At 43.6% G+C, this 143,882-nt stretch overlaps 7 protein-coding genes and 1 non-coding gene across 16 annotated transcripts; 3 read left to right on the top strand and 5 right to left on the bottom strand.

The window, feature by feature from the left end:
- The first annotated feature begins 427 nt into the window (after window positions 1-427).
- On the top strand, window positions 428-2,358 carry LOC149979403 (permeability factor 2-like). Its single transcript, XM_021625343.3, has 4 exons — window positions 428-771; window positions 1,121-1,253; window positions 1,500-1,586; window positions 1,873-2,358. The coding sequence occupies exons 1-4, from the start codon at window positions 708-710 to the stop codon at window positions 1,880-1,882; spliced, it is 294 nt and encodes a 97-aa protein (XP_021481018.1). The 5' UTR covers window positions 428-707; the 3' UTR covers window positions 1,883-2,358.
- Window positions 2,359-16,577: 14,219 nt separating this feature from the next.
- Window positions 16,578-18,397, top strand: LOC110538491 (permeability factor 2). Its single transcript, XM_021625342.3, has 4 exons — window positions 16,578-16,992; window positions 17,314-17,446; window positions 17,693-17,779; window positions 17,943-18,397. Exons 1-4 carry the CDS (start codon window positions 16,929-16,931, stop codon window positions 17,950-17,952), a joined length of 294 nt encoding a protein of 97 aa, XP_021481017.3. The 5' UTR covers window positions 16,578-16,928; the 3' UTR covers window positions 17,953-18,397.
- A 66,828-nt stretch (window positions 18,398-85,225) lies between these two features.
- On the top strand, window positions 85,226-90,028 carry LOC110538489 (sphingosine 1-phosphate receptor 1). The gene is made up of 2 exons (XM_021625338.3): window positions 85,226-85,505; window positions 87,121-90,028. The coding sequence occupies exon 2, from the start codon at window positions 87,399-87,401 to the stop codon at window positions 88,602-88,604; it is 1,206 nt and encodes a 401-aa protein (XP_021481013.1). The 5' UTR covers window positions 85,226-85,505; window positions 87,121-87,398; the 3' UTR covers window positions 88,605-90,028.
- A 1,214-nt stretch (window positions 90,029-91,242) lies between these two features.
- LOC110538490 (kinetochore protein Spc24) lies at window positions 91,243-94,678 on the bottom strand. 2 transcript variants are annotated; one of them, XM_021625339.3, is made up of 6 exons: window positions 94,002-94,678; window positions 92,845-93,013; window positions 92,602-92,746; window positions 91,856-91,960; window positions 91,640-91,716; window positions 91,243-91,511 (listed from the first exon to the last, which is right to left on the bottom strand). In XM_021625339.3, exons 2-6 carry the CDS (start codon window positions 92,996-92,998, stop codon window positions 91,405-91,407), a joined length of 588 nt encoding a protein of 195 aa, XP_021481014.2. In that variant the 5' UTR covers window positions 92,999-93,013; window positions 94,002-94,678; the 3' UTR covers window positions 91,243-91,404. The 2 variants fall into 2 exon arrangements, with proteins under 2 accessions (XP_021481014.2, XP_036794478.2); XM_036938583.2 differs by having other exon boundaries at window positions 93,683-94,022.
- LOC110538488 (protein KRI1 homolog) lies at window positions 94,156-99,829 on the bottom strand. The gene is made up of 19 exons (XM_021625337.3): window positions 99,325-99,829; window positions 98,933-99,009; window positions 98,659-98,764; window positions 98,431-98,536; window positions 98,284-98,341; window positions 98,148-98,197; window positions 97,911-98,001; window positions 97,732-97,809; window positions 97,534-97,640; window positions 97,269-97,401; window positions 97,082-97,177; window positions 96,810-96,980; window positions 96,644-96,719; window positions 96,431-96,549; window positions 96,134-96,287; window positions 95,878-96,008; window positions 95,331-95,395; window positions 95,126-95,221; window positions 94,156-95,024 (listed from the first exon to the last, which is right to left on the bottom strand). The coding sequence occupies exons 1-19, from the start codon at window positions 99,407-99,409 to the stop codon at window positions 94,535-94,537; spliced, it is 2,289 nt and encodes a 762-aa protein (XP_021481012.3). The 5' UTR covers window positions 99,410-99,829; the 3' UTR covers window positions 94,156-94,534.
- LOC118937920 (Z30 small nucleolar RNA) lies at window positions 95,577-95,674 on the bottom strand. Its single transcript, XR_005035329.1, has one exon. It is a non-coding gene; the product is annotated as a Z30 small nucleolar RNA (small nucleolar RNA).
- Window positions 99,830-103,220: 3,391 nt separating the features above from the next.
- Window positions 103,221-118,664, bottom strand: LOC110538486 (low-density lipoprotein receptor). The gene is made up of 18 exons (XM_021625336.3): window positions 118,284-118,664; window positions 113,543-113,668; window positions 113,301-113,423; window positions 112,746-113,123; window positions 112,495-112,617; window positions 112,266-112,388; window positions 111,962-112,081; window positions 111,473-111,598; window positions 110,517-110,688; window positions 110,136-110,363; window positions 109,904-110,022; window positions 109,649-109,788; window positions 109,382-109,523; window positions 108,959-109,102; window positions 108,596-108,844; window positions 108,372-108,455; window positions 108,094-108,257; window positions 103,221-107,944 (listed from the first exon to the last, which is right to left on the bottom strand). The coding sequence occupies exons 1-18, from the start codon at window positions 118,339-118,341 to the stop codon at window positions 107,912-107,914; spliced, it is 2,652 nt and encodes an 883-aa protein (XP_021481011.3). The 5' UTR covers window positions 118,342-118,664; the 3' UTR covers window positions 103,221-107,911.
- A 6,456-nt stretch (window positions 118,665-125,120) lies between these two features.
- On the bottom strand, window positions 125,121-143,679 carry LOC110538485 (SWI/SNF-related matrix-associated actin-dependent regulator of chromatin subfamily A member 4). Of its 8 annotated transcripts, none has more exons than XM_090193645.1 (31): window positions 143,398-143,679; window positions 140,036-140,293; window positions 139,713-139,848; window positions 138,559-138,984; window positions 138,224-138,322; window positions 137,395-137,951; window positions 136,976-137,149; window positions 136,692-136,862; window positions 136,487-136,537; window positions 135,994-136,124; window positions 135,698-135,752; window positions 134,963-135,226; window positions 134,603-134,766; window positions 134,293-134,359; window positions 134,039-134,149; window positions 133,667-133,909; window positions 133,212-133,325; window positions 132,983-133,090; window positions 132,769-132,855; window positions 132,602-132,648; window positions 132,318-132,484; window positions 131,898-132,061; window positions 131,442-131,708; window positions 130,912-130,989; window positions 130,466-130,684; window positions 130,088-130,350; window positions 129,825-129,933; window positions 127,027-127,128; window positions 126,684-126,822; window positions 126,084-126,220; window positions 125,121-125,777 (listed from the first exon to the last, which is right to left on the bottom strand). In XM_090193645.1, exons 2-31 carry the CDS (start codon window positions 140,249-140,251, stop codon window positions 125,745-125,747), a joined length of 4,899 nt encoding a protein of 1,632 aa, XP_090049771.1. In that variant the 5' UTR covers window positions 140,252-140,293; window positions 143,398-143,679; the 3' UTR covers window positions 125,121-125,744. The 8 variants fall into 8 exon arrangements, with proteins under 8 accessions (XP_090049771.1, XP_090049773.1, XP_090049775.1 ...); XM_090193647.1 differs by having other exon boundaries at window positions 129,825-129,930; XM_090193649.1 differs by having other exon boundaries at window positions 131,481-131,708.
- Window positions 143,680-143,882: the final 203 nt, after the last annotated feature.

Genomic DNA, 143,882 nt, shown 5'->3' with positions numbered 1-143,882 from the left:
TGTTAATACAAAGTTGTCAGTGAGCAATATAGCGCTGTGCACTTAACTCATATGAATAGTTTAGAAAATAAATCTGTTTAGTAAAGAATCATCAATGCATTCAAAACTCAAGCGTTTCATAAAATTTCATAACACTTTAACTTGGCATTTTTCCATCTGTATGATGTGACAGAGGTTGTTCCATGAGAAAGCTGTTGAGAAATCAAAATCAACAAGCCCTTAACCAACAATGCAGTTTTAAGAAAATAGAGTTAAGAAAATATTTACTAAATAAACTAAAGTAAAAAATAAAATCTATAAATAAGTAACACAATAAAATAACAATAATGAGGGGGTACCGGTATCAAGTCAATGTGTCTTGCTGTCACTCATGAGTTAAAGTGAGAAATTCCCTACCTCAATAAGCCCTCAAAGTCAGCCAAATCCCAGATTTCACAATCTTTCACATGCCACAATGACTCACTCCCAGGACTCGGCTTTAAAACAGCTCTCTCCCCACAGTGGCAGACAAAGCGGTTTTCTTCTCACAGCGGCAGATTTGAACTCACCACAGACAGAGAAGGAAGGAAAGAAAGAAAGAACTCGCAACTGGACTGAAAAAGAGAGAAAGATATAACAATAAAACACTTTACAGTACCTTTTACCAGCTAGATAACAACCTTAGACTTTATTAGAGGATTTCTAGTAGGATCATCTGTAACCCCAAGATGAGCATCAGAATGTCAGCCAGTCTTGTCGTTGTGCTCCTGGCCCTCCTGACCATTACTGAGGGTGAGTTTATATTATTACCTACATCACTCTGACTCAATGCATTGACACCAATGGACATGAATATAATGGTTATGAGCAGTAGGATTACTATTTACCTTTATTGTACTGTATCTTGTATCTTATTGTACATACAAATAAATCTGCATCTCTCTCTATATATATGAAATATATACTGTATATATACTTTATATATGCCATTCAACACACGCTTTTATCCAGAGCAACTTACAGTCATGCGTGAATGACTCTCTCTCTTTCCCTCTCTCTAACTAATCAAGTGTGTTTGTCATCACAGTGGATAACTGTGTATTCCTTCTACCGCTGACCCTTGACTTCTTACCTCTTTCAGGGATGAGTCTGAGAGGCATGGGGGCTGACCTGCGATGTCGCTGCATTGAGACGGAGAGCAGACGCATTGGTAAACTCATTAAGAAGGTGGAGATGTTCCCTCCCAGCTCGCACTGCAGAGACACTGAGATCATGTGAGTCCTGCTGCTTCCTGACTATAGTCATATTACACTGGCAAATGCTTACTGTAAAATATGGTTATTATATGATGTTGACATTAAATGTGGTTACTATATAACGTTAACTTAAAAATATATAACTTCAATTAGTCAGTCCTACTCCCTGACTACCATCCAATTTCACTAGATAATGCTGACAATAAAATGTAGTTTTTACCAGGTTTAATGATTGTCTGACTGTGCTGTGTGTCTGTCCTGCAGTGCCACTCTGAGCAAGAGCGGTCAGGAGATTTGTCTGGATGTCAGCGCTCCTTGGGTCAAGAAGGTCATTGAGAAGATGCTGGCCAAGTAAGTACAATATAAACTCGTACGACCCGGTAAAACAACACAGATAGGATGACTGTCATTTAAGAGTTTGATTGGACAAAATTATGTCATAAATACAGCAGATACAGCAAATACAGCATGACTTGCTTCACCTTTCAGAAATATGTCTAGGTTCAAGTGACATTTTCTTAAATTTTCATTATCCTAAGCTTGGGGAATTTTCTTATCTAGCTTCACAAAAAGTTCTGAATCAACTTGACATTGTTGATTATATTGTAATAACGTAGTCTTTTATTTTCCTCAACAGCAACAAATGAAGAGGGGGAATCATCCCATGAATACTCTGGGATTCTGAACTGTTTACAAGATACAAACCAAATAAGTATTTATAAGATTGATAGGCTGAATTATATCATGTTCTATCCAGGTTGGAATACAATATTAGATGTAGAGTGGCATGAGACTGTTTTAAGTGAAAAGACAGTCGGTTTCTTATATACAACCAAGTACTATGTACTAAACTTATATTTTATTTGTATTTATAAAGTGTTTTTCTTTCATTGTTATAATCAAATTATGAGATTTACATGCATTCCGGTTGTATTGGAATGATTTCGTAATGAATAACGTCATATCCTACTTGACCCTCAAACGAATGTATTCATGCAAACCTCAGTATATTTATTGATAAATTTATTTAGTTGCCTATTTATTCATGTTAAACTGTTGGATCATGTTGAAACTTCCAATCTAATTCAATTACAATAAATGTGTAAAAAAAACAACTCTGAAATCCATCTCTCGCTGTCTCTATTTCCTGTATATAACCATTACTCCAATTCTAAAATGCAATCACAGCTTGCTGTTGCTAGCTAATTTGAGATATAACTTGAGATATAAACAAGTTGTTTATAAACAAGTTGTTATTTTACCTGAAATACACAAGGTCCTCTACTCCGACAATTAATCCACACATAAAACGGTCAACTGAATCGTTTCTAGTCATCACTCCTCCTTCTAGGCTTTTTCTTCTCTTGACTTTTTCTTCTCTTGACTTTATATTTCTCCGTGGTGGAGATCTTTGTGGGCTATACTCAGCCTTGTCTCAGGATGGTATGTTGGTGGTTGACGATATCCCTCTAGTGGTGTGGGGGCTGTGCTTTGGCAAAGTGGGTGAGGTCATATCGTTCCTGTTTGGCCCTGTCCGGGGGTGTCCTCAGATGGGGCCACAGTGTCTCCTGACCCCTCCTGTCTCAGCCTCCAGTATTTATGCTGCAGTAGTTAATGTGTCGGGGGGCTAGGGTCAGTTTGTTATATCTGGAGTACTTCTCCTGTCCTATTCAGTGTCCTGTGTGAATTTAAGTGTGCTCTCTCTAATTCTCTCTTTCTCTCTTTCTTTCTCTCTCTCGGAGGACCTGAGCCCTAGGACCATGCCTCAGGACTACCTGACATGATGACTCCTTGCTGTCCCCAGTCCACCTGGCCGTGCTGCTGCTCCAGTTTCAACTGTTCTGCCTTATTATTATTGGACCATGCTGGTCATTTATGAACATTTGAACATCTGGCCATGTTCTGTTATAATCTCCACCTGGCACAGCCAGAAGAGGACTGGTCACCCCACATAGCCTGGTTCCTCTCTAGGTTTCTTCCTAGGTTTTGGCCTTTCTAGGGAGTTTTTCCTAGCCACCGTGCTTCTACACCTGCATTGCTTGCTGTTTGGGGTTTTAGGCTGGGTTTCTGTACAGCACTTTGAGATATCAGCTGATGTACGAAGGGCTATATAAATAAATGTGATTTTTTTTGTTTGATTTTTGATATTGCGATTGGCAACTTTCATAAATTAGGTGCATTACCGCCACTGATCTTGTTCGTCTTTCAATCACCCACGTGGGTATAACCAATGAGGAGATGACAGGTGGGTACCTGCTTCTATAAACCAATGAGGAGATGGGAGAGGCAGGACTTGCAGCGCGATCTGTGTCACAAATAGAACTGACTTCTATTTTAGCCCTTTGCAACGCAGATGCTCGTTGGCACGCACGAGCAGTGTGGGTGCAATAATTGAATAATATAGATTTCTAAATGTATTTTTCAACGCTCGCGCACATGACGTGAGTCTGTAAAGAAACATGATTTGCCCAAATGGTAAAGTTAATCTTGAAGGCATCCACTTTGATTGTGCCTCCTCCCTTGCATTGACACATTGAGCAAATTCAGATTATCAAAAATATCCACCAGGTAGGCAAACCTGCACAAGCAGTTCCTCACAATCAAAATGTTTGAAGCTCATAAAAGCGACCTGTAACAGCTGTCTTCCGACGACGACGACGAGCAGGAGTAGTAAGGATCGGAGGACCAATGCGCAGCGTGGTACGTGTTCTTGCTCTTTATTAAAACAAGTGAACACTGAAACAAAACAATAAACGACACGTGAAATAACCAACCGAAACAGTTCCGTGTGGAACACACAGACACAGAAAATAAACACCCACGAAAGACAGGTGGAAAAAGGCTACCTAAGTATGATTCTCAATCAGAGACAACTAACGACACCTGCCTCTGATTGAGAACCATACCAGGCCAAACTCAAAACACAACATAGAAAAACGAACATAGACAACCCACCCAACTCACGCCCTGACCATACAAAAACAAAGATATAACAAAAGAACCAAGGTCAGAATGTGACACGACCCAAAAGTTTACCCTGGAAAGCCAGCGGACCTCTGCATGATAAAGCACCTGCTGGTGCTCCCTCCCCATATCCCTGCAGAAGGCCTGGAAACACCTGCTGGTGCTCCCTCCCCATATCCCTGCAGAAGGCCTGGAAACACCTGCTGGTGCTCCCTCCCCATATCCCTGCAGAAGGCCTGGAAACACCTGCTGGTGCTCCCTCCCCATATCCCTGCAGAAGGCCTGGAAACACCTGCTGGTGCTCCCTCCCCATATCCCTGCAGAAGGCCTGGAAACACCTGCTGGTGCTCCCTCCCCATATCCCTGCAGAAGGCCTGGAAACACCTGCTGGTGCTCCCTCCCCATATCCCTGCAGAAGGCCTGGAAACACCTGCTGGTGCTCCCTCCCCATATCCCTGCAGAAGGCCTGGAAACACCTGCTGGTGCTCCCTCCCCATATCCCTGCAGAAGGCCTGGAAACACCTGCTGGTGCTCCCTCCCCATATCCCTGCAGAAGGCCTGGAAACACCTGCTGGTGCTCCCTCCCCATATCCCTGCAGAAGGCCTGGAAACACCTGCTGGTGCTCCCTCCCCATATCCCTGCAGAAGGCCTGGAGACACCTGCTGGTGCTCCCTCCCCATATCCCTGCAGAAGGCCTGGAGACACCTGCTTTCATGGAACTCTTTTTGATATAGTTGATACACTTGATCACATTCTCGATGACCTTCGCTACCAAAGCCTCCCTGTGTAGGAAGCAGTGGTTCCACGTAGCACTCGGTGCTCTCTCCAGGATCAGCTTTACTAATCCGTAGTGCTTTCCAGTCATGCCAGCTGCCCCATCAGTGGTCGGTACACACCGATCCCTGGCCAGTCCCACGGAGCCCAGGGATCCATTGTGCTAAAGACAGCCTCTGCTGTGGTGATGGGCAAATCAGCACTAAAAAGGAACTGCTCCTCAAAGTTATTATCCCAGACGTGTCTGACATAGACCATTAGAATTGCATGGTTAGCCACATCTGTTGATTCATCAAGCTGCAGTGCGTAATGGCCATTTGCAGTATTTCACTATGATGTCTGACACGATATGTCCTCAGACATGTCCTGGATTCTCCTCCTCATGGTGTCATTGGATAGAGGTATGGTTTTAAATTTGCTGGCGGCTGACTATCCCACAATTTCAGTGTACATATCAATCACAGCAGGGAGTATGAGATCCTCTGCGCTGGTGTGGGCTTTTTTGCGCTTAGCAATATGCTGGGCCACAAGGTATGATGCGCAAAGTGAATTTTCTTGTACTGTGCATACCTTGTTCAATGACTCTTGTGAGGCCTCCAGATATTGACATTTCCTTTTTAAAAAGTCAGCTGTCTATCTTTATGGCTTGGATGCTTGGTGCCCAGATACCTTTTCATTTAGGAAGGTTTCATGCTCTCATTAGCTAACAGCTCATTGCATAGGACCCACTTCCGGGTACACCAGCGGAGGCTCCTCAGAGGAGGAAGGGGAGGGCCATCCTCCTCAGTGAAATTCCATAAAAATACAATTAGTGAAACATTAAAAAAGTGATCCTTTTTTAATAAAACTATACTAAATATATTCATATGTCACCAAATATTTGACTAAAATACACTGTTTTGCAATGAAGGTCTACAGTAACTTCAACAGCACTGTCTGGGGTAGAACCATTGTGTAGCGGGAGGACAGCTACTGTCACCTCTATCCTCCTCTGGCTACATAGACTACAATACAAAACCTAGGAGGCTCATAGACATCACCCCCTTCCATAGACATACATGGTAATTATGACGACTTCCGCAGGATGTCCTCCAACCAATCAAAGCTTTTGCAGTATGAACTGACATGTTGTCCATCCAATCATAAAATTAGGATCAGGGAATGAACCAAGTGTGTTGTATTGGGATTGTTCCACAGAGCACTATGGGGGTTCTCTGTGTAAAGAATCCCTTTCATTCTCTGGGGTACACAGAAAAGGTGCACATTAAAAACGAGGGTCGACCTCTGCCTGAGATCTGTTTCGAAGAAGGATAAGGATAAAAAGGTGAGGGCGTTCAACACCAACCAGTATCAAAAGTACTGCCAATGCCTGCTTTATGGAAAGGTTGAGCCTTGGTCGAAAGGTGGCTACAGTGACCCAAAGAACATAGATCATTCAGCTAAACAAAAGCAGGAAGCATAAAAATGCCCATATCAGATTCAAGCTTCTGGGAAAAATCTGCATGGATATTCAAACACAACGAGAAGTAAGAAGAAAAAGGGATGTTCTTAAGCGGTTTATCAACACCACTGCGCCTTTGGGCATGGAAGAATTTGCTTTAAGAGGATGTGACCAGTGGGAAAGTTCCGCCAACAAGGGTAACTACAGACACAAGCAAAAACTCATGACATAAATGTTGCAGTAGCCTAGGCCACACCCAAACAAATCTGATATGCTGCATGAGATGAAAACAAGATTATTTTTCAATCTGATCAACTGTAGGCTACTTACAGCCTATCCATCTGTCCATCTGGTCAGGGTAAACTAATTGGTAATGTTATATATTTATAGTCCATTGTGTGTCATGAGAAAATGTGAATGTGATCAAATTTAGTTTATTTTAAAAATTGGGCTGGCCAGGCTGCCTATACATTTTTAATCCCAAATTATTAACTGGAATTAATCCTCAACATAATACTGATGACAGATGTGAATAAATGTTTTATGAGGCCTACAGTTGCATAGGCCTGTATGATGCAAACATGCAGATAGCAAGGTCAGCCCTGTGAGTTCTATCGTCTATAAGTTGTTGTCTCTGTGTCTGGGTAGAGGAAATCCCCCTCATAATCTAGTCTAAATACAATTAACATGAACAAATATAAGGTAGCTGCAGTTTCACAGGGTTTTCATCCACCCAGGGCCAGGAGTTTTTTTTTTCAGGATAAAAAAACAACGTGACCTGATTAGGAACAACTGGGCCCATCATAGCTCATATAAAACCTTTTTACAACTGATTAATCACTGTCATACCTTATAGAGTTTTCCTATTTAGGTTAACATATAAGGAAAAACTTCACGCCCCAGGGGGTTAAACTTGCCCCACCACTCTGGGACCTATGGTGCCAACAGTCTGCTTGCAGTTGTCAGGTACATGGATGATCACGGCTTTATTCTGTAATGTTTCTTGGGCTACTTTAATGTGTCAAGTGTGCGAGATGCGCAGTCTGTGTTTGACTTACTGAATTTTGAGATGTCTGAGTTTATCTTCATAGAGAAACTTGTTGTCCAAACCTACGATAGCGCAGCTGTAATGGAATGTATCTGCTATTTGTATGTACTGCTAAGTCCCCTCCTGTTCCCTGATTAAGAGGTGATGACTACTCCACTCTGCTACCATTGTCAACTTTCTCCTGACATGAACTGAAGCCGTGTCTCATGTGCCCGCTCAACCACTGGCACATTGAATGTTTCCTCTCCAAGCACTGAGTACCTCTATCAATTTTCTCTAATTATTGTATGCAGAGTCAATCACATACAAAATCACATTATTACACATCAATGATTTTACTTCTTACTTGGACTAACTCATTCTTAGCTCTTTTGTCTAACTGTGTAGTGTATTGTATTATTGATTTTTGTCTTCCCAGTCAAATCCTGTCCTGCACTGGTCAAGCCTCTGAACAACTCATGCCTCATACAATCACTGCTGTGATCCCTTTCCAACACTGTATGTAGTCCTCTCATTTCCATTCCCCATAATATTGTACTATAAATATCTTTATTAAATTCTTTAGGTTAAAATAATTAGTATTTGAAACACACTTTGTTGTCTCTGTGCGTTCCGCGCCTATACCGTGTGTCTCCCATCCTCCTCAATTTTTCAAGTCACCTGCCTCCACTGGTCCAAACTCACCCTGACTTTCTATATATGTAAAACCATATTTGATTAAGTCTGGGTGGTATTTTCTCTTCTTGATAGGGACTGGGTTGTCTGCCTTGTTGTTGACAACAAGCAGCAGTAGATGAAGAGGGAGCTACACGTTTTAAAAACTTGTCCATGATTTTACTCTGACAGCTAGCCTACATGAGTTAAATGACAGCTAACTATCCACATGTGCAATGCTTGCAGAACACATCTGCATAATTTGCTGTCAATCAAGCTAGCTGTCAGAAGAAGATCTGTATTATCTGATTGGACGTGTCACATTTTAAACAAAATCATGTGGCAGAATGAAATGTTTATTGGATCAGTGTGTCAAATCAAATGTTTATTGGTCACATACACATATTTTGCGGATGTTATTGTGGGTGTAGCGAAATGCCTGTGTGTGTGTCGAGAAATCTGTAATTTCAATGGATCAGTGTGTGTGTGGGGGGTGAGAACGTTATTGTATTGGTCAGTTAGTGAGTGCAACACAAAAGCCCTCAGAGTGATGCACTGCATGTGTTATGGCTTGTGTACACTAGTACACGGTAAATTGCTGAGTGCCACTTAGGCCGCTTTGTCAGCTTATGTTAGATTGTGTGTCAAGAATTCAGCATAGCAAGTTTGTATGAAGATCTGGTTATTAAATTGGTAAATAGTTTAATCCATTCTCCATTTCATGAATTTATTCACAGGTAAATAGTAATATGCTCTAAAACGCTCTGGTGACAAACTGATTGAAAACTGATGTATTATTAGCTATATAGCTAACGTATACTCACGTAAACTCGTACATCGCCTTGGTCCGTACAATTGCCCTTATTTTAGCGCACCAAAAACGTAATACTTCCAGATCAACTGTAATGTCAATACCATTGTAAAGCACAATTTCTCCCCTTTCCAACAGAATCAATTACATGACCTAAACACTGCCTGTTTCTGCATAATTCAACAAGGCAATGAGCCCGTCGGGTCTTTTTAAAAATGGTGGGTGGGGAAGCGAAACCAATGTGTGATAGTGAGAAGGAGAGATGTTATGTGGGAAAATTGCATTTTTTTCACTCGATCTGTCCAACTTATCACCTTATCGCCTATAAAATGTAAATAAAACACTATAAAGAGTTTATATAATGTGTCATTACATACCTATTTGAAGGTTTGTGTCGAATTTGAATCGGGTTTAGGGCGTTGCTAAAGTGATCTTAGAAGTAAACAGCGGCTTTGAGAATGATGATTGCATGCAATGATGATGAAAAAAATGCCTAGGTATCCCCCCCTTACCCCCGTCACTGTCCATTTCTTGTTTTGAAAGGATGTGATACATCTGGTGGAGAGAGATTGTAAGACAGAAATAGTTGCTTTATGCGTGCTGTACGTTACGACATGACACGTCAAGATGTAACAGAGGGTCATTTTTTAAAACTTTTCTCCAATACTACAGAGCCATTACCATGTCGATCAACGCTTGAATAGAAACGTAGTTCACACCCCCGACTTTGACGTCAACAAAGTCACTACAGTCCCATTGGTTTTCTTTGTAGTCTTGTTTGAATCTTGCGGTTGCGCACATTTGTACGGAAAGGGGTGAGTTTACGTTACAGTGCAAGCTAACTCAAATGAGCTGCTAACGTAACTAGCTAGCTATCTAGACAACTTTACATACTGTATAGATAACGTTAGATAGCTAAGTGAATTAAATATCACCAGCTACCAAACTTCATATTGGCTAGCTATCTTGACGTATTTGTCACTGTTAAAAACAAACTCCAAATGTATTTGTAGGTAGCTAGCTAACAGCCATGAAGGAGGGTGAAAGGATAGCAGCCCCAACTGTCAAAGTGAGAGAGAAGGTTATTCTGGATAGGACTGGTACTTTTGTGTAGTTCCAGTCCCTAAAAGTGAGGATGGAGATAATAGTAACATAGTATTCAGTGCGGTCTAATGAAGTCTGTTTCTTGTGAGGTTTTCTGTCCTCAGATACAGAGAGCTGTGAAAGCCAGTCTGCAGATGAATAGGTCCCAATGTCCTGGTCCTGTGGACTCAAAGGAGTGCACATTTTTGTTTTTGCCTTAGCACTACACAGCTGATTCAAATGATCAACTCATCATCAAGCTTCAAGTGGTAATTATGTATTCATGCTATCCTTGATATGATCCTGCTATTGTCACATGCTACCCATGCACATGTGTGTGCACATGCATCTATCTATCCAATGTTATCATGATTTGTTATAAGTGATATTACACTTTAGTAATCCACAATGACCTGGTGATGTAAAAGTTGAATAATGACATTATCTTCCATATTCCTACAGATACCTTTCGGTGACCAGGGCTATCTGCGACTGCCTCCTGGAGGAATTCAGGAGGCAGCAAGAGAGGCAATATGTGTGCGGGAGATCTTCACCTCCTACTTCTTTGAAGAGGGTGATGTTCCCAGGCAACACCATAGACTACACGATGCACAACCAAAGGCTTTTTTAAGAGCCATCCACATTGCAATAAGAGTATTATTCCAATAACTGCAGTTATTAATTTCCCAGTTTCTCTCCCTTTGATTTCTACTTCTCAGGTCAGGGTGCTGTTTAGGTAAGGGTGTGATGTATGTACAAAAACAAAACAGGCCATTTTTATTGAAAACATATTGAACAATTAGACACCTTATAACCCACACCTACACACTCATGTATCAATCTGATTGATTGTGTTGTGTAGTAAACAGGCTCAGGTGGATAACTGTGGCTCCTTCCACCTTCAAAGAATAGGCAAGAGGGCCAACCATGGAGAATAGCAAGACACTTAATTATTTCTACAACTACTCTATATTATTTGTCCTCATGTGTCTATGCATGTTTTTTTAAGATAAAATAGTCTGCTGCCACTTAGTGTGGACACCAGGTGAGGCCACACACACAGATTACTGTTGAACAGTCTCTTTAACTACCTTATTTTCTCAATAACAGTCTCTCTCCTTCACTTCACCCCTCTCTCTTCTTCTACCGAAATCCAAGAGGTTATATCAGCTGTGTCGGTGAAACCCTTCTGCACCTGAACTGGCTACATAGAGGGCACAGCATGATCAGAGGTAAGAGGTCACTTGGTCGGGTCTACAGGAAGTATTATTAAAGAGATACTTTACATTGAAATACAGATAGAGATTTAGTAGTCGCAGAGTTAATGATCTAAGGTCAGTTTTGCATTTCACCTCCTGATGATTATGATGACTGACAGTGTCAGAATAAAAACACAAAGCATAAACATGCTATCTCTCGCTCCCCGTCTGTCTCTCGTCTGCAGGTATGTTTTGATGTGAGAGAGGATGCCAATCCCCAGTCGTATCATCGCCACCTCACCTGCTCTTAAGATAACCTTCAGGTCGACTGGGAGCCAAATGCTGGTTAGGAGACACCACTAGAAACACTATTATGTAACTGTGATGAACTGAGAGAACATTAGGGTAGCACTGTGATCAATTAATCATATGGCGTCTTCCCTACTCCTCTGTTCTTACCTCTTTCCCTTAGTCTTTTACACCTCTCACCACCTCTTTCTTCCTCTTTTTATAATGCACACCAGATGTGCATTGAAGTACAGATTGAACTTGTATTTATGTAGCCTGGAAAAAGTAAACCCAGCACAGGACACAAACTAATTTGGGGTTGTTGATTCTGTCAAAGCTTACATTTAAAATAGGATAATGTAGGAGGGAAATGTCCGCAAGGTGAAGTCACCATAAAGTAAAGTTAATTCTACATCACAATCAAGTGAAATAAATATGTTAGTAAAGTGCATAAAAACAATCTGAGTGCAATAAAGTGAAATGCATAAACGGTAGTGGCTCTGCTTTCTATAGAAAAACAAGAAAATACAGAGACCACAATGTTCAGTTAGAATGGACTTTCTAAAATGTCAAATATCTGGGTACAAGATGTCCATAAACCGAATGACACTGTGCATGAAAAACAAAATAAATGTCATAAACAAATATGAGTACTTACAACCACACTGTCCACGTGATACCCTAACCCCACATGGAACAGTAGATCCTCATCTTACACATACTGCACTGGGAGAAATGTCATATCAACAGATAAGTTACAATTAAAAAATGAAACAAAATACAACAGACTGAAGCTTTACACGAAACAAAATGTAATTTTGACAATTACTCACGCTTTACAGTTGGCACTATGCATTCGGGCAGGTAGCGTTCTCCTGGTATCCATCAAACCCAGATTTGTCCGTCAGATTGCCAGATGGTGAAGTGTGATTCATTACTCCAGAAAACGTGTTTTCACTGCTGCAGAGTCCACTTTACACCTCTCCAGTCGATGTTTGGCGGTGTGCATGGTGATCTTAGGCTTGTGTGCGGCTGCTCGGCCATGGAAACCCATTTTATGAAGCTCCAGAGGAACAGTTATTGTGCTGACGTTGCTTCTAGAGGCAATTTGGAACTCAGTAGTGAGTGTTGCAACAGAGGACAGACGATTTTTACGAAATTTGATTCCAATTGACTTCTTGGAAAGGTGGCATCCTATGACGGTGCCACGTTGAAAGTCACTGAGCTATTCAGTAAGGCCATTTTAATGCCAATGTTTGTCTATAGAGATTGCATGGCTGTGTGCTCAATTTGATAAACTTGTCAGCAACGGGCATCGCTGAAATAGCCGAATCCACAAATTTGAAGGGCTGTTCACATACTTTTGTATATATAGTGTATGATCAGGGCCGGCCAAAGTCTTCTATGTTTTAAAGTTAATTTCCTGCAATTCTATACATTTTGCCATTGAGTATAGAGGAAATATTGCCATTTTAAAGCAAGTTTTCTGCTATTCTACACATTTTGCTATGTGTCAGAGAGAACATTCAGCAATTGTATAACTAATTTCATGCAATTTGGGCTAGGGCCAGCTCTGCTCCGACAGCTCACTAACAGCATCACAACAAAACACACATATGCTTTTGTTGAAGTAAATACTTATTTCCCTCTCACACTATCGGTTCCTCAGTGTGGTCTAATCCCGCCCCCTCCATTGTCCACTGCCCACCCTTTTCCCATCGTAAGCCCCGTCTCAAAGGCCCTGGTGTGGTATCACTTCATGATTTTGCCCAATAGAACATCCGATGGAGGCAGTAGGCTAGTTGAAACACACACTTTAATCCCAAATCACCCCCTTCCCCTCCATTTGCGTGTTCACGCACAAGCCCCTAAACTGAAGGAGCAAAACTTATCGAGGGTGTTGTAGTATCTAATTAGACCCTCCCGTAGACACTTCTATTGAGCCTGCAACGCTGCCGCCTTCGTAGCGAATTAGAATACCATAAGGAATAGTGTTATTTTTGAGTTTGCGCAATTTCACACAAAAGAATGGAGAAGCGTGACTAATTATATGACACGTGCATTTGTTTATGTCTGATTTCTAGACTTGACAAACACAAATGATGAGATACCAATGAAATTAAATGTTTAAGTGTTAGCCTACTGATATTTTATTATTTAAAAGTGGAACATCAATTGTCCTGAAGTTGATGGGTTTACTGATCCCCTCACTACTCAATTCAAGGGGCTTTATTGGGTAGGCCGTACATTGTAAATAATAATTTGTCCTTAACTGACTTGTCTAGTTAAATAAAGGTAAAAAAATTGCCAAAGCACCACTCTCTGGAAGTCACCCTTGGAGTTTCGTCAGCAACACGTGACAACAGAGGGCACTACGAGCGAGTTGGTAGGAGTGAGACGGTGGTTTGGGAATAACCAAGAAGAGCTGCATTACAAACACTTAAAAGACACACCCTCTGACGAGTTGACACTTGCAGGGCAAGGGAAGAATGAAGTAACTTTAAATGGACCGCTCTTGCCCGGGAATTTCTCACTCTTTCCTTCCACTTTTGTGTTTTCAGTCATAATTTTGTTAGTGGATGTACAATGATTGCGAATTGAATTATAAGGCATTTTGTGCCCGGAGTGAACATAATTGTACACTCGCAAACTCGATGAAACACGAGGGCTGAGGTGCCTAAATTGCCAATTTCTTTTGCCTGGCTAGTCATTTGGGCTGACTACAGAGATGGCTGCTTGGATTCTCCCAAGGGCATAAGGCAATGTGGAGGAGGGTGCCTTTCATGTGTTTGAAAGTCATTTCTGTGATTAAACTTGTCCCGATCACATGACCTGGCCAGCAAAAAAAACAATGGGCGCGTTCTTATCTCTTGTCAAACTATTTTAAAGTGTATTGTATTATTGGGATACAAATTGTCTGACTTGCATGTCGACTGCATGAACTTGACAAAAATCATGTGATCAAATGTTTCGACTGCGGCCATCGCTTGCATTGTCAATTGTCAATCAATCAAATCAAATTGTATTTGTCACATGCGCCGAATACAACACACGTGAAATGCTTACTTAACAAGCCCTTAACCAACAATGCATTTCAAGAAAGAGTTAAGAAAATATTTACAAAATAAACTAATGCAAAAAATAATAAAAGTAAGAATAAAATAACAAGGCTATATACAGGGGGTACCGGTACCGAGACAGTGTGCGGGGTACAGGTTAGTTGAGGTAATTTGTACATGTAGGTATGGGTAAAGTGACTATGCTTAGATGATAGACAGCATGTAGCAGCAGTGTAAAAACAAATGGGGGGTGTCAATGTAAATAGTCCAAGTGGCCATTTGATTAATTGTTCAGGAATGTTATGGCTTGGGGGTAGAAGCTGTTAAGGAGCCTTTTGGTCCTAGACTTGGAGCTCTGGTACCGCTTGCCTTGCGGTAGCATAGAGAACAGTCTATGACTTGGAGTCTTTGACAATTTTTGGGCCTTCCTCTGACACCGCCTAGTCTATAGGTCCTGGATGGCAGGAAGCTTTGCCCCAGTGATGTAATGGGCTGTACGCACTACCCTCTGTAGCGCCTTAGGGTCAGATGCCTTGCAGTTGCCATACCAAGCGGTGATGCAGCCGGTCAGGATACTCTCGATGGTGCAGATGTAGAACTTTTTGAGGATCTGAGGTCCCATGCCAAATATTTTTCAGGTGTTGCCGTGCCCTCTTCACTTGTCCTGGCACCACACTGAAATAAGTTGTGAACATTACAGTGTTTTTGTCTGACCCATGTGAGGGTGACTGAAACAGGAACCAACTGCTGCAATTCATGTATAGAGTGGATATGTACAAAATAATGTGATGTTTGAGGTTCTTTCACACCAATTGATTGTACAATGTACACATATATATTTTCAGTTTGTGAGTGTGTAAATATGAGGGTTGGAGACATGTTTATTTGGACATAATAAAGAAAAACTTTTGTAAACAATGGGAACACTGCCATTTGGCACTGAGCCTTGCATTTGGAAAACCACATCAGTAGCTAGGTTTCCATCCTATTGGTGACAGATTTTCATGCAAATATTATGAGAAAAAAAGAAGGAACCCGCACACTGCTCTTGATAGTATCACTGCTCTTTAATAAGCTTTACGTATTGGCCTCATGGCCTTCATCAGAGCGTTCGTGAGTTTTTTTTTTTTTAATCAAGCCTAGCCTCACCCACATCTGTTCCACGCATCGAATGGGGTTGGAGTCGATATTATAAAATCGGCATAAAGAGTGTGTTTCCACCAAACTGACTTGTTATTAAGTCAGTGCACGGTGACATAGTTCACACAAAATGTACTTTTTCGCTTATGTTTTCATGTACTAAATAAAAATCTAAAGTTCAATGTGTTTCAATCGCATTTTCTACTCCACCGCTATTTTTGTACAAAAATTAAAATGCAACTGTGTCTATTCTGGTCTTGACACATGTACTCTAGCCAACAGCTCACAGATACAGTGAGGGTAGGGTAGGCTACATGATGAGTTTACTATGGATAAGACCGAAAATATTTATATTTGTAAAAAAAAAATATATATATATTACAGATAGCTATGCGCACACTCCAATACTGGCATAATTTACAAAACAAAGCATTTGTGTTTAGTCAGTCTGCCAGATCATGGGCAGTAGAGATGACCAGGGATGTTCTCTTGATAAGTGTGTGCATTTCACCATTTTCCTATCCTGCTAAGCATTCAAAATGTAATGAGAACTTTTGGGTGTCAGGGAAATGTATGGGGTAAAAAGTACCTTATTTTCTTTAGGAATGTAGTGAAGTAAAAGTTGTCAAATACCCCAAAAAATTACTTAAGGGGGGGACTCCCTGGTGGCGCAGTGGTCTAAGACCGGGAGGTCCATGGGGCAACGCACAATTGGCCTAGCGTCGTCCGGGTTAGGGAGGGTTTGGCCGGTAGGGATATCCTTGTCTCATTGCACACTAGCGACTCCTGTGGCGGGCCGGGTGCAGTGCGCGCTAACCAAGGTTGCCAGGGTTGTGTTTCAGAGGATGCATGGCTTTCGACCTTCGTCTCTCCCGAGCCCATACGGGAGTTGTAGGGATGAGACAAGATAGTAACTACTAACACTTTTTTTTTAAAGGCTTAATTAGTACTTTAAAGCTGCTGTCACTCAGGAGTAAAATGGAGAAATACCCTGCCTCACCTAGCCAAGTCCCCGATTTCACAATGACTCACTTCCAGAATTCGGCTTTAAAACAGCTCTCCTCACAGCGGAAGCTTCAAACTCGCCACAGACAGAGAAGGAAGAAGAGAAAGAAAAAAAAGAGAACTTGCTACCGGACTGACATTAAGAGAAAGATATAACACTTGTTACCAGCGAGATAACAACACACTTTATTGGAGGATTTCTAGTAGGATCATCTGTAACCCCAAGATGAGCATCAGAATGTCAGCCAGCCTTGTCGTTGTGCTCCTGGCCCTCCTGACCATTACTGAGGGTGAGTTTATATTATTACCTACATCACTCTGACTCAATGCATTGACACCAATGGACATGAATATAATGGTTATGAGCAGTAGGATTACTATTTACCTTTATATACTGTACTGTATCTTGTATCTCATTGTACATACAACTCAATCTGTCCCTCTGCATCTTTATTTATATATATTTATATATATATATAAATGCCATTTTAAAACGCTTTTATCCAAATGACTCTCTCTTTCCCCCTAAAACTAATCAAGTGTGTTTGTCATCACGGTGGATGCCTGTGTATTCTGTCTACCCCTGACCCTTGACCTCTTACCTCTTTCAGAGATGAGTCTGAGAGGCATGGGGGCTGACCTGCGATGTCGCTGCATTGAGACGGAGAGCAGACGTATTGGTAAACTCATTAAGAAGGTGGAGATGTTCCCTCCCAGCTCGCACTGCAGAGACACTGAGATCATGTGAGTCCTGCTGCTTCCTGATTATAGTCATATTACACTGGCAAATGCTTACTGTAAAATATGGTTATTATAAGATGTTGACATTAAATGTGGTTACTATATAACGTTAACTTAAAAATATATAACTTCAATTAGTCAGTCCTACTCCCTGACTACCATCCAATTTCATTAGCTAATGCTGACAATAAAATGTAGTTTTTACCAGGTTTAATGATTGTATGACTGTGCTGTGTGCCTGTCCTGCAGTGCCACTCTGAGCAAGAGCGGTCAGGAGATTTGTCTGGATGTCAGCGCTCCTTGGGTCAAGAAGGTCATTGAGAAGATGCTGGCCAAGTAAGTACTAGATAGGCTGTATGAGTTTAAGGACCACACAGACTTTCATCTCTCTTTATCCTAAGCTTGGGGAATTTTCTTATCTAGCTTCACAAAAAGTTCTGAATCAACTTCACATGGGCAATTATATTGTAATAACGTAATCTTATATTTTCCTCAACAGCAACAAATGAAGAGGGGGAATCATTCCATGAATACTCCGGAATTCTGAACTGTTACAAGATACAAACCAAATAAGTATTTATAAGATTGATAGGCTGAATTCTATCATGTTCTATCCAGGTTGAAATACAATACTAGATTTCGAGTGGCATGAGACTTTTAAATGAAGAGACAGTCGGTTTCTTATATACAACCAAGTACTATGTACTAAACTTATATTTTTATTTATCAATAGTTTTTATTTTTTTGAGATTTACATACATTCCAGTTGTATTGGAATGATTTCGTAATGAACAACATCACATCCTACTTGACCCTGAAACATATTTATACAAACATCAGTATATTTATTGATATATTTATTTAGTTGCCTATTTATTCATATGAAACTGTTGAATCATGTTGAAACTTCCTCTTCAATTCAACTATTCAACTACAATAAATGTGTGGAAATCCGTCTCTCGCTGTCTCTATTTCCTGATGATAACTATTACTCCACTTCTAAAATAAAATCACAGCTTTTTACAACAGCTGGACTTAGACACGCCTTATGGCACTTTTCCCTGAAGCAATACTAACAAGCAATCATTCAGTAAAAAGAACGACATCTCCTCAAACTAAACCAAAAGTTTGATTTCCATTTGACAGGAAAAGGGCAATTAATTGTTTCCTGTTCTACACAGTGGCCAATGAGCTTGGCTTGGATACAAGTCACTTTAGACTACCCCCATTCCAGAATGGATGATTGTACTTTGATTTTATGTTATTTGAGAAGATTCAGAACTCATCAACAAAACTATTTTTCTCGGGTGAAGACGGTGTCATGTATTGTCATGTTGTGTCTTGTTTCTGTCCTTTCCCTTCACCCTGTCTCCCTCTGCTGGTCGTTATTAGGTTACCTTTTCTCCCCCTCTTTCCCCCAGCTGTTCCTTGTCTCCTCCTAACTACCTCGTCACCCCTTTTCCCACCTGTTCCCTTTTTCCCTCTGATTAGTCCTCTATATCTCTCTCTGTTTTTGTTCCTGTCTTTGTCGGATTCTTGTTTGTGTTTTTCATGCCTGAACCAGACTATCGTCATGTTTGCTGCAGCCTTGTCCTGTCCTGTCGGAATCTGCCGGTCCATCTGAGCCTACCTATGTTTTGTTATTAAAGAAGTTCTGTTTACGTTAATTCGCTTTTGGGTCCTCATTCACGCACCGTAACAGAAGAATCCGACCAAGAATGGACCCAGCGACTTCGGATCCTCTCCACTCAGCCTTCGAGATCCAGGGAGCGATGCTAGGCAGACACGAGCAGGAATTGTCTGCTGCTCGACATGCCGTTGAGACCCTGGCCACCCAAGTCTCCAACCTCACAGAACAGGTTCACCATCTCCGCCTCGATCCACCGGCCACTTCCAGGGCTTTCGAATCTCCGGAGCCCAGAATCAATAACCCGCCGTGTTACTCTGGGGAGCCCACTGAATGCCGCTCGTTCCTCACCCAGTGTGATATTGTGTTTTCTCTCCAGCCCAACACTTACTCCAGGAGCACTGCTCGTGTCGCCTACGTCATATCTCTCCTTACTGGACGGGCTCGTGAGTGGGGCACGGCAATCTGGGAGGCAAGGGCTGAGTGTACTAACCAGTATCAGGACTTTAAGGAGGAGATGATACGGGTTTTTGATCGATCTGTTTTTGGGGAGGAGGCTTCCAGGGCCCTGTCTTCCCTATGTCAAGGCAATCGATCCATAACAGACTACTCTATTGAGTTTCGCACTCTTGCTGCCTCCAGTGGCTGGAACGAGCCGGCCTTGCTCGCTCGTCTTCTGGAGGGTCTCCGCGCAGAGGTAAAGGATGAGATTCTCTCCCGGGAGGTTCCTTCCAGCGTGGATTCCTTGATTGAACTCGCTATTCGCATTGAGCGACGGGTTGATCTTCGTCACCGAGCTCGTGGAAAGGAGCTCGCGTTCTCCGTTGCCCCCCTCTCCGCATCACTACCATCTTCCTCTGCCGGCTCGGGAGCTGAGCCTATGCAGCTGGGAGGTATCCGCATCTCGACTAAGGAGAGGGAACGGAGAATCACCAACCGCCTCTGTCTCTATTGCGGTTCTGCTGGTCATTTTGTCACTTCATGTCCAGTAAAAGCCAGAGCTCATCAGTAAGCGGAGGGCTACTGGTGAGCGCTACTACTCCTGTCTCTCCTTCAAGATCCTGCACTACCTTGTCGGTCCATCTACGCTGGACCGGTTCGTCAGCTTCCTGCAGTGCCTTAATAGACTCTGGGGCGGAGGGCTGTTTTATGGACGAGACCTGGGCTCGGGAACATGACATTCCTCTCAGACAGTTAAGGGAGTCCACGGCCTTGTTCGCCCTGGATGGTAGTCCTCTCCCCAGGATTCAGCGTGAGACGCTACCTTTAACCCTCACTGTTTCTGGTAATCATAGCGAAACCATTTCTTTTTTAATTTTTCGTTCACCTTTTACACCTGTTGTTTTGGGCCATCCCTGGCTAGTTTGTCATAATCCTTCCATTAATTGGTCTAGTAATTCTATCCTCTCCTGGAACGTCTCTTGTCATGTGAAATGTTTAATGTCTGCTATCCCTCCTGTTTCCTCTGTCTCTTCTTCACAGGAGGAGCCTGGTGATTTGACAGGGGTGCCGGAGGAATATCACGATCTGCGCACGGTGTTCAGTCGGTCCAGGGCCACCTCTCTTCCCCCACACCGGTCGTATGATTGTAGTATTGATCTCCTTCCGGGAACCACTCCCCCCCGGGGTAGACTATACTCTCTGTCGGCTCCCGAACGTAAGGCTCTCGAAGATTATTTGTCTGTAGCTCTTGCCGCCGGTACCATAGTCCCCTCCTCCTCTCCCGCCGGAGCGGGGTTTTTTTTTGTTAAGAAGAAGGACGGGTCCCTGCGCCCCTGCATAGATTATCGAGGGCTGAATGACATAACAGTGAAGAATCGTTATCCGCTTCCTCTTATGTCTTCAGCCTTCGAGATCCTGCAGGGAGCCAGGTTTTTCACTAAGTTGGACCTTCGTAACGCTTACCATCTCGTGCGCATCAGGGAGGGGGACGAGTGGAAGACGGCGTTTAACACTCCGTTAGGGCACTTTGAATACCGGGTTCTTCCTTTCGGCCTCGCTAACGCTCCAGCTGTCTTTCAGGCATTAGTCAATGATGTCCTGAGAGACATGCTGAACATCTTTGTTTTCGTTTACCTTGACGATATCCTGATTTTTTCACCGTCACTCCAGATTCATGTTCAGCACGTTCGACGTGTCCTCCAGCGCCTTTTAGAGAATTGTCTTTTTGTGAAGGCTGAGAAGTGCTCTTTTCATGCCTCCTCCGTCACATTTCTCGGTTCTGTTATTTCCGCTGAAGGCATTAAGATGGATCCCGCTAAGGTCCAAGCTGTCATTGATTGGCCCGTCCCTAAGTCACGCGTCGAGCTGCAGCGCTTTCTCGGCTTCGCGAACTTCTATCGTCGTTTCATCCGTAATTTCGGTCAGGTGGCAGCTCCTCTCACAGCCCTTACTTCTGTCAAGACGTGCTTTAAGTGGTCCGTTTCCGCCCAGGGAGCTTTTGATCTCCTCAAGAATCGTTTTACATCCGCACCTATCCTTGTTACACCTGACGTCACTAGACAGTTCGTTGTCGAGGTTGACGCGTCAGAGGTGGGCGTGGGAGCCATTCTTTCTCAGCGCTCCCTCTCTGACGACAAGGTCCACCCTTGCGCGTATTTTTCTCATCGCCTGTCGCCGTCGGAACGTAACTATGATGTGGGAAACCGCAAACTGCTCGCCATCCGCTTAGCCCTAGGCGAATGGCGACAGTGGTTGGAGGGGGCGACCGTTCCTTTTGTCGTTTGGACTGACCATAGGAACCTTGAGTACATCCGTTCTGCCAAACGACTTAATGCGCGTCAGGCGCGCTGGGCGCTGTTTTTCGCTCGTTTCGAGTTCGTGATTTCTTATCGTCCGGGCTCTAAGAACACCAAGCCTGATGCTTTATCTCGTCTCTTCAGTTCTTCAGTAGCCTCCACTGACCCCGAGGGGATTCTCCCTGAGGGGCGTGTTGTCGGGTTGACTGTCTGGGGAATTGAGAGGCAGGTAAAGCAAGCACTCACTCAAACTCCGTCGCCGCGCGCTTGTCCTAGGAACCTTCTTTTCGTTCCCGTTCCTACTCGTCTGGCCGTTCTTCAGTGGGCTCACTCTGCCAAGTTAGCCGGCCATCCTGGCGTTCGGGGTACGCTTGCTTCCATTCGCCAGCGTTTTTGGTGGCCCACCCGGGAGCATGACACGCGTCGCTTCGTGGCTGCTTGTTCGGTCTGCGCGCAGACTAAGTCCGGTAACTCCCCTCCTGCCGGCCGTCTCAGGCCGCTTCCCATTCCCTCTCGACCGTGGTCTCACATCGCCTTAGATTTTGTCACCGGACTGCCTTCGTCAGCGGGGAAGACTGTTATTCTTACGGTTGTCGACAGGTTCTCTAAGGCGGCTCATTTTATTCCCCTTGCTAAGCTTCCTTCTGCTAAAGAGACGGCACAAATCATCATCGAGAATGTTTTCAGAATTCATGGCCTTCCGTCAGACGTCGTTTCGGACAGAGGTCCGCAATTCACGTCTCAATTTTGGAGGGAGTTTTGCCGTTTGATTGGGGCTTCCGTCAGTCTCTCTTCCGGCTTTCACCCCCAGTCTAACGGTCAAGCAGAACGGGCCAATCAGACTATTGGTCGCATCTTACGCAGTCTTTCTTTTCGCAACCCTGCGTCTTGGTCAGAACAGCTCCCCTGGGCAGAATACGCCCACAACTCGCTTCCTTCGTCTGCGACCGGGCTATCTCCTTTTCAGAGTAGCCTCGGGTACCAGCCTCCGCTGTTCTCATCTCAGTTCGCCGAGTCCAGCGTCCCCTCCGCTCAGGCTTTTGTCCAACGTTGCGAGCGCACCTGGAAGAGGGTCAGGTCTGCACTTTGCCGTTATAGGGCGCAGACTGTGAGAGCTGCTAATAAGCGTAGAACTAAGAGTCCTAGATATTGTCGCGGTCAGAGAGTTTGGCTCTCCACTCAGAACCTTCCCCTTAAGACCGCTTCTCGCAAGCTGACCCCGCGGTTCATTGGTCCGTTCCGTATTTCTCGGATCATTAATCCTGTCGCAGTGCGACTTCTTCTTCCGCGATATCTTCGTCGCGTCCACCCGGTCTTCCATGTCTCCTGTGTCAAGCCCGTTCTTCGCGCCCCCGCTCGTCTTCCCCCCCCCCCATCCTTGTCGAGGGCGCACCCATCTACAGGGTCCGTAGGATTTTGGACATGCGTCCTCGGGGCCGTGGTCATCAGTACCTAGTAGATTGGGAGGGGTACGGTCCTGAGGAGAGGAGTTGGGTTCCCTCTCGGGACGTGCTGGACCGTGCGCTGATCGATGATTTCCTCCGTTGCCGCCAGGTTTCCTCCTCGAGTGCGCCAGGAGGCGCTCGGTGAGTGGGGGGGTACTGTCATGTATTGTCATGTTGTGTCTTGTTTCTGTCCTTTCCCTTCACCCTGTCTCCCTCTGCTGGTCGTTATTAGGTTACCTTTTCTCCCCCTCTTTCCCCCAGCTGTTCCTTGTCTCCTCCTAACTACCTCGTCACCCCTTTTCCCACCTGTTCCCTTTTTCCCTCTGATTAGTCCTCTATATCTCTCTCTGTTTTTGTTCCTGTCTTTGTCGGATTCTTGTTTGTGTTTTTCATGCCTGAACCAGACTATCGTCATGTTTGCTGCAACCTTGTCCTGTCCTGTCGGAATCTGCCGGTCCATCTGAGCCTACCTATGTTTTGTTATTAAAGAAGTTCTGTTTACGTTAATTCGCTTTTGGGTCCTCATTCACGCACCGTAACAGACGGTGTAGACTTCAGGTGAAGACGGTGTAGACTCCAGGTGAAGACGGTGTAGACTTCAGGTGAAGACAGTGTAGACTCCAGGTGAAGACGGTGTAGACTCCAGGTGAAGACGGTGTATACTCCAGGTGAAGACGGTGTAGACTCCAGGTGAAGACGGTGTTGACTCCAGGTGAAGACGGTGTAGGCTCCAGGTGAAGACGGTGTTGTCTCCAGGTGAAGACGGTGTAGACTTCAGGTGAAGACGGTGTAGACTTCAGGTGAAGACGGTGTAGGCTCCAGGTGAAGACGGTGTTGTCTCCAGGTAAAGACAGTGTAGACTTCAGGTGAAGACAGTGTAGGCTCCAGATGAAGACGGTGTAGACTTCAGGTGAAGACAGTGTTGTCTCCAGGTGAAGACGGTGTTGTCTCCAGGTGAAGACGGTGTAGACTTCAGGTGAAGACGGTGTTGACTTCAGGTGAAGACAGTGTTGACTTCGGGTGAAGACAGTGTTATCTCCAGGTGAAGACAGTGTAGACTCCAGGTGAAGACGGTGTTGTCTCCAGGTGAAGACGATGTAGACTCCAGGTGAAGACGGTGTAGACTTCAGGTGAAGACAGTGTAGACTTCAGGTGAAGACGGTGTAGACTTCAGGTGAAGACGGTGTAGACTTCAGGTGAAGACAGTGTAGACTCCAGGTGAAGACAGTGTAGACTTCAGGTGAAGACGGTGTAGATACACATCTTAGTACTATAAGTGTTTTTGGATACATTAGTATCCTAATGTAACCGAGATGAGTTTGCTAAACTCACTACTGAAGTTAAAATATTTTTTTTGGTGGCGTAGCTGGTTAAAGGTGTTTCAAGAGGGCGGTGATGTGCGTTTGCAAGACAGAGGACAGGACATCTAGTCTCAGTGCGAGCTGAAATCATTTTGAAGATAATTTTGAAAGTTAAGACGAAGAAAATGTACAGTAACCCTGGCTAGGCATTTCCCCTAATACCATGCTATCCACTCACCTAAGAAGTTTAATTGCTTCAATGAGCAATCAAGATAATATGCCCCTTCCTCTTTCAACCGAACTCAGCTCTCTCTTTTATCCTCACTCACTTCTCGCTTTGATCCTCACCGCTCTCTTTGGGTCTCAGCCTCTCTCTACCCTAAACTTAGTGGTGTGCAGGCACGTGTCCGTCCACATAGAAGTTGCGTGTGACCTTGGGCAGGGTGACTCCGATGCCATCCTGCTCTGGGGTCAGGATGATCTGGCAGCCCAGAAAAGTATTCAGACCGTTTCACTTTTTCCATATTTTGTTATGTTACAGCCTTATTCTAAAATGTATTAAATATTTTTTTGCTCATCAATCTACACACAATACCACATAACGACAAAGCGAAAACATTACAAATGAAAAACAGAAATGTAAACCTTATTTACATAAGTATTAAGATCTTTTGCTGTGAGACTCGAAATTGAGCTCAGGTGCATCCTGTTTCCGTTGATCATCCTTAAGAGGTTTCTACAACTTGATTGGAGTCCACCTGTGGTAAATTCAATTGATTGGAAAAGTACACACCTGTCTATATAAGGTCCCACAGTTGACAGTACATATCAGAGCCAAAGCCAAGCCATGGGGTCGAAGGAATTGTCCGTAGAGCTCCGAGACAGGATTGCACAGATCTGGGGAAGGGTACCAAAACATTTTTCCAGTATTGAAGGGCCCAAAAACACAGTGGCCTCCATCATTCTAAAATGTAAAGAATTTTGGAACTACCAAGACTCTTCCTAGAGCTAGCCACCCAGTCAAACTGAGCAATCGGGGATCAGGCAGGTGACTAAGAACCCAATGGTCACTCTGACAGAGCTCCAGAGTTCCTCTATAGAGATGGGAGAATCTTCCAGAAGGACAACCATCTCTGCAGCACTCTACGAATCAGGCCTTTATGATAGTGTGGCCAGGCGGAAGCCACTCCTCAGTAGAAGCTACATGACAACCCAATTGAAGTTTGCCAAAAAGCACCTAAAGGACTCTCAGACCATGAGAAACAAGATTCTCTGGTCTGATGAAACCAAGATTGAACTCTTTGGCCTGAATGCCAAGCGGCACGTCTGGAAGAAACCAGGCACTGCTGGGGTTGTTTGTCAGCGGCAGGGACTGGGAGACTAGTCAGGATCGAGGGAAAGATGAACGGAGCAAAGTACAGAGAGATCCTTGATGAAAACCTGCTCCAGAGCTCTCAGGACCACAGACTGGAACAAAGGTTTACCTTCCAACAGGACAACAACCCTAAGCACACAGCCAAGACAACACAGGAGTGGCTTCGGGACAAGTCTCTGAATGTCCTTGAGTGGCCCAGCCAGAGCACAGACTTTAACCCGATCGAATGTCTCTGGAGAGACCTGAAAATAGCTGTGTAGCGACACTCCCCATCCAACCTGACAGAGCTTGAGAGGATCTGCAGAGAAGAATGGGAGAAGCTCCCCAAATACAACGTACTGAGTAAAGGGTCTGAATATACATTTTTATACATTTGCAAACATTTTTAAAAACCTGTTTTTGCTTTATCATTTTTTTTATATTGTGTGTAGATTGATGAGGGGGAAAAACGATTTAATCAATTTTAGAATAAGGCTGTAATGTAACAAAATGTGGAAAAAGTGAAGGGGCCTGAATACTTTCCGAAAGCACTGTACATGTTATTTAATGCTTTCATGGTATGGTGTCATTAGAAACAGGTATTTTTAAGAGGGCATTGCCTTGCACTTGTACTGTATCAGACATGCATGTGTCCTGTTCTGGACTGTTCAGCAGGAGTGTGGGGTGCTAAGATGTATCTTACAAATTAACATGTTCATAACAAAGCACTATGTTACTTTTTAGGTGTCCACAAGTTTGCACCTTGCAATAACTGGGAACATGGGCTGTGAGGTGAGATGGAAGACATGTATGGTGAGACTTTGGAATAGTCTGTTGGATATGCAAACTGCCAGAATTGCTTGTAAAGTTGTTCAATGTGATCTATCCATAGCAGGAGCCTGGGCAACTGAAATTTCTGATTTTTTTCAACAGTCTGACTGTGAACATCTGTTCGAAATCCAAATTAAGGGAGACATAGATATGATTAAAATGCAACTGTTGATGCAATATGAAGAAAAAAAATGGGTGGACGAGATTAATCATAAACCCAAATTGAGAACCTTTTGTTTGGTTAAGAGTGAATTCGTATGTGAGAGATATATTATGTATAACTTACCTAAAAGCAAGAGATGTGCACAGGTAAGATCAGGGATTTTTTTTTTTTAAGAAACAGGTCGGTATTGTGGTGAAATGGAAGAGGAAAGGTTATGTAACTATTGTGACCTCGAGGAAATAGAGAATGAAACTCATTTTTATCATATATTGCCTTTCTGCCACGATATATGCTTGCTCTTATTCAAGAAAGCACACCAGATAGTCCCTGGCATTATGTGGCTGAGCAATGAGGAGACAGACCACCAGATAGACCCTGGCATTATGTGGCTGAGCAATGAGGAGACAGACCACCAGATAGACCCTGGCATTATGTGGCTGAGCAATGAGGAGACAGACCACCACATAGACCCTGGCATTATGTGGCAGAGCAATGAGGAGAAACTGAAATGTTTTTTTTGTCCATTGTTTATTTCCGTCTGTAGAATATTTAGATAAAGCCTGGAATAAAAGAAAAAGGGCTACCTGTGATTAAATTGTTAAAATATTTAGCTTCTATGTGGTAAATGGTACGTGTGTATATACTGTAGATTGTGTATAGGCTTGTTTCCCATGTGAATGGGGATCATAGAGAGAGGATCAGTTTCTACCTTATTGATTCACCTGCATTTCCAGTGGTGTTGGGGATTCCCTGGTTAGCTATTCACAATCCCCTCATTTCCTGGAGATAGGGGGCTCTCCAGGGGTGGTCAGAGGAGTGTTCAGGTAGGTGTATAGGAGTGTCCATCGGTGCCACGTCGGTGGAGAGTCCAGACTAGGTTTCCACTGTGCGCATTCCCCCAGAATATGCCGATTTGGCTATCGCTTTTTGTAAAAAGAAGGCGACCAAATTACCACCCCATCGACGGTGGGATTGCGTGATAAACCTCCAGGAGAACGCTGCACTTCCCGGGAGTCACGACGTGTACCCATTGTCACAGGAGGAGACGTTGGCTATGGAGACATATGTCACGGAATCTCTGAGACAGGGGTACATTCGGCCCTCCATGTCACCCGTCTCTTCAAGTTTATTATTTGTGAGGAAAAAGGAGGGAGGACTGCGTCCGTGCATTGATTATCGAGGTCTCAATTCCATCACAGTGGGGTTTAGTTACCCGCTACCTCTCATCGCTACGGCGGAGAGAGAGAGTGAACCAGGAAGTGGGTAGGTTTCTGAGGTCGTATTGTCGTATTGCCAGGACCGGCCAGGAGAATGGGCGAGGTACGTCCCATGGGCGGAGTTGTCCCAGAACTCACTCTGTCACTCCTCCACGAACATGTCTCCATTCCAATGCGTGCTGGGCTACCAGCCGGTCCTGGCTCCGTGGCATCAGAGTCAGACCGAAGCTTCTGCGGTGGAGGAGTGGGTACAGCGCTCTAGGGAGACCTGGCGGGCAGTCCAGGACTCTCTCAAGCAGGCCAGTGGACGGCAGAAGAAGAGCGCTGACCGCCACGGCAGTGAGGCTCTCGACCCGAAACCTACCCCTCCGCCTGCCCGGGTGAGGGGCCTGCAGTACCTCGTGGACTGGGAGGGGTACGGTCCGGAGGAGAGCTGCTGGGTACCGGGGTGGGACATTTTAGATCCTTCCCTCTTGAGGGACTTCCACCGCCTCAACCCGGATCGCCCTGCGCCTCGCCCTCCGGGTCGCCCTCGAGACCGTCACAAATCCCGCTGAAGATGGTGCCTCTTCCTGTTCGGGCGGCGCTCGGCGGTCGTCGTTGCCGGCCTACTAGCTGCCACCGATCCCCTTTTCTGTTTCATTTAGTTGTGTCTGATTAGTTGTACCTGTTTTGTGTTTTAGGTTTTGGGTAAAGAGGGTAAAGAACAACTGTATTTATTCAGGAGAAAAGAAGGTCACGCCAAAACACCCGGCGCATACAATGACCGGCCCAAAAACAGGACACAAACAGTCTGGAGAAATACAAAAATATCACATCCACAAAACGAACAGAGAAACAAGCCCGCACAAAAGCCGGCGGGCCTATTGGGTTTAAATAGCCCACAATGGGCTTTTGTGCGGGCTTGTTTCTCTGTTACAGTTGTACAGTTGTTCTTTACCCTCTGCTCTCTGCGCCTGACTCCGCACCCACTACTCCTAGAAGTCGTAACAGAAGCCTCATATGCACCTGAGTATAAACACAGTACCAGATGGTAACAGAACAGATCACAAGTAGACTATGAAATGCAGGCACTGTCATCTTTCCAAGCAGTACACTAAGACAGAAAGACAATACATTTCAACTTCTTGAGGAACCCATGTCTTTGATCATGGACATGAACGTGGGAGGGATTGAGGATGTTGTCCTCCACATGAGCCTTCACTGGGATTCTCTGTCCTGAGCGGACTATGTAAACAACTTTAACTCTGCATACACAAGTGGCAGAGAGCAAAACAATTGGACTACAAGAAAAGTATGCTACTTTTGTAGGCAAAAAAAATATTTCACAAAAAGATAGCCAAACAGAAAGCGTATTTCAGTTTCTTTTAACACACACAGAAAATAGGACATTCCTTCATTTCAATACCTGGTATAAATACTCTGTAATATACTATTTGTACAAATGTTTCAAATTATACAAACTAAAGTATTACAGTTTATCCTATGGTAGTTTCAAGGAGCAGCAATAGCCCAAAAGCCGTCAGATGGCAATATTGAGTCATTTTATCTTACCGTCCAAAGGCTTTGTTTGCAGCCGGCTGTACATATGCTCGTATCCCCGTGGACTGGTTCATACATAAAACATTCTCCATTCAACATGCAAATAAGGTTTTCATTAGTTACCATAGACACAAAGTCAAATGGATATATCGTAAAAATGAATGAAAACTAAAATTAGCTTTTTGGTCTTAATTTAAGGTCAGGGTTAGGTTAGCAGTGAGTTTTGATTAGGGTTAGGTTTAAAATCAGATTTTAAGAAGATACATTGTAGAATTACGCAGGGTTTATGACTTTGTGGCTGTGGTAACTAGTGACAAACATGCTAGAAGTGGCTAATGCCTAGGAATGCTAGTCCCAGATGTTGAGTAATGTGTTCAGCCAATCAGGTTGCAGCAGTCTGTTGTTTACGCCCGGCTAGCCTAACAAAGCATGTGTAAAAGAAAATGCCTGAGCGGAGTTCAGAGGGAAATAAAGCTACACTACTTGGCCAAAGGTATGTTGACACCTGCTCGTCGAACATCTCATTCCAAAATCATGTGAATTAATATGGAGTTGGTCCCCCCCTTGCTGCTATAACAGCCTCCACTCTTCTGGGAAGGTTTTCCACTAGATGTTGGAACATTGCTGAGGGGACTTGCTTCCATTCAGCCACAAGCGCATTAGTGAGGTCGGCAACTGATGTTGGGTGATTAGGCGTGGCTCGCAGTCAACATTCCAATTCATCCAATTCATGTTCGATGGGGTTGAGGTCAGGGGTATGTGAAGACTGTTCAAGCTCTTCCACACCGATCTCGACAAACATTTCTGTATGGACTTTGTTCACTGGGGTATTGTCATGCTGAAACATGAAAGGGGATTCACCAAACTGTTGCCACAAGGTTGGAAGCACAGAATTGTCTAGAATGTCATTGTATGCTGTAGCGTTAAGATTTACCTTCACTGGAACTAAGGGGCCTAGCCTGAACCATGAAAAACAGCACCGTATAGTTATTCCTCTTCCATTAAACCTTACAGCTGACACTATGTGTTCGGGCAGGTAGCGTTCTTCTGGCACTTCGCCAAATTCGTCCGTCGGATTGCCAGATGGTGAAGCATGATTCAACACTCCAGAGAACGTATTTCCACTGCTCCAGAGTCCAATGGCGGTGAGCTTTACACCACTCCAGCCAATGCTTGGCATTGCGCGCGTTGATCTTAGGCTTGTGTGTGGCTGCTCAGCCATGGAAACCCATTTCATGAAGCTCCCAACGATGTGCTGACGTTGCATACTTTTGTATACATAGTGTAGGTTGAATTAGATGGTTCCCTGAAAACCGTAAGGGTGACCCCTGGCTCTACATGGGGCACAACATCAGGAAGTAGCATTAACCACTAGCATGGTGTGGAAAATGGCGTTTCGTAAAGAAAAAACTCATATTTTCCCAGTTTTTTTCTCGCCGTCTCGTCATTAAATCGAGTTACAAAGGAAATCCACACCTTTACATCCTGAACGGAGAATGTTTTATGTACGAACCGGTCCAGGGGGATACGAGTTTATAGCTAGCTGCATACAACGCCTTTGGACAGTAAGATGAAACAACTCGGCATGCACTCAGGACCTACTTTCAAGTCATTTTGATCCTTCTAACATTAGAATTCCTGGGAATTACCCAGGACGGCGAGCATCGCTGGAGGAAGTGCAATGATGCGAAGGTGTAAAAATTGTGCTGTTAAGATCAGAGATTTGTCTCCTGAGTATACACCTTTGTTCGAGGTGTACATACCTACGTCTCCTGATTACAAACCAATATGACTTATAGGTAGGTATTTATGCTCTCTTGAGAACGTTGATGATCTTGAAATGGAGTGGCAGTGGTGAAGGCTCAGAGGTTGAGCCAGTCCAGGATGAAGTAGGCCTACCTGCGGTGACAGGTGTAGTGGAGACTTCCAACATTTGCCCTGAGAATCCTACCAGAGATGAGTTTGGACAGGTAGGAGTGAGACTTTTGGAAAGAGTGGATTCTTGCTATTTGGCCAACCTACACATTGTGTTGGGCTGGGTAAAGGACAAACTGGGACTGGATGCATGTGAACATTTCCAGAAGTGGAATTGTTTTGATTTGAAGTGTATCCGTCGCCCAGAGTAAGTGCACGCTTTGATCAGTGGGGTAGTGTTGAGCGTAAAAGGGGTGATCAGTGGGGTAGTGTTGAGTGTAAAAGGGGTGATCAGTGGGGTAGTGTTGAGTGTAAAAGGGGTGATCATTTGTGATGCCCGCCGTTTGGTGAAACATAGACCCGGTGGCAACGGCGAGACCTAGAATGACCTGTCTGTCTTGTTGACCTTTGACACAGAGTTTGTTCCTGATAAGGTCAGGTTAGGTTATATTTTCTATTCTGTGTGGACCTATGTTACAAACTCGCTTCTGTGCCTTTGGTGCCAAGGACTCGGACACGTTACAGCAGTTTGTAGAAGGGAGATCCCACGATGTGAGGGGGCATAGTCAGAGGGAGAGTACAGTTGGGATAGAGAAAGCACTGTGTCAACTGTAGGGGTGTACAAAAGCTGAAGAACAAACGCACAACCAGGTACTTTCTGCAAGTGCTGGACTTGTAGGCAAACTCATGGAAAACCGAAAGGAAAACGCTGCACACTGCTGCTCATGCTCCCAGGTGATATTTATTTATAATAACGTTTCGACCCGTAGGTCTTCATCCGGCATCCATGCAGCTTGGGATCTGATGAGGCAGTGAAGAGAGTAGAAGATAGCCCAATGGTGAGTGAGTCAACTGGAAGGTCTCCAGTGAGTAGGCCTGAAGAGAGAGAGCCAGAGAGTATACGTTTTAGTAAGGTTGGATTTCTTGCATTTATAGCCATGGTGATCAACTGCAAAGCACTGATGGAGCAGAAATCACAGAGATAGATGTGGTAGTTGCTGCAACAGATAAATATTTGGGCATGAGAGATTTTAGTGCAGAAGATCTACAGGGAGGAGGCGAGGGCCCTGGCAGAGTGGTGTCAGGAAAATAACCTCTCCTTCTCCGTCAACCAAACAAAGGAGCTGATTGTGACTTTAGGAAACAGCAGAGGGAGCACACCTCATCCACATCGACGGGACAGCAGAGGAGAAGGTAAAAAGCTTCAATGTCCTCTGTGTACACATCACTGAATATTTGAAATGGTCCATCACACAGACAGTGTGGTGAAGAAGAGGCAACAGCACGTCTTCAACCTCAGGAGGCTGAAGAAATTTGGCTAGGACCCTAAGACTCTCATAAACTTCTACAGATGGACCATTGAGAGCATTCTGTTGGGCTGTATCACAGCCTGGTACAGCAAGCAACTACACCGTCCGCAACCGCAGGGCTGTCGAGAGGGTGGTGCAGTCAGCCCAACTTACCACCGGGGGCAAACTGCCTGCCCTCCAGGACATCTACAGCACCCGGTGTCACAGTAAGGCCAAGAAGATCATTAAGGACCTCAGCCATCCAAGCCATATCCTGTTCACCCTGCTACTGTCTAGAAGGCAGGGTCAGCATACTGTAGGCGCATCGAAGCTGGGACTGAGATACTGAAAAACAGCTTCTATCTTAAGGCCATCAGACTGTTAAATAGTCACCACTAGCCGGCATACACCCAGTACCATGCCCTGAACTGTCACTGTCACTAACCGGCATACACCCAGTACCCTGCACTGAACAGTCACTGTCACTAACCGGCATACACCCAGTACCCTGCACTGAACTGTCACTGTCACTAACCGGCATACACCCAGTACCATGCCCTGAACTGTCACTGTCACTTGCCTGCTACCACCCTGTACTGATAGAGACTGCTGCCCTACGTACATAGTCATGGAACACTGGTCACTTTAATAATGTTTACATACTGTTCATATGTACAGTTGAAGTCGGAAGTTTACATACACTTAGGTTGGAGTCATTAAAACAAGTTTTTCAACCACTCCACACATTTCTTGTTAACAAACTATAGTTTTGGCAAGTCGATTAGGACATCTACTTTGTGCATGACACAAGTAATTTTACCAACAATTGTTTACAGACAAATTATTTCACTTATCACTCACTGTATCACAATTCCAGTGGGTCAGAAGTTTACATACACTAAGTTAACTGTGCCTCTAAACAGCTTGGAAAATTCCAGAAAATTATGTCATGGCTTTAAGAAGCTTCTGATAGGCTAATTGACATAATTTGCGTCAATTTGAGGTGTACATGTGGATGTATCTCAAGGTCTACCTTCAAACTCAGTGCCTCTTTGCTTGACATCATGGGGAAATCAAAATAAATTAGCCAAGACCTCAGAACGCAAGTACGCAAGTATAAACACCATGGGACCACGCCGCCGTCATACCACTCAGGAAGGAGACGCGTTCTGTATTCTAGAGATGAATGTACGTTGGTGCGAAAAGTGCAAATCAATCACAGAATAACAGCAAAGGACCTTGTGAAGATGCTGGAGGAAACAGGCACAAAAGTATCTATATCCACAGTAAACGAGTCCTATATCGACATAATCTGAAAGGCCGCTAAGCAAGGAAGAAGCCACTGCTACAAAACCGCCATAAAAAAGACAGAATATGGTTTGCAACTGCACATGGGGACAAAGATCGTACTTTTTGGAGAAATGTCCTCTGGTCTGATGAAACAAAAATATAACTGTTTGGAGGCTTCCTAGCTGAAGCGCACCATCCCAACCGTGAAGCATGGGGGTGGCAGCATCATGTTGTGGGGGTGCTTTGCTGCAGGAGGGACTGGTGCACTTCACAAAATAGATGGCATCATGAGGATGGAAAATTATGTGGATATATTGAAGCAACATATCGAGACATCAGTCAGGAAGTTAAAGCTTGGTCGCAAGCAAATGGGTTTTCCAAATGGACAATGACCCCAAGCATACTTCCAAAGTTGTGGCAAAATGGCTGAAGGACAACAAAGCCAAGGTATTGGAGTGGCCATCACAAAGCCCTGACCTCAATCCTATAGAAAATATGTGGACAGAACTGAAAAAGCGTGTGCGAGCAAGGAGGCGTTCAAACCTGACTCAGTTACACCAGCTCTGTCAGGAGGAATGGGACAAAATTCACCCAACTTATGGAAGGCTACCCGAAACAATTGACCCAAGTTAAACAATTTAAAGGCAATGCTACCAAATAATAATTGAGTGTATGTAAACCTCTGACCCACTGGGAATGTGATGAAAGAAAGAAATGCTGAAATAAATCATTCTCTCTACTATTATTCTGACATTTCACATTCTTAAAATAAAGTGGTGATCCTAACTGACCTAAGAGAGGGAATTTTTACTAGGACTAAATGTCAGGAATTGTGAAAAACTGAGTTTAAATGTATTTGACTAAGGTGTATGTAAACTTCAGACTTCAACTGTATATACTGTATTCTAGTCAATGCCTATCTTTTTTAACTATTGGTTTACATGTACTATCCATAATGTCTATACATCCCATCATATCTACATGTATGTTTATATTCCGGACTCTGACATTGCTCGTCCTAATATTTACGTATTTCTTCATTTGATTTTGGGTGAATTTGTGTCTTGTATTTTGTATTGTCAGATATTACTTTACGTTGAAGCTAGGACCGTAAGCACTTTGGTACATCCGCAGTGACATCAGCTAAATATGTGTACGCGACCAATAAAAGAACAAGAAAAATAAGAAAGAAACGATTCAATATCACCATCTGCCGGCCTTTGGGTAGAGCAGCCAGAAGTTGGAAGAGCTCGATGACTTCCACTTCCAATTAGATATGTGTAGGCTTTTTGTCGGGGTTCCGAAAATGTCCATGTTGTCTTTCTTTGTCTGCTCAATATTTCCATGCGTGAAAGTATTCACATTGTCATGAGTGTGTTTGGGTCACATGTAATTTAATTGAACCTGGGGAAGAAACAATGATGCCAGTTCGAAAAACAATGACCTGAACAAATGATTACATACAATGCTTGTGGAATTACAAAAAGTGTCAGGCTAATTTTCTTTCTCTGTGGTGCTTCAATTGCTTTTGACAACAGAGGGAGCTCTTGCATTGCATTTTAAAGAAGAGGGCCAACAATAACCTTTCATCATTGTTGTTTGTTATTGAAAGGGAACATGCATGGGAAATATGGGAAATAACTTTCCCTGCATCCCCAACAGCCTATACATTTTATGATAAGCATTACATTGAAAACAGTGAGGGTAAGGTAAGGTTAAAACTCTTGAAGGCCTACACACCCTTTCATGCTGTAATATGGCTTAGATATTCCCCAGAGCACACACACCACTCTGTCAGGTGTCTCTCTCACACACACTGACAGACAAACTCCCACCTCATTGACACCCACCTAACCCTAACCCTCATTGACTTAATTACCTTCTTTGATTGACACCATACACCATACTGCACTAGTTAAATACTGCCTAGTCAAATAAAGGTTAAATGAAATTAAAATTAAACTAGCAGCTGTACCTGTGTTTGCAGGCTGTTACCTCATGAGAAAGCAGTGGGCTACCACTACATATGTGTTGTAGAGGCACTAATTAAGATACTATATAATGATGGGATATTGCCAACCTGGACTCAGGGGGTTGATGTAACATAGTAAATGTAAATCCTTTTAGTATGATATGTTACGTTTGGTATGGTATGTGGATGTGTGGATATGTGGATATTCGTGGATGTCCATCATCCATTTTGTATAATATGTTACAAATTACAATTCATACAATATTTTACGAATTTGAAAAACGTATAATGTGTTACGAATTCCAATTCCTTGTGGCTAACATTGGCTAGGTGGCTAACGCTAAAGTTAGCTAGGTGACTAAATTAGGTGGTTAAATTAAAGGGTTAAGGTTTGGGTTAGGATTAGGGGAAGGGTACGCTAACAAATGTTTGCAAAGTATCAAAAAAGTAGTAAATAGTTGCAAAGTTGCTAATTATCTGAAATGATCAGCTTGTCCGTGATGAAATTCAAACACGCATCCTTCGGGTTGCTAGACCTTCGCGTTATATGCCAACCCTTCCACCCCGACCAGCCATCCTGCTTTTGTTTTTGCCTTAAGTAACCTTCTGTTTTATGTAACCGAATTTAACATATGCTACTAATTTGAGCGTCCCAGATTTACATTTACTATGTTATGTCTAGTCTATGAGACCAGGCTGATATCACTGATAAAGGTATTACCTCAGCAGTTGGATATGTCAATTGTGTAGCTCTGCAGTAAAGATGGAAGCACAGATGGAAATCTTACCACACTTCCCATTATTGTAGCCACGGTTCTTGGCACCTAGAACATCCCTTTACCCAGTTGGCCTTGGTTAGTTGTTTGTTATTGTAGGATGTTTGAGGGGCATTAAAAATCTGTGTAATATCAATGGTTTTTGGTTGTGTTCCTCACTCAACTCTATGCAGATTGACAGCAGTGGTTACAACTCTGAAACAGTAGTTTCCCCTGAGTTGTTGTCAGAAAATCCCACAAAGGCTGAGAGTGAGAGGAGTGCAGATGTTTTTTTAATTTAAAGCTCAGTGTGTATCAGATTGACAGACGCTCTGAGGTCAGAGGGCTAGCGGGGGGATTGTGTACAGCAGCTAGTTGTTGGAGCATATGTGAGATGAACGGTGTTATGACTGGGCTCTACTGGGTGAGGAATGGGGAGTGTAAACATTAGCTCTCAGGCTCTCTTCCTCTACAACACAGACAGGAGTCTGAGAGAGAGATAAGAGTGTGAAGATGTACTGTAAAGATGTGTACCTGACAGCTTTGTGCTCCTCTCACTTCCTGTGTCCCCTCCCAGGATCTAAGGGCTACGATGTAATGCCAGTCTTGTATCTCTCACTGTTATCATAACAAGCAATGAGTTGGGACTTGTCCACAAGGACCATTGAATCACAGCGTGGTTTGAAAATCGTGGTTTGAAAAGTATATTGTTTGGTCTAAGATCTGGGGGGGAACTGTGGAACAATGGGCTAGCCTCAGAGTAACTTACAGGGATGGATCCTCTGATGTGCGTACATTGGGTCTTGGCAATGATACACGATTCACTGCACAAACATCAGCCTGATGATTTTCTTTCATGTTGATTTCAACAGTTAGGATTTGGTGGTCCTCAGAGGTCAATGGGATGGACCACCTGGTTTCAGTAATCCCCCCAAACATTACTGTAACGAAAGCTAAAACATGAGATTCCAGAGAAATTAACCCTGAGGAAACTCCACCTCTAGATAATCACCCTAACAGCTGTAAGTGTCACGCCCTGGCCATTATTCTCTATTTTGGTTAGGCCAGGGTGTGACTAGGGTGGGCATTCTAGTTTCTTTATTTCTATGCTGGTGTGGTTCCCAATCAGAGTCTACCGTTGTCTCTGATTGGTGATCAGTTGTCCTTTTTCGTTTGGGTTTTGTGGGTAGTTGTTTTCTGTTTAGTGTCTGCACCTGACAGGACTGTTTTGGTTTTCCCTCTTTGTTATTTTGTTTGAGTGTGTAGAGTATTCAATTTATCATGAACACTTTCACGCTGCGTTTTGCTCCACTCCTTCATTCAACGATCGTTACAGTAAGGGAAAGGTGAGCAATATGTACTGTAACTTTCTGAGATAACAAGTTGTAAAATGACTGTCTGAATTATATTTGTAGGCCGTGATTCTATCCGTAGCGCAGTACGCTTGACAGCTGGCTGTGTTTTTTTTAAAGGTACATTTCCGATTAAGCTGACATATTCACATACACAGCGTTTAAGCTGACATTCACATCGTGGTAACTTAAGTTTACCAGTAACAACCAGAATTTGGGTTACTTTCAAGTATTTATTTTATTTTATCACATGACATCTAGTGGCCTTTTTGGGTGCTTAAGATTATCACAGATGTCTGTAAATATCTCTGGCCCTCTGTGTGGCCTTATATATGAAATAATAAAAATATATATTTTTTTAAATAAGATGATTTCCAAATACATAATAGAATGACAAAACTGTAAAACCATTATCCTAAAAATACTGTCAACTTAGTGAATACCTTTGGTGTTTAATATGAGGGTTTCAGCATGAAATATCCTTTCTTTTTTATACACTTAGATTTTTTACGATGTAAATATGTCTGTCTTTTGGCACCAAACTGGTGGCAGTTGTGAAAAAGTCAATAGTTGGAAGAGCTGCAGAGTTAATAGAAAACAATTCCATTGTTGATTTGATGCTTTTTTTCATTAATTACACCATTTTCTCTTGAACCATGTTGTCTATCCACTAGAAACTCATGGACAATATGGACACATATAGAAAAATGTAATACTATATATGAACACATTTTTAAAAAAGTTATTAAAGTATAAATTACCAAAGTTACCACAGGTTGCCATAGATTCTGGTAACTTTGCTAAATTACCAGTAGTTTTGCAACCCTAACCACACACAACCATCACATCATTAAAATCATCATAGACCACAGGACAGGACAATACCGGCATACACATTGACAGGTTTAAAAGTCATAATATAATGAATGTCCACAATAAAAGGTCAAAGATCAAGTCCATTACCTGATGATGTATGTCTTTACATGGATACAGCCAGACAGAGGGAGCACCAGGCAGCAACTGCTTTCAAGGAGCCCTGGGGGTCATGACCCTGGGGTGGTGTGTGGTAGAGAGAGGGGCGACTGCTGCACTGAGGCTGCGTTGTTCTCGTACCCTGCCCAACCACCCTACATCCCTCATAATCCCCCCAACCATCCAGGCAACTGCTCCTGACCCCCTCGGCTGTGACGGCATCACATTCCTAAGACCATTCTGCTGACAGATACATTCCGTCAGTGGCATTCTTTACACCCACCTGGGTCTCTCTATAGTTTAGATTACACCCATAAGGTTCCTCCATAACTCCTGTCAAACTAAATATTTTCTGTACTTTCTGATGTGCTAGCACAGCAGTCATATATACAGTGCCTTGCGAAAGTATTCGGCCCCCTTGAACTTTGCGACCTTTTGCCACATTTCAGGCTTCAAACATAAAGATATAAAACTGTATTTTTTTGTGAAGAATCAACAACAAGTGGGACACAATCATGAAGTGGAACGACATTTATTGGATATTTCAAACTTTTTTAACAAATCAAAAACTGAAAAATTGGGCGTGCAAAATTATTCAGCCCCCTTAAGTTAATACTTTGTAGCGCCACCTTTTGCTGCGATTACAGCTGTAAGTCGCTTGGGGTATGTCTATCAGTTTTGCACATCGAGAGACTGAATTTTTTTCCCATTCCTCCTTGCAAAACAGCTCGAGCTCAGTGAGGTTGGATGGAGAGCATTTGTGAACAGCAGTTTTCAGTTCTTTCCACAGATTCTCGATTGGATTCAGGTCTGGACTTTGACTTGGCCATTCTAACACCTGGATATGTTTATTTTTGAACCATTCCATTGTAGATTTTGCTTTATGTTTTGGATCATTGTCTTGTTGGAAGACAAATCTCCGTCCCAGTCTCAGGTCTTTTGCAGACTCCATCAGGTTTTCTTCCAGAATGGTCCTGTATTTGGCTCCATCCATCTTCCCATCAATTTTAACCATCTTCCCTGTCCCTGCTGAAGAAAAGCAGGCCCAAACCATGATGCTGCCACCACCATGTTTGACAGTGGGGATGGTGTGTTCAGCTGTGTTGCTTTTACGCCAAACATAACGTTTTGCATTGTTGCCAAAAAGTTCCATTTTGGTTTCATCTGACCAGAGCACCTTCTTCCACATGTTTGGTGTGTCTCCCAGGTGGCTTGTGGCAAACTTTAAACAACACTTTTTATGGATATCTTTAAGAAATGGCTTTCTTCTTGCCACTCTTCCATAAAGGCCAGATTTGTGCAATATACGACTGATTGTTGTCCTATGGACAGAGTCTCCCACCTCAGCTGTAGATCTCTGCAGTTCATCCAGAGTGATCATGGGCCTCTTGGCTGCATCTCTGATCAGTCTTCTCCTTGTATGAGCTGAAAGTTTAGAGGGACGGCCAGGTCTTGGTAGATTTGCAGTGGTCTGATACTCCTTCCATTTCAATATTATCGCTTGCACAGTGCTCCTTGGGATGTTTAAAGCTTGGGAAATCTTTTTGTATCCAAATCCGGCTTTAAACTTCTTCACAACAGTATCTCGGACCTGCCTGGTGTGTTCCTTGTTCTTCATGATGCTCTCTGCGCTTTTAACGGACCTCTGAGACTATCACAGTGCAGGTGCATTTATACGGAGACTTGATTACACACAGGTGGATTGTATTTATCATCATTAGTCATTTAGGTCAACATTGGATCATTCAGAGATCCTCACTGAACTTCTGGAGAGAGTTTGCTGCACTGAAAGTAAAGGGGCTGAATAATTTTGCACGCCCAATTTTTCAGTTTTTGATTTGTTAAAAAAGTTTGAAATATCCAATAAATGTCGTTCCACTTCATGATTGTGTCCCACTTGTTGTTGATTCTTCACAAAAAAATACAGTTTTATATCTTTATGTTTGAAGCCTGAAATGTGGCAAAAGGTCGCAAAGTTCAAGGGGGCCGAATACTTTCGCAAGGCACTGTATGACAGCCGGGCCTTTGATATCTAGTAAAGTTGCATGTTTGATATTGATGGAGTAGGGGATGCATGCATGCCTCTGTGCCATCCTAAAAAGTTGTACTTTTCCCACAGTTTCACCAGTCTGTGATTTTTGTACACTTGTGGATACCTCCTATGAATACATTTGCTATGTATTCATGTAGGAGTGAGGTTGTTTGCGCTATTAACCTAAACGTGTAGGTGGTGATTATGCGTGTGTATGTCTTTTGAACCACTAGCCTACATTCTCTCTAGGCAACAGGCAAGAGAATCTCAGCGGACATCCCACTGTTCTCTCTGACTGCCTGTGAAATGCATTACTATCAGACAGGCCACACACTTCAACCCAAAACAGCAAAGAATACACATCAGAGGGGCAATTTCATCTCCAACTCAACCATTTGGGCCCACTCTCCCGACACACCTACTGCAGAGACTGGTTGGGGGCCATGCTAAGACAGGTTGGAACCAGTGTCAGGACAGTGCTCTGGTCAAGGATAAACAGTCTTTTGTAAACTTCCCTCTCCTGGAGTCATGTGTCTATGGACTGGGCAGCTGATTTAATTAGTACAGTAGACATTTCTAACCCTTTATAAAGCACTAAGGGCCCGTGAAGCCAGGTATGAGCTGGATAGTCGATGTGTTTATTAAGTTTGCCAGGAGGTTTTTTAGGCATTGCCACAGGTGATACTACACTTAGATGTAGCATTACATTTGGACAGCAGTGAAATGTGTTTTACAATAACTTTACTGGAGGGAGTAACAGTATATATGTTAACGGGCAGTATAGTTGCCATCATATGTCTGTAAGTACTGGGCATCAGTGTGTGAAACGTGTGGATGGTAGATGATGGGTAACAGAACTGCCTGCTTCACGGCAGCCTCTCTTTCTCTCTCTCTTTCTCTTTCTCTTTCTCTTTCTCTTTCTCTTTCTTTCTTCCCCCCCCCCCGTTCCTGGTGATGAGTGTCCCATGGTGGGAAATCTGGGTCGCCTGCTCCACACACACACACAAGCGCTCATGGACAAGCGCTCACACCTCCATAAAGCATCAGCCCACTCATCCTAAACTCAGCAGCTTGCTCCCAGGAGGCTGCCCATGTGTCCTCACATTCCTCTCTGCTGTAAGCAGATCGGTGTTTACCCTCCGTCTCCTGAACATGAGGACATTCTATAGACAGACAGCAGCCCCACTCCGCTCATAAGCCCTGACTTTGGTCCCTCCTACTACCTGTCTGGCTGTCCGTTACCTGTCTGACTGGCCCTCCACTTTAATGGAAGAATCGTCTGACGCGAGGGGTGTAGTCAGGGTATAAGAGTAACAGTATGCATTCAGCACATTCTTCACTCTTGCCTACTTTAGGTTATCATTCACTCAATGCATACTGTTTGCAATGCTAAGGATTACATGGCCTTAGTGACCTTAACCTCTCTCTCTCTCTCTCTCTCTCTCTCTCTCTCTCTCTCTCTCTCTCTCTCTCTCTCTCTCTCTCGCACACGCACCGGCACGCACACCAGATGCATACGCACGCGTGTTATTTCTTACATTGGTACTCCAGGTAATCTTAGGTTTCATTACATACAGTCGGGAGGAACTACTGAATATAAGAGCAACGTCAACTCACCATCATTACGACCAGGAATATGACTTTCCCAAAGCGGATCCTGTGTTCTGCCTTCACCCAGGACAATGGATCGGATCCCAGCCGGCGACCCAAAACAACGACGTCGTAAAAGGGGCAAACGAAGCGGTCTTCTGGTCAGGCTCCGGAGACGGGCACATCGCGCACCACTCCCTAGCATACTACCGCCAATGTCCAGTCTCTTGACAACAAGGTTGATGAAATCCGAGCAAGGGTAGCATTCCAGAGAGACATCAGAGACTGTAACGTTCTTTTCTTCATGGAAACATGGCTCACTGGAGAGACTCTATCGGAGTCGGTGAAGCCAGCTGGTTTCTTCATGCATCGCGCCGACAGAAACAAGCATCTTTCTGGTAAGAAGAGGGGTGGGGGGGTATGCCTTATGATTAACGAGACGTGGTGTGATCATAACAACATACAGGAACTCAAGTCCTTCTGTTCACCTGACTTAGAATTCCTCACAATCAAATGTCGACCGCATTATGTACCAAGGGAATTCTCTTCGATTATAATCACAGCCGTATATATTCCCCCCCAAGCAGACACATCTTTGGCCCTAAACTAACTTTATTTGACTCTATGTATACTGGAAACCACATATCCTGAGGCTGCATTCATTGTAGCTGGGGATTTTAACAAGGCTAATCTGAAAACAAGACTCCCTAAATTCATATAAGGCCCTCCCCTGCCCTCCTTTCGGAAAAGCTGACCACGACTCCAGCCTACAGACAGAGACTAAAACAAGAAGCTCCCGTGCTCAGGTCTGTTCAATGCTGGTCCGACCAATCTGATTCCACGCTTCAAGACTGCTTCGATCACGTGGATTGGGATATGTTCTGCATAATGTCCAACAACAACATTGACGAATACGCTGATTCGGTAAGTGAGTTCATTAGAAAGTGCATTGACAATGTTATACCCACAGCAACGATTAAAACATTCCCAAACCAGAAACTGTGGATTGATGGCAGCATTCGCGCGAAACTGAAAGCGCAAACCACTGCTTTTAACCTGGGCAAGGTGACCTGAAACATGACCGAATACAAACAGTGTAGCTATTCCCTCCACAAGGCAATCAAACAAGCTAAGCGTCAGTATAGAGACAAAGTAGAGTCGCAATTCAACGGCTCAGACACAAAAAGTATGTGGCAGGGTCTACAGTCAATCACGGATTACAAAAAGAAAACCAGCCCCGTCACGGACCAGGATGTCTTGCTCCCAGACAGACTAAATAACTTTTTTGCCCGCTTTGAGGACAATATACAGTGCCACTGACACATCCCGCTACCAAAACCTGCGGACTCTCCTTCACTGCAGCCGACGTGAGTAAAACATTTATACATGTTAACCCTCGCAAGGCTGCAGGCCCAGACGGCATCCCCAGCCGCGTCCTCAGAGCATGCGCAGACCAGCTGGCTGGTGTGTTTACGGACACATTCAATCAATCCTTATCCCAGTCTGCTGTTCCCACATGCTTCAAGAGGGCCACCATTGTTCCTGTTCCCAAGAAAGATAAGGTAACTGAGCTAAACGACTACCACCCCGTAGCACTCACTTCCGTCATCATGAAGTGCTTTGAGAGACTAGTCAAGGACCATATCACCTCCACCCTACCTGACACCCTAGACCCACTCCAATTTGCTTACCGCCCCAATAAGGCCACAGACGAAGCAATCGCAACCACACTGCACACTGCCCTAACCCATCTGGACAAGAGGAATACCTATGTGAGAATGCTGTTCATCGACTACAGCTCAGCATTTAACACCATAGTACCCTCCAAACTTGTCATCAAGCTCGAGACCCTGGGTCTCGACCCCGCCCTGTGCAACTGGGTACTGGACTTCCTGACGGGCCGCCCCCAGGTGGTGAGGGTAGGTAACAACATCTCCAACCCACTGATCCTCAACACTGGGGCCCCACAAGGGTGCGTTCTGAGCCCTCTCCTGTACTCCCTGTTCACCCACGACTGCATGGCCATGCACGCTTCCAACTCAATCATCAAGTTTGCGGACGACACTAGAGTGGTAGGCTTGATTACCAACAACGACGAGACGGCCTACAGGGAGGAGGTGAGGGCCCTCGGAGTGTGGTGTCAGGAAAATAACCTCACACTCAACGTCAACAAAACAAAGGAGATGATTGTGGACTTCAGGAAACAGCAGAGGGAGCACCCACCTATCCACATTGACGGGACAGTAGTGGAGAGGGTAGTAAGTTTTAAGTTCCTCGGCGTACACATCACGGACAAACTGAATTGGTCCACCCACACAGACAGCGTTGTGAAGAATGCACAGCAGCGCCTCTTCAACCTCAGAAGGCTGAAGAAATTCGGCTTGTCACCAAAAGCACTCACAAACTTCTACAGATGCACAATCGAGAGCATCCTGTCGGGCTGTATCACCGCCTGGCACGGCAACTACTCCGCCCACAACCTTAAGGCTCTCCAGAGGGTAGTGATGTCTGTACAACGCATCACAGGGGGCAAACTACCTGCCCTCCAGGACACCTACACCACCCGATGTCACAGGAAGGCCATAAAGATCATCAAGGACAACAACCACCCGAGCCACTGCCTGTTCACCCCGCTATCATCCAGAAGGCGAGGTCAGTACAGGTGCATCAAAGCAGGGACCGAGAGACTGAAAAACAGCTTCTATCTCAAGGCCATCAGACTGTTAAACAGCCACCACTAACATTGAGTGGCTGCTGCCAACATACTGACTCAACTGTATCACTAGCCACTTTAAACAATGCCACTTAATATAATGTTTACATACCCTACATTACTAATCTCATATATGTATATACTGTACTCTATATCATCTACTGTATCTTTATGTAATACATGTATCACTAGCCACTTTAAACTATGCCACTTTGTTTACATACCCTACATTACTCATCTCATATATACACTGCTCAAAAAAATAAAAGGAACACTAAAATAACACATCCTAGATCTGAATGAATGAAATATTCTCATTAAATACTTTTTCTTTACATAGTTGAATGTGCTGACAACAGAATCACACAAAAATTATCAATGGAAATCAAATTTATCAACCCATGGAGGTCTGGATTTGGAGTCACACTCAAAATTAAAGTGGAAAACCCCACTATAGGCTGATCCAACTTTGATGTAATGTCCTTAAAACAAGTCAAAATGAGGCTCAGTAGTGTGTGTGGCCTCCACGTGCCTGTATGACCTCCCTACAACACCTGGGCATGCTCCTGGTGAGGTGGTGGATGGTCTCCTGAGGGATCTCCTCCCAGACCTAGACTAAAGCATCCGCCAACTCCTGGACAGTCTGTGGTGCAATGGTGGATGGAGTGAGACATGATGTCCCAGATGTGCTCAATTGGATTCAGGTCTGGGGAACGGGCGGGCCAGTCCATAGCATTAATGCCTTCCTCTTGCAGGAATTGCTGACACACTCCAGTCACATGAGGTCTAGCATTGTCTTGCATTATGAGGAAGCCGACCGCACCAGCATATGGTCTCACAATGGGTCTGAGGATCTCATCTCGGTACCTAATGGCAGTCAGGCTACCTCTGGCGAGCACATGGTGGGCTGTGCGGCCCCCCCCAAAGAAATGCCACCCCACACCATGACTGACCCACCGCCAAACCGGTCATGCTGGAGGATGTTGCAGACAGCAGAACGTTATCCACGGCATCTCCAGACTCTGTCACGTCTATCACGTGCTTAGTGTGAACCTGCTTTCATCTGTGAAGAGCACAGGGCGCCAGTGGCGAATTTGCCAATCTTGGTGTTCTCTGGCAAATGCCAAACGTCCTGCACGGTGTTGGGCTGTAAGCACAACCCCCACCTGGGGACGTCGGGCCCTCATACCACCCTCATGGAGTCTGTTTCTGACTATTTGAGCAGACACATGCACATTTGTGGCCTGCTGGAGGTCATTTTGCAGGGCTCTGGCAGTGCTCCTCCTGCTCCTCCTTGCACAAAGGCGGAGGTAGCGGTCTGCTGGGTTGGGTTGTTGCACTCCTTCGGCCTCCTCCACGTCTCCTGATGTACTGGCCTGTCTCCTGGTAGCGCCTCCATGCTCTGGACACTACTCTGACAGAAACACAGCAAACCTTCTTGCCACAGCTCGCATTGATGTGCCATCCTGGATGAGCTGCACTACCTGAACCATTTGTGTGGGTTGTAGACTCCGTCTCATGCTACCACTAGAGTGAAAGCACCGCCAGCATTCAAAAGTGACCAAAACATCAGCCAGGAAGCATAGGAACTGAGAAGTGGTCTGCAGAACCACTCCTTTATTGGGGGTGTCTTGCTAAATGCCTATAATTTCCACCTGTTGTGTATTCCATTTGCACAACAGCCTGTGAAATGTATTGTCAATCAGTGTTGCTTCCTAAGTGGACAGTTTGATTTCACAGAAGTGTGATTGACTTGGAGTTACATTGTGTTGTTTAAGTGTTCCCTTTATTCTTTTGAGCAGTGTATATACTGTACTCGATACCATCTACTGCATCTTGCCTATGCCGTTCTGTACCATCACTCATTCATATATCTTTATGTACATATTCTTTATCCCTTTACACCTGTGTGTATAAGGTAGTAGCTGTGGAATTGTTAGGTTAGATTACTCGTTGGTTATTACTGCATTGTCAGAACTAGAAGCACAAGCATTTCGCTACCCTCGCATGGTTAGCAGATTACATCTGCTAACCATGTGTATGTGACAAATAACATTTGATTTGATTTGACACGCACACACACACACAAATGCAAACAGTACCGCTTGCAAATGGCATTCACACTTAAGAAATGTTATTTGTCCACACAGGATCTCACACCCATCACTTTGACACTATAAGCTCAGTAAGCATTCATGACAAAAGACAAACAGGTCACAACAAGTGTGCATATTGTTTACAGGGTTGCTCAATTTTCTCTAGAAGCAGAGCTACAGTACATTACCAACTGCCCTTGACAGAAGGTGACCCGCCTCTGCCACTCCAAGCCAACTCATTTAAAACAGGTTTTCCTATGTGACACCACTTTCAGTTGTGTATATGTGTGGGAAAATGTCACTCTATCTCATACAAATGAGCAGAGACGCTCAAGCTATGAGGAAATGTGTTTCCTCCTATTTCAGTCCCAGCTTATCATGGCCACCCTAACTTTGTCTCTGGGCCAAGAATAGCAGCAATGAAAGAGTATTATCTCTTATTTTTTCCTTTATTGTGTCAATGCCTTCCAGCTGTGAAACTGTCTGGCAAAGAAGTGAATGTTTTTTAAGCTATCATTTTGTGATAAGGTGCGTGTAGGTGGTAGGTGTAGGAGTCAGGCGCAGGAGAGCAGGGATGTCTGAGAAGAGTGTTTTAATAAGACGGTCCACCAACACAGGAATGGCACAGTCGAAAAGGACTATGCCCTCGTAACAGAGAACCTGTGCAAACGCACGGAGGAACAAACACAGTTCCGACACTATATACACTTGCGTAACCGTGAAAACAAATCATCTGTAAATACAACCGAGCACATCACATAAAAATACTAATCCCGCACAAATTTAGGCAGGCAACAGGTTACCCTTATACACACAGAAATTAACGCAAATGAAACTAGGTGTGAAAAAAGAACCAAAGACAAAACCAACAGAAAAGGAAAAATGGATCGGTGGTGGCTAGTAGACCGGTGACACCAAGCACAGTAGAAGTCGTGACACATTTTCATTTTGGTGAAGTAAATGATATGGTTAATTACACATACTGGCCAAGGTGTCACAGATGAAGCAGTGAGTCAAAGAGATGTTGCCATTATCTGTCATTTGATCTTGTTTCTCAGCTTACCTCAAACAGATTTACAGGCTTATGTATTGATCTATTTCTTTTCCTTCTCATTCTTTCTGTAACAACAAAACAAAAAAACAGAAGGTAAACACAATGTTCAGCTGAAGGAGAGAGAGTCCGGAACAAAGATGTACCAGTTAAACCTGTACAGAAATGACGTCTCCACTCTTCACTTCATGATGTTTCCACTTGGCTACCAGCCTTCCACAGTTCAGCTTATGTCAGCTCCCTGGTGATGTTACAGTAACTGCCTGGCCTGGCTATATGCCTTTTGGACAGTGCACTTCTACATAGCTGTAGCGGCACATCCTCTGAGTGTGTGCCAGACGTGGAGCAGCAGATCAGAGCGAGGCCCTCACTGTCCACAGGGACTCTTTACTGGGCCAGGGGGAAGATTTATGGGTGCAAGGGTTCTGAGGGATGCACACTACAGTGAATGTCTTCACTGTGCTGAAAACATGTGTTGAGTGATATTGGGTGAAAGAGAGATGTGAGGCATTTCACAACCCTCCCATGGGATCTAAAGGGAAAACCATACACACATGCAGACACACACACACAAATCAGTGATACAGTAGGCCTTAATGCTGTGGTGTTAGAAATAGGTCAAGATGTTATTTCTGTACCCAATTTTATGTGATTTATTAATCCATCACATCTTGGAAACGTCCAACAATTTGACTATAAAATGATTGGTAAAATGATGAACATCTCAAGTCCTACTGTACTTCCTATTGATATTATTTATAAATGTCATACCGGTTCAAACCTGAAATCAATAATAATAATAATAATTTATTACAGTTCTGTAGCGCTTTTCATAGAATCTCAAGGTGCCTCAAGATCAAAAAAACAAACAAGCAATTTATCAAGACAGCTCAACGAATTGAGACCAAGTGTTTGAATTGAGGCCAAGGATGGTAGATGATGGTGATGGAGTCTGCTGATGATCTTGTAGAGGGCAAGGAATTGGCAGCCAGATGAAACCAAAAAAATTGCACTGTCATCACTAAGCAGATGCATATGTAACATGGGAAATACTGACTGACCCACCCACCCAAGAGTTCTGGTCCTGGAGGAGAATTTACCCAGGACCACTATGCTGTCTGAAAGCAATGCTACGAGTCAGACCTGTTCCATTTCATCTGGGTTGAATCCACACAGCCAGAGAAAAGCTCTCAGCCTTGAGCCTTCTGCCCTGGCTCGATGTGCTTGGCAGGAAGGCAGAAATCACACGATACCAAAATCCCCCACACACCGCATGAATTATGTGAGCATTCTTTCTCTTGCTTTAAAAGGCCAGCTTTGTAAAATTGATTTATTTTGTCTTCTAATCTTGACTTCCTTTCTTTACCAGAAGAATCATGTGCCAGAAATAAAGTTCTGTAATACCAGTGTATGGGAAAAGGAAAGTAACACAGGCTTCCAGTTCAGATAAACCAAGGTTGTTGGAAGTTTGAGTGGCAATATATCATCTTTGTCAATTTGAAATATATTCTTTCAGTGCTTCAACCACAGTAGAGTGACATTTGACGGATGTTTCAATTCCAGGGATCTATACAGACGTTCACCCCATATTACACTGAGCTCTTAAGGAAGGATTACTCAAACATTATGATTTCCAAGGATGAGGTTAACAGCTTTGTGTGAGTGTGTTTGTTTGCTCCTGAACAGGTGGTAGGTAGCCTACCGGTTAAGAGCATTGGGCAAGTAACCGAAAAGTTGTTTGATCAAATCCCTGAGCCGACTAGGTAAAAAATCTGTCAATGCAATGTGTCCATGAGCAAAGCACTTAACCCTAATTGCTCCTGTAAATCACTCTGTAGAAGAGCATCTGCTAAATGACTAGCGTGTGCGCATGCATGTTTTTGAGTGCACTTCAACATTTGTTTGTTTGCGTTTGTGTACACTCACACATGTGTCTGTTCAGTGCGAGAGTACTACTATGTGAGGCAACTCCCTCTGATTAGAGGGTGGCATTCCGCCTGCAGAGTTCCCCTTGGATCAATTCACCCTGTCATTTTCCTCCACAACCCACACTCTCAATGAGGAGAGAGGGTGCGTGACCTCCTACCTACACACGGCCACAGGAGGTGGAGTTCCCCATTCACACACCCCTGCAGTTTAGGCCTCACTGACCCCTGCAGTACTCTACATTATAGTAAACAGGAGCTTCTAAAGCTCCAGCCTCTTGCTCTTTTGTACTGGAGCTTTAACTGTATGTCCATTGTCCTCCATATGATACAGTATGTACTATGTATACGGAAGTCGTCAGTTGAGATGAACTGATGACATTTATACAGGGTTATAGCTGCTCCCCCTGTCTCTCATACTCTCTCACTTTCTCTCCCACTCATTTGGTCTCTCTCTCTCTCTCTCTCTCTCTCTCTCTCTCTCTCTCAGCCTGGCTCTTTGAAATGCTTCTAACTGAGGCACTGTTTTAGTTTCCCTGGCTCTCTCTCCTCTCTTGCACACTTACACTCCACTCACCCACATCCAAGTCCTTCTAAAGACGTCAAAGAGTCCAGAACCATCCAGAAAGACAGAGGCACTGAAGCAGGCACCACCGCAAAACAAACAAAGGGCTCCTTGGCCAGGCCATGGCCTCTTTCTGAGGGATGGGAAACCTAGTGCCTCAGAAGGGAAAACAAAGGAAAATTCCCCACGCAGACAAATACACTGGATTCTGTTGTTCTGAAAGTTTGAGGTTCAGGACCATTAAGTTTAAGGAGAGCTACAACAATACTGGAGGTGGATTAGAGGCTGTACTTCAGAGCAGAACAATGTATGGCAAACAGTGCTGTGGTCCTGCTGTCTGCAGTTTGCAATCAGATGGATCTGATGAAACGCATGGGTCTGAATCCAGGGTTCTAATCTTCTCATAGGGAGGGAATGGGGAACCACACAGTCAGAGCGGTGTTCAGTTTGCAGTGTTGGGGGCCAAGACAGACTCCATGCAAAACAGGCACAATGCGTTTGGCAGGTACTGTAAGTCTGAACTGAGGGAGAGAAGTTAATGTGACGAAGACAGCTCTCCGTGTGCTTTAGATGATAATAATCTAGAGCAACACCATTCCAATGACCTTGATGTACAGATTCAGCCTGGCTTCAATTAGCATTAACCTCTCATCTGACACCAAGCCTTGCCACTATAATTCATGGCAAGCTTATCTTTATAGGAAAGTAAGATCACCTGACAGATGGGACTCACACAGGGCACAATACAGTGGGATAAAAAAGTATTTAGTCAGCCACCAATTGTGCAAGGTCTCCCACTTAAAAGATGAGAGAGGCCTGTAATTTTCATCATAGGTACACTTCAACTATGACAGACAAAATTAGAAAAAAAATCCAGAAAATCACATTGTAGGATTTTTTTATGAATTTATTTGCAAATTATGGTGGAAAATAAGTATTTGATCAATAACAAAAGTTTATCTCAATACTTTGTTATATACCCTTTATTGGCAATGACAGAGGTCAAACATTTTCTGTAAGTCTTCACAAGGTTTTCACACACTGTTGCTGGTATTTTGGCCCATTCCTCCATGCAGATCTCCTCTAGAGCAGTGATGTTTTGGGGCTGTTGCTGGGCAACAGACTTTCAACTCCCTCCAAAGATTTTCTATGGGGTTGAGATCTGGAGACTGGCTAGGCCACTCCGGGACCTTGAAATGCTTCTTACAAAGCCACTCCTTCGTTGCCCGGGCGGTGTGTTTGGGATCATTGTCATGCTGAAAGACCCAGCCACGTTTCATCTTCAATGCCCTTGCTGATGGAAGGAGGTTTTCACTCAAAATCTCACGATACATGGCCCCATTCATTCTTTCCTTTACACGGATCAGTGGTGCTGGTCCCTTTAAAGAAAAACAGCCTCAAAGCATGATGTTTCCACCCCCATGTTTCACAGTAGGTATGGTGTTCTTTGGATGCAACTCAGCATTCTTTGTCCTCCAAACACGACGAGTTGAGTTTTTATCAAAAAGTTATATTTTGGTTTCATCTGACCATATGACATTCTCCCAATCTTCTTCCAAATGGATCATCCAAATGCTCTCTAGCAAACTTCAGACGGGCCTGGACATGTACTGGCTTAAGCAGTAGGACACGTCTGGCACTGCAGGATTTGAGTCCCTGGCGGCGTAGTGTGTTACTGATGGTAGGCTTTGTTACTTTGGTCCCAGCTCTCTGCAGGTCATTCACTAGGTCCCCCCGTGTGGTTCTGGGATTTTTGCTCACCGTTCTTGTGATCATTTTGACCCCACGGGGTGAGATCTTGCGTGGAGCCCCAGATCGAGGGAGATTATTAGTGGTCTTGTATCTCTTCCATTTCCTAATATTTGCTCCCACAGTTGATTTCTTCAAACCAAGCTGCTTACCTATTGCAGATTCAGTCTTTCCAGCCTGGTGCAGGTCTACAATTTTGTTTCTGGTGTCCTTTGACAGCTCTTTGGTCTTGGCCATAGTGGAGTTTGGAGTGTGACTGTTTGAGGTTGTGGACAGGTGTCTTTTATACTGATAACAAGTTCAAACAGGTGCCATTAATACAGGTAACGAGTGGAGGACAGGGGAGCCTCTTAAAGAAGAAGTTACAGGTCTGTGAGAGCCAGAAATCTTGCTTGTTTGTAGGTGACCAAATACTTATTTTCCACCATAATTTGCAAATAAATTCATTAAAAATCCTACAATGTGATTTTCAGAATTTTTTCTCATTTTGTATGTCATAGTTGAAGTGTACCTATGATGAAAATTACAGGCCACTCTCATCTTTTTAAGTGGGAGAACTTGCACAATTGGTGGCTGACTAAATACTTTTTTGCCCCACTGTATATGACTACTGTAACACCATGGAGAATACCATTTATACGACAGGGGCATTTATCCCCATAGGGATCTACCTGTAGGCCAACTTCAAAGGGTCAACATAGATAGGGTCCCACAAGGGCCAGACTCAGGACAACTGAGCTTTGAAGGAATACGCAGATTTAAAGAGGAGTCCGTAATTTGCTTTCTAATAATCATGATCTTTTCCTCAACGAAGTTCATGAATTTATTACTGCTGAAGTGAAAGCCATCCTCACTTGGGGAATGTTGCTTTTTAGTTAGCTTTGCGACAGTATCAAAAATACATTTCTTATTTTCCTCAATTACGTTAGAAAAATAGGATGATGGAGCAGCAGTAAGGGCTCTTCGATACTGCACGGTACTGTCTTTCCAAAGTCGTCGGAAGACTTCCAGTTTGGTGTGGCTCCATTTCCGTTCCAATTTTCTGGAAGCTTGCTTCAGAGCTCGGGTATTTTTTGTATATCAGCTAATTTCTCATGAGAAATGTTTTGCGTTTTTAGGGGTGCAACTGCATCTAGGGTATTGTGCAAGGTTATATTGAGTTCCTCAGTTAGGTGGTTAACTGATTTTTGTCCTCTGACGTCCTTGGATAGGCAGAGGGAGTCTGGAAGGGCATCAATGAATCTTTGTTGTCTGTGAATTTATAGCACAACTTTTGATGCTCCTTGGTTGGGGTCTGAGCAGATTATTTGTTGCAATTGCAAACGTAATAAAATGGTAGTCCGATAGTCCAGGATTATGAGGAAAAACATTAAGATCCACAATATTTATTCCATGGGACAAAACTCCTTTTGGAGTGGGTCTGTGGACTTTTCCATGTGAATATTAAAGTCACCAAAAAATATGTAACCCCTTAGAGGAGGTCAATTTCCACTGTTGTGGTGGGAGTTTTCACCCTGGGGCAAAACATCATCACCATAGGGACTAAACCTCAGGCTCAACTCCACAGGGCCCCACACTAAGCCTTTCATTGACACCATAACTCAAATCAAATCAAATGTATTTATATAAACCTTCGTACATCAGCTGATATCTCAAAGTGCTGTACAGAAACCCAGCCTAAAACTCCAAACAGCAAGCAATGTAGGTGTTGAAGCACGTTGGCTAGGAAAAACTCCCTAGAAAGGCCAAAACCTAGGAAGAAACCTAGAGAGGAACCAGGCCATGAGGGGTGGCCAGTCCCCTTCTGGCTGTGCCGGGTGGAGATTATAACAGAACATGGCCAAGATGTTCAAATGTTCATAAATGACCAGCATGGTCAAATAATAGGTCTGGGACAGGTAGCACGTCCGGTGAACAGGTCAGGATTCCATAGCCGCAGGCAGAACAGTTTAAACTGGAGCAGCAGCACGGCCAGGTGGACTGGGGACAGCAAGGAGTCATCATGCCAGGTAGTCCTGAGGCATGGTCCTAGGGCTCAGCTCCTCCGAGAGAGAGAAAGAAGGAGAGAAAGAGAGAATTCGAGAGAGCGTACTTAAATTCACACAGGACACCGGATAAGACAGGAGAAGTACTCCAGATATAACAAACTGACCCTAGCCCCCCGACACATAACATACTGCAGCATAAATACTGGAGGCTGAGACAGGAGGGGTCAGGAGACACTGTGGCCCCATCCGATGATACCCCCGGACAGGTTCAAACAGGAAGGATATAACCCCACCCACTTTGCCAAAGCACAGCCCCCACACCACTAGAGGGATATCTTCAACCACCAACTTACCATCCTGAAACAAGGCTGAGTATAGCCCACAAAGATCTCCGCCACGGCACAACCCAAGCGGGGGCGCCAACCCAGACAGGATGATCACATCAGTGACTCAACCCACTCAGGTGACGCACCCCTCCCAGGGACGGTATGAGAGAGCCCCAGTAAGCCAGTGACTCAGCCCCTGTAATAGGGTTAGAGGCAGAGAATCCCAGTGGAAAGAGGGGAACCGGCCAGGCAGAGACAGCAAGGGCGGTTCGTTGCTCCAGAGCCTTTCCGTTCACCTTCCCACTCCTGGGCCAGACTACACTCAATCATATGACCCACTGAAGAGAGGAGTCTTCAGTAAAGACTTAAAAGTTGAGACCGAGTTTGCGTCTCTGACATGGGTAGGCAGACCGTTCCATAAAAATGGAGCTCTATAGGAGAAAGCCTTGCCTCCAGCTGTTTGCTTAGAAATTCTAGGGACAATAATTTGGAGGCCTGCGTCTTGTACGTGTAGGTATGTACGGCAGGACCAAATCAGAGAGATAGGTAGGAGCAAGCCCATGTAATGCTTTGTAGGTTAGCAGTAAAACCTTGAAATCAGCCCTTGCTTTGACAGGAAGCCAGTGTAGGGAGGCTAGCACTGGAGTAATATGATCATTTTTTGGGGGGGTTCTAGTCAGGATTCTAGCAGCCGTATTTAGCACTAACTGAAGTTTATTTAGTGCTTTATCCAGGTAGCCGGAAAGTAGAGCATTGCAGTAGTCTAACCTAGAAGTAACAAAAGCATCGATTCATTTTTCTGCTTCATTTTTGTACAAAAAGTTTCTGATTTTTGCAATGTTACGTAGATGGAAAAAAGCTGTCCTTGAAACAGTCTTGATATGTTCGTCAAAAGAGCGATCAGGGTCCAGAGTAACGCCAAGGTCCTTCACATTTTTATTTGAGACGACTGTACAACCATTAAGATTAATTGTCAGATTCAACAGAAGATCTCTTTGTTTCTTGGGACCTAGAACAAGCATCTCTGTTTTGTCCGAGTTTAAAAGTAGAAAGTTTGCAGCCATCCACTTCCTTATGTCTGAAACACAGGCTTCTAGCGAGGGCTATTTTGGGGCTTCACCATGTTTCATTGAAATGTACAGCTGTGTGTCATCCGCATAGCAGTGAAAGTTAACATTGTGTTTTCGAATGACATCCCCAAGAGGTAAAATATATAGTGAAAAGAATAGTGGTCCTAAAACAGAACCTTGAGGAACACTGAAATTTCAGTTGATTTGTCAGAGGACAAACCATTCACAGAGACAAACTGATATCTTTCCGACAGATAAGATCTAAACCAGGCCAGAACTTGTCCGTGTAGACCAATTTGGGTTTCCAATCTCTCCAAAAGAATGTGGTGATCGATGGTATCAAAAGCAGCACTAAGGTCTATGATGCCATTAAAAGGTCATTTATCACCTTCACAAGTGCAGTCTCAGTGCTATGATGGGGTCTAAAACCAGAAGAATCATTTCGTATACATTGTTTGTCTTCAGGAAGGCAGTGAGTTGCTGCGCAACAGCCTTTTCTAAAATTATTGAGAGGAATGGAAGATTTGATAAAGGCCGATAGTTTTTTATATTTTCTGGGTCAAGGTTTGGCTTTTTTAAGAGAGGCTTTATTACTTCCACTTTTAGTGAGTTTGGTGCACATCCGGTGGATAGAGAGCCATTTATTATGTTCAACATAGGAGGGCCAAGCACAGGAAGCAGCTCTTTCAGTAGTTTAGTTGGAATAGGGTCCAGTAAGCAGCTTGAAGGTTTAGAGGCCACAATTATTTTCATCATTGTGTCAAGAGATATAGTACTAAAACACTTGAGTGTCTCTTTTGATCCTAGGTCCTGGCAGAGTTGTGCAGACTCAGGACAACTGAGCTTTGAAGGAATACGCAGATTTAAAGAGGAGTCTGTAATTTGCTTTCTAATAATCATTATCTTTTCCTCAACGAAGTTCATGAATTTATTACTGCTGAAGTGAAAGCCATCCTCACTTGGGGACTGTTGCTTTTTAGTTAGCTTTGCGACAGTATCAAAAATAAATGTCTTATTTTCCTCAATTACGTTAGAAAAATAGGATGATGGAGCAGCAGTAAGGGCTCTTCGATACTGCACGGTACTGTCTTTCCAAGGTCGTCGGAAGACTTCCAGTTTGGTGTGGCTCCATTTCCGTTCCAACTTTCTGGAAGCTTGCTTCAGAGCTCGGGTATTTTTTGTATACCAGCTAATTTCTTATGAGAAATGTTTTTCGTTTTTAGGGGTGCAACTGCATCTAGGGTATTGTGCAAGGTTATATTGAGTTCCTCAGTTAGGTGGTTAACTGATTTTTGTCCTCTGACGTCCTTGGATAGGCAGAGGGAGTCTGGAAGGGCATCAATGAATCTTTGTGTTGTCTGTGAATTTATAGCACAACTTTTGATGCTCCTTGGTTGGGGTCTGAGCAGATTATTTGTTGCAATTGCAAACGTAATAAAATGGTAGTCCGATAGTCCAGGATTATGAGGAAAAACATTAAGATCCACAATATTTATTCCATGGGACAAAACTAGGTCCAGAGTATGACTGTGACAGTGAGTAGGTCCAGAGACATGTTGGACAAAACCCACTGAGTCGATGATGGCTCCGAAAGCCTTTTGGAGTGGGTCTGTGGACTTTTCCATGTGAATATTAAAGTCACCAAAAATGTGAATATTATCTGCTATGACTACATGGTCCGAAAGGAATTCAGGGAACTCAATGAGTATCGCTGTATATGGCCCAGGAGGCCTGTAAACAGTAGCTATAAAAAGTGATTGAGTAGGCTGCATAGATTTCATGACTGGAAGCTCAAAAGACGAAAACGTCATTTTTTTTGTTAATTGAAATTTGCTATCGTTAATGTTAGCAACACCTCTGCCTTTGCGGGATGCACGGGGATATGGTCACTAGTGTAACCAGGATGTGAGGCCTCGTTTAACACAGTAAATTCATCAGGCTTAAGCCATGTTTCAGTCAGGCCAATCACATCAAGATTATGATCAGTGATTAGTTCATTGACTATAATTGCCTTTGAAGTAAGAGATCTAACATTAAGTAGCCCTATTTTGAGATGTGAGGTATCACGATCTCTTTCAATAATGACAGGAATGGAGGAGGTCCTTATCCTAGTGAGATTGCTAAGGCGAACACCGCTATGTTTAGTTTTGCCCAACCCAGGTCGAGGCACAAAAACGGTCTCAATGGGGATAGCTGAGCTGACTACACTGACTGTGCTAGTGGCAGACTCCACTAAGCTGACAGGATGGCTAACAGCCTGCTGCCGGGCCTGCACCCTATTTCACCATAGAGACCACATAGACCCCACAGAACCAGGCCTGTTCACCACTTTGTGATAGTAGGACTTTTTTACAGGTGTTGTTTTATTCATTATCCTTGTATCCTTCAAAGTAGAAACATAGTACTTTTTATTTTTTGTAAGGCTCAGAAACTTCTATACTCTTCTGTCAATATTGATTATCACCATGTAATACCAAGATGAAGAAAATAAGTAATGTCTCTCGTCTTCCTCTATGCCATGAATGGAGTGTCACAGTTCCATTGAGAGAATGAGGCCACTTTGTTTCCCACAGATATTCTATATGTGTCCCTCACACTGGTCAGCATTCCTCATGGAGCCCCAGCTAACAGACAGACAGATACCACAGGGGCTACACTCATTGTCTGTGGTCACATGGAGACACACACATACACACACAGATATAAAAACAACAGGATATAAGCTTGCAGGACTGAACATGCACTACATTAATCAGGGGTCCCCTAAGATAATGCTGTTATCTGTTTCTATGTACAGTGATCCTAATCAGACAGAGGGATTTCTGGTAAGATTACCCAACCCCGAACAAGGGTTTGTTTGGCCACTCCTATTTTACTATCACTCTATCTGTGTTGTGTTAGTGTTGATTATGTCTGTGTTAATCATATGGGCATATACTATAACAGGGGAAACTGCCCCACATACTTGGCTATAGTCAATTGAAGGATTATATTCTTAAGTAAACTGCACTTGATTGATGACACTGTTCAGTCAAAGCCTTAGAGGGCCCTGTGTTTAAGACAGAATAGATATACATCTCCACAGAGAGAACATGGAACACAGAGTCCAAAGGGCATGTGAGCCTTCACAAAAGCACCTCTTAATGACATCCAAATGTTTGTGATTAGAACAGCTTAGCACTCTCTCTCTAGTTGGAGGATGACTACATTATTTAATGCCCCAACTGTTCCTGTGTTCCCATGAACTGCGGAAGTTTATAGACCCAACTTTTCCCCCTCAAAAACGATCCTTAAATACTTGCAGTGCGATAAATACTTCCAGTCCCCACAAACAGCATTAGGAAATAACCCCCAGGGGATTTTACAGTGTAGGAGGCTGTGGCTGGCTGCCTTCTGCAAGGGCCTCAATGTCTGACAAAACCCAGCCAACCTCAAATGACAATGACCTGAACTGATAACCGATAAGGGTCAGACAGGCATGGTTTCCTGGGTCCTGGCATACGTTGGAGGACTATCACAATACATGATGAAGATCCTGCGTAAGTAGTGTAAATCAAGGGTTGAGATGTTCTGAAATACATTCAGTGGTGCAGAAGGCCTTACAGTACATCCAGAACACACAAGTATGTATTAAACACATTATGTAATGGCGTTTCAAGGATTTGCCTATAGAGCTTCTACATTACAGAGAAATAAAGTACTAAAGCACCTTTTTTAAAAGTTATCTCGCCATTATCTTGGAGGGGCTTACAGTGCCTTGCGAAAGTATTCGGCCCCCTTGAACTTTGCGACCTTTTGCCACATTTCAGGCTTCAAACATAAAGATATAAAACTGTATTTTTTTGTGAAGAATCAACAACAAGTGGGACACAATCATGAAGTGGAACGGCATTTATTGGATATTTCAAACTTTTTTAACAAATCAAAAACTGAAAAATCGGGCGTGCAAAATTATTCAGCCCCTTTACTTTCAGTGCAGCAAACTCTCTCCAGAAGTTCAGTGAGGATCTCTGAATGATCCAATGTTGACCTAAATGACTAATGATGATAAATACAATCCACCTGTGTGTAATCAAGTCTCCGTATAAATGCACCTGCACTGTGATAGTCTCAGAGGTCCGTTAAAAGCGCAGAGAGCATCATGAAGAACAAGGAACACACCAGGCAGGTCCGAGATACTGTTGTGAAGAAGTTTAAAGCCGGATTTGGATACAAAAAGATTTCCCAAGCTTTAAACATCCCAAGGAGCACTGTGCAAGCGATAATATTGAAATGGAAGGAGTATCAGACCACTGCAAATCTACCAAGACCTGGCCGTCCCTCTAAACTTTCAGCTCATACAAGGAGAAGACTGATCAGAGATGCAGCCAAGAGGCCCATGATCACTCTGGATGAACTGCAGAGATCTACAGCTGAGGTGGGAGACTCTGTCCATAGGACAACAATCAGTCGTATATTGCACAAATCTGGCCTTTATGGAAGAGTGGCAAGAAGAAAGCCATTTCTTAAAGATATCCATAAAAAGTGTTGTTTAAAGTTTGCCACAAGCCACCTGGGAGACACACCAAACATGTGGAAGAAGGTGCTCTGGTCAGATGAAACCAAAATTGAACTTTTTGGCAACAATGCAAAACGTTATGTTTGGCGTAAAAGCAACACAGCTGAACACACCATCCCCACTGTCAAACATGGTGGTGGCAGCATCATGGTTTGGGCCTGCTTTTCTTCAACAGGGACAGGGAAGATGGTTAAAATTGATGGGAAGATGGATGGAGCCAAATACAGGACCATTCTGGAAGAAAACCTGATGGAGTCTGCAAAAGACCTGAGACTGGGACGGAGATTTGTCTTCCAACAAGACAATGATCCAAAACATAAAGCAAAATCTACAATGGAATGGTTCAAAAATAAACATATCCAGGTGTTTAGAATGGCCAAGTCAAAGTCCAGACCTGAATCCAATCGAGAATCTGTGGAAAGAACTGAAAACTGCTGTTCACAAATGCTCTCCATCCAACCTCACTGAGCTCGAGCTGTTTTGCAAGGAGGAATGGGAAAAAATGTCAGTCTCTCGATGTGCAAAACTGATAGACATACCCCAAGCGACTTACAGCTGTAATCGCAGCAAAAGGTGGCGCTACAAAGTATTAACTTAAGGGGGCTGAATAATTTTGCACGCCCAATTTTTTCAGTTATTGATTTGTTAAAAAAGTTTGAAATATCCAATAAATGTCGTTCCATTTCATGATTGTGTCCCACTTGTTGTTGATTCTTCACAAAAAAATACAGTTTTATATCTTTATGTTTGAAGCCTGAAATGTGGCAAAAGGTCGCAAAGTTCAAGGGGGCCGAATACTTTCGCAAGGCACTGTATCTGCATCGTTGGCAGAAAGTCAATAAAAGCAGTGGTGACGGATCCCTTGATGTTTTCTGGAGGTGAGTGGGGACATGTAGCTCTTCCTTTTCCAGTTATGCAGCTGTGGTGGACAGCCTGCCTGGTCACTGCTCTGGTCTGACCCTGCCTCCACCGCTGAACAGCACGTTCTCCAGACCTGGCACTGCGTCTTCCCTCACACCCCTGTGCCTCCACCCGACCCAACAACCCTTCCGCTTGACCCCTACGTCACACACAGCCACAGCTGCATCCGCACAACCAGGGAGAGAGCTGTGTGTGAGGGATGAAGGTGGAGTGAGGAGGGTGACAAGAACACCTCTACTCTAAATAGACACAAAGAGAATCTCCAAGGACTCATGACTTGGACAGATAAAGCCAATGTGCCTTCTTAAAAGTTTCCTTGTTTCTGTCCAGGCACCCTTCCCCCTTCTCCTGAGATGGAGGGAGAACAGAACAGTGAGGAGTTGGACTGAGTTTATACTGTATCTACAGCTGAGAGGTCAGCTTTCCTCTGAGACAATGTGAGGATATGACTGTTTGATGACAAGATACCATAAGCGACTCCGAGGGGGAGCAGGGGTGACGGGTGCAAGGCAACAAGTACACTTTTTTTAAAAAAATATGGCACAGCCCTGGCTTACCCTTTCATTTTTAGCTGCTGCTACATTTCTGAGAATATTACTAATGTGTCAGTGTCCTTGACTGACTGTGTGACTCTTTTTAACTAAAAAGTGTGTCTCTCAGCTCGGGTCCCAGAGCTGGTACTGTGTTGTAAACATGATGAACGGTCAGTCGAACTCACAATGGCATGTTTTCTTCTACTGTAAACTGAAAATAAACTTTGTTTAGAAGCTTTTAAGGACTCTCTTTGGCACTCCAATGAATTTGCCTGCTTTATTTACAAACAATTTACATTTAGTCTGGACTTGCGACACCTATATTCAACCTCCATGGGTCACTGTAGATATCATGCTCTAGAAATTCAGGGAATAGCTTGCACAACCATACTTTCATTAGTTATATCACTGTAAAAATCTGTATTTATTTGAAAAAGCCTTATTTCCAGGTCATTCAGAGAAAATGAACAGCTCATCAGTGGTCAGGGAGGGCACATGTTTTCCCAGGGCAGAGTTAGTGATGAGCAAACACACATCAAATCAAATCAAAATCAAATCAAATTTATTTTATATAGCCCTTCGTACATCAGCTGATATCTCAAAGTGCTGTACAGAAACCCAGCCTAAAACCCCAAACAGCAAGCAATGCAGGTGAAGAAGCACGGTGGCTAGGAAAAACTCCCTAGAAAGGCCAAAACCTAGGAAGAAACCTAGAGAGGAACCAGGCTATGTGGGGTGGCCAGTCCTCTTCTGGCTGTGCCGGGTGGAGATTATAACAAAACATGGTCAAGATGTTCAAATGTTCATAAATGACCAGCATGGTCGAATAATAATAAGGCAGAATAGTTGAAACTGGAGCAGCAGCACAGTCAGGTGGACTGGGGACAGCAAGGAGTCATCATGTCAGGTATTCCTGGGGCATGGTCCTAGGGCTCAGGTCCTCCGAGAGAGAGAAAGAAAGAGAGAATTAGAGAGAGCATATGTGGGATGGCCAGTCCTCTTCTGGCTGTGCCGGGTGGAGATTATAACAGAACATGGCCAAGATGTTCAAATGTTCATAAATGATCAGCATGGTCGAATAATAATAAGGCAGAACAGTTGAAACTGGAGCAGCAGCACAGCCAGGTGGACTGGGGACAGCAAGGAGTCATCATGTCAGGTAGTCCTGGGGCATGGTCCTAGGGCTCAGGTCCTCCGAGAGAGAGAAAGAGAGAAGGAGAGAATTAGAGAACGCACACTTAGATTCACACAGGACACCGAATAGGACAGGAGAAGTACTCCAGATATAACAAACTGACCCTAGCCCCCCGACACATAAACTACTGCAGCATAAATACTGGAGGCTGAGACAGGAGGGGTCAGGAGACACTGTGGCCCACTCCGAGGACACCCCCGGACAGGGCCAAACAGGAAGGATATAACCCCACCCACTTTGCCAAAGCACAGCCCCCACACCACTTGAGGGATATCTTCAACCACCAACTTACCATCCTGAGACAAGGCTGAGTATAGCCCACAAAGACCTCCGCCACGGCACAACTTAAGGGGGGGGGGGGGGGGGGCGCCAACCCAGACAGGATGACCACATCAGTGACTCAACCCACTCAGGTGACGCACCTCCTCCAGGGACGGCATGAGAGAGCCCCAGTAAAGCCAGTGACTCAGCCCCTGTAATAGGGTTAGAGGCAGAGAATCCCAGTGGAAAGAGGGGAACCGGCCAGGCAGAGACAGCAAGGGTGGTTCGTTGCTCCAGAGCCTTTCCGTTCACCCTCCCACTCCTGGGCCAGACTACACTCAATCATATGACCCACTGAAGAGATGAGTCTTCAGTAGAGACTTAAAGGTTGAGACCGAGTTTGCGTCTCTGACATGGGTAGGCAGACCGTTCCATAAAAATGGAGCTCTATAGGAGAAAGCCCTGCCTCCAGCTGTTTGCTTAAAAATTCTAGGGACAATTAGGAGGCCTGCGTCTTGTGACCGTAGCGTACGTGTAGGTATGTACGGCAGGACCAAATCAGAGAGATAGATAGGAGCAAGCCCATGTAATGCTTTGTAGGTTAGCAGTAAAACCTTGAAATCAGCCCTTGCTTTGACAGGAAGCCAGTGTAGAGAGGCTAGCACTGGAGTAATATGATCAAATTTTTTGGTTCTAGTCAGGATTCTAGCAGCCGTATTTAGCACTAACTGAAGTTTATTTAGTGCTTTATCCGGGTAGCCGGAAAGTAGAGCATTGCAGTAGTCTAACCTGGAAGTGACAAAAGCATGGATTCATTTTTCTGCATCATTTTTGGACACAAAGTTCCTGATTTTTGCAATGTTTCGTAGATGGAAAAAAGCTGTCCTTGAAATGGTCTTGATATGTTCTTCAAAAGAGAGATCAGGGTCCAGAGTAACGCCGAGGTCCTTCACAGTTTTATTTGAGACGACTGTACAACCATTAAGATTAATTGTCAGATTCAACAGAAGATCTCTTTGTTTCTTGGGACCTAGAACAAGCATCTCTGTTTTGTCCGAGTTTAAAAGTAGAAAGTTTGCAGCCATCCACTTCCTTATGTCTGAAACACATTCTTCTAGCAAGGGCAATTTTGGGGCTTCACCATGTTTAATTGAAATGTACAGCTGTGTGTCATCTGCATAGCAGTGAAAGTTAACATTATGTTTTCGAATAACATCCCCAAGAGGTAAAATATATAGTGAAAACAATAGTGGTCCTAAAACGGAACCTTGAGGAACACCGAAATTTACAGTTGATTTGTCAGAGGACAGACCATTCACAGAGACAAACTGATATCTTTCCGACAGATAAGATCTAAACCAGGCCAGAACTTGTCCGTGTAGACCAATTTGGGTTTCCAATCTCTCCAAAAGAATGTGGTGATCGATGGTATCAAAAGCAGCACTAAGGTCTAGGAGCACGAGGACAGATGCAGAGCCTCGGTCCGATGCCATTAAAATGTCATTTACCACCTTCACAAGTGCCGTCTCAGTGCTATGATGGGGTCTAAAACCAGACTGAAGCATTTCGTATACATTGTTTGTCTTCAGGAAGGCAGTGAGTTGTTGCGCAACAGCCTTTTCTAAAATTTTTGAGAGGAATGGAAGATTCGATATAGGCCGATAGTTTTTTATATTTTCTGGGTCAAGGTTTGGCTTTTTCAAGAGAGGCTTTATTACTGCCACTTTTAATGAGTTTGGTACACATCCGGTGGATAGAGAGCCGTTTATTATGTTCAACATAGTAGGGCCAAGCACAGGAAGCAGCTCTTTCAGTAGTTTAGTTGGAATAGGGTCCAGTATGCAGCTTGAAGGTTTAGAGGCCATGATTATTTGCATCATTGTGTCAAGAGATATAGTACTAAAACACTTGAGTGTCTCTCTTGATCCTAGGTCCTGGCAGAGTTGTGCAGACTCAGGACAACTGAGCTTTGAAGGAATACGCAGATTTAAGGAAGAGTCCGTAATTTGCTTTCTAATAATCATAATCTTTTCCTCAAAGAAGTTCATGAATTTATCACTGCTAAAGTGAAAGTCATCCTCTCTTGGGGAATGCTGCTTTTTAGTTAGCTTTGCGACAGTATCAAAAAGGAATTTCGGATTGTTCTTATTTTCCTCAATTAAGTTAGAAAAATAGGATGATCGAGCAGCAGTAAGGGCTCTTCGGTACTGCACAGTACTGTCTTTCCAAGCTAGTCGGAAGACTTCCAGTTTGGTGTGGCGCCATTTCCGTTCCAATTTTCTGGAAGCTTGCTTCAGAGCTCGGGTATTTTCTGTGTACCAGGGAGCTAGTTTCTTATGAGAAATGTTTTTAGTTTTTAGGGGTGCAACTGCATCTAGGGTATTGCGCAAGGTTAAGTTGAGTTCCTCAGTTAGGTGGTTAACTGATTTTTGTCCTCTGGCGTCCTTGGGTAGGCAGAAGGAGTCTGGAAGGACATCAAGGAATCTTTGTGTTGTCTGTGAATTTATAGCACGACTTTTGATGATCCTTGGTTGGGGTCTGAGCAGATTATTTGTTGCAAACGTAATAAAATGGTGGTCCGATAGTCCAGGATTATGAGGAAAAACATTAAGATCCACAACATTTATTCCATGGGACAAAACTAGGTCCAGCGTATGACTGTGACAGTGAGTGGGTCCAGAGACATGTTGGACAAAACCCACTGAGTCGATGATGGCTCCGAAAGCCTTTTGGAGTGGGTCTGTGGACTTTTCCATGTGAATATTAAAGTCACCAAAGATTAGAATATTATCCGCTATGACTACAAGGTCCGATAGGAATTCAGGGAACTCAGTGAGGAACGCTGTATATGGCCCAGGAGGCCTGTAAACAGTAGCTATAAAAAGTGATTGAGTAGGCTGCATAGATTTCATGACTAGAAGCTCAAAAGACGAAAACGTCATTTTTTTTTTTGTAAATTGAAATTTGCTATCGTAAATGTTAGCAACACCTCCGCCTTTGCGGGATGCACGGGGGATATGGTCACTAGTGTAGCCAGGAGGTGAGGCCTCATTTAACACAGTAAATTCATCAGGCTTAAGCCATGTTTCAGTCAGGCCAATCACATCAAGATTATGATCAGTGATTAGTTCATTGACTATAATTGCCTTTGAAGTAAGGGATCTAACATTAAGTAGCCCTATTTTGAGATGTGAGGTATCATGATCTCTTTCAATAATGACAGGAATGGAGGTGGTCTTTATCCTAGTGAGATTGCTAAGGCGAACACCGCCATGTTTAGTTTTGCCCAACCTAGGTCGAGGCACAGACACGGTCTCAATGGTGATAGCTGAGCTGACTACACTGACTGTGCTAGTGGCAGACTCCACTATGCTGGCAGGCTGGCTAACAGCCTGCTGCCTGGCCTGCGCCCTATTTCATTGTGGAGCTAGAGGAGTTAGAGCCCTGTCTATGTTGGTAGATAAAATGAGAGCACCCCTCCAGCTAGGATGGAGTCCGTCACTCCTCAGCAGGTCAGGCTTGGTCCTGTTTGTGGGCGAGTCCCAGAAAGAGGGCCAATTATCTACAAATTCTATCTTTTGGGAGGGGCAGAAAACAGTTTTCAACCAGCGATTGAGTTGTGAGACCCTAACTGGGAGGGGGCCAGAGACAATTACTCGATGCCGACACATCTTTCTAGCTGATTTACACGCAGAAGCTATGTTGCGCTTGGTGATCTCTGACTGTTTCATCCTAACATCGTTGGTGCCGACGTGGATAACAATATCTCTATACTCTCTACACTCGCCAGTTTTAGCTTTAGCCAGCACCATCTTCAGATTAGCCTTAACGTCGGTAGCCCTGCCCCCCGGTAAACAGTGTATGATCGCTGGATGATTCTCAAGTCTAATACTGCGGGTAATGGAGTCGCCAATGACTAGAGTTTTCAATTTGTCAGAGCTAATGGTGGGAAGCTTCGGCGTCTCAGACCCCGTAACGGGAGGAGTAGAGACCAGAGAAGACTCGGCCTCTGACTCCGACCCGCTGCTTAATGGGGAAAACCGGTTGAAAGTTTCTGTCGGCTGAATGAGCGACACCGGTTGAGCGTTCCTACAGCATTTCCTTCCAGAAACCGTGAGAAAGTTGTCCGGCTGCGGGGACTGTGCCAGGGGATTTATACTACTATCTGTACTTACTGGTGGCACAGACGCTGTTTCATCCTTTCCTACACTGAAATTACCCTTGCCTAGCGATTGCGTCTGAAGCTGGGCTTGTAGCACAGCGACTACAATTAGAAGGCATCATGTTAATGTTACTACTTAGCTTCGGCTGTTGGAGGTCCTGACGAATCGTGTCCAGATAAAGCGTCCGGAGTGAAAAAGTTGAGTAGGAAAAAAACAAAAATATAAACGGTAATTAAAAAGTAAAAACCGTAAATTTGTCAGGTAGCAAAACAGGTTGGCAACAAAACGCACAGCAACTCAAAAACAAGTCTGCAAGTCGTGACCGGAAATGACGAATAGGCCCACAATGACCTTCTGTTGGCATCACATCAAGACCTCTCTCTATCTGTCGTACCAAACAATGGACTCAGGATTCCTGCTCTGTTCCGCAAAGATTCAGGTAGCAATTTAGATAACCGTATCTCAGTATTTAAACATACAAGCTAAGTCAATGATATCATTTGTTGAAACAGTGCAGTATTAATAGCTATTCAAGAAGAGCAAACAGTCAGTTGACAGAAGGATTCTGATTGTTCAGTGGCCTTTGATGTTTTAAACTTTGATTAGGCACGTTTGTGTTCTTCCTAGGTACACAGGAGATCTTTAAATGGTTACATTGCAGAATGTAAATGACACTGACCAGTGGAACATATGTACAACAGTGCCAAACATGACCTAGATCAGAGGCGCTGTTGCTTTGCGCTGCGGTATCTGATGCTGAATCTGTGATGGAGGGAGAGAGGGAGACTACTAAACTGACATTTCAGCAAAGTCCACCATTGAGTAGTGGTTTTAGGAGGAATGGGTAAGCTAAAAACTGGACCCATATCTACTCTGTGTCAGACTCAAGAGACTCTAACAGTTAGACCACTCCCAACACCCACACCGATCTGAAGACTGAAGAAAGGATATAGAACTATGAGAATGGAATGGATTAGTCAGGATTGGCAAACGATGACTTCCTGTAAAGAACGCATTGACGTAGAATTACCATTCCTCTCTTTTCTTTCCTCCATATCTCATTAACCCTCTTAGACATTCTCCAATACAGAGCTCTGAAAACTATCATCTTCCAGTTTGCTAGGGATCATTTGTAACGGCAAGCTGTGCTCTTCGACTACCATACCCACAAAGATGTTAAAATAGGCAAGACAGAGCCGCAGGAAAAGGAGGAGTGGGTTGAGCTGGCTCTTGGGTGAAGACTGTGAGTTTCATGGTTATGGGCTGCAGAGTGGTTAGTTACAGGGTGAAACAGCTTCAATCTAAATTGGTGGCCACTCTTAGAAAGTGAGAACCTGAATGTGATTCACCAGACCATATGGGCTACAGTGCTCCCACTTCCACTGCCATCGCCACCCATTCTGACTACATGTAGCTCATGATGATGTGTGAAACTTACTCCTCAGCCTGAAGTCTTCCCACTTGTGCCAGTGAACAGCTAGCTTTTCGCGTGGCGCCGACTGGTAAGAAGCTTCAGGAGGGCGGTCACTTGTGCTAGCAAGGTAGAGGTCCCGAGTTTGCCCCTGGTATAGGCTGAATCAGGAGGAAGTGGTACTCGCTAAGCAAACAACGTGATGTCCTTTATATATGCATGAATAAAATCTAGGAAGTTGCAAAATTGAAGGTTTGCTTTATACATGAAACAAGTTCCTCAGAAATGGATGTGGTACATTTTTGGGAAATCGCACACATTCACACATTCATATGAACCTATTTGACAAAAAGAAAGCTTAGAAGAAGTCACTATCATAGATTACACTTTTACGAGAAGCATAGGCCTATCTGAGTTCTTAGTGTGATATTTCTTTACTGAGGGGCGAAAACAGCTGCAAGCAAATGTGTCAGCCTAACTCCAGCCCAGCTGTCTAGTTGTGGTGCAACATATTGTAATTAGGAGGTCTCTGAAAACAGTGCAAACAGCTCATGAACTCATGGGTAAAAACACACACCCACCTCAGACTGTAAAGGCCTGAGTGAGGCTATCATCATCTCCTCCACAGCTATGAGACTCCACATTGGAATTATCTCACAAAACGCATATACAGTTGAAGTCGGAAGTTAACATACACCTTAGCCAAATACATTTCAACTCAGTTTTTCACAATTCCTGACATTTAATCTTAGTAAACATTCCCTGTCTTAGGTTAGTTAGGATCACCACTTTATTTTAAGAATGTGAAATGTCAGAATAATAGTAGAGAAAATGATTTCTTTCAGCTTTAATTTCTTTCATCACATTCCCAGTCGGTCAGAAGTTTACATACAATCAATTAGTATTTGGTAACATTGCCTTTAAATTGTTTAACTTGGATCAAACGTTTCGGAAAGCCTTCCACAAGCTTCCCACAATAAGTTGGGTGAATTTTGGCCCATTCCTCCTGACAGAGCTGGTGTAACTGAGTCAGGTTTGTAGGCCTCCTTGCTCACACACGTCTTTTCAGTTCTACCCACATATTTTCTATATGATTTAGGTCAGGGCTTTGTGATGACCACTCTAATACCTTGACTTTGTTGACCTTAAGCCATTTTGCCACAACATTGGAAGTATGCTTGGGTTCATTGTCCATTTGGAAGACCCATTTGCGACCAAGCTTAACTTCCTGACTGATGACTTGAGATATTGCTTCAATATATCCACATAATTTTCCATCCTCATGATGCCATCTATGTTGTGAAGTGCACCAGTCTCGCCTGCAGCAAAGCACCCCCACAACATGATGCTGCCACCCCCATGCTTCACGGTTGGGATGGAGTTCTTCGGCTTGCAAGCCTCCCTTTTTCCTCCAAACATAATGATGGTCATTATGGCCAAACAGTTCTATTTTTGTTTCATCAGACTAGAGGACATTTCTCCAAAAAGTATGAACTTTGTCCCCATGTGCAGTTGAAAACTGTAGTCTGGCTTTTTTGTGGCGGTTTTGGAGCAGTGGCTTCTTCCTTGCTGAGCGGCCTTTCAGGTTATATCGATATAGGACTCGGTGGTGTCGTGTCTTTGGCTATGCAGGATTAAGTGATATGACATGCTATTCTATAAAATAATTTCTCCATAATTAATATTACCTGATTGAGCTAATCATGTAAATGTAATTAACTAGACAGTCGGGCACCACAAAATAATATTTATAGAGCTGTTATCTTCCAAATAAACTCTTAAAGACCTAGTAATATTTTACATAAATAGCAGTAAATATTAATCGTCACCTTAATTCAGTCTCATCTGAAAGTTGTAAGTTCTTGGTTATCTTCACGAACTCTGGCTAACAAGTTGAATCAGCAATACAAAATTGGGTTTAATTATTTATTTACTAAATACCTACTAATCACACAGAATTACACATACACATAATTAATCATAAATTGATTACAAATTACGTCATAAAGGGAAACGTCCCTACCGGGCGGAACAAATATGACAGCTTGTTACACAAAATAAAAGGGGTGGGTTTGAGTGAAAGAGCGGGAAGACTGAGTAACAAAGAAAGAAGCTGTGCTATCGTAAATACAGCATCTTATGCATTCTAAATTACCGCCCACTTGGAAAAGGAAAATGCAATAAATATTTACTCTGAGCTGCGCTTCGGTAGGTTGGTGGTAGATGGAAGGTCGTGTTGCCAAACCGAGTCCTTTGTCCTTTGAAAAATGTCTCTGGTGGTCAATTGGATACGTTGTAGTAACGTCGTTGTGTGGTAGACGGGATACTCTGTCTGTTCCTTCCTAACCTGCGTTTGCAGCTGCTGTTCCTAACTCAACGGCTAGGAGGTATCACTTCTGTGGTGAATAAGAGTTCAAAGTTCATACCATTCGCAACCAAAGCTCACGCTGATGTTGGCTTCGTTCTGTAGTTATTATCTGAACCATTCCGACATCGGACCGTCGTCCTCACATCCTCGGACCAGGAGGTTACATTGTCGTCAAGGCTTTATATAGGAAGGGAGAGGAGGGCGTGTTTGAAAAGTTTTATAGCCCATGTCCCTTCACAGGGGCGGGCCACTGATTGAGCATAGCCTTAACCTTATAAAAACTAAAATCTCACATTTTAGAAGCTAAAATCACATTTCATCCCATCACTAATAATTTCGTATTCAAACATTTAAATTGAACAACAATTCCATGTGAATCCGATAACTCTGATGTGTAGACTTTCCACTGTAGAGTTTATGTCATCTTATCATTGATGACAATGTCTCAGATGACAACCGAACTGACATCATATTCATTAAGTACCACCACATATGTTCAATTGGTCGGATTTACAGAATATAGTTCATTTTCCCCCACCTTCTGATGTTCCCAGAATCTCTATGGAACCTCAGAAGGGTAGAGAGAGGAAAAAGGGGGAGGGGTATTTATGATTGTCATAAACCTATCCCCAGGCCAACGTCATGACAGTGGATATAGATACTTTTGTACCTGTTTCCTCCAGCATCTTCACAAGGTCCTTTGCCGTTGTTCTGTGATTGATTTACACTTTTCGCACCAAAGTACGTTCTCCAAGATACAGAACGTGTCTCCTTCCTGAGCGGTATGACGGCTGCGTGGTCCCATAGTGTTAATACTTGCGTTCTATTGTTTGTACAGATGAACGTGGTACCTTCAGGCATTTGGAAATTGTTCCCAAGGATGAACCAGACTTGTGGAGGTCATAATTTTTTTTCTGAGGTCTTGGCTGATTTCTTTTGATTTTCCCATGATGTCAAGCAAAGAGGCACTGAGTTTGAAGGTAGACCTTGAAATACATCCACAGGTACACCTCCAATTGACTCAAAAAATGTAAATTAGCCTATCAGAAGCTTCTAGAGCCATGACATCATTTTTTGGAATTTTCCAAGCTGTTTAAAGGCACAGTCAACTTAGTGTATGTAAACTTCTGACCCATTGGAATTGTGATACAGTGAATTATAAGTGAAATAATCTGTCTGTAAACAATTGTTGGAGAAATTACTTGTGTCATGCACAAAGTAGATGTTCAAACCGACTTGCCAAAACTATAGTTTGTTAACAAGAAATGTGTGGATTGGTTGAAAAACCTAAGTGTTTGTAAACTTCCAACTTCAACTGTATCTTGAATTATAGCCTCAATGTAACACTGTAAGATTTATTGTTGTGATAAAGTCATAAAATAACTAAGATTTAATTAAAAGTCATAAGTAATCTTTAAAATAATATTGAAAACTTTTGAAATTGGATTGGATGCAAATAATCATCATAGTAAATGTAATATGAGCCTTGTATAAGTCAGTCCAGCCTACATGGGCAAGCTTTAGCACCTTCTATTACCTCATGGTCATACCCCAAATTACCTCGAAGAGACAGGCCTTTATGAACCTGAAATAACCACAACCGCACCTCTCTAAGTAATATCATATTGATTTGATATATCAGGCTAAAAATGTTCCTAAAAATGTAATTTCACATGATTAATAACAGTTGTTATTGTGTCCGTGTAACAGTCAAAGGGCAGGACGTAAAACTGCTGCTGTCTGCAGGAAATGGCCCTGCATCTGAAGAAGCCCCAACAAGATGGGCCAAACACAATCAGGCACAGATGATGAAAAGGTAATGCAACCAATTGGAGAAATAACAGGAAATCGAGACTTGATAACAATAGTATGTCAACCCTCCAGCTAACATTAGCAGGTCAGGAGAGATACCGTACATATCTGACCCCAATGTCACATTATCTGCTTATTGTGGATGTACTTTTTAATAGCAGTAGGGGCTTCATAGAGGGGTTTCGTCTACCTAGTCCCTTTTCATAACTGCAGGGCTCCTCTGAGTTCATCTAAAATAACCCCTTCAATGATTAGTTAACAAACAGGGTTATTAAAGGGTTCAGGTGATTGGTCTGGCCTGTCATTATGGGCAAATGGTGAGCACTGGCTTAAATACAATGCATACAGTATGAAGGCATTAATTGAGGTGCCGTAGGGGAGGAGCCAATATCGAACCATACTGACACTGACACTTTCTACGTTTCTCGCGTCCAGGTTTTAACATCAAAATGTTAATGAACCAATCACATGGCTCGATGCATAGGAGATTAACTACATAGTCCTAAATCAACATAATCCCAAACCCTGTATACTGTATATATTAATCTCCCAAACAGTGTCATAATCCCTATGGAGTAGATCTGCCTTGTTAACAAGTCAACTAGATTATTTAGAGCAATCCAAAAAATAATGTATTCTAAATGCTAACTGGCTGCTAAGTGTTGCAGTTGCACTTCTCAAGCATGCTGCTAAGCCTTGAGTGAGAACATAAGGCCATTTCTGCACCTAGAGTTGGGTGTTAAATTAAACAACTACTCCATCCCAACAACTACTAGCTCTGACACAATGATGATGTGGTTAACACATTCTGCAAAATGGATTACTAGATAAGAGGCGGAGGGAGGTGTTTGTGTGTGCGCGTGTGTGTATTTCCTTTCCTAATGGTTGCCCTCAGGTTACTGAACAAGTCTGAGCCTGAGTGTTGTGCCAGTGTAAAGAGTTGTGGTTAAGCAAAAAAAAAGAGCAAATATCAATGGCAAACCTAAAGCTCGAATCCTTAATAGGTGAAACTACTACGTCCCTTTGGGATATTACGACAACAAACACAATTCTCTCCCGTCGGACATCATTACACACGCAATAGAACAGCAGAATATGTACTGCAATGATTTTTCCACACTGCCGGATGCTTCTCTGCTCTGTTTTCATCAACAAAACAAAAACAATAGTAAAGGTACTAGGGGGGCGAACGGTGGCTGCTGATTTAATCTTTAAAGGGCAACTGCCCCTAAAAACAACTTCTCATTTAGGAAACAGCCTATGTGGCATCAATATGAGTCAGAAACATTTATTCTACTGTTAAAGTGTGTCATAAGACAATTTTGGTTATAGTCAGTCTCTTCCAAAACAGAGTTTTGTGAGACTTGTGTTCGTGACTGCATCAGAACGAAAATTAAGGTTGGGTTTGTTTCAATCCTGCCCACTTGCCCACAGGTGGCAGCACACAAGTAATCATCAATTCGGAGTGCAGTTGCACACAATTCAACTGTACCTCTGGGACTAGTTCGGGACCATCGGTAAATTACACAACGTACATGAGACAATATGTTAAAATTTCAGTGGCTCCAAATTTCTTTGACTTAAAAACCTCAACCCAACTGTAAATTGTAGAAATTCATATACAAATATTGAAAGCATTTAATGACAAAACTAAAGTTGTGCAACATGAAAATATTGTCTCATATACAAATAATACATTCTTGATGGTCTCAAATTTGCCCCAAAGATAGGCAGTCGCACACCAGCCGGCTGTCACGCCCTGACCGTAGAGAGCCTTTTAATGTCTCTATTTGGATTGGGCAGGGTGTGATTTGGGGTGGGCATTCTGTGTTGTGTTTTCTATGATTTTGGTGTTTCTATGTTTTGGCCGGGTATGGTTCTCAATCAGGGACAGCTGTCTATCGTTGTTTCTGATTGGGAACCATACTTAGGTAGCCCTTTTTCCCACCTGTCTTTGTGGGAAGTTGTCTTTGTTTGTTGGCACTATAGCCTTAAGCTTCACGGTTGGTTTTTGGATTGTTTATTGTTTTTTCGGCGTCATATAAATAAAAGGGAATATGTACGCTAACCACGCTGCACCTTGGTCCAGTTCTTTCAATGGCCGTGACACCGGCTGAAGCTAATTGACAAAATAATTTGGCTTACTCTTCCCACATCAAACCACACCCTAAAAGCCAACTCCCATTTGAATTCAGTCATGACCACTTGAATTTCTTAGTGAACCAAATCTAAAACGAGGTAAAATCAGGAAGTGCAGTCGCCCTTTAAGGTCAGTGTGCTGAATAGGTTTTATTGCACACTGATAAATGTCTCAGTCAGGCAATTTTTTTGTTGTCTTCATTTGAAAGTGCTGAAATTACATCCTTTTCTCAGGTTATCACAATTAATAACCCCTGTACTGCACTCAGCTCTATGCTGACTACAGTAGTTGCTGCCCTGTACCTCGTACATGGTGTACAGTATGTGAAAGTTTTGTCTATTGTACTTCAAGGGCACCTCGAGCATTTCATAAACCCCAGAGTCTTATACCGGCCAAAGACAGCCACAGGACACATGGTGGATCAGAGCAGAGGTTTATGGGAAACCAGAGCTGTTCTACAATACCTCAGATTATCTGCAGCCCTGCACATGGTTCAGCTAGTGCACCTCATAAAGCCCTGGCTGCTGCTGCCTAGTGTAAATATTTCACCTCTCCTTGAAATGCTCTCCCTTTTTTACTGGCACAAAGAGCGGCTAGGCCTCTAAAACAACAAGGCTTTGTCCTCTGTAACTGGCCTGCTACTCATTACTCCAGATCAACCCTTTCATTTCACAGGTGTGCCCCCCATTGCACGGTTTAAGCCCTTATATGTCACTGTGTCAATGTCCGTGCTCACTGCACCAGGGAATGACATCTGTTTGTGACTCAGTGGCCATCAATTGTGTTTGTCTCGGGCAGGAGGGTGGAGGGGCCAGGAGGGCTCTATAGTAGGCCAGTATCCCCCAGCACTACTACCATAATGTTCAGAGGGCCTCCAGTCAATCCTGTACATTCTGTACCATGTGGCCTATTGTACATGCAGTCCAGAGTAACATATGCTCACCAGGTGTTGCTCTCTTTGGGTCAGAATCCTCCATGATAAAAACACACGTGAGGAAACTGACATTCCTCCAGCTAGCGCTGGTTTGGAGGTTTGGAACCATGGACAGCTTATGAAAACCACTGGTATCCAAACAGGGCTCTGCTTTCCCTCTAGTCTTCCAATAAAATCTACATTTTAAAACAGTCACCCCATTTAATGTTTTTAACATAATTTAACATGAACACCATGCCGGACCATTTTTCAGGGTTATAAACATGTGATGCACACAGGAAAGAAGGACAGTGGGGTAATTTACTTGTGGTAATTGGTTTAAATGAACAGAAGATCAGGATATTGTAAACGTTCCAAAGGGATCACACATAAAGAACATGGAATCCATACGGGTAATCATGTTTATGATAACAGAAACCATGTGGCCAAATAATCAGCCGTCCCACAAAATGATACATCTCTCAAGTCAATTTAGACAGCTCATCAAAATAAACAAAGGGATGAGCCTGAATGGAAAGGCATGTTACTCATTTCCAAAGAACATCAACAAAGAGCTTAAACCAATATGAGCCTGTGCTGTAATTCCTTGTCCCTGTGTGTGGATGAGGAAGGATTTGGGGATTTGAAACCCTCTCCTGGGTTGAAGAGGGGACTGTTCCAGGGCTACAGTTACAAAGTGCAGGAGACAGGAGTTTGGAAATCATCTACTCCTTGTCTCCTGGATACGTTTTACAGCGGAATACCTCACATAGCTCCACAGCCATACGGTAACACAGACAGAGTGCAGACACAGTGGGGTGTTGATGTCCCCTTGCTGCCATGTGTTGAGCACTGTCACCATCATGCCCTTCACAGTTACCATACACACTATCACCACCGGCAACTTGGCCCCACAGCTGTTTCCCATCTTTGATGCCTGTTTCCAACACGCACCGACTTGACATGATACATGTTCGGAGAGAGACTGCCACAGACCACTACCGCCATGACCCAGATAAGAAGTTACCGGTCCTGGTTTGTGTAGCCCAAGACCGGGAAGTTAATCGCTGGTGATGGGAGAGAGGGAGGCAGGGACACAGATGTAGCTAGAGACCCATCAAACTCAGGCCCATGTCTGAATCTTCAGACTATGTTCTCCAGATTGTGCTGGCTAGATCTACAGTAAGGGGTTCTAGAGGGTTATTGTCAGCCAACACAGTCACAAAAGGCAGGGCAATTCACTTCCTGTAGTGATGGGGGTTATCAGTACCACAGGCAGCATGCACTGACAAATGATCTTCTCTTACTAAAATATGTCAGGTTTTAATTATATTCTAACAAGAGTCAAAGTTAGATTCACAAGTTTTTAAAATAAAATAAAAGGCCTTTGGGTTGTAAGTCCAATTTAAGCCCTTCACTACAATGAAAGGTCAAACATTACTCTCTCTTTTATGTGAGACGTAGTGCAGGAAATCAGAGAAGCAGAGACAACAATAGTTTTGGTTTGGGTTAAGCTGAGCATCAGTGGAACATGCACGGCAGAACCTCTGTGATGGTCTGGGTAACTCTAACAGCTGCCTGGTTTCCCCCAGAGCGGCCCGTACCACACTGACAGAGCACACGCATAATTAAGGGTTTACGTTCCGCTTTTAGGGAATGCTATGAAACAATATACGGAACATATATTTAACATATAGGCGAGGGGGGTGGAAGAAGACAGAAAGCGAGACGTCTAGCGATAGCTGGGTGCTGTAACCAAACTCATAGATTTGTTTAGTTTCTCACTCAGACGTTTTTAAATATAGCCTATTTTCTGGTTTGCATGGATTGAGCTAAGGAAATCCCATCCTTAGAAACATAGTCCAAGAGACAAACTTCTTGTTTATTCTTTGATTTGATTTAGTGCAATGATGGTTTGATAATCATGACTTATTAGAGATATTTGGTTTGTTTATTTGCAGATCCCATTATACTTTAGAAGTTACTGTCCAAACGTCCTCACCACAGGTGAGTACGGGTTGAGCCAAGTGCATCTTATATGTAAACATCCATACCCTTGATTGAGAGAACTGTGCAGGCATACAACCTGAGGAATCTCCAGCACCACCATAGACCCTCACTTGAGGGAATCAGTGGGCTGGTTTCCCTCCACTGTGCTCATTTAACCCTAATAAACACACCAAAAGGCATAGGGAGAATAAAAGAAGGAACACTTAAATTGTCTCAAAACATTGTTAGTCACGCTACACTGCACCCGACTTGACTTGAACAGGGCCGTATCAACAGTCCAAACGCTTGAAGCAAACCGCATCCAAATCAAAAGAAAGAGCGGAACAAGGGAAGAAAAAGACTCCAGGGCATGGCAGTAGTATCGTTCTGCCTTATCAGCCTTTACACATGTTTTAACGATTAACCTTCCTCTCGGGAAGCCAGCCACTCCAGTCCGGCTCACTTCTGACACTGTAGGTTCAACTTTATGGTCTTATTTTTTATGGAGGTAGAAAGGTTATACAATGGATTAGGGTATCGTGATGTTTGTGACGATGACTGGCCTGTAGGTGGTCGTAGTTAGGTACAGCAATTGAATACAGACAATGGGCCTGAAAAAAGCTATTTTTAATGTTGACGTGTGCTTATTAGAATGGTTTTACATTACATATTAGGTCTGTACACTTCCAGATTCTATCCTAAATACAAATCAGAGATATTATATTACTTCCCCCAAACCCATAAAAGGTGACATTGAGACACTGTTACAATGACCCATATCCTGTACCTCAGTAGCTAACACACAGGTGATGTGGTCCGAGGGTATGCTCTCCTCTCTACAGGAAGAGAGTATGAACCCAGGGCTAGATCTCATTAGTGCTGGAGTTCACCAGAGGAAAAATGAAGACAACTTTATTCATGTGTATTCATTCATTCAATGAATACACATTCAGTCTTTTATCGTGTACCAGGGGAACACCAAAACTGGAAAGGGTCCCAGGGTCCCAGGGTCGGATGCTGGATTTTCCCATCGTCTTGATGAAAAGAGTCTTACTGTTTACCATTTCATTTCGGATTCCGCCCCCCTCCAACATGGCTGCCCCCTCTGTGTGGAAGCGAGGGTGGCTCTTCCCAGAATATGACTCCTGACTAAGACATGGTGGGCTGTTTGGTGCATATTGGTCATTGAAAAAGTTAGAATAAATCTGGTGAAAGACCTAACTCATTCATTCACATGACTCACCCAGAACGGTTACACCCCCACCCCTTCGCCCCTTCTCCATGGGAATGTTCTTTCTTCCATCCCTCCGTCCAGGATGAACTCATCCCAAACCACGATTCAGTGCGGCTTCGAGGAACATAACAGCCTTTCATAAGAGTCTTCATTCAAATCACACTCAGCAACAGCTAACCTGGAAAAGTACAGATGTAATAGCATGAGCAAAAATGTTAGGTCATCCAACATGATGCCAGCTAGGGAGCCTGAGAATTGAAAGTGACAGTAAGTGTAACATTGTCAGTAAAACCCTTTATCCTAAGGCCTGGGGAGGGGCTGGGGACCAAACCAACCCCTAGAATGTAGTGTTTCAGAAGGTTGCTACATCAGTGAAAAGGGGACCTGGAATGCTTTGTTATATTATGTTGATAGACGAGACACAGCAGCAGGGAAAATGTGTTGACACTGCACTTTTAGGGTGATATCTCTGTGGTAGGGGTTTGTATTGAAAAAGCAATGCACGTCAGCTTCAGAGTGAGGATTTGTAGAGGTTTAGATAAAAGCTGAGGATGTTGGTGTTTATGCATAGACAAAGTCACATTCACATTTTGCAGAGTGTGTGTATAATCAAACTGTTCCCAAATGGGAGCCTCTTCCTGTTGTTTATTTGTCCCAGACAATCCCCGCTGACTGCAATGACAACATCAAACTGAACAAAGCGTTTTCCATCTCCTGTTCCACTCAAAAAGAGGAAAAATGTACATGGGAAAAGATTAAAACAAGTTTGTTTACCCAGTGAAATAAATGAATGCATTCCAGTGTCATTTCTGTTTTATTGCACCACCCCTCTCTATAAAGTCTGCCTGGCTTACACACAAAGGCTAAACTTCAAGAGTGTGTTTCCTTATAAAAACAAAAAGTCTGGATCACAGCAATTTGACATTCTGCTCTACTTGAGAATTTCAAACACACAAAGCTACAGACCTACAGGCGAGTAGAGACTATGGCCCATACACTTAATACAACAATTGCTGCCCATGTTTGATATATTTGCATGCATTTCCATGTAAGACATGCTAGTTTACATACTAGAAGTCACACACAGGGAATGGACAAGAGAGGGAGGCAGATGCAATCTTCATCCATCTATCCATATTCAAATTGTGACAGAATAGTGTAGTGAGTCCTGTTGTGTGGTTTAGAAAAGGACTGCATCACAGGACAGCCTCAGAGTGCTCCAGACAGCCAGTGGCTGGGAGGAGAGTCAGGTGACGTGCCTGACAGAGGTAGACGGACCAGTAATGGAAAGGAAACAAGTCCAGCAGTTTCATATGTTTCCCTTACTTCCTCTCATTTGTAACTTGGGCTGTGGTCATTGTTTGAACACTAAGCTGTAGTTAATCACCATCAAAACCTGGACTTTCTACACAGAAAGGCAGGCGAGCAACTTGTTGCGCACGTTCAGAGACATTTTTATGAACTCTGTCAGTCTCTGTCCTTTAGTCTCTCCACTGTAGTCTCTGTGAGAGGTTTGTGATGGACAGAGGCTGTGTCCAAGCCACCCTACCCAGTTACGGTGCTCCAGACAGGAGGAGTGGAAATCCCATGACCTCACTTCACCCAGTGCAACATCGGGTCAACAAGCCGCCCAACTCAACAACTTCCAAATTAAAAAACAGTCACTCTCTCAACCTACTGTACATCTGAAATATGACACTTTGCATTTAACTGAGAGAGAAAGAGAGAAGAGAGAAGAAAGAGTGCAAACACTTTCTGCTCATGTGGAGCTTGCTGTATGTTTTGTGATGAATCCTGCCAATAAGATAGTGTGGAACAAGTAAGGGAAATCAAATCAAAGTTTATTTGTCACGTGCGCCGAATACAACAGGTGTAGACCTTACAGTGAAATGCTTACTTACAGGCTCTAACCAATAGTGCAAAAAAAATTATTAGGTGAACAATAGGCAAGTAGAGAAATAAAACAACAGTAAAAAGCTATATACAGTAGCGAGGCTATATACAGACACCGGTTAGTCAAGCTGATTGAGGTGAGCCAAAGGATGGATGAGAAGACATGTCCTTTTGAGTTCAACCAGTGTCATCCAGATGAAATATTGTTTAACCTCTCACTTTTATCCTCTGTTCTGTTGACCCTGTGAAGTGAAGGGGTCAGCGTTGAATCAGAGGATGAAGATATTTAACGCTCTTGATTGGATAAACACACTAACGAAACACCATTCTAAGCAGAGGGAAGGTGTGATTGCTTTTCTCATGACCTTTTCATGGTCCTTCATACAGTATGTATGACAGGCTCTGTGTTATTTTGACTGAGGTGAGAATATGATTCTGAGGTGAGAATGTTGCTTGTCAACTGGATTAGCGCTGAAATGCTGCAGCCAAAGGAAGTTGTCATAGTCTCAGAATGCAATGCTACACTGAGGTGTGATTGGCTTTCTCACATCCCACAATGGACAAAATAGTAAGAGAGAAATTATCCTGTATCATTATGAAACAAGCAGAATTATCAGACTGATCAACATGGACCCTCTTTTTTGGGGGAATTTCTGGCTCATCAGTCAAGACATGACAGCCACACTGGCAACGTGCCTTCCCTAAAAGGACAACAACACACAGAGCACACAAACAACAGGTACATTAAAAACTCATCTTTACTCCCATTGAGTTCCACATTACAAGACCAATGTCACAGAAATATATCATCCAAATCCAAAGCACTTCATGCATGTACTATACTCCCTAGGGGTGATGGGCGACTAATGAAGAGTACAGACACAAGACCTGAAGGAGAATAATGGGGGACTGAGTAGATTCCTACTGTGGGAAGCAGCTGGGCTGAGTCGGGTGTCATTCTGTCTACTCTTTGTGTGTTAATGAGGGTGATATGGTGAGATAGTGTCACAGCAGGAGGCTAACTGCCACTCGGGTGACAGGCCCATGGAGAGGATCACCTTCTTAGCAAGCAGCCACTGGGTGGGCCTTTGGCCCGGGGACAACTGAGACAGGAAGGACAAGTCAGGGTTTACCACCAGTTCTCTACTGCAGGGCCAACTGAAAGTTACTTAATGGGGGCAAGAAATAAATAGTTTAACTCCAGAGAAGCAGCTGACGTGAGAAGTATGCCTCCTCAACAGTTAAATAAAACAGCCTTACAGAGAAAAATTGCTTAAATAGATTTAGCCTCTAGAAGCTGATGGAGCATGTCAGAGGAATGGAACCCAATCGACTAAAAAAGAGTATCATGTCTCATGCAGTAACAAAAACAATGTATGTGTGTTTGGTAAATGTGATTTGTTTACAACGTATTATGAGTCCTCTTCTAACGGGAAATGAATAAGGTGGCATTGCATTCCCAAAGGACAGTGTGTTCCACGTTAAGCTGGAATGCACAGTGACAGTGTCGAATCCGTCTTACTATGACTTCATAGGTGTTTCTCAAGAAATCCCTCTCCCTTCTAGGCACAATGAGACGGCTTCCTGTTTAGAGAAAGTAGGATCCAGCCACTCAGCCACCCTTTACATCATTTCCACATACTAATGTAGTAATTTATTACAACTGCACAAAGTGCACATATTGTTGTATTTCCGTCATCCTCCTCATCCTCAGAAGCATGTGCGGTTATGAGGGAAGGTCTACATACTCTATACGCATTGAGGTGTGGGAACTGACAGAGAGCATTGTCCAAATCATGAAAAAATTAACCATGGTCCACGTTTTCATTCAGAATGTGAGTAAATATAAGAAGTAAACCAATAAAACTTGAAAAAGTAAGTACCATATCATTGTAGGAAGTGCAGTCTGGTCTCATTTACTAGACATAACATAGTAAAAGTAAATCTGGATTTTACTGACTTTCAATTCATATAAGGAAATCAGTGAATTGAAATAAATGGGCAGCGGCGCAGTCATGGGTGGGCCTGGGAGGGCATAGGCCCACCTACTTGGGAGCCAGGCCCACCCACTGGGGATCCAGGCCCAACCAATCAGAATAAGTTTTCCCCATAAAAGGGCTTTATTACAGATAGAAATACTCCTCAGTTTCATCAGCTGTCTGTGTGACTGGTCTCAGATGAGGTGAAGAAGCCGGATGTGGAGGTCCTGGGCTGGCACGGTTACACGTGGTCTGCGGTTGTGAGGCCGGTTGAATGTTCTGCCAAATTCTCTAAAACGACACTGGAGGCGGCTTATGGTAGAGAAATTAACATTCTCTGGCAACAGCTCAAGTGGACATTCCTGCAGTCAGCATGCCAATTGCACGCTCCCTCAAAACTTGAGACATCTGTGGCATTGTATTGTGTGACAAAACTGCATATTTTAGTGTGGCCTTTTATTGTCCTCAGGAGAAGGAGCATGCTGTTTAATCAGCTTCTTGATAGGCCACACCTGTCAGGTGGATGCATTATCTTGGCAAATGAGAAATGCTCACTAACAGGGATGTAAACAAATATATGCACAACATTTGAGGGAAATAGGCTTTTTGTGCGTATGGTACATTTCTGGGATCTTTTATTTCAGCTCATGAAACATCGGACCAACACTTTACATCGTATAATATGTTACGCTTGGTATGGTTACATGAGACAGAAGGTAACTTAAGGCAAAATTAGAGGAGGGAAAGGGAAAGGGGGGTAACTAGTCAGTTGCACAACTGAATGCCTTCAACTTAAATAAATCAATCACTGAATCAGTGATTGGTCAAGCATATAACGTGAATGTCTAGTAACCCAAAGGTTGCGTGTTCAAATCTCATCACGGAAAACTTGTGCATTTTAGTTAATTAGCAACATTTCAACTACTTTCTACTTTTTAGCTACTTTGCAACTACTTAGAATGTTAGCTAACCCTTCCCCTAACCCTAACCTTAACCCTTTTAGCTAACCCTTCCCCTAACCCTAACCTTAACCCTTAACCTAACCTTAACCCTTAACCTAACCTTAACCCTAACCCCTAGCTAACATTAGTCAGATAGCTAAGGTTAATATTAGCCTCCTAGCCACCTAGCTAACGTTAGCCACAACAAATTGGAATTCATAACATATCATATATTTTGCAAATTCGTAACATGTTGTACATTTTGCAAATTTATAACATATCATACAAATTGTAATTGGGAACTTATAATACGAAATGGATGATGGACATCCACAAATTAATACATACCATACGAAACATAACATAGATTAATACATACCATACGAAACGTAACTAAATGTAGTGTGATGTATTTATGTACAGAATCATATGAAATGCTCTGAGACCAGGTTGGGAAGTAGTATAGTGATCCATTTTACAACCACCGATCAAAAACATATCAGATGGCATTGACCTAGAAAGAATGCACCTTTATACATTCCAGCTTGCGCCACTGCCTGTAGCCAAAATAGATCATAAATGCCTCCCACTGCATTCCTGAATTAATTGTAAACCAGAGAGTAATGCTATTTCATCTCCAAGCCACCTCGGGCAATTTATTTACCTACAGTTATTGTGACTTCAGAAGCCAATTAAAGGAGAGGAAGGCTGAGCGTTGGAGGGCAGAGTCCAGCCCAGCCCACTTCAAGTCGAGTCTCGCACCAGTCTATTTTCTCTTATCACAATCTGTCACGTCTGATCATCAGTGAGAGCGTACTGTATTCAACGAAAGACAACTGCGCAAAATAAGAACACGTTCTCAGGCAAAGTTAAACTTTTAAAAGGTAGGTCTTTGCAGTTATATTTGTGTAATAGCCTACTTATATTTGTACGGGGTATTATTCGTTTTTATAGATATTTGAATGACACTTGTTTGGTATTTATTTATTCAACAGATATAATGGTGTTTTTTGACAGTTGATCGAAATTCTATAATTTGATGGCATATAATAACTAGGCTAAAGCAAGGACAGGTTAATGTGTCTTATATTTGAGAAATTCAGCAATGTTGTGGAAAATCCAGATATTTAGCTTCACAATTTTGATACAAGCCTGTAGCCTATACTTGCCCACTGATAAGTTGATGAAAACAACAGATTTCAGTGTTGTCTTGTTATTTTTCTGAAATAATAAAACACTTGAATAACTAATAGTTATTTAAAAAACGTAACTTAATTCATACATTTGCATACCCAATCCATAATAATTTTGAAGTAGTGTTTTATCATATGCTATGTTTCAAACAGATAGGCAATAGTGCCTCAAATACAATTTAATACAATTGTATTTGCACATGCTTCGTAAACAACAGGTGTAGACTGACACTAAAATGCTTACTTACGGGTCCTTTTCCAAAAATGCAGAGTTAAAGATTAAAAAAATAGAAATAGAAATAGTGGGACAAGGAATAAATACCCAGTGCTCAACGAATAACAATAACGAGTGAAAATAAAATGGCTATACAGGGAGTACCTGTACGGAGTCGATGTGTAAGAGGTAGTTGACGTAGCTGTGTATATATAGGTACGGGCAAAGTGACAAAGTGACTGGACAACAGGATAGATAATAGACAGTAAATAGACGGTAGCGTGTGTATGTGTGTGTGTGTGTGTGTGTGTGTGTGTGTGTGTGTGTGTGTGTGTGTGTGTGTGTGTGTGTGTGTGTGTGTGTGTGTGTGTGTGTGTGTGTGTGTGTGTGTGTGTGTGTGTGTGTGTGTGTGTGAGAGAGAGAGAGAGAGAGAGAGAGAGAGAGAGTATTCATGTGTGCGCGTTTTATGTGTGGGCATATGTATTGTGTGTGTTTTGAGGTGTTAGTGCAAGTATGTGTGATTGTAGAGTCCAGTGTGTGTGTGTATAGAGTCAGTGCAGGGGATTTAATGCATACAAAAAGTGTTTGTGTGTGTGTTTGGGTGTGCATGTGTGTGTTGGGGTGTCAGTGGAAGTATATGTGTATACTGTATGTGAGTGTGCCTACATTTCTGTTCACGTGTGCGTCGAGATAATTAATCAAAGTTCACAGGCAAAATGACAGTTTTGCCCCCCAAAAAAACTGAGCTGGAAGATAAAGATAAATATGCTAAAGATTAATATGAATTAGTGACATAATAGGCCAAGTTTCTCCAGGTCAAAACGCTAATATTGGGATTTCTGTTATTATGTATTTTTAATGGTGCCTTAGCTTGGTAATTTCTCATTTATAAGGTACCTGTGGAGTAATGTCTTTGCTAGTTTCATACTCAAAAACATTCTATTAGAATTTGAACAAAGACAGGTGCTGTTAATTACAAGATTAATGAGGAATGTACGCCCCCCCCCCCCCCCCCCCCCTCTTTACATGTGTGTGTTGTTACAGATAAATAGGCTATTATACTGTATTTCAATACTGTTATTTTGTTTCCAGGTTTCTTGCTTGTCTGAACCATCCAGTGGATTGTCCAGGCATTGCCCAGTTTTGGATAATGCTATCACATTGAGGATTCTTATTACCATCCATTCTTATACTAAATACAAAAAACTGGACTGATCTATCTGTCAGAAACAACATTCAAAGATAGATTTCCTAAGGAATGTACATTCCCCACTTCCAACATATTGAATTATGGACTGCCTAAGAACTATGTGACGCAGAGTGGAAAGCATCTTGTCAGCTAAAAAGAAAGCAACATTCCCAGAATACCAATGGAAGAAGCATCGCATGCTGCTTACGCTGCTGTTGCTGCCCCCACTGTGGTTCCCATGACCTCCTCGGTAGGGTACCTGCTCCGGATGTTCCGCGAGTACCAGAGCAATGCTGTCATCAGAGAACACTACAACTACACAGGCAAACTGAAGGAGAACAAGTACAAGGATGGACTAAAGCCAGAGGCCATAGCCTTCCTGCTGATCTGCTTGCTCATAGTGCTGGAGAATGCTGTGGTGCTGTTGGCCATCTGGAAGAATAAGAAATTCCATCTGCCCATGTACTATCTGTTAGGCAGCCTAACACTCTCAGACCTGCTAGCAGGCTTCACCTACATGGTGAACATTGTAACTTCAGGGGCCAACACGTTAAAGATGACCCCTGTGCTGTGGTTCCTGAGGGAGGGGGGGGTCTTTATAACGCTGGCCGCCTCCGTCATCAGCCTCCTGGCCATCGCCATTGAGCGCCACGTCACCATGGTGAGGATGAAGCCCTACCAGGGGGCCAAGCGAGGCCGGATGTTTGCCCTGATCGGGGCCAGCTGGGTGCTGTCAGTGTTCCTGGGGGTGCTGCCCGTCCTTGGCTGGAACTGTATGGGCCGTCTGGACCAGTGCTCCACCGTCCTGCCACTCTTCGCCAAAAGCTACATCCTCTTCTTCATCACCGTGTTCACCGCTGTGCTGCTGGCTATCGTGGTGCTTTATGTGCGCATTTTCCACACTGTTAGGTCCAACACAAAGCACCTGGGCTCTGGCCCGCAGCGCAAAGGCCTGGCCCGCAAGTCCCAGAAGTACATGGCCCTGCTGAAGACTGTCACCATCGTGCTGGGCGTCTTCATCATCTGCTGGCTGCCTCTCTTCATCCTCCTCTTGCTGGACTTCTGCTGCCCGGCACGGAGCTGCCAGGTGCTCTTCAAGGCGGACTACTTCCTGGGCATCGCCATGTTCAACTCTCTCCTCAATCCCATCATCTATACCCTGACCAGTAAGGACATGAGGAGGGCCATCCTGAGGCTGCTGTGTCGACGCTGCCTCCTCACCAAGAATGGCCAGGTGAAGAAGATAGGTGTGCCCTTCTTAGAGTGCAGTACCAGTAAGACTGAGGCACCCTCCCATAGGCTGGAGGGCCTGGAGATCACAGTCTCCTCTGCCAACTTCACCCCTTCCACTATTAAAGCCATCTACCCCAGGATGTCAAAGACATGACTTGTCCATGACGGCCCAATGTGACTCAGCAGTAATAATGATTAATTGTCCAATTACAGTAAGAGCAGAGTTCTGGAGACCCCCTTGACTGGACCAATCTTCGGCACCATCTTACAGCTGTGAGACTACTACATGTTACGTATGGGTTGTAAATGGAACTACAAGCAAGGAGGAAGTAATACTCTTCCTCTCACCTCAATGGTAGAGAACGTCAGCGGAAACCACCATTGTCCTATGTTTTGCCTTCCTCCCCTGGTCTGGCATTTTCTTCCTAGACAGATAAGTTGGGGGTTTCCACTTAAAGACTGGTCGGTCTTTTGTAAGGAAGTCAAACCTCAGTTAAAGTGTTAGAGAAATAAATACCTTGTTGGTTTTTACTCCTCGGCGCGAAGCATTAAATGAATTAATGCTGTTCTCATACTGTGAAATTCCTTTTCTGGGATGCTGAGATACAGTATATCTTCCATAATCCAAACTGCATAATAGAAAAACCCTCCTTGAAGGAATGGATTCATGTTTGTAGCAGTATTTTGAATTGACCATTTACCGGTAGTTAAAGAGAACCACTCAACCAGCAGCTGTGAAATTAAAGTTATTCCTGTTTTTTATTATACAAACATTGAAAACACATTCAGTACATTTTATTTTGAGTCATACATATATTTAAAGTATACATTTGAGTCATGCTAAGGCTCATCCTTATATCCCCTCTAGAGAAAATACATAATACAAACATAATGACATGTAATTAAAACATGAAGCATCCACACCCAAAACTGCTGCCAGAACTATGGCATTTTTGTCATCTGGAATTCTGGGTAGAGGTTTGCAGACCAACATTAGAGGCTTGGTGGCTAAGACACACAGATAATTTCACATTGATGCCTCTTCTGGTTTGCACATCTTTGGAGGTCTCTAAAACACACGTAGCAGCAGACATGATTGTGAGCAATAAAAAGGACAGATTAGGCTTATTGACAGCTCTGGTTTTGTGGACTCACAAGTATGGAAAACATATTGAACACAGCCTGTTCACAAAAACAATAGCCTTCTGAACTTTCCTGAACAAGCTGGAGAATATCCCTCTCATGCAATGAAGTGTTAGGTGTATCTTCTGTAAACAGTGGTTAATAGACATTAGTAAAGACAAACCACAAATGCTTGGGGTTCCATGTATAACGTTCCATTGTGACAGCAGTGATGTTTGAAAGCAAGCAATTGAAATATTTCACATTGTATATAAATGTACAAATGAAAAAAGATATATCGGTCTCACTGTACTATACGGTATATTGTGTAAATAAAATGAACTATAGTATCTGTATTTTGTTTTTTCTGAACTAAACTTAATTTATGAGGCCACTGCCAATGTTTTATATGTACATTCAAACGATAAATAAATGTGAACAACATCTACAAAAAAAGTATTTTTGGTCATTGTTTTGCAGAATAAACATCCATTCAAACATTTAATCTAATTATTTCCTCTCACCAAATCTTTGTGAAGCCAGAGGCCTCATGTGTGATAATATGAAAGTGCTATTGTCAATGTGGTGAGTGCGATGTTTCAGATCTTTCACAGGAAGCTTACACTCCCATCATCCACCAGCTATAAAAGGCTTTGACCTATATAGTCATCACATACCATATACTTCAACACTGAAAAGTGCATAAACACTGATAAGCAAATGTCAACTTAATTCACTTGAGAAGATGGATCAGTCTCCAAAATATACATATACACCAAGGTGTAGTTTCCCACGATAGAGCAGAGACAGATGCCAAAGAAACGATGTACTGTATATCACAATAAAATGTAAACGTCGGATCGATGCTGAAGTTATTGAAGTAAACACACAAGCACACGCAACAAACCCCCCACTTAACCCACAGTGCACCAAATCCATACCACAAGCAACTACCCAAGAAGAAGGCATGTGCTTGTGGCAACACAGAGAGAAGGCAGCAGTCATTGGGGACAATATACTTGACGCCCCGTTTCCAGTAAGATTATCAACAAGAAACCACCAGCTGACGGGGTTACACGAGTTGAGATCCAAACGAAACCTGTCCCCCGCCCTGTATCAAATCAACTACTCACCACATGCTACACTGGCAGAAACCTACCTAAGCATCGGCAATAAAATGACTCATTTACAAAACGTGTGGGACGTGCAATGAAGGGTAATGGTAAGAGTTGCATAAATTGTGTGTGAGCAAAAAACTTGTTATTAAACCAAAATCTCAGAAACACTAGCCAATTGTGCATCCTCCTTGCTTTAGACATGGAAAGCCCATGGAGGAATAGCATTTACCATGAATAACAGTTACCATTCCAGAAACTCACAAAGTTTGCAAATAAAAGTTATTTAAAAATGTTTTGTTGCTGCAACGCAGTACAGAATACTGTCTGTTGCATAAGCACACCTTCACATTGGACATTTATTGCATTAAAAAGGTGAGCAGCACCCAACTTTTCAATACAGTAATTTCAGTACTGTATCAAAAAGCAGTCGGCTTGCAATTACCTATTGGGAGAAAATAAGTCTCTATAAAAATCATAATGACTATGGTGAAAGTAGATACAAATAAAAGCTAGGGTTATAGGTTACTACTCAAATAATTGTTCTAAGTAATGTGATGTTTAGGAAAACTACTTTATTCAATATAACAAAATGTCATGGAAGTCAATACCAACAATAGGAATACAATCTTAGTATAAAACAAATGTATTACAACACACAACACAAACAGACAATCCAACTACTGGACAAATATAGCAACTTTCCTTTGATCTCTTCTACCATTCAGTGCTGACAAAGTTCCACAGCTCATCACTGACTGAACACCGAGACAGCACAGAGGAGTCTATGTTGATTGGTGTGGCCAGGTCAGCTCCATAGTGCACTGAAAGTGATTAAAGTACACTCAAACTTTAGTTAAAACGCAACTAAAACCCACATCAGCCAGCCATTAAACAAGAACTCCACATTTATGACTTTGTGATGGAAAAACAGTTATGCAGTGACAAATACCTCCTCTCAGAATGTGTGGCTCCGTGTCATACTCCCACTTGATCTTGGTCACCTTGTAGTACAACTGGGCCACGTATCTGCAGAATTAACAGTTTGTCAAGTTGCACCATGCTGTTCATGATGTGAGATCAATGCTCACCGACTATCATGGTTTCGTGTGGTGGGCTCGTGTGGTGTTGGGAGTGATTATTTCAGTATGCTGTTAGTCCTACTCACATGGCTGATGGGATGACCTCCGTAGTGTCATCATCAACCTCCTGCTGCAGGGTCTGCAGCTCCTGCTCCGAGACACGCAGACTCTCCAGCTTCCTCTGCAGGAACCTGAGGAACAGGTCAAGGAAACCAACACGGGGAGAATCTCAATTGGTGCTGTTCGACTCCTCGCTTCCTCAACTCCATCCTCTACTACTCCTCAACTCCAACCTCTCCTTGCCTGATTTTGAAAAAGGTCAAGGGGAATTGAGGAGCGGAGGTGAGGAACAAATTTGCTTGTATTAAATAATAATCCTTGTCCACTAGTATGTCATCAGGCGAATTACATTTACAGGGGTGGAGTCCAAAAATAAGTGTAACGTGATAAAGACATTTAGCTAGTAGATCAAATCTATGTAGCTTTTTTTTCTTCTTTAAAAAAAAATCTGTGCATGCATGCATTTCTCTTTTGAGAAAACAGCTGATTTAAAGGGGTTGTTGCAGATTTTAACACACTTCTGCGCTAGTCACCAGGAGGATCCTCTGCATGCTCACTGTATGGCATATAAACTGAAATCTCAAAATACTTTCATCAATGGATGGCAGCCTGGTCAGCCTGCAGCAATGGACAAGCTCTGGGTAGAATGTGACTGCTCCCTATATGTATTATCTGGGCAACACAGCATTCATGTGCACGTTAGAGAGCACCAATTGCAGTACATTTAGAACTTGTTCTGTGTAGAGACAGAGCATGACTGGGTGAAGGATACTGTAGTTCTGAGTCCATGTTCTGGCTCCTTGCTGTACACTGCTGCAGCTCCTGCTCCAGGCTGTCTAGTTCCCACTCTGCCTGGCTCTTCTGCCTCTCCATGTCCAGCAGCTTCTGGCTCGCCTCATCCTCACACTGAACTACACCTGAGGACAATGGCGATCAAGATTAAGCTATATATCTTGAAGGTATGGAAAGTAAGTTATCATATGATAGGATCTACAAGTTTATTGTTTTTCCTTACCGTTTAACACCAGTGTGATGGTTTTCATCGTGTCCATGTGTCGCTCAAAGAAAGACTGCTGTTTCTCTCTCACTTTTCTTAATTCATCGTCAGCTTTGCTGCTTTTCAGTATTTTGACCATCGACTCTCCCGTGTCCATAACGTCCTGAAGCATGGTGACACGTCTTTTCTGTGGAAATTTTAGTAGAAATAGATTATAAATTACTGCCTGTTCTAGAGCAGACTAACTTAAACTCACGTAAACTCGTACATCGCCTTGGTCCGTACAATTGCCCTTATTTTAGCACCCCAAAAACGTAATACTTCCAGATCAACTGTAATGTCAATACCATTGTAAAGCAAAATTTCTCAATTACATGACCTAAACGCTGCCCGTTTCTGCATAATTTAACAAGGCAATGAGCCCTTCGGGTCTTTGGAGTTTTTCCCCCACTCGACCTGTCCAACTTATCGCCTCTAAAATGTAAATAAAACACTATAAAGAGTTAATAGTGTCATTACATACCTATTTGAAGGTTTGTGTCAAATTTGAATCATGTTTTTAGGGCGGTGCTAAAGTGATCTTGGAAGTGAACCACGGCTTTGAGAATGATGATCGCATGCAATGACTAGGTATCCCCCCCTTACCCCTGTCACTGTCCATTTCTTGTTTTTAAATGATAGAAGTGCTACACCAGGTGGTGAGAGATTGTAAGACAGAAATTGTCGCTTTATGCGTGCTGTACGTTACGACATGACACGTCAAGATGTAACGGAGGGTCTTGACGTGTCATGTCGTAACGTACAGCAAGCATAAAGCAAAAAAAAAATGATCCAATACTATAGAGCCATTAATTACCATGTCGATGAATAGAAACCTAGTTCACACCCCCGATTTTGACGTCAACAGTCACATTGGTTTTCTTTGTAGCCTCGTTTGAATGTGCGGTTGCGCACATTTGTACGGAACGGGGTGAGTTTACGTTAGCTGGTGCATCATCACCACTTTGCTGCCTACGGTCAACAAAATAAAATGCTATGTCTAACTAAGGTTAGCTGCAGAGGCTCTTGCTTGAAAAGAGCATTCAACTTAATGCCCAGAGCCTCTGACGACAGCTACGGTTACTAACATCTTAATTAGATACGTTTAAAAAGTTGTACAACAAGGCTCGACTTACCGTGTTTTGCCGAATGTAAACAGTCCACTGAGTTTTGCTTCACTTCAGTCGTTTCCGTAATTCAAATTTGTCCTGCGAACGCGCGCGCTAACATGAGGTGCCAGCGAAAGTGCCTGACGGAATTTGTTTCTAAACAAAAAACTAAATTACAGGACAAATGTAAAGTATTTATTCACATACACAATAAGTAGATGCCTACAATTGAAAATATCGAATTAATAGAAAGCGCCAAAAATATCCAGCGTTGTGATTGGCTAGATCCACATGGGGGCGCCAATGTCATGATTGCACGATTTATTTTACACAATGGAACCTGATGGACCCACGGAGTTTAACTTTCGTTAGATGAACAACGTATAGCAGTGGTTCCCAACCTTTTTCGATTACTGTACCACCAACTGAATTTTGCACTGCCCGGAATACATTTTACCAGTAGACCTATGGTCTATTCTCAAATACTCCGTGGATAGGCCAAGTACCCCTGGTTGGGAACCAATGATTTATAGTATTGTAACGACCCTGCAAGGGATCCCTCACTCCTTGATCCCTTGCTTCTCAGTCTTCTCTTGAGCCTTTCGTTTCTGCCTGCCAAGCTGCCTGAAGTGCAGTCTCTTGGGATTCAGTCCATAGGCCTTCAGTCTCTGTCCGCTGAACTCTCGCCCACCCATTTTCACCCTGAAGGGCCCCTTCCCCGACATGAGGCGGCTTCCTGGGTGCCTGTTTTTCTTCTTGGGCAATTTTGGCCTTTCAGTCCTTGTGTTGGCAGTCTCCTGAGTGGTAGCAACTGTTTCCTGCTCCAGTTTCAACTTCTTGGATTTGGGTACCAGGAACTCCTCTTCCTGGTCTCCTGCCTCTCTCAGTGCCTGGACTACCACCCCCTCACCAGAGTCCAATGCAGAGCTTTCCTGACTGGGTCCAGCCTCATCATCATCATCCTCCAGATCCTTGTCATCCTTCTCTGCATTCTTCATCCTGTCTCTTCTCTTCTTACCCACTTTGGTCTTGCCCTCTGCTTTGTCCTCCCTGCAAAGAAATATGAGCACAAATTGGTCAATGACGATAATTCCGTTTTCAGATTTCTTAGAGAACATATTATGCCAATCTGCATATGGTAGAATACTCACTCAGCATAGAAAGAGTTCAATACTTCTATCTTTTTCTTCACATTTTGTCCTTTGATTTTGTAGTTCTGCAAATCACTCATCTCCTCCTTGTCAGACCTGAAGAGGAGATTGAAGAAAAAAATAGAAAAGGAAAAATCTGAAAGACCATTTTCCCCATAAGTAGCTGATTAGTAAATGCCTACTGTTTTGAGACCAGGTTCAGTACCTGAACATGCAGGTCTTCTTTAGCGAGGCCCAGCGGTTCAGCTCTTTCTCATCTGCTCCCAGGATCTGAGGGAAGAACAAGTTACTTTCTGTAATAGTAACACATTCATACAGCCACTTTAAACATAGATGCTAAATCCACAGAAATGACTTTAAACCGAATTTGTGCAGATAAGGCTCCAAGCATGTTAATAACTCGGTGCATACAAGCATTTCCCTTTCTATCATTCTGTCTCCTCATCCTCGTCTGCTCAGAGAGAAGATTAACTGAAGTCATGCCCTGGTCAGAGCTGTCCCCGGAGGGTGGCAATACCAGGTCAGTCACATCTCAGCTCATCAGTGCAGGACTCAGGGTCTGTACAGTACAACACTATAGCACAACCCAGGGTTGGGGGGGTAAATTATATTTAAATTCCAGACAACTAAAAAAGTTAACCAAACTCCAAACTTTTCTAATTGAAAGGCATAAGAATGAGAATTTTAGTGTACTTCCTGAATTGACCCCAACCCTGAGACAACCTAGTAGGAACTAGGGCTCCCAGTTTCACCTCGTCAGTGGACAGGCCAAAGTCATTGGCCAGGACCTGCCTGTAGCGAAACCTGCAGGGGATGTCATCTATGATGTCCTCATAGTCCAGCTTATAGTACTCGTCCAGGTACTGCTCAAAGGACTTCTCCTCTGAAACACAAAGGATGGATGCATGAAAGAGCATTCAGTCTCAATATCTATAGTACATCGAACAGAATCTAAAAGGTTATGGAAAATAACCCAAGATTCATGGTGCTGAACCTCCTGAGACTTACGGGGGTCAAACACAGGCTTGTTTTGGGTAATGACCTCAGCAAAATGAGACTTCTTTCTCTTCTTTCCCATCAGCTGGGCATCCACCTTCATCTTCTCCTTTTTCTTCTGCTTCTTGGAGATGCTTGGCTGACTGGGATCATAGTCTGCATCCATCTAGTCAAGTGAGAATTAAGATGAGTGAGTCACATACAATCTAAAACACCAATGAGACCTTTATTTCTGACTAGCCGCCACTAAACGTGTTTCTTAAGGTCTGCAGGCAATGCTGAAGTGATGGTCATATTAGAGGAACTCACAATAAAGTCTGGATCTTCACAGTTTGGCTGGTCATACTCTTCTCCTTCATGCTCCTCTTCTTCACCACCATATTCCTTGTCTCCAACCTCTCCTGTCCATGTGTCCCAGTTCCAGTGTTCTGCAGGACAGAGAAAGCTACCTTATTACAATGCCACCGATTCTAAAGTATTAGATTCTACTTGAGATAATAAAATCAGCAACGAGTGACTTACCACCCTCTAGCTCTTCAACTTCAAACTGGGGCTTCTCCCCCTCTTCCTCTCCATAATATTCATCACCAAAGAATTTCTGGAAGAAGATAAAAATACAGGGAGAGACAATAAGAGGAGTGTCTTTATTTACAATCCGTTTCTCTTCTTGAGGTGTGCGAGTGGTCACCTGCATGAGCTGGTCATGCTGTTGGGGGTCAAAGTCTCCCTCCAGGTCCACCTGACTGAAGGCCAGCTGCTCGTTGCCTGTCAGCTCCTGCAGCCGCCGCAGCTTCTGCATGATCTCATTACGCTTCAGGTTCTTCAGCTGCTTCAGCTGCTCATGCTTCTGCTCCTTCTCCTGCAGGGGCCAGAAGAGTGACAGGTCGGTTCGTTGGGAGAGTGAGAGAAATGAGGAAGGGATGGAGTGATGTATAAGATTAACTAAAATAGTCTACTGACCCTTTTCTTCCTATCCTTCACTTCCTCCCTTTTGAGCTTCCTGCGCTCGTCTTTGGAGCGGACAGAGGTGGCAATGATACGGGGGTAAGTCTTGATCTGTAAGGAACATTAAGATACTATATGAGACCAAGGTACATACACTACACCATACAAACAGACATGTGCATGTAGAGACGGGAAAGTCCACCTTCTGTGCATCAGGCTCCTCAAAGCGGAAGTTGTAGTGTCTTTCAAAGTCCTCCTGGCGCTCCAAGAATGACTCCCCATCCTCTTCTGAGTCCTCCACGTCATCATTCACCACCTCGTCATAGCTGGGGATCCTGCACACAGCCATGGCAGATTAGTACACAGTCAGAGCGGTGCTGAGCACTGCTCTACGATTACAATTGAAAGCATACATGGACAAAACATATGTGTAGACACATAAAATAACTTGTGTAAATAACTCTTACCCGTCCACGTCATTTTTCTCCATGTAGCCCTTATTCAGGACAAAATCCCTAAGGAAACACTCCTTCTCATCCAGCTCTGGGTCGTTCCAATAGTCCCTCAAGTATTTCTGTCTCAACACACAGCACATATTTCAGTCACAGCAGGTCATTACATATCACTCTCTTGCCCTCTATTCCAACAGTTTCTCCATCACTCACCATGTCCTGCACCTCTTCTGGGCCCCCCAGCTCTGCCTGGCCTTTCAGCCAGTCCACATAATCCTCTTCCTCTTTATCCTGTTGGGTAGAAAGATAACAGGTTAGAGGAATAGAATGTTTCTCTCTGCAGTGCTTTATACTGTATGATAAGACAAAGTCAGGCGCCGGTTCCCACGGACCTTCTCTTCCTGTGTTTTGCTCCTCCTCTTCAGCAGCTGAAAGTCCTCTTCACTGCCCTCCTCATCACTGTCCTGTATGAATTTACGGAAGCTGGTGCAAGCATGACACAGTGTTTATGTTCCAAAGACAGTTATAAAAGACAGAAAACAAGAGTTTATTTATTTGTGTAAATACACCATGTTCTTTAGGGCAAAGGTTGTGATTACACAGTGATTATGAGAGAATTTAACCCTTACCTCTCTTTCAATTCTCTCTGCTCCTGGATGTAACTTGGAGATGCAGCTCTCTGTCAAAGAAAGCAAAGGCAAACAATACATGACTTCTCGTGACATACCTCCATGTAAATGTGTCAAACAATGTATCATAACATGCCTCTCTCCTCTTTGCAGCCTCTTCATCATCACTCTCCTCGTCATCATCCTCATATTTCCTGGGAATGAGACAAATTGTTATTGTCAAACCATTTGCCCAAAATGAGATACAAAGATATGCACAGTAGGAACACTGCAGCTCACTCACCCTCCCCTTTCCAAGATAACTTTTCGCTCATAGTCTTTCAGATACATTGGCTTCTCTGTGGTTTTCTTTGAAGTTGAAGGCTGGGCATCATCCCCAATGGATGCATCTGATTAAGAATGAAAAGTTGGGTGGTGAAAAACACCTCTTAAACAAACAAGCAACACAGAATTAAACTGTCATACCGTAATCAGTTGCAGCAACAACACGACACACTGACTGATGACATACCTTCCACCGTGTAGAATGTTGCATCAGTCTGATAGATCTTAGGATCTTTCTTCTTCAGCAGAGACAATGTTCTGTAGAAGTCCCTTTCAACTTTGGGGTCAAGTTCCTAAGAAGACACACATCAGTCTGCATTAAAATTACAAATATACAGGTCAAGGACACAAAGGTAGGGCCAAAAACACTGACAAACCATAAACAGAACACCATGGCAGTGTTTGTATTGTGAACTTGAAACGATATAGCTAGCCAAATTAAATACAGTAATAGCACTTACCACCTCGCTATCATCATCTGATTCTGACTCTGAACCAGACTCACTCTCGTCAGCTTGGTCGCCATATTTGTCTTTCACTGAAATAATCAATAATGAACATGACAAGCCATTCAATGTGTTGGAAGCATTCCGCCAGGAAAACAAGACATAACTAAATTGCTATCTAGCTGGACATGCTAGCTAACTTTACATAGTTATAACCAAAAATGGCTGAGTTAACTTCTGAGCGTATTAATATGTAAGTTAAATAAATTACAGAATAAGATTAATTTCAAGTGAGAATGGGATAAAAAGTTAGCAAGCAAGTTGAAAATGATAACTTTAGCTAACATGACGGCTGGCTTGCTAGCCATCTAGCTAGCTAGCTAACAAGCTTGGGAAGTCACACTTACGCCTTTGTAACTCTTCTTTTTGTCTATATTTGTCATATTTCTCTGCAAACTTTGAATTAATCTTGAAATCCGATTTGCCTGACATGATTACTTGTGAACTGGATAATATTTATCGGGAAAAGGATTCAGTGTTCATAATGCTAACATCCACAGCAGCATGTATAGAACTACCACGTGGTTTCCTGAGAGGAGGGTCAGAGTTCCAAACGAGGATCAAGCAATCATAGGTTTAGAAAATACGTACGTTTTATCAATAAATATATTTGTTGCCAATATACAATTATTTTTGGTATATATTTTTTTTAAATCGCAAAATATTTCTTAGAAATATATTGCCAATTCAAATTAAGGGTCCTAGTTTGAGAGCATTGATGGCTTTGCCTTTTGTGTTAGTAAGAACATTAGTATAATTTATGTTGAGTAATAATCTCCAACCTAGTAGCAATGTGTGCGTCAGATACAATGCTAATCTACTCTGTAGCTATCTAATGTTTTTGTGTTGTTTGTGTGTGTAGTAGCCCATCACAATGTTTTTGGAATGAGACTCAGTAGCACAGCTGGGGGCGCTCTAGTACAAATTGTCAATATGTATAGGCCAATATGCACCATGCTGGTCCATCCCTATGGTTTTTTAAATATCATAAGGTAACCAGACAGTGAAAGTACAGGAGATAATGTCTACTGGGAGGATAGTTTACACAAGACTTAGGAATGTATTTTAAAAACAGTAATGGAATTCATTATTCCAATTATCTGACTCAGAAAGAACATGTCAAAGACACCAGTTTACCAGTTTACTCGAGACAACTATTCCTTTTTTATACTTCATCAATATAATGTTCTGTTTTTGTCTAGTTGGACGAGTTAGGCCTATGCCCAAATTATCTCAGTATATTATGTTTGTCACCTCAACATTCCTGTGGCTCTGACCTCTCTGAATTGGGCTTTACTCAGATCCTTTCAAACAACCTAGTATGTGGTCTTACATGGCATCAATTATCACCCATGTTCTCTTTGCTGTTTGTTCTTTGTACATAGCTACTCTGAGTCATGTCTTCATCTCCCTGGGCCCCCACAATAAAGGATCAGTTATATTCACATTGCAATTCTTTGCCAATCTATGTAGCTTATCACCACTGTCAAACGAGTCTGTCAAATAATAACACATCCCACCTAAAGCAAATAATAGTGCCTGAGATAAAGAGACTGTTTCTGGAATGATTAATGACTTTAAGTAGTTTCATTCACCTCGTGTCTTGAATAGTTGACCAGGTATTGGAGGGCTCTAGGGAGTGAGGCTGCAGTGGGATTCAGAGAGGAGGAAGGTGTTTATTTGAGGTCTGAGGTGATAGCCAAGGGACAGCAATATAACTCTGTCGTTTAACGAAATGAGTGCCTTTTTGCATCCCTTTGATGTTTTAAGTAGAAATTGTGCACCAATGTTACATTTTTAAAGCTTGTTATATTTAATGAAGTGCTCTTTAATATAGACCACATAGATACTTCAATAAACCGGTTTTTGTTTTCATATAAATGAAGACAAAATTCAGTATTTGGACATGTCCCTCAGCGCACCCTCTATGACTTTCACCATCATTGTAAAGCCCCAGTTCATTTGCTGCTTTGACCAAGTCATTTCTGAAGATCAATATTTATTTAATGTGATTAGTAATTCATTTTAAGGTAAAAAAAAAAATTGTCCCTCATTTTAAGGTCAACCCTATTACGTGAACTGAATTCTCATTTTAATATGGTGAAACTATTACTTGACATCTAATAGTCAAATCATTGCGTACAAGAAGGTGAGTTGGTTCTACTCTATTTAGCCATTTTCTGGTGTTTTGTGGTGAAAACTGAGTGGTTCGAGCATACCAGTCAACCCTGTTACCCATGGATAAACAAGCTAGAAATGTTTTAACAATTTCATTTTTTTCCTGATGCTTGTATTCAATTGCACCTCCCTGTGGCACACAACAAGCTTCCTTTTCCCCTGTCACAAGGGGATGTATGGCTAATTTAAGATATAAACTTCAACCCTGTAACTTTATTCTGGACTCGGTGCCACATACTGTAGTAATTTAGTTTTTGAACCTCGAGGTGTGAAAACTAGTTTTTTATTAAGTTGAACATGTGCTCTTTATCGCAGAATATTAAAATGAAGTGAATTCAAACAGTTTTTTTTCTTAACCAAGTTACACATCTCAAAAGGCACCAAATTGGTGTAATTTATGTATCCTTTCATGTATCATGTATCCTTTCATAATAGCCGTGGCTCAGGAGTTTTTCTCACCTGACCTGGCATATGTTCAAAATTAGATGAAGATTGTCTTCATCTGAAGAAAATAGATCAAGATGGGATGAATAATTTAACTGGAAGCAAAACTACAAATCAATGCTTTCTGATGTGTAGAATAACACTGTATTATGTCATCATTACGTGAGAGGGCTCACCTAAAAATGTCATGATATATAGGTAAACAATGGACAAAACATCAACAGGTTTCAGAAGGAAGCAGTGTCCTTCCCTGGCCTCTTTACACCCTCCGCCCACTGCTTCCCCTTCTGGGAAAAGTGAATACGTCCAACCTCTGCATAGAATATTGGCAGATATTCAATGTACACAAAAAAAACATCAGGATGGCCTCACCATTTATCTCTTCTGTAATGTTTACGGAAAATGAGAGAGTATGGTTAATATGTTTCCATATAGATAGGTTGTATTTCATATTAACTACACTGATGATATAAACGGTTTATTACACCAATCTGTTTGAATACCAGTATAAAGAATACTGCCCATATTGATAGTTTGTTACAGTTTTACACTCTGCTGTACCTCTAATAAACTCCAGCTCCAGTTCAGCTGTACTGAACTCATGTTGTTATGTTAATGATTAAGGACAACCCGAGGTTCTTTGCTTCAAAAAATGCGTCATGCCAACAAAAACAACCAGTCTAGGACACTGTGTTAGGAAATGAAGTCATATTCCGGGGAGCAGTTATTTGTTTGGATGAATGTCACAAGTAGAGTAATGAAACAAAAGGAGGCTAAATATCCAGCTGAATAAGTGTCCTAGTTACTGACAGATGGTTAACATTATTCAGCCAGTGATCTACTTTATCTTTAAGTGTGTGCAGTATTGTCCTACTGTAACATGATAACCTAGTGTCCAAGGTCAGTTACCACCCATGACAGTCTAATATGGATGGGGACTCTCCTCATTTTCCTAATTTTCCATCTTTCACGATGGCCGCCAGAGTCACAACCTGAATGGAATGGAGATGTATGTGTGTTTGTATGTTTTTTATGTATTTACTGTATATGCATAAGTACAGACGTGACTGTGTGTGTGTGTGTGTTTGTATGTTTTTTATGTATTTACTGTATATGCATAAGTACAGACGTGACTGTGTGTGTGTGTGTGTTTGTATGTTTTTTATGTATTTACTGTATATGCATAAGTACAGACGTGACTGTGTGTGTGTGTTTTCTTGGTATGTTATCGTTTATCCTCCCTTCACAGCCTTGAACTTTGTCTACAGTAGGGAGCCTGCTACCAGGACACATAGACAGTTTGACCTGAGCGATATAGCCTGAGACCTCATTTCTTTCTTGGATGCTGTTCCTGTTATTCTTGTTTTTTAAGGCTGCCACCACAATCTGCAAATTGTTTCAGTTGGAGATGTGTGCTGTGAAAAGTGTTCTCTTGAAGTGTTCTTGTGCAGTAGCTTTGACATAAACTGGTGTCATTATGACTTTATAGACCAGAAAGCTCCTGGCAATATGACATGAAGATGAGATATTGCAGTCTACATATGGAAAGAAAGTACCCATACACGCTTCATCCCAGCTTGAACAAAAAGTAGGTCAATAAATAATCAGATCTGTGCAGAAACAGAGTGCTCCTTTTTCTTTATTTAAGACAAAAACAAGCTCACACTAAAAATCAGTCGTCTGAGTCCATATAATTAATCACAATAAATCAACATAGTCCGGAGATATAAAAAAGCTGTGTGATTTGTGTATTTACAATCATACAATTTCATAAATAAATACATCATATTTTCCAGTCAGGAATTACAGAACGTTTGTGTTATTCAACAGGCTGTCATCCTGCTAATGTAATGGCCATTGGTAGTGCCCTTATTATCTAAAAGGTTAAAGAAATGTAATTCTAGTAACATTTAATTCTCAAATTTGTGCTAAAAACCTAAGGTAATATAATAGATAGATAGATTTATGTGAAAGGTGACTATTTTGAAACTACTAAAGCATCTCAATATTGCATAATTCTGGAAAACCAAAGGCAGCGAACACAATTAACACAGTTAACTTGTAACTTGTATTTTGTGTATGTATGACACATTTACAACACAAAAAGACTTGTCAGACCAAAACGTCAGGCTTCAAGTAAAGTACCAATCACAGTGTAATGATTCTAAAATAAATATAAGCATTTTTTTTATGTACATCAAATGTTTAACGGTGTACAAATTCTACACTGGGACATCATGACCAATTTTTGTTATGAATATTTACAAATACATTATGAACATAATATTTACATATTCATGATCTGCACTGTTGATGTTAGTTAACACACATTTCTGGATTTATTCCATATGGCTCTTGAATTAAACAATATGTTTAGCCCCAACCCCACGTTAAAAAAGGAAACATAAACAAACCCTTTCACTGACTCAACAATAATGTCTTTGTTAGACTTAGGCCATATGTAATTACCCAAACTCTCTGTCTGTCTAATACCTGTAACACTGTGACATCCTCAAGGTCAAACACATTTAATTGTAAACAGTTAGACACATTCATTTCACTCAGATCTCAGAGAAAGAGGTGTCAAACATTGTGGTCTAAAGCCACCTCAGCACTATCATTAGTATTTGAATAAATCATCTGGTTAAAAGGTTAGCAGCATTATATTTAATGCACTTGGACGGCCTCTATTTCAGTACCTAGAACTGTCCTAATCAGTTTTTACTTAGTCAAATAAATATCTCTCTCCAGTAAACAATTCTGTGAAAACCATTGAAAGGAAACTTGTGTTTCTGAATCTAAATGAAGACATGATATGCTTCACTCTTAGAATAAAGGGTTTTAAAATGGTTCAGCTGTCCCCATAGTAGAACCATTTTTGGTTCCATGTAGAACCCTTTTGGATTCCACGTATAACCCTCTGTGGAAAGGGTTCTACCTGGAACCCAAAAGGGTTCTTCAAAGGGCTCTGCTATGGGGACAGCCCAATAACCCTTTTAGGTTCTAATAGCACCCTTTTTTTCTAAGAGTGTAGTCTGTGTACTACTGTTGCATGACACATGAACAATGAACATGGCTCTTATGGTCACATGGTCCCGTAAACCAATTTTTTAAGGCTTTCTGTCATAGAAGAATTACACAATTATATACTGCTCTCACACAGTTGGACAGGAAGCTTGAGAATGAGTGGATGACAGAAAGTTAGACAAGGGAGAAAATGAGAAAGTTACATCTCAGACAGACTGTCCTAAATCTACTGTCTTGGCTTGCAATTAAACACCATATTAGGGAAATTGACAGCAATAGTGTTACCAAGGCACATAGACATACAGTATAAGTGTCAGTGGGTTTAACCGCCCATTTGGATAGTGCTCCACTAGTGAAGCAATGTGGACGATTGGTATAAAAAGCTATGATTTGACTTTGTCCCTGTCTGGTGATGTTATAGAGGTTAAATTGGCTCATGCATAGAATTCAAGACAACATTCACTATCAAAGGGTTTCATTTCAACAAGTGGCTCAGGTGTTAGTTTAAGTCAGATTTTGATATTAAAACAATTCAGGAACAAATAAATTAGTCTAGACATGGTAAAAGATATGATCTGCTCATTATTTCTCAACATTTTGTCAGTCTCGGACATAAGTAAAATAAATACCTACGTTATTTACAATACCTAATTTCTGAATTCTACAGTGAACAAGTATTTGATACACTGCCGATTTTGCAGGTTTTCCTACTTACAAAGCATGTAGAGATCTGTAATTTTTATCATAGGTACACTTCAACTGTGAGAGACGGAATATAAAACAAAAATCCAGAAAATCACATTGTATCCGTTTTTTAAGTAATTAATTGGCATTTTATTGCATGACATAAGTATTTGATACATCAGAAAAGCAGAACTTGGGCCTCCCGGGTGGCGCAGTGGTTAAGGGCGCTGTACTGCAGCGCCAGCTGTGCCATCAGAGTCCTGGGTTCGCGCCCTGGCTCTGTCGTAACCGGCCGTGACCGGGAGGTCCGTGGGGCGATGCACAATTGGCCTAGCGTCGCCCGGGTTAGGGAGGGCTTGGTCGGTAGGGGTGTCCTTGTCTCATCGCGCACCAGCGACTCCTGTGGCGGGCTGGGCGCAGTGTACGCTAGCCAAGGTGGCCAGGTGCATGGTGTTTCCTCTGGCGCATTGGTGCGGCTGGCTTCCGGGTTGGATGTGCGCTGTGTTAAAGAAGCAGCGGCTTGGTTGGTTGTGTATCGGAGGACGCATGACTTTCAACCTTTGTCTCTCCCGAGCCCGTACGGGAGTTGTAGCGATGAGACAAGATAGTAGCTACTACAACAATTGGATACTATGAAATTGGGGAGAAAAAGGGGTAAAATTCAAAAGAAAAGCAGAACTTAATATTTGGTACAGAATCCTTTGTTTGCAATTACAGAGATCATATGTTTCCTGTAGTTCTTGACCAGGTTTGCACACACTGCAGCAGGGATTTTGGCCCACTCCTCCATACAGACCTTCTCCAGATCCTTCAGGTTTTGGAGCTGTCGCTGGGCAATACGGACTTTCAGCTCCCTCCAAAGATTTTCTATTCAGGTCTGGAGACAGGCTAAGCCACTCCAGGACCTTGAGATGCTTTCTTACGGAGCCACTCCTTAGTTGCCCTGGCTGTGTGTTTCAGGTCGTTGTCATGCTGGAAGACCCAGCCACGACCAATCTTCAATGCTCTTACTGAGGGAAGGAATTTGCTGGCCAAGATCTCGCGATACATGGCCCCATCCATCCTCCCCTCAATACGGTGCAGTCGTCCTGTCCCCTTTGCAGAAAAGCATCCCCAAAGAATGATGTTTCCACCTCCATGCCTCACGGTTGGGATGGTGTTCCTGGGATTGTACTCATCCTTCTTTTTCCTCCAAACACAGCAAGTTGAGTTTAGACCAAAAAGCTCTATTTTTGTCTCATCAGACCACATGACCTTCTCCCATTCCTCCTCTGGATCATCCAGATCGTCATTGGCAAACTTCAGACGGGCCTGGACATGTGCTGGCTTGAGCAGGGGGACCTTGCGTGCGCTGCAGGATTTTAATCCATTACGGCGTAGTGTGTTACTAATGGTTTGCTTTGAGACTGTGGTCCCAGCTCTCTCCTGTTCCTTGACCAGGTCCTGCCGTGCAGTTCTGGGCTGATCCCTCACCTTCCTCATGATCATTGATGCCCCACGAGGTGAGATCTTGCATGGAGCCCCAGACCGAGGGTGATTAACCGTCATCTTGAACTTCTTCCATTTTCTAATAATTGCGCCAACAGTTGTTGCCTTCTCACCAAGCTGCTTGCCTATTGTCCTGTAGCCCATCCCAGCCTTGTGCAGGTCTACAATTTATCCCTGATGTCCTTACACAGCTGTCTGGTCTTGTCCATTGTGGAGAGGTTGGAGTCTGTTTGATTGAATGTGTGGACAGGTGTCTTTTATACAGGTAACGAGTTCAAACAGGTGCAGTTAATACAGGAAATGAGTGGAGAACAGGAGGGCTTCTTAAAGAAAAACTAACAGGTCTGTGAGAGCCGGAATTCTTACTGGTTGGTAGGTGATCAAATACTTATGTCATGCAATAAAATGCTATTTAATTTCTTAAAAATCATACAATGTGATTTTCTGGATTTTAGATTCCGTCTCTCACAGTTGAAGTGTACCTATGATAAAAATTACAGACCTCTACATGCTTTGTAAGTAGGAAAACCTGAAAAATCGGCAGTGTATCAAATACTTGTTCTCCCCACTGTACGTAACAAGAAAGAGAGATTTTTCTCAATTCTAAGTGCTGTTAAATAAAGTTGCAGTCACCTCATATATCAAGGGCACTTCTTCACAAACACAACACCTTCAAATATTACAATTACATTACTGTTCTTTCATAATGGGGTTCAACTTCTGAACAGTCTTCTATTTGTAGGACATTTCACAGTTCAGACAAATAGTCTCTGAGAAAAATACTATGGTGTAGAATGAGCCAATAAAACTCAAGCTTGGTGGAGATGAGTTGATGGTCTCTTATGGCTCTGGATTGTGCACAAATGGGCAAGAAAGACACATGAATGAGAAATCTTCCTCCTTTTCCTGCTTTTCTTTCCAGAGCTTCCATTTGTCTTTGAGCACACAATGGTTTGGTCAGCGGTATGACTCTCTGCCTTCTTATGTCTTTGAGGTTGTGAGGTTAAAAAAATTCAATAAGATTGTCCAGGTAGCTTATATAAAATGTTTCTCTTACTCCTCTGCTCTCTCCTCTTAAAGCGTTTGTGTTGGCAGGGAACGGCAGCACTACGGTCAAGCCTCATCATCAAGACTCACAATCTGTCTCTGAGGGGAAGGAAACAAAGAGGAATACATTAGGTCACTGAACTACAGCTACTGTACAACATACAATAGGCTACATATGCTAATACAAAAACACTAGCATACTCCAAGTGACATTGAGATTGAGTGTGTATGACAGATTGGCCTCTTACCGGTGGGTAGGAGTAGCCGTCTGGACTGTGGCTCCTGCATATGTGCACCTGGTCTTCAGTGGTCTTCTGGTAGACTGGGTTTTCAAAGTGAATGGTGTTGGTGTTCTTCAACCTGTAGTTCCTCCACAGCAGCACGGCACCAAAGGCCACCAGACACACAATGGCTGAGAGACAGAGAGAGACATAAAGGTCAGAGGTCAGTTGATACTAAAGTGGGGTTTTTAAATCATTGGCGTGTAATAATCATGCTAACTGTCAGTGATGTTAAAGCATCTTACCTATAGGAAGCCCGATGTATAAAGCTGCAGGGGTTGAAGGGGCTGTGGGTATAGCAGCAAATTCATGGATGGATGGACGGATGTCTGAAGGGCAAAACAAGACAGATTTAGACCAATGATACACCATGTCAAAGTGTGATGTTCCAGGAAAGTCTCACCTTTAAAAATATTCATTGCTGATAACTCCTGCATTTAATGAGAGCACACATTTAAGTCATGCTTACCCTGAGTGGTGACTTGAGGCACTGTGGTAGTCTGGGCCTGGGGGACCCTGGGTCTATCTGGCTGGGCAGGCTGGGGGTTGCGTGGCACAGGCTTGGTAGTGCGGGGAGGCGCAGGCGTAATTGTGGTAGCGATGATGGGGGCCTTAGTGGTGACGCGAGCTGGAGGTGCAGTGGGGGTGCGGGCGGGTGCCGGTGGGGGGTTGGAGGCGGGAACAATGGGCTTGATTGGAGCTGCATGTGTTGGTGCAGCTGGTCAATATACAGATAACACTTAGGTTAGATATTATACAGGAAGCAAGGGATCATATATTTCCCCTGTGTTATGCTACATTGAAAGGCTGAGGGTGCTAGCTAGATATATACCTGGTACACATTTCCTCATGTCTTTGGCCAGCAGCATGTTGTCAGGGCATGCACAGGTGTACTTGGGGGAATGTAGGCCCACCTGGGGGGCTGCCAGACACATGAACTCACAGCCTCCGTTGGCCACCTTGCACCAGTCCCTGCCTGGAGTGGGGCAGAGGGGAGGAGGGGATTAAGTCTGAGGACTGGTTTGTCTCAATAGAAAGCACATTGCTATTGCTATGCTACTACAGCATTTTAACTTAATTGTAATAGTCTGAGGCTCCAGACACAAAAATAGCACTTAGAATAAAACGCATCCCTGAGGTGCAACCGTCACCCCAAAACCCATTGGTGCCTAACTCCAAGGCTACTCTTGCATAAATAAACTACTGATCTAACTAACTATGGGGAGATTAAAAATCTGAGAGACCTGATACATACCAGTTGGCTGTTTGAGGTTGTGGTACAACACAATGTCCTCTGGGGATACCAGGTGCTCTGCCACAGGCTTGATGTCCCTGCCTGTCACACGGTTGGCACTCAGAATGGCATTGTTGCTGACATCAGTCCAAAACACTCTTTCCTACACACAGAATACACAGTACTCCATTTAAAAATTTCTAATCTCTGCATAAACATATTAAATATATATGGTTATCTTCAGACTTATTTTCATTTAAAAGTTAAAGTTGTAATTTTGGCACTCACCTCAAACACAGTGATGCCTAGGGGATGGGCTAGCCTGTGTTCATCTATAATGAGTGTCCTTCGGCCGCCACCCTGGACGTCGATACTGGAGAGGGTGTGCAGCTTGGAGTCCACCCAGTACAGCCGCTGGTTCAGCAGGTCTGACCAGGGGATAGGACAAGAGAAACTAGTCAGACCAGAGTGACCATGCAGAAACACACACACAATTATGCATGCGCACCCTCACACACAAAGGTAAGTTATGAAAGTGCTCACCAAGGGTGATTCCATTGGGCCACACAATGTCGTCTGTGACCAGAGCAGCACGGTCTCCTCCATTCAGACCTCCCTTCTCAATCTTGGCTGGAGTTCCCCAGTCAGTCCAGTACATGAAGCTAGGAGGGCAGGAGAACACATTTATTGAAGCATGTCATCATTCAACAGATATCCTGTGTAGGCTCAATGTTTCAGTCATTATGCTCATTCCTGAAGCCAGTGTGGGACCTACTTGCTGTGGGGGTCGACCACAATAGCGCGGGGCTTGGCCAGGTCATTCTGGAAGAGAGTCTTGCGACGGCTCCCATTGGCGGTTGACACAGAGATGCTGCTGCGGATACTGTCGGTCCAGTAGATGTTGCCGTGGACCCAGTCAAAGGCGATGCCCTCCGGACCTTCGATGTCGCTGTCAATCACAACTTTGTGTTGCGCTGTGTCTGCAGCCAAGTCCATTGAGGTGCTGGATTGTAGGAGAAGGGTGGAAAATAGAGAGAAAATATATTTATTATACCATCATCGTCATTCTAATCATCATCCTCATCAAGATATCACTGGGAGCAATAGGAATACAACAGGGCTCTATGGATAAAGGTAACATGGAAGCTTTGCTCACCTGTAGATCTTCTTCTGGGAGAGGTCAGACCAGTAAATCTCCTTGGCAACCATGTCCATGTCCAGAGCCACTGCATTCTTCAGGTGGGGGATGACACGCGTGTACTCACTCTTGTCCAGTGTCATCTTCCTCACCTCATGGCGATTGGTGAAGAACAGATAGGCTACAGTGCCTGTGTGATCAGACGAGAGAGTATCGTTCCAATAACTGCAATGCATGACCCATGACGATATAAAAATAAACTTGATCAAAACATGAGCAAAGTAAGCATTCAATCTTTCTGATAAAAGAATGTATATGTTGAAAGATAATGATTAAATAATTCCACTCTGAAACCTTAGAATAGTATGAAATGGATTAGAATCATAAAATTATAATCTGATGATGTGTGTAGTTTTAGTCAGAATTAGATGAAACAATGTATCTGTATAGTGGAAAAACACAGACTGTCTGAGCAAGGCGTAGTTTAGGGTTTGAACTTCAACTGTGTTTGGACCGACCTGGCTAGGCCTCTGGGAAATTTATTTTTATTTATTTATTTATTATTTTTTTATCTGTTATTTTACCAGGTAAGTTGAGCGATATGATAGCATAGGGAGTACTTCTCAAGGTTTTCCTAATCTCGGGGGAATGGAACTGTCGGCTGGGTAGTGATACACAGGGGTGAGAACTATGGAGAAGGATAAAACTCACCTACTGTTTGTGTGTATGTATGTGCGTAGGATACCTACTGTTTGTGTGGAAGTATGTGCGCAGCTATAAAATGGATGTCTTTGTATAATGGACTTCAGAACGTTCTCGTGAATAAACACTTTGATTTTTGTAAGCTGGGACTCTTGTCTGCTTCATTCAACCAGAATCTTACAAACTCTGGGTTGCAGACTGAGTAGATTAATTGAAGTTTATGAACATTGATAACAAAATTCACATAACACTTTCTTAGGTCCAATACTTACCGATGGCCTTGCAGGCTTTAGTGGCTGGGTCGACCTGGTAGCCCTCCTCACACTCACACTTGTAGCTGCCCATTTGATTGACACAGATCTGGCTGCAGATGTCTGGGTTGGCACACTCATCGATATCTGTGGGAAGAGGTACAGGACAGATATGACGTCTGTGTAACTGGCACAGTGTTGGAGAAGGTAAACGGTGGCGTAGGGTCAGACGAAGGGTGTGTGACAGTAACAGCACTGAGTCATCATGGCCCCACAGGGAAGTGGTCCAGTCAGGACAGAGACCTTCTCAACCCAATAGCACCAGCTTTACACTGCCATACAGGATTGAACTAAGGCAAAAGGTATCAATGGGCACATCGCCTGGCACTAGGCCAAAAGGATGTACAGTCTGAAGTCCACATTGGCAAGGACATCAGATCCAATATGGCTGCTGATTGAGCCAACTTTTTGGGCTCTGTGGACACACATGCAGCTATAGTGGAGTTTTACCTTCACAGCGTTTCTTGTCCGTCAGGTAGTAGCCGGTGGGGCATTGGCACTCATAGCCAATCTTCAGGTCATTGCAGATGTGTGAGCAGCCGCCATTGTTGTACAGGCACTCGTTGGAATCTGCAGGGAGGGTTAGAGGAGAGAAAAGTGACAGTTCAACACACCAGTCCACAACTCCTTCTTTCTTTCAGCAACCACAGCTAGATAGCATTCCCATGGTTTCGATCCAACTCATTTTACGTGAGAAGCTAACCATAGGCAAAACAATATTCCCCCTATGTACATGTTCCATCTTCATACTCACCACACTCTCTGAGAGGCTCATCTGACCAGTCCCTACAGTCACGCTGCTTGTCACACACCTTCTCCATGCTGATGCACTCCCCACTACGGCACTTAAACCTGGTGGGACCCTTGCAATGGCTCACTGTGGAGGAAAGGAGAGTGTGACTATAACACAAAGGAAGTATTACCATTCCAGTAGGTCACAGTAGTAGAAGCAGGGGTAGAAGATTTATGTGGGGCAAGCCTACCATTGACACAGCCCATTTCATCACTCAAGTCTCTGCAGTCGTACTGGCGGTTACATTGGCGACCGCCGTGGATACAGGTGCCATCACCGCATTGGAACTCATCGGGGCGGCAGGTGAGGCGGCCTATGGAGAGAAGGAGAGATTGAGAGTTCAGTCAAAAATCCATATGCAATTTACATATTTGAGACAGAAAATTTTAAAGCGAATATAGCTAACAGTAAGAGAGAGGGAGAGAGAGGGAATGTACTCACTACAGTTGGTCTCGTCAGAGCGATCCAGGCAGTCGAATCCTCCATCACATTTCCAGCTGCTGTGGATACACTCCCCGCTGCCACATTGGAACTCCCGAAGGGAGCAGGGCTTGGGGGCACCCCCAGGGGCTCGCGTCCCACAGTTCTGGGGCCACTCGTCAGAGCCATCCGAGCAGTCAGCGTCTCCGTCGCAGGCCCACAGGCGCGGCACACACACAGAGTTGTTGCACTGGAAGGAGGTGGAGCTACAGGTGGTGGGTGGGCAGGAAGCCTCGTCGCTCCCGTCATCACAGTCCAACTCCTCATCACACACAAAAGAGGCCGACACACACTGGTTGTTACTGCAGCGGAATTTGTTATCTGTGCAGTGCTTGGGCGCTGTGGGAGGAACAGAGATGCGTGTGTTAGAGGGGAGCCTCATTTGTCAGGCTTATATCAGTTGGGAAAGAATGGGACTGGGAGGGAAAAAAGAGAGTAGATGAGAGAAGGGGCAATGTTGGGAGGTAAGTTGGGGAGAAGGGTATAATAGAGAGTGGAGAAGACAGGACCACTTACCACAGCTCTCCTCATCAACTCCATTCTCACAGTCTGCTTTGCCATCACAGAGCCAGGTACTGGGAACACACTGGTTCAGATGTCCACCACAGCTGAACTCTGTGGTTCCGCATGATCTGGCCACTACAGGTGCAAAAGAGAGAACAACCATCAGTTACTGAAACTGAAAAAAATGTTGAACTAGAAGTGTGGTTCAATCCTCTGTTGTATTCCTATTAGCTACGGCGGTATGTGTTACTCACAGCAGGTTCCGGGGAGCTCGTCAGTTCCATCTCCACAATCATCTGTGTCATCACACACCCATCTCAGCGTAATGCACTTCCCGTTCCCACACAGAAACTGCCTGGTCCCGCATATTGTCTCTGCGTCTATAAGGGAAAAACACACGTACCCACACGGTCAGTCCATGACTATTCATTCTGGTGAACAACAAAATCTCAAAATCAAAATGGGCTTTAAGGAGCATTTAACTGACTTACATTTACAACCCCGGATCCATTGTATAATGGGACCAAAATCTCTCATGAATGAAACCAATTGCTGTTCTATTTATTTCTGGGAAGCACCCAAACCAGACTCTTTCCAGAGAGGACACTGTATATAGCTGCACACTGATCTGGTACTTGTACTCCTGGCAAAGTACACAAATCAGACGCTTTCCCGAGAGGGGTTGCGTGGCAAGCCAAGCCCATGGCACTGCAAAGCCTTAGCAGGATAGGACAACCAGTGGTATTTCTCTGCTTTATCATCTACATACTGTCAGGTCAGTCAAGAACACAACACATTATTTCAACACCTGTATCCTGACATAATAAACTACAGGAAAAGGAAAATGTGTCTGTTTTCTGTAACTCTGTGGATGTTATCTGAGGCAAATACTTGAGCAGATCATAAATCAGAATGTGTAGAGTTAAAACAAAAGTGCCAGAGCAGGTTGATTCTGGTGGGTCTCATTTCCCAGCTTGCAGTCATACAGTATGTGACAGTGAGTGGTGGAGGGGATGGCTGTTCGGTGGGCTATGGCAGGGATGCTGGTAACACATCAACAAAGAGGCAGGGGGATGGGTGGGAGAGGCCCATTATGACCCTCTCCCTCAACATACACACATGTACAGACACATACACATGCAAATTCCAACCTGCCTATAGAGGAGGAATGTGGAGAATCTACAACTCAAACACATTCACACACACACACACTAACGTTTACACCTGCCATTGGTAGTGGAGAATGTAGATTTCTGTCAGTAATTGGTTGGTGATGACTGAAGACAAATGACAAGAGATCGTAGACGTACAGTACTGGCTGATGTCATGTTCTCCTTATTAACATCTTCATTATCCTCCATGCAGTTCTGAATGCTCTTCATCCATCAAACAAAGACCTTCTAGACATCCTACAGCTCTCCACCCAACCCCCTATCTAAATCACCCTAGTTAGTGAACTGGAGGAACCAATTAAGACACTGTACTTTACATCAGTGCCCCTGGCCGCAGAGATGACTCACAGCAGTGTCCAAATGCCACTGGGAATTATCCTGCACTTAGGCCTCAAAACACTGGATGGACACCTGTTTCTGATAGGAGCCAGAGGGAGGAGCTTGACCAGAGGGAGGAGCTTGAATCACATCACTGGTAGCTGATTGGGTCAAGCGGAAGGTTTGCATGATAGTAACAGTAGAGACAATAGTGGGCTAGGTATTCTTTTTACTGACCACTGAGGATGGATTTTCAAAACAGGACAGTTCCTGGGTGAGGTTTCTCACCAACAGTTTCAGTTTCAGGAACAATAATACCTACTGAATTGCACTTGTGTTATTTCAAGGAAGTAAATAAGGGAATTTGGAAAGATTTAACAATTTATGCTCATTGGAAGAAGGCCCATAGTTTGGCTTACATTTTCTTTACTGAGATATTTTGGTCATAACCTGTGCTTTTTGTTCTGTTCTATTCAACAGCAGATCTGGGAAAGTGGATGGAAATGAAATGGGGCCATCTAGTACAGATATTTATCTGTGAACAAACAGCATGAACATGAGAAGTCAATGTCCTCATTCACCATGTCTCCACAGCTGAACAGGTTACTGCCATTCCAGTTCTGGACCCAGCTGTCCCCATATAAGAGTGTACTATGAGCGGCTGTATTGGTGGGACCCTCTTCCATGTGCATTCCCTTTCTTTAAAGGTTTTATCATTAGTGACTTTAATCTTATCTTACCTGGTTGTCTTATCTATAGAGTTCCCTCATGAGTGAACAAGACAAGCCACAACATAAGAGCAAACCAACACGTGAATGAATACCCACACAACTGAGAGAGAACATAAAATAATACCCAGATGTGATCACATTTCCCACTGCCATCCCTTGGAAAACAGTTTGGGTTCTAGTAACTCACACAATATGACCCTCTAGGGCCAGGTGAGTATATTGACTTAATACCTGAAAACTCTAATCAAAAGCTATCAAAGTCTCTCTCTCTCTTTATCATATCCACCTGTCCTCATTCCCAGAGAGAAGTGATGGTCAGATGCAGGCGAATGCTCTGCCTTCAATAACATTTGGTTAGGCTTAAAGTTCAGTCCATCAAAGGCTCGGACTGACAAGGTTTACTGATTAACCTTGGGGAGAAATATAACGTGGCATGCTTGTTTGTCTGTCCTCTGATGTGTGGTGTGTTTAACTGATCTTCCGTTCTCTATCAGGACAAGCTGGAGGAGAGTAAACAGCTCTGCCCACTGTTTGATGAGCTATTAAAGCTGGCTAATAAAGAAAAAATCTCTTAATATGACACTTAGAAGGCATGGACATGGTTCACAGATAGCATGATAAAGTGATTTGCACAGGCTTACAGTTAATCAGTACCACTTTCTAAATAGGTGATGGAACAGATATGAGATGGGGCATGTCATTCTGCAACTACTTTTATTTATCGCTCAGCACTCACCATTTAGGCCCTCAGAAAATGTCAAGGCAAAAACTGTATTCTTTATGATTATTTGCAAAGAGTTTGAATCAAGTTCCCAGTGTGAGTCTCCCATTCGATGTCACATTCTCAATATATCTGCACGTTACTGATTGCGCAATATAAGGGCTGTCCGCTCCTCCTGATAAGACAATGGACAATGTGAGAATGAGCACAAACTGTTTCAGACTACTGACGCTCTCACAACAACACAACTCTGTTGTATCAATGGATAGGAGTGTGAGAGTCAGTTCCAACATGTTCCTGGCACTTTTTCCCAAACATTTCCATACTGGCCCCAACACTAACACTGGAAGTTATTGCATACAGGGCAGATGGTGTTGAACCAATACGTTGGAATGTTGCCTCAGGAGAAATACATAAAAGTCATGCTTTGTGGAGGTGGGCAAGAGGGATTCCTTTAATTCTCAAGGTGGCCAACCACAATGATGTCATAGGGCCATCAATGCATCATGAAAGGGTCAAAAACATGAGTGAACAACAGAGAATCTAGATTGAAATGTGACTGGTTATTACATCAGTTGATGAGAACACATATAGTCTATTGCAGCCTTGCTATGTAGCCTAATTATACAATAATTCACTTGTGATCTGCTGTACCTGAATTTGGAAGATTTTTGCACTTTAAAGCTAGAATGAGCAGTTGAAACAATAGAGCAAAACCCCACCCGTTTTGGTAAAAAGCTGAGGGATGGGCCTGAAGAAATGGAACCTCTCTCAAATTCAAAGACAGTGCCAGACTATGGATGCAAGGACTGACCATCCATGATATCAACATTATAGTTTGAACCACGTTTTGAGACTATGCAGGTTTTAATTTTTTTATTTAGCCTAAATTGTTTACAAACATTGGAGGGAAAAAAGCTTATATTTTGGGTTCTGATGGGGTTCAACAGCTGGACTAAGCTCATTAGGTATGCACAGTGGTCTAAGGCACTGCATCTCAATGCTAGAGGCATCACTACAGTCCCTGGTTCGAATCCAGGCTGCATCACAGCTGGCCATGATTGGGAGTTTGGCCCTGCAACGTCTGGGTTTGGCCAGGGTAGGCAGTCATTGTAAATAAGAATCTGTTCTTAAATTACTTGTCTAGTTAAATACAATTATAATCAATGGGTGTATATATAATTAGGTAGATACCCAAACCCAGTCATTGCGCTAATGCTAGTTAGCATTGGCTCGCTAAACTACCTCAAACGTCCTTCATACTGGCCACATGGTATCCACGAGTTCATCTGACTCTTGGGAAGTAAATGGCCTCATTGGCAAAATCCCATAGTATCCATTTAATTTATAAATCCTGAAATGGATGTAGGATTATAGCTTTAAAATAACAATAGCCTACTAACAAAATAATTGTCTTGCGCAAAAAAGTATTGCACAATAGTGCAAAACTGTAAACTGCCGCTCTTCTCAGCATGCACTACAATGCAAACATCCTTTAGCCTCGCCGGGCTCCAATTCCACAGCAAGCTTTCGGAAACGTCTTGTTGCACATTCTTAAATCTGATTGGCCACGGAATCTCATGGCCAACAACAAATCAGAGGCTTTTAACGTAGTTCATTCATACAAATTCCGGTAAAAATAGATAATGTAAATGTATCTAAAGGTACATGCGAGTGCAATGACAAAATAAATACTCGCCTACGCATTGTGTTCTGATAATAATAAGAAACCATTTGTGTTGCACACTATCGCAGCGTCTTCAAGATGCAACACAAATTTGACCTACATTCTACAAATAACAAGCCCCCTCCCCCGTCGTGATGCGTCAGGCGATGTCCAAGAGTGGGCTATTTAAACATTTCAAATCGTTTGACAACTTGATAATTTACGATAGACATAATATTTAACAAGAAGGTAGGCTGTGTTTAAAAATATACTTACTTTGCCACTATGTATTAGTGGAACAAATAACAAATAAACCAAATTAATTGGGAATTATTCCTAAATTTACGATATACTAGAGTAGACCTATGTTAGAATAAAGATACTTACTTGTTTGGACAACACAGCAAGCCAGGAACACCAACAGCACGCAAAGCAGCCGCCCCATAGTCTGCAGCCAAATTTTTAAAATGATTTACACTTTACTCTGACTGTCAATAAGGTATTATGATACAGCTATAACAATGTTAAAACGATTGTTTTATTTGAAAGTCACTGCTTCCAAGATGTTCAGTTCCTCTGCTCTTATGTTCTGGATTCAGATGCGCTTGGGACGAGAGGTTAGACAAAGATGCTCCTGACAGTGTAATCATGTTTGGCAATATCAGAGCAATTTCAATGTGGTCCAGTGGTGGGTTGGAATGGGAGGAGCCCAAGAAGCGTAGGGCGGGGTTTGAAGTGGTGTGATCTCTGGAATAGAGCCTCATTCCCGAAAGGCGTGTCTTCAGACGCTCTATTTTACTACTGTTTAACCCTTGAGTTTATTCTTAAAACTCCCCCCCCCCCCCACACACACACACACGAGGCGGGCCTAGACATACCAATATTTGTCTATAAGCTCATTCTGACAGGCGCTTCTAAGTATTCAAAAGCAGGATCTCCCTGGTCAAAACAATAGATAAAGATTGTTTGAAGTTTTGGTCACAACATGTTTCCTTGCTTTTCCGTGGAGTTGGTAAAAGTGGTAACTATAAAGGTGATTCTTATAGTGGTTCTACATTTCTATCTTGTGACATTTTGATAAAACTGTACATTTACATGACTCAGCTCAATCCAGACACAAACAGAAAATGACATAGGCTGTTGGGGTTCCTCGAGGTTGTCCCTATGAAATACAACAGCACTGAGTGGGGGGAGAGAAGAAAAATAAATAGGATGTTAGTGAACCAAACAATAAGCACAGAACATGTTATCAGGTCTATCATGATGGCCTTGATGACTAATTCTCATCTAGTTTGTACTTGCTCTATTTTTAATATTGATCTATCCAATGTCCATCAGTGTGCAATGACGCACCATCTCTTAAACAAAAGACAAAAACACCACAGCCAAACGACTGTGTTTTTCCCTCGTGGTCAGAGCGGCAACGCGTGACAACCCAAATAATAGCAAAACAAGAAGTCAAACTGCTCTAGTTCTCATGGGTCTGCTGCACCGACCAGTATTAGTATGACATCCTGCCATGCCTCTGTCAACCAGTAACTGACTACAGCTCCCTATCCTATTTCGGACCAAATAGAACAAGCTAAAAACTGTAATCTAATAGTAGCTTCACATCAGAGTTGAGGATCTAGCTACACACTGTAGCTGGAAATAAAATGGCAGGAGAAGCCAAGGCTTTGATGATGACAGCAAATTATGTAGCTATTACCCTCTCTTTCTGAAGCAATGGTGTTTTATTTAGTAACAGAGAGTGGTAACACAGATGTAATCAAGATTATGTCAGACAGATTTGGATCATACTTCACTACATCAAGATGAAAGAGTAACAATTACATTTCATGTTACAATACCTTACATTATTTGGGTTGTCATTGCTAATTTATTTTTACTCCAGGATTGAGATGTATTTCCTTCACAGGGATTCTGAGAAAGCTGACCTAATATTTGAGACCAATAATAGGAGTTGACAGTCACACAACTCTCTGCCCTCTGGTGAGAGTGGGTCCTCTCAGTGACCGGCCCTTGAATAGCCCACCATGGGGCATGAAAGCTTCTGAAACTGTGCAAAGGAGAACCACAGAAGTGCCTAATGAGACTGTCACTAATTGTGCTGCCCTCACTGCTCCCGCTATTGGAATGCTGATGGAGCACATACAGTGACATTTCACATTCTTAAAATAAAGTGGTGATCCTAACTGACCTAAGACAGGGGATTTTTACTCGGATTAAATGTCAGGAATTGTGAAAAACTGATTTTAAATGTATTTGGCTAAGGTGTATGTAAACTTCCTACTTCAACTGTATATATCCTTCAAATGTTGATATTTGAGTGTTGACAACATTGCAAATGCTATATAGGCCTAAATAGCATTAACAATGATATACAGTTGAAGTCGGAAGTTTACATACACCTTAGCCAAATACGTTTAAAATCAGTTTTTCACAATTCCTGACATTTAATCCTAGTAACAATTCCCTGTCTTAAGTCAGTTAGGATCACTACTTTATTTTAAGAACGTGAAATATCAGAATAATAGTGGAGAGAATTATTTATTTCAGCTATAATTTCTTTCATCACATTCCCAGTGGGTCAAAAGTTTACACACAATCAATTAGTATTTCGTATCATTGGCTTTAAATTGTTTAACTTGGGTGAAACGTTTCAGGTAGCCTTCCACAAGCTTCCCACAATAAGTTGGGTGAATTTTGGCCCATTCCTCCTGACAGAGCTGGTGTAACTGAATCAGGTTTGTAGGCCTCCTTGCTCACACACGCTTTTTCAGTTCTGCCCACACATTTTCTATAGGATTGAGGTCAGGGCTTTGTGATGGCCACTCCAATACCTTGACTTTGTTGTGCTTAAGCCATTTTGCCACAACTTTGGAATTATGCTCGGGGTCATTGTCCACGTGGAAGACCCATTTGCGACCAAGCTTAACTTCCTGACTGATGTCTTGAGATGTTGCTTCAATATATCCACATAATTTTCCATCCTCATGATGCCATCTATTTTGTGAAGTGCACCAGTCCCTCCTGCAGCAAAGCACCCCACAACATGAGGCTGCCACCCCTGTGCTTCACAGTTGGGATGGTGTTCTTCGGCTTGCAAGCCTCTCCCTTTTTCCTCCAAACATAACGATGGTCATTACAGCCAAACAGTTCTATTTTTGTTTCATCAGACCAGAGGACATTTCTCCAAAAAGTACGATCTTTGTCTCCATGTGCAGTTGCAAACCGTAGTCTGGCTTTTTTATGGAGGTTTTGGAGCAGTGGCTTCTTCCTTGAAGAGCAGCCTTTCAGGTTATGTCGATATAGGACTCATTTTACTTTGGATATAGATACTTTTGTACCTGTTTCCTCCAGCATCTTCACAAGGTCCTTTGCTGTTGTTCTGGGATTGATTTGCACTTTTCGCACCAAAGAACGTTCATCTCTAGGAGACAGAAAGCGTCTCCTTCCTGAGCGGTATGACGGCTGCGTGGTCCCATGGTGTTTGTACTTGTATACTATTGTTTGTACAGATGAACGTGGTACCTTCAGGCATTTGGAAATGGCTCCCAAGGATAAACCAGACTTGTGGAGGTCTACAAAATATTTTTCTGAGGTGATTTCTTTTGATTTTCCCATGATGTCAAGCAAAGAGGCACTGAGTTTGAAGGTAGGCCTTGAAATACATCCACAGGTACACCTCCAATTGACTCAAATTATGCCAATTAGCCTATCAGAAGCTTCTGAAGCCATGACATCATTTTATGGAGTTTTCCAAGCTGTTTAAAGGCACAGCCAAACTTCTGACTCACTGGAATTGCGATACAGTGAATTGTAAGTGAAATAATCTGTCTGTAAACAATTGTTGGAAAAATGTATTGTGTCATGCACAAAGTAGATGTCCTAACCGACCTGCCAAAACTATAGTTTATTAACAAGAAATTTGTGGAGTGGTTGAAAAACAAGTTTTAATGACTCCAACCTAAGTGTATGTAAACTTCTGACTTCAACTGTATATTGTTTTGTACTTAACTTGGCAAGTCAGTTAAGAACAAATTCTTATTATAATGACAGCCTACACCAGTCAAACCCAGACGACGCTGGGCCAATTGTGCGCCACCCTATGGGACTCCCAATCACAGCCTGGTTGTGATACAGCGTGGATTCAAACCAGGGTGTCAGTAGTGATGCCTCTAGCACTGAGATGCAGTGCCTTAGACCACTGCGCCACTCAGGAGAATATGAGTGATAAAGTATTGTCACATTTAATTTGCTCTGTTAAACCTACCCTTTGGAATGATTTTGTTAGCAATGCTGAATAAAATAATAAACACACATGTGAAGTGTTGGTCCCATGTTTCATGAGCTGAAATAAAAGATTCCATACATTTTCCATACAAAAGCTTATTTCTCTCAAATTTTGTGCACTAATTTGTTTACATCCCTGTTTGTGATCATTTCTCCTTTGCCAAGATAATCCATCCACCTGACAGTTGTAGCATAAATTTGAAGTAACTGATTAAATAGCATGATCATTACACAGGTCCACATTGTGCTGGGGACAATAAAAGGCCACTCTAAAATGTGAAGTTTTGTCACACAACACAATGCCACAGTTCTTCCATGGGCTGCACACTCGCCAGACATGTCACCCATTGAGCATGTTTGGGATGCTCTGGATCAACTTGTACGACAGCATGTTCCAGTTCCCACCAATTTCCAGCAACTTGGCACAGCCATTGAAGATGAGTGGGACAACATTACACAGGCCATAATCAACAGCCTGATCAACTCTATGCGAAGGAGATGTGTTGAGTTGCAGGAGGCAATTGGTGGTCAAACCAGATACTGACTGGTTTTCTGATCCACGCGCCTACTTTTTTTAAGGTATCTTTGACCAACAGATACTTATCTGTATTTCCAGTCATGTGAAATCCATAGATTAGGGCCAAATGTATTTATTTAAATTGACGGATTTACTTGTATGAACTGTAACGCAGTAAAATCTTTGAAATTGTTGCATGTTGCGTTTTTATTTCTGTTCAGTGTATTTCCTTTTTTAAGGCGAAGATCCCTCAAACAATCATTCCCACGACAGCACATTGGTAGTAGTCAGGGACAACCAAGATAGCGAAGCAGGGCTGGTTAAAGCCCTGGATGGGAGACCAAAGGGTTATTGTAGACATTCATTCTCCAGGAAGGGGTTCTGACCAGCCTGTGTTTTCTTCTGATAGTGGATATAACGTTGAAGATCTGACATTGTTTTAAATGTATTCTACATATTTTATACAAGTTTAATCTATTTTGGAATTTGGTTACCATGATAACAAAATCCTGTGGTTGACATTTCATTCTCAAAACAACAGTTTACATTGATGACCTTTTTCAAATCTAATGTATTTTCCATATAGATTCCACATCACAACACGTTGACAAATTAGACTGGAACAACGTCGATTCAACCAGTGTGTCCAGTGGGGTGGCTGGGAATGAGAGTCCTTTCTCCCTCACAAGAGAGGAGAGATGAGAGTCAGATCAGGATCCTCCAGCTGCAGTAGAGCCTGTTGGCCCAGATATCCATCTTGACAGACCTGGGAAGCATATGCTGCGTAGACATTGGGTGCCTTGCACTAGATGTACTATAGTAAGTTAAAATGAGGAAAGCACTAGGTTCTTGGCATGTAGACTAACTAGTCTGATGTTTCATGTGGAGGCCTTCACTTAGCAAAACATCAGTATGTAGACAACAGGGCAATCCATCACCAACCAACTGGAAGGACTGACATTATTTATTTCCCAAGACTTAACTATCAAACACCAGAAAACACATGGCTCTAATATCTCAATACAAAAGCATAGTTTTATTTCTAATGGGAGGGAAGCATACCACTTTTAGAATTATTTTACAATGGTCTGCCCTTGGACAATTGGATGAGGCAGAGATAAGTGATACATTGGGTGGATACGGAATAATATATAGTAAAATGACTACATTGTCCTCAAATGAGAGTTTGTGTCCAACACTCAAGGTCACTTCTGTTGGAACCATGCTATCCAGCTTTCTCTCGTATGTCACGAGTCTTGGAGATATGACAATGTGAGACAACTTGTGTAGATACATGTTGAAACATATAACCACTGGTTGCAGCCCCTCTGCCTTGCCCTCCACTCAACCCCTCAAGACAGCTCACATCCATGACACACCCCTTGTTCATAACAGACCGTCTCCTCTGCCTGCCTGCCGAGCAGTGGGAGGAACTGTTCCACTGGTTCTTCCACCCCTATGGTGAGCCAGCTGTAAATCCTGTACACTGATCTGTTGGTTTCAACCATCACATTCTTGCCCATCTTCCATAGCTCTTCAGATTTCACCTCAACTTCACCACTCCTGACCATCATCCCTCCTAGCAAAGAAGCTTTCTTATTGGAATGTATCTGATCAATGACGTTTTTTTTTTTATCACAAAATAAACCGGCCATGTTAACCTATACACATAGGATAATAAGAAGGCTAGTCAGAGGTTGGTCTCAGTGCAGTCAGAATCTCTGCCATCATGGTTAAATGCGGTGACGGTAGCTCTTTAGAGTCACTTAAAATGAGTTGACAAACCATTTGAGGAGAGAACAGACTACTGCAGATCCATTAAAAAACGTTTCACTGAAAAATGACTTTCCACACACACAAAAAAAATTATTTGTCCAGGTGTTATGACATGAGCCCATGGCTGGAACAAAGCAGTGTGAGGGGGAGCGGGAAAAAACAGCAGGGTCAATGAGTGACCTGAGGAAGAAGAAACTGATGTGTATCTGAGATCAGAGGCATGGAAGCCCTGGCAGGATCTCACACATGCCCAGAGTAACATTGTTTAAAATACAACTGTGTGAGTGCTAAAAGCCTTTAAAAGCACTGTGGCCTAAAATACATAATTTATATAATTCAGTTTATCATAGCAAACTAGCGTTCATTTAGTGGTCAGCATGTTTACAGTTCAGACTCAAGGAGAAAATCTTCAACCTAAACAACAAAACACCTACATTTTCAACCCATGGCTTTTCATCCAGAGGCATTCAGTACTGTTATCTGGTCAAGGTGAGAGGGCCATCTAGTGTACATACAAGATAACTACAGTTAGTCAAAGATGGCTTAACAAGTTCATTCCTTTCAGCACATTTAGGATACAGCAATCAATCATGTGTAGTGCATAAAGTGAATAAAGACAACAGCAGAGAGGAAAGTTTAATTACGAGACGCCTTTATTGTACTTTTTGGAATCCAGTGACAGACGTGAGACAGAGTCCCGCCCTTCCCTTCTCACTTGTAGCCGGAGGAAGGCCTAAGGGGGAACGTACCGTTTATCTCACTTGTATTCTTAAATTAAACAGAGATATAATAGAACGACACACCCAAGTGCATTTCCACAGACCAAACGACATGCATTCAGGGGACTTAGAAACCACAGCGACTCCGGTCACACAGCTCCATCTCAAAGGAAACAAAACAAACTCACTTAAAAAGTCAGCAAACTCTCCCTGTGGTCCACGATCAGTCTGCTAATCAAACCTTGTCCACCTTAAATCACTTTCAGGAGAAAACAACAAGGCAAAAAGACATACAGTCCAGCTATTCATACCAGGATTGCTTAAATATGTAAGTGTTTTTTTTTATAATTTGTGTTTTTTTTAATTGATGGTGTATTTTAATTATGGAATACATTTCTCACTAAAAATCATCTCATCTAGGTAAAACTAGGCCCCTCTCCACTGGCTTGTCTCCCTGCTATAGAATCTAGGTAAAATATAGAAGTTCCAGTCAAGGGTGTCAGTGGGCCGTTGGTCCTCACAGAACAGGAGTGGTTCAGTTCAGTCCTCCTCACTGCCGCTGGCCGAACCCGCCTGGAACAGAAGCCCGAAGAAAAAACACTTAATCCTACAACCCAATACAACATAGCTTGTTGATCACCAGCCTAGTCTACTGTAGACGTTTAAGAAAACATTTCTGAAAACAAATGTAAGTGTTAAATAAAAAAATGTTTTTTAAATACTGCTGCTCTGAGTTGCATACGTTAATCAGTGTTGCTAGACAGCCTTCTGTGCAAAGAGCTTAGAAGAGGTCAACTTCGGTCAGTACAGTAGACCGCTTCGATAGGAAGTTTAAATTGACAGTTAAGTAGTGTCTCAATGTATTTGTGCGTGTCTTACCTCCTCCTGCTCCTCCTCGCTGTCGTCATCGCTCACCACAGGTTTGGCCCGGGAGCCACGGCCCCTCCGGCGCTGGCCCTTCCCTCTGCCCTCCTTCTCCTTCCTCCCCAGCTTAATCTTCACCTTCACTGAACGAGCTGAAAGAGAGGGAGAGATAAAGAAAGAAGCATGGACACAAATCCATGAGTACACAATTCCTCAAAAGTACAACAAATGATTAAATAGTTTAAAGGGGCAATCCCTGATTGCAACATCTATTTTTGGACTTTTAAATGAATGATTTACACCCATTGATTCTTGAAGAATATAAGATTAAATTGTCACATTCCACCAGAACCCAAAATATAATCTTGTTTATCTCCTTTGTAAACAATGTAATAGTAAACAAACACTATACCGCCTCAAAACATGGTTAAAACTATAATTATGTATTCATAGCTCAGTCTATGAATTTGAGAGTGGTTTCAACAGCCCCATCAGTCAGCTATTTACCAAACACTGGTGGGGGGAGGGTGGGATGCGTTGTTGTTTGAGCGGCAGATTGCCTTTTTAACAGTGGACTATGACACTAAGTGCATATGTAAATACTGTAACACTCACATTCAGACTCAGAGCCTTCGTCCACCTCCTCCTCTTCTTCCTCACTGTCCTCCCCCTCACTCTCCTCCTCCTTCTCCTTTTCAATCTTCTGCCGGACGCTGGTGAAGACTGACTGCAGTACGATGGAGTCCTCATAGATCTGGGGGGGGGGGGGTTGAGAGACGTTTCTTCAGAGTATGAGAGGTTCAATTCACCATAAAAAGGTTGTGACAAGTCTCCTCAGATCTGTAATACATTGGACTGTAACAGGCCATCCATATCCCAGCACCCACACAGCGTTGTCTTATCATGCCCAACAACGGTCTGTCCTCTCCTCACTCCCTCCCTGTTGCCGGACACTCACCAGAGAGCCCTCCAGGTTGAAGGTCTGAGCGTTACTACACAGCAGCATCACATCCTTCTCCAGGTCATTCAGGCTGCGGTACTTATGGCTGCGGATCCTCTCCTGGAGGGGAACAGAGGAGAGGACATCAGAATAATGATCAGACCAGTCTAGAACAACACAGGACTGAGAAGATCAGAACTAGACAGCTAGATGTGACTTGTCAGTCCCCTAACCTCCCAGAAGGACTGTTTTACAGAATGCGATTCCCTAGTCGATTCCCGCAATGTCTAATATTAAAGAAGTCTCGAGGTATTGCTCGCCTGAGGGAGAGTACCTTATGATAAGCTGTAGACCACACTATCTACCAAGAGAGTTCTCATCTATATTATTCGTAGCCTTCTATTTACCACCACAGACCAATGCCGGCACTAAGAACGCAATCAACAAACTCCATAAGGCCATAAGCAAACAAGAAAATGCTCATCCAGAAGCGGCGCTTCTAGTGGCCGGGGACATAAATGCAGGCTAACTTAAATCAGTTTTACCAGCATGTCACATGTGCAACCAGAGAAAAAATAAATAATTCTAGACCACCTTTACTCCACACACAGAGGTTCATACAAAGCTCTCCCCTGCCTTCCATTTGGCAAATCTGACCATAATTCTATCTTCCTGATTCCTTCTTACAAGCTAAAACTAAAGCAGGAAGTACTAGTGACTCACTCAATACGTAAGTGGTCAGATGACGCGGATGCTACGCTACAGGACTATTTGCTAGCACAGAGTGGAATATGTTCCGGGATTCATCCAATGGCATTGAGGGGTATCCCACCTCATTCTTCGGCTTCATCAATAAGTGAATCGACGACGACGCGCCCCCCCCCCCCCCCCCACAGTGACCGTACGTACCGATCCCAACCAGAGGTAATGGATTACAGGCAACATCCGCAGCGAGCTAAAGGCTAGAGCTGACGCTTTCAAGGAGCGGGACACTAATCCGGACGCTTATAAGAAATCCCGCTATGCCTTCAGACGAACCATCAAACAAGCAAAGCGTCAAAACAGGACTAAGATTGAATCCTACTACACCGGCTCTGACGCTCGTCGGATATGGCAGGGCTTGAAAACTATTACGGACTACAAAGGGAAACCCAGACGCGGGCTGCCCAGTGTACCAGACGAGCTAAATGCCTTTAATGCTTGCTTCGAGGCAAGCAACAATGAAGTATGCACGAGAGAACCAGCTGTTCTGGATGACTGTGTGATAATGCTCTCGGTAGCTGATGTGAGTAAGACCTTTAAACAGGTCAACATTCACAAAGCCGCGGTGCCAGACAGATTACCAGGAGGTGTACTCACAGAATGCATGGACCAACTGTCAAGTGACTTAACTGACATTTCTCAACCTCTCCTTGACCGAGTCTGTAATACATATATGTTTCAAGCAGACCACCATAGTCCCTGTGCCCAAGGAAGCGAAGGTAACCTGCCTAAATGATTACCACCCCGTAGCACTCACGTTGGTAGCCATGAAGTGCTACCCACCTGAACAAAAGGAACACCTATGTGAGAATGCTGTACATTGACTACAGCGTAGTGTTCAACACCTTAGTGCCCACAAAGCTCATCACTAAACTAAGGACCCTGGGACTAAACACCTCCCTCTGCAACTGGATCCTGGACTTCCTGACGGGCCGCCTCCAGGTGGTAAGGGTAGGTAACACTACGTCTGCCGCGCTGATCCTCAACACTGGGACCCCTCAGGGGTGTGTACTTAGTTCCCTCCTGTACTCCAACACCATAATTAAGTTTGCTGACGACAACAGTGGTAGGCCTGAATACCAACAACGGTGAGACAGCCTATAGGGAAGAGGTCAGAGAGCAAGAGCAAGAGAAAGGAGCTGATTATGGACTACAGGAAAAAACGGTCCGGACAGGCCCTCATTAACTGTAGTGGAGCGGGTCGAGAGTTTCAAGTTCCTTGGTGTCCACGTCACCAACAAACTATCATGGTCCAAACACACCAAGACAGTCATGAAGAGGGCACGACAAAACCTATTTCCCCTAAGGAGTCTGAAAAGATTTGGCATGGGACCCTAGATCCTCAAAAGGTTCTACAGCTGCACCATCAAGAGCAACCTGACCGGTTGCATCACCGCCTGGTATGGCTACTGCTCGGCATCTGACCCTAAGGCGCTACAGAGGGTAGTGTGTACATCAGTGGGCCAAGCTTTATGCCATACAGGACCTATATAATAGGCGGTGTCAGAAGAAAGCCCATCAAATTGTCAGAGACAACAGTCACCCAAGTCCTAGACTGTTTTCTCTGCTACCACACGGCAAGCGGTACCGGAGCGACAAGTCCAGGATCAAAAGGCTTTTTAACAGCTACTACCCCCCAAGCCATAAGACTGCTAAACAGTTCGTCAAATGGCCACCTGACTATTTACATTAACACCCCCCTCTTCCCTCCATTTGTTTTGTACACTGCTGCTACTCACTATTTATTATCTATGCATAGTCACTTCACCCCTACCTACATGTACAAATTACCTCAACTAACCTGTACCACCGCACACTGACTCGGTACCAGCGCCCCCGTATATAGCCTCGTTATTGTTATTTTATTGTTATATTTATTACTTTAGTTTATTTGGTAAATATTTTCTTAACTCTTCTTGAACTGCACTGTTGGTTAAGGGCTTGTAAGTAAGCATTTCACAGTAAGGTCTAAACTTGTTATAGTCGGAGCATGTGACAAAAAGTTTGATTTGATTTAGTCTTATAACCGATACATTAAAGGGTTAGCCCCATACCTTAATCTTCCTGAAGTCGACAGGTTTGCGGATGAGCTCGTAGTACTCAGGCAACTCCTTGCGGGAGGGCAGCTGGATGAAGACTTCACTCAGCTGGCGCCCATTGCTGCTGTGAAATAGGAGAACAGGGAAACTCCGGGATTAGTCCACCTCAACATGCTCTGCTCTGACCGTTACATGACAAAACAGGTTGTGTTTGTGTATGTTGTCATGTGCTGATCTTCACTGAGTTGTCATCCAGACATAGGAGCCCACCAACTCACCCGTCCTTGTACTTGATGACAGTGTCCACCACCTTCTTCATCTTCTTGGTGAGGGATGGGGGGTTAGGGGACAGTTTTTCAGCCGGAGGGCGCCCGCGTTTCTTGGCCTTCTTGACCTCCTCATCCTTGTCACGGCTGCGACCACCGCTGGAGCTGGGCGTGGCCGAGCCGGGCATGTCGTCACGGTCTCGCTTGCGCTTCCGGGTCGTCTTCTTGTGACGCACCTCCTCCTCAAGGTCCTCCAGATTACCGTCCTCTATGGCCTGTTGGAGGGGGAACCACACATCAGCATTGCAGGTCATAGACCATAGATCTCAGTTATAGGACTTTCAATTATTAGTTAAATCATTTTTCAACTACAACAGCTGGATAGTCGACCTTGAGCCACTGCTTCTCTGTGAGTGAGTCGCTGTAGTCCACCTCCTTACGCTGGCGAGAGCCGCGACCAAACATCTTCTCCTCCTCCTCCTCACAGGTGAGCCTCTCCACCTCGGCATCATCCTTTAGGATCCAGGTGGGCAGCTCGTCATCCTCCATCAGACGGGGCTTTCTCTTGGGGTTGCGGGCGTCCTCGCGGCGCCGGTCCAGGTCCATACGCTGGAAGGGGGAGGTACAGTGAAAGAAAAGAGGAAAAAAAACAGTTGAAGAATGGTAGATTTCCATCTTAAGTCTATGCATGGGTGTCATTTTATGTCAGACTTGAGGTTGTGTCAAAGCCTCCAACAGGGCAGTCTTCAGTCTAGAGGTTGACCGTGAAGCCTCCAGTTGCCTCAAGCAAGACTCGGACTACATTTCTGTAAATCCTGAAGAACTATGGGACTGACCATGAACTGGTCAAACTCCTCCTCGCTTCTGGCAATCATCTGGTTGACGGTCTCATCATCAGGCACCTCGTCCTCCTCCTGTAGACAATAGAAAGGGTGAACACAGGGCTGTTAGTGGTGCCTCAGTCTCTGAACTAGAATTATTGAATGCTTAACAGTTATGTTAGTATCATATAAAGTGCATTGTAATATGTAGCACATGATGTATTGGAGTAAATCTCCTACAATATGTGTGATGCATACGTCTACCAGGAAACCACTGCTCCTACTAACTGTATAGATAGTAGCCGTCCTAGCTGGAAGTCTGTTCTATGTTATTATACAAGACCGTAATTAAATAAATAAACAGTTGCATTTTTAAAGAAAACGCAGGAAGAGGAGAAGAGGGGAAACCAAACCTAAAAAAAGGAACAACCCCTAAATCCAGAAGGTAGAGAGGAGGAGGAGGAGAGAAAAGTAAAGAAAGGTTAAATGGTAGGGAGGCGTGTGGGTGGTTGGGTAGTGTGGTGGACGGTCATGATCACACCCACCAACGCCCCCCCAGCGCGCCAGCCCCCCGGGGCCCCGACCTCGTCCTGTTCCTCATGCTCCAGGATGGCCTGCAGGAAGGCACGGCGCTCGTGACTCGACGACTTCTGGTCGAACATGCCGGCCTGGATGACCTTCTGGTCCACGTTCAGCTTGTACTTGGCCGCCGCCAGGATCTTCTCCTCCACACTTTGAACGGTGCAGAGACGCAACACACGCACCTCGTTCCGCTGCCCGATACGGTGGGCTCTGTCCTGGGCCTGCAGATCCTGTACAGGGGAGGGAGAGAGAAAGAGAGGGGTGAGTGATCAGAGTTAGGGGGAGGGCAGGACATGGGAGTTGGCTATGTTACCTCACAAAATCACCTCAATAGCCACTAATCCTAGCTGTTTTCTAAATATATATCAATAACTCCAGTGAGATTCCTAGATCAGACAGTAGAGGGTAATGAGCTGAACCTGATGTGGGTTCCAGTCGGAGTCAAAGATGACCACAGTGTCAGCAGACTGAAGGTTGAGGCCCAGCCCCCCGGCCCTGGTGCTGAGCAGGAACACAAAGTACTGAGAGGCGGGGTCATTGAAGGTCTTCAAAAGCATCCCACGATCCTCAGCCTTGGTGGTTCCTATGGACAACGACCAATGGTGTTAGTTACCAAGACAACAGCAGGAGGGATGCAAGTAACATGAGCTCGTGAACGTACACCAGCCTCCCCACATCACAATGTTGAGCCATTGTGTTCTATTAAACTGCATACTACAAGTACAAAACAAACCCTACACATAGTTCTGTATTTCTCATAGTACAAAGTACTTCTGGAATTTGTCTTGAATTTATTTTCCCAGCACCAGCCAAAATAACTATCCTATCCCGCCTCTCACCATCCAGACGCAGGTACTTAAAGTTGCGCCAGCCAAAGTAGTCCTCCATGATGGTCATGGTGGAAGTCATCTGACAGAAGAGCAGGACCTTGTGGTCGGTGACCATCAGCTTGGGCAGGATACGGTCTAGCAGCTCAAACTTCCCAGCGGCGCGGTACAGATCAGGTCTGGAGGAGGCAGGGGATGAGAACAGAGGGGTGGATGAGGGAACGCGCCACACATAGTAAGATCAACCACAGCACCATGAAGCATCAACATGCAACGTCAGCAGATGCTTTGCTTACCCAGACACTACGCCTCCAGTGAATCCCAAATGCTCAGAGAAGGACTCCTGTGAACAGACGAATCACAACTTTTCGGTTAAAATGAGAAGCTATAAACACAATCTTACACTTCAGTCAACATCTCTTCTCAATTCATGGAGGAGTTGAGGTGGGCCCTTGCACTGTACCTCGATCTGCTGGAACATGTAGGGATGGTTACAGATCTTCCTCAGCTGCATGATGGTGTTCATCAGGGTCTTGGTGCCTCCTTTACCCTGAAACACAACACTCTGCACTTAGTCATCCTGTAGTACCCATCTAAACAGCCCAGTATAACTGACCCCCAGTCAGTTGTTAGGGGGTGTATGGAGAGCAGTGAGGGGGTTCTCTACTCCTCCTTACCTTCTTGTCTTTCTCAGAGCCGTCGGTGAGCAGCACACCCTTAGCCTGCATGTGTCTGTACAGCACTCTCTGCAGGGCCGACATGTCACACTTGATCACATACTCCACCTGGGGAACACACACACACACACACACACACACACGAGAGAACAGAAAGAATCAAATAATCAATTGATTGATCTTCATTGTCCTTGGCTACTGAAAGTCAAGTGATTGACAGGAGTCAGACCTTCTCAGGCAGCTGGGACTCCACTTCCTTTTTCAGTCTGCGCAGCAGGAAGGGGCGGAGCACTTTGTGCAAACGACGGATAATCAGGATGGTCTCTTCCTCGTTCAGATCCACCTGGGGTCGAGAGAGAGGGAGGGGGGGGGGGGGGGGGGTGTAAGAGTCCAGCCATGATGACCCCAATGTCTCCAGAACACCCTTCTCCACGGCCCTGACTAACTCACCTTCTCTCCGGTCATGACTAACTCACCTTCCCCACGGCCCTGACTAACTCACCTTCTCCACGGCCCTGACTAACTCACCTTTTCTCCGGTCATGACTAACTCACCTTCCCCATGGCCCTGACTAACTCACCTTCCCCACGGCCCTGACTAACTCACCTTCTCCACGGCCCTGACTAACTCACCTTTTCTCCGGTCATGACTAACTCACCTTCTCCACGGCCCTGACTAACTCACCTTCTCTCCGGTCATGGCGAAGGGGGCGTTGAACCACTGCTCGAAGGTTGTGCAGGACTTGAAGATGGTCGGCAGCAGGAAGTTGAGCAGGGCCCAGAGCTCCGGCAGCTTGTTCTGCAGCGGGGTGCCGGTCAGCAGCAGACGCCGCGGGGCCAGGTAGTGGGTGTTCAGAACCACAGTCAGCTTACAGTGGTGGTTTTTCATACGGTGGCCCTCGTCCACTATCATGTACTTCCATCGCAGCTGAGAGGGAAAGAGTACCGTGGCATGAGAAGATGACATGGAAGTTTCCATAGGTTCACCTGTCTGACTAGGGCCATTTCTAAGGCGGTGTACTATTGCACAGGGTGATTTGAAGAGGTGGGTCCCTACCTTAGCCAGCACTTGCTTGTCTTTGATGATGTACTCGTAGGTGGTGAGCAGTACGTTGAACTTGCCGCTGCGCAGGATGGGGAGGAATGCCCGGCGAGCCTGTGGGGAGCCCTGGACAGAGACATAGTAGAACACACATCAACTTGACATCTACAGAACACTGTAATCAAAGGATATTCACATGTACATGCGGACTGCCTACTATGCAATTGTCAAACTTCACCCTGGAAGAAGGGTTGAAAGGGGCTACTCACTTTGTAAGAGACTTTCACCACCGTTGGAGCCCACTTATCAAACTCATACACCCAGTTGGACAGAGTTCTGAAAACAAAGACGGGAGATAAATGGATAAACATACACTTTCTCTGTCCACCTCAAGGTCGCACTGACATAAAACAAGGCAAAAATATTGATGACTGTGGAAAATACCTATAACAGCCCTTCTGGGCTTGTATCTGTGTAATTACAGAACATCTCGATTGAAACAACAGAAATACTGCATCATCCCCGGTCTATAAAGGAGCAGAGAAGTGACTAGAGGAAAGGAGAGGCAGAGGGACTCACGAGAGGGGCACGATGATGAGGAAGGGGCCGTTGATGCGCTTGTGCTCCATGAGGTAGGTGATGAGGCCGATGGTCTGGATGGTCTTGCCCAGACCCATCTCATCAGCCAGGATCCCATTCAGGTTGTTGTTGTATAGAGACACCAGCCACTCCAAGCCCTTGATCTTAGATGTGAGAGGGACACAAACCAGTCATTCTACTGTCTCACATGGTCATCAGGTACACATGGCTTTGGTCAGGTGTTATCTCTTCTTTTTTTGACCTCGTTACTTCTTGTAAGCATTGTGAAAGGTAATGAAACACTACAGCGTGCATTGTGTATGGGAAATCATGTTACTGTGACGTGGGTAGACTGTGTACCTGGTAATGTTTGAGCTGCCCGTTGACCAGCAGTGTGGACTGTTTGTCCACCGTCTCAGTGACGGCGTGGGCCACAGCATAGTATGACTGCAGGCCTCGGGCGAACGCCGCCTCGGCACTGTTATACTCATCATCCACATCCTGCTTGGCTCCTTCGATGATGTAGCGGGCGTCGACCTCGGACACGTCCTCTGTGTCGGGGTCTGGGATTTTCTTTTTCTCCTCAGTGGGAGCCTGGGAGGGCTGGGGCTCCTCCTCTTCCTCCTGAGGGGTGCGGAGCAAGAGGATGGACTCAGATACAGACGCCACACAGCCTGGCTCAAATTGTCTCAGCTAAGGTCAAGTCAAAAGACGTTATCGAATCGGAATAAAATATTCTTTATGGAAACTAGAACACAGCTTGTCCCATGAACTGGTCAGGATTAAGATTTATCTGGAAAAGATCTCTGTTCCAGTAAAGATATTTACCGCACAATATGTTTTGATTTACATTAATATAAGCTTTATAGTACACAATGCAGAGAAAGGGTTACATTAGTTTGGGCTTGGCAATGGCCTAGTTTCTGATAGCCCAAGGCAAGAGTGGTACGCCTCTGAACAGACTCCACACGCAAGGTCTCATCCACAGCGGTCTGCTTACATTTATTTAAAGGTGACTTGAGGTTTACGATATACATATATTAAAGGGGAAAGTGGGGGGTAAGCACAGCATTGCGGTCTCTGTAAGGTACATACCTCCTCTTCCTCTGAGCCACTGTCCTCGCTGTCTGAACGAGGAGCCACTTCATACCTGCAGGAGACAAGTTTTAATGATTAGTTGTGATGCCCGATGAAATTGTTTTGAGATGACAGTGTTTATGTACTTATGGCTAAGCAACAGTGTGAAAGACATTTAGAATTGTACAATGTTCATCCTTTCCAAAGGAAAATGGTATTTCACATTCCTCAGGCTCGTGTCGCCGTCATTATTATTATTATTCCCACAGTCTGGGTAAACAAGCGTGTGTTCTAGCTAGCTGTGTTTAACTGACCCAGGGTTCATCTCCAGCCAGGTGTCCAGCTGGCCAGCCCGGGGCGCATCCAGCCCCGTCAGGATCTTCCCACTATCTACATGGATCACCTTCACAGGCAGGTCACTCATCTGACTGGTCTCATCCAGAGGCTGAGAGTGGAAGAGAGTGGAAGAGGGAGTGAGTGAGAAATTGACTGGAAACTGTGTGATATATTATTACCTGTCAATATGATAATTTCATAGTAAATTAAACAAGTATTCCTGTGGCCTTGTGAAAAACAGGGAGCCTGGAAACAATGCTACCTTTTAGTTTCTTATCAACACATCATGAGGCAAATGGCCTATTACCAGACATGAAAAGGGCCTATTTGTTAAAATGTTGAGTGATGGGGCTTGCATTCATTCATTATATTGTTCTTCATGAACTGATGGCACTTTGTAAAAAATCTTGGGGGGAAATTATTGTCTGGATTTTATCGGGACCAAATCTTTCACTGGGATCTGAAACTCACCTCTCCGTCGGGTCCCAGGGCAGGAGGCTGGCCCTCCCCACTCTCTGGCTTCTAGGGAACATGAACATCAGTTTCTCATATTACAATGACAGGCTCAACAACATAAACACAGGGGGCCGCATATCGCAGTAAAACACAAGGCAACACAATAAAACAAATGGAACTTCAGAAAGATGCACTTTCAACATTTGGCCTCATTCTTCACCTTCTTCTTCTTTTTCTTCTTCTTCTTATCCTTGAGGGCCTGATCAGCCTTGTGGGCTCTGACCAGATCGGTGAGGTTGGCCACGTACTCGTCTGTCTGCTGCAGCAGGTAGGCCAGGCGCTTGTCTTTCTTCTGGTCAATCAGCTTACGGTAGCCCTCCTCATCTTCAGCCTAGGGAAGGACACACATTGACTACAGGTGTTAGAGGCACTGGGTGTGAGAGTAGATCTATGGCTATTTAATAGTGAGTGTATAAACGAGCACGCAGCTGTGTGGTCACTCACCATCAGCCTCCTCATTCTCTCCTTCTCAATGCGCTCGTTCTCCTTCTTCTGCTCACGCTCAGTGTTGGCGTGGTACGTGGCCACAGCTTTGGTGGCCTTCTGGAGCTTGGCTGTGATGGAGCGGTGGTACTCCTTGAAGTCTTTAGCATGCTGCAGGATGCTGTTAAGGTATTCCTACACAAAAACCTCAGAATATTAGTGTCTATACAATACAACGCAAAGCACTGGAGGCACAAGTATGTGAGGATCACCTGACATCTAGATTGTGAACTTCAGTCCCGACCCCTCTGTGTACCTGGCGTTTCTGCCCCGACCCCTCTGTGTACCTGGCGTTTCTGCCCCGACCCCTCTGTGTACCTGGCGTTTCTGCCCCGACCCCTCTGTGTACCTGCCGTTTCTGTCCCGACCCCTCTGTGTACCTGGTGTTTCTGGCGTCGTTTGCGCTCCTGTTCAATCTTCTGTTGCTTCTCCAGTTTCTCTGTGATGCGGGCCTCACGGAGGGATTGCCGCTTGCTGCGCTTGTAGGCCTTAGCATTGAGGGCCGTCTCCAGGGCCGTGTCACGACGCATACACACCACTACCTCCTGACGCAGTTGTCTCTGGAAATTTAGCAGCCTCAGGGCCTTGAGCTCGATGTTGGCTTTGGTGCGCAGGTCTCCGGCCAGAGACCCTGGTAGATGCTCCAGCTCCTGGATACGGTGGGTGATACGAGCCTGCAGCCTGTACTCTCTCTCCTGGAGGATCTCTACTGGGTCCAGGCCACGGGGCTTCTGGATGGGCGTGATGCGGTTCTGTTTCTGGTGCAGCACCATGGGTGGGGGCTGGAGGGGCTGCCCAGGGGACTGGGTCTGGGGGGGCATTACCGGGGAGGCAGCAGGGGGCACGGAGGGGGGAGCAGGGGAGGGTCTGCCAGTGGGCTGAGGGGGAATCAGCTTCTGGGGGGCACTGGATGGAGCAGCAGCATTCACCATGGGCCCTAGAATATATGGCATTGAAAGAGTTTAGTTCTACCATCCCACAGAGTGTTTTGGTGCAATGATTATCTGTTCAATATGTGTGTATTAATTTTTATTTAACTAGGCAAGTCAGTTAAGAACTAATTCTTATTTACAATGACGGCCAACCCTTGCGATAGGTCTGGTGAAATTATCAGCTCAGGAAAGAGAAGAACATGGACTAAAAACACTACAGACTAGTGCCTTCTCACACACAGGTAAATCACTGCCCAGGGGTCAAGCTGAGGCTCACCTTCGGGCCATTGTTTAGGGGGGCCATTGGTGGGCTGGCCCTGCATACCAGGAGGAACACCCGAGGGTCCTGGAGGAGGCATGTTTGGGCCTACCATTCCTGCAAGATGACATTAGATATGATCAGACACTACCTGGGCATTCATGCCTACTGAAGTCTAGTTAAAGTAGAAAATGGTGCCTGAACTGAGAACATGTGTTCAAGTTTCACCACCAGGGGTCCGTGTTAAGCATTCAAATTATTTATTTGAGACAGACAGCATGTGTGTGTCATTCATAGGGTTGCAAAACCCATTGACAGACTGTGAAGCATAACCTTGTACACCCCCCCCTCACCATGAGGTCTGTTGTAGTTTGCTGGTGGCTGTCCAGGCCCCGCTCCAGGCCCAGAGGAGGGGGACATGTTGGGCATCCCTGTCTGCTGCTGCATCCCTGGCATGGGCCTCTTACCCTGCACAGCCATCTGCAGGTGGTCTGGTAGGGGCTGGCTGCGAGCCAGCATCTTGTAGGCCATGATCTGGGCCCTGAGCTGGTGTAGCTGGTTTTGGTTGAAGGGGGTGGGTCCACCAGGCCCAACCCCGCCTGGCCCAGAACCACCACTTGGACCTGGGACCCCAACACGGTTCTGCTGGCCCATGGACTGGGGGTCACCGCCCTCCATGGGGACACCTGGGCCAGAGGGCATCATGGGGCCCGCGGGAGGGCCGTTGGCTGGCACAGGGCTGGGAGAGTGCTCAGATCCCCCCAGTGGAGAGGGGTAGCCTTGGGAGGAGAGACAACAGCACATGTGAGAAAAGTCATCTTCCCTGGGAATGGTAGGGCATGACTGTCCCTTTATCCGAGAACAGTGGGAAACTGATTTGAATGACCAATAAAATGGCTAGACATCGAAATTGGTGGCAGAATGGATGCTAACAGACTAGAATAAATGTTAACCAAATCCAGACTGGTATTATGATTATGAGCTGGACTGGCGAAACAAACACTTTACAAATCAGTCTCTAACAGACATGCACACATTACAGCTGAGCCTCGCCCTCTGTCACACCAGTCAATACAGGATAGAACAGTCAACAGAAAAACACAATTTCCTGTGTTACAGTATTTCAACAGCCCCTCTGTCCCTCTCTCCTTGGTGACTGAGTAGTTTTGTAGCAGACAGCTGCCACCAGCATTGTCTGAAAGGAGAAGCCCCTTCCCCTGCCCCTCCACTGAGCGTCTGCTGCTCACGCTACCCAACAAAACGACAGAAGTGAAAGAAGAGAAACTAGCTGGTTGAGTTCACAGTACAAGTGCACACAAGTCTACACGAGTTAGCATTCTCTTTCGGGTAATCAGCTTTAAAAACAATTGTGCTTAAGTCTAAAATCATAAGCATCATATTTAGATAATATGGAAAGCTAATAAGTTAACCTTTTGTGTAAAGCTCCTTCAATAACAGAGTCAATGTTTCCTCTATCCAATCTAATCAGTACCCCATGGTATGGTACCTTGTGAATGTTGATCCATGGGGCTAGGAGGGGGTCCCATTCCAATGTGGCCTCCACCTGGTCTCATGCCCATGTTCTTCATTGGTCCATAGCGAGGGTCATCAGACATGCCCTTCTCATGCATGCCTTCCATAGGCTGGGAGAAGACAACACACAGTAATACATTGACATAAGCATGTCCTACTTAGACAGCACATACATTTCTTATGTACAGTAAAGGATGAATAGATTAATGCAAAAAAAGCATCATAAAATGGTACCGCAGACCATAGAAGACATTTTACATACATTACAGTTATGGATATGCCCATTTTCTGTCTTACTTTGTGCATCTGATGCATATTCTCCTGAGGATATCCTGAGGGCCCCTGTTGTGGGTGGGAGTGTCCAGAGGCTGGGGGACCTGGGCTGGGTCCCATCATGCTATGAGCAGAGCCTGGGGAAGGGCTGGGTCCCCTCATGGCTCCTGGAGAAGGCCCCGGTCCTGGAGAGGGGCCCGGCCGAGGCGTCCCTCCCATGGGGGGGTCTGGGGTGGACATCTCTCAGCTGAGTCTGAGAATTTGACAGCACCAAGCTCCACTCTGCAGAGAGGACAAATTACAGATGATACTGTGCTCAGTTGTTGACAAATTTCGCAATATTTGTTTGCGTTAGTTGGCTGTACCTGCACCAAATCTCCAGTGGTTTTCCTTCATAGCTTGTTGTCCATTATCTTTTTAAATAGGGAGGCTTTTTTTGTTGCAATTTTATTTCCATGATGGCTCAAACAACATGTTTTCTAATGACTCTTGTCCCGCCGCAGCAGACATATGGTATTATAATTGGATTTTAAGGCACGTATAAATATCCTGCTTAATATAATAATTGTGTCATTATCACAAAACAACTGCATTATACTTAAATACTTCAACGTCAACCAGTAAAATGGCTCTTTGGCTGGCTTTTGCTACAGCATTCATCAATGAGCGTTAGCATTCTAGCTAACAATTGATGCATCCAAAATAGTTATTTTGCAAAGACGACAACCAAATATAATCTTAGCAACTTTCAAGTAAGAATCAAAACATAAATCTTGGCTATGTTGAATGGGCGCAGATGGTAACAGATTCTTACTGCAGCCAAGAGTCACGCGCATCTGTGTATAGAATCATGAGAATCACAATAAATAATGTATCGGCACCTAAGTATCGTGAGGTCCCTGGCAATTCCCAGCCCTAGTGCGTACCAGATGATCTCTATGTTGCCATCATCCACAAATTGACTTTGTGTTCTCTGAGCTTTGGGTTCTCGGATGTGCCCAAATTACCCAAAATACACCAGTTCGTTTGAATAACAAGATCCAATTCTCAAGATAGCCTTTTTTGTAGTCATTTGAGTATGTTTTGTGTTAATATGCACACCTGGCACAAATATACACAAGTAGGATAAGAAAAAAGTAGAAATTTGACACTAGACTGGTAGAACCTGAAAGCACAGTTCACACATCTCCTGAGTTAGTTTATTTGAAAGCCATTTTCTGCTTCAGTCACAAGGTGGCTCATTTTGTCAAGATATTAGCCCAAGCATTCTCAACTTAAGACAAAAGTGTGAGTGTGTAGGCAACTACACATCAGCCACACTGACTCTCAACATGCCCCGCCCCCCCCCCCCCCCCCCCCCCAGGGGTGTGTGCGCTTCATTAAAGAATGAATATGTTCCACACACACTAACAGTCCCGAAGAAGCCACGACAATGCCTCTTCCCCCACAGGAGGCTGAAAAGATTTAGCAAGGGCCCTCAAAAAGTTATACTGCTGCACCATTGAGAGCATCTTGACTGGCTGCATCATCGCTTGGCATCCAAATGCAAGGCACTACTAGTGCGTAAGGCACCGTTCATCACAGGGGCCGACATCCCTGAATTCCATGACGTCTATGCCAGGCAGGGTCAGAGGAAGGCCCCAGAAAATGTCAGACTCAAGCTACCCAAGTAATAGACTGTTCTTTCTGCTACTGCATGGGAAGTGGTACCAACATGGCAAGTCTGGAACCAACAGGACCCATAACAGTTTCTACCCCCAAGCCATAAGACTGCTAAACAGTTAACAAAATAGCTACACAGAGTGTCTGCATTGACCCCCTTCAGCAGTAACTCCGACTCATCATATACACTGCTGCTACTGCTTATTATTTATCCTGTTGCCTAGTCACTTTACCCTTACCTATTTGTACATAGCTAATTCCCTCGTACCCCTGCACATCGACTCGGTACGGGAACCTCGTGTATGTTATCGTTACTCTGTGTATTTTGGCAATTTTTCTCTACATTGTTGGGAAGTTAGTCTACACCTGTTAGTTATGAAGCATTTGATTTGTTGAAAGACACCAATGTTCTGTTTATCTTCAGTTTGTACAGGCCTACCTAAAATTATCTGGATGATTACATGAAGTGGTCTGCCTTTGATAATACAACCCATATCACAAATAAATTATAAATGGTATACTTTTATTAATAATTGCTTTCCTCAAATCTAATAATTGCACATAGATAGTTGGACAGAAATATGCTCCAATGACTAAATATGTTTTTCCAGTGTGTGGCGATTGACAGAATGAGGAGTTCTTGTTTGAAAACCTTACACTCAGACGAGGTGATTCAGATGATGCTGCCCAGCAGCAGCTGCATGCATAAAAAGAACCCCCATACACTCCCGACAGAATAAACAACATAAAAGGTAAACAGCAACCATGATGTGTGGATGAAGTTGTCGACATCATGACATTCATGTTAGTGAGACGAGTAACGCTATTTAAACGATTGAGAGTGGAATCTATTGTCGTTCCTCCTCACTAGATATTGTTATGTTAACAGTTATGTCCAAGGACTGATGCATTCTCTTTGGTGAGACAGTAGTAGCTTGATACTGTAAACCCTGCTACCGGCGACTTGACTTTAGTAAAACACGGATATTTAGCTAGCTAGTGGAACATAGTTGCCGGTTGCAGTTGGTAATCGTAGCAATTGAATTACGGTAGCTAACTAATTAATTAGACTTCGTTAACTACTTGCTTAATATTTAGTTATAGAAGCTAACAAACCAACGTTATAAAAAACAGTTAACGGATGCTAAACTAATGTGGTGTACGGTGTAGTTAGCATAGCTTGACCTGGCTAGAAAGCTATCTATGTATAGTAACTCAGTTCCGTTTACAACACAGGTTAGAAACCATTCACTCATGTGATGTGCTAACAAACATTGTTTTCTAGCTACATAATAAATGTATAACATGAAAACTAAAAACACAAAGAAACACTGCCAGACAGTTGGCTAACGTTAGCTGGTATAGTCTCTACTTGCCGAACATGCTGTCGTTACCAAATGTATGGTGAGAATTGGGTTATTTTGCTGACTTTGGAGATGCAGCAAGAGAGTAAAAGTTAAATAATCATTTCAGTTGATTGATCCAACCTGCATCCCGTACCCCCGCTCTAGCTAGACAGATACATTTACAAAAAAACACAATTCATTCATTTCACTCTGCCGCCAGTCTGCATTGCAGACAAGACAAAAAAAAAATGTCGGTCTAGATACTAACGTTCCTTCCAACGATAAACAAAAGAAAGAAACTGAAATTATGTAACAATAAGCTGAATAAGGATACCATCGAGGAAGTCTTAAAAAATACAACTTTTGAATCTGACTTACATTGAAATCACCCTTCGCCGATAGGTCCCTTCGATTTCCAACGCTAGCCAGAAACAAAGAGCGACCTAGCCTGTTAGCATTTATTCTCTCACCACCCCCACTTCTCGTCTGATTGTATCGCCAAGGAACGGCCTTCACTACAGCAACGGTGATACAAGAGCGCCCCTACACGTTCATCCCCCATGAACGACTGGAAAATCAACGCATGCCCAGTCTAGGCCCCATTGCAGAGAAGAATGCGGGCGAAGTATGTCGACGTGGGGGATGGGTGTACAAGTTATTATAGAACAGCACTATTACATGTAGTAAAATAAGATGAGGGGTCCTTGTTGATTGTAGTCTTTGACAGTAACAATTAAATTAATTGAGTTCCGTTTACATAGATTTTTTCTGCCTGAATAAAATGTGCAATGTCAAAAAAAGCATTTGCCGATATCAACACTAGTTTTTATTTTATTTAACTAGGCAAGTCAGTTACATTCTTA

The sequence above is a fragment of the Oncorhynchus mykiss genome, chromosome 12 (assembly GCF_057628025.1).
Source record: "Oncorhynchus mykiss isolate SJ-2025 chromosome 12, ASM5762802v1, whole genome shotgun sequence".
NCBI classification, from domain to species: domain Eukaryota; kingdom Metazoa; phylum Chordata; class Actinopteri; order Salmoniformes; family Salmonidae; genus Oncorhynchus; species Oncorhynchus mykiss.
The sequence above is the reverse complement of the archived record's forward strand: the minus strand, read 5'-3'. Positions and strand labels throughout refer to the sequence as shown.

Coding starts and splice junctions, on each gene's coding strand:
- LOC149979403 (XM_021625343.3), top strand. CDS start 708: ATGAGCATCAGAATGTCAGCCAGTCTTGTCGTTGTGCTCCTGGCCCTC. Junction 772..1,120: donor CCTCCTGACCATTACTGAGG/GTGAGTTTATAT, acceptor TACCTCTTTCAG/GGATGAGTCTGAGAGGCATG. Junction 1,254..1,499: donor TGCAGAGACACTGAGATCAT/GTGAGTCCTGCT, acceptor TCTGTCCTGCAG/TGCCACTCTGAGCAAGAGCG.
- LOC110538491 (XM_021625342.3), top strand. CDS start 16,929: ATGAGCATCAGAATGTCAGCCAGCCTTGTCGTTGTGCTCCTGGCCCTC. Junction 16,993..17,313: donor CCTCCTGACCATTACTGAGG/GTGAGTTTATAT, acceptor TACCTCTTTCAG/AGATGAGTCTGAGAGGCATG. Junction 17,447..17,692: donor TGCAGAGACACTGAGATCAT/GTGAGTCCTGCT, acceptor CCTGTCCTGCAG/TGCCACTCTGAGCAAGAGCG.
- LOC110538489 (XM_021625338.3), top strand. CDS start 87,399: ATGGAAGAAGCATCGCATGCTGCTTACGCTGCTGTTGCTGCCCCCACT.
- LOC110538490 (XM_036938583.2), bottom strand. Junction 92,747..92,844: donor CATCACACTGGTGTTAAACG/GTAAGGAAAAAC, acceptor CATTGTCCTCAG/GTGTAGTTCAGTGTGAGGAT. Junction 91,717..91,855: donor GAGGTCATCCCATCAGCCAT/GTGAGTAGGACT, acceptor TTAATTCTGCAG/ATACGTGGCCCAGTTGTACT.
- LOC110538488 (XM_021625337.3), bottom strand. CDS start 99,409: ATGTCAGGCAAATCGGATTTCAAGATTAATTCAAAGTTTGCAGAGAAA. Junction 98,002..98,147: donor CAGAGAGAATTGAAAGAGAG/GTAAGGGTTAAA, acceptor TGCTTGCACCAG/CTTCCGTAAATTCATACAGG. Junction 96,288..96,430: donor GTGAAGATCCAGACTTTATT/GTGAGTTCCTCT, acceptor TCACTTGACTAG/ATGGATGCAGACTATGATCC.
- LOC110538486 (XM_021625336.3), bottom strand. CDS start 118,341: ATGGGGCGGCTGCTTTGCGTGCTGTTGGTGTTCCTGGCTTGCTGTGTT. Junction 112,082..112,265: donor TGAGCCTCTCAGAGAGTGTG/GTGAGTATGAAG, acceptor CCCTCCCTGCAG/ATTCCAACGAGTGCCTGTAC. Junction 111,599..111,961: donor GGACAAGAAACGCTGTGAAG/GTAAAACTCCAC, acceptor CTCTTCCCACAG/ATATCGATGAGTGTGCCAAC.
- LOC110538485 (XM_090193645.1), bottom strand. CDS start 140,251: ATGTCCACCCCAGACCCCCCCATGGGAGGGACGCCTCGGCCGGGCCCC. Junction 139,849..140,035: donor ATATGCATCAGATGCACAAA/GTAAGACAGAAA, acceptor GTCTTCTCCCAG/CCTATGGAAGGCATGCATGA. Junction 135,753..135,993: donor TGGCTGGAGATGAACCCTGG/GTCAGTTAAACA, acceptor TGTCTCCTGCAG/GTATGAAGTGGCTCCTCGTT.